At 41.6% G+C, this 138,720-nt stretch overlaps 2 protein-coding genes across 2 annotated transcripts; one reads left to right on the top strand and one right to left on the bottom strand.

The window, feature by feature from the left end:
* Window positions 1–8,015: 8,015 nt before the first annotated feature.
* Window positions 8,016–32,290, bottom strand: phax (phosphorylated adaptor for RNA export). Its single transcript, XM_041185554.1, has 5 exons — window positions 32,180–32,290; window positions 19,260–19,942; window positions 14,464–14,584; window positions 12,903–12,986; window positions 8,016–8,658 (listed from the first exon to the last, which is right to left on the bottom strand). The coding sequence occupies exons 1-5, from the start codon at window positions 32,255–32,257 to the stop codon at window positions 8,386–8,388; spliced, it is 1,239 nt and encodes a 412-aa protein (XP_041041488.1). The 5' UTR covers window positions 32,258–32,290; the 3' UTR covers window positions 8,016–8,385.
* A 13,428-nt stretch (window positions 32,291–45,718) lies between these two features.
* Window positions 45,719–107,152, top strand: aldh7a1 (aldehyde dehydrogenase 7 family, member A1). Its single transcript, XM_041186702.1, has 18 exons — window positions 45,719–45,922; window positions 52,871–52,924; window positions 53,051–53,116; window positions 62,367–62,447; window positions 69,891–70,014; window positions 72,383–72,515; window positions 77,776–77,820; window positions 80,284–80,361; window positions 85,709–85,806; window positions 85,959–86,000; window positions 93,637–93,731; window positions 93,917–94,001; window positions 95,515–95,621; window positions 96,455–96,571; window positions 96,929–97,026; window positions 98,953–99,026; window positions 102,294–102,369; window positions 106,816–107,152. The coding sequence occupies exons 1-18, from the start codon at window positions 45,728–45,730 to the stop codon at window positions 106,868–106,870; spliced, it is 1,623 nt and encodes a 540-aa protein (XP_041042636.1). The 5' UTR covers window positions 45,719–45,727; the 3' UTR covers window positions 106,871–107,152.
* The last annotated feature ends 31,568 nt before the right edge of the window (window positions 107,153–138,720 follow it).

Genomic DNA, 138,720 nt, shown 5'->3' with positions numbered 1-138,720 from the left:
CCCTGCCTGTCCCTCCGTCCCCACCCCATCTTCCAATCCCAGCCCCAGCCGTGTATTCACTATACCCCCTGACCTTCCCCTCTCCGATGCTGAACGTTCAGTGCTCAGCAAAGGACTTAGTTTCATACCCTTATGCCCTCACCTCAATGAATTTCGGGCTCGGCATGATGCTGAACTCTTCTTCCGCTATCTTTGTCTCCGGGCTCACTTCTTTGGGCAGGAGTCCTCTCCCAGTTCAACGGATCCTTTTACCCATCTCCAATATTCTCCCTCCACCTGGACCCCTCCCTCTGGATTCTTACCTTCTCTTGATCCTTTCATTGAGAACTGTCGGCGCGATATTAGTCGTCTCAATTTCTCTGCTCCTCTCACCCATTCTAACCAGTCTCTCTCTGAACTTACTGCACTCCATTCTCTCAGGTCCAATCCTGACATTGTCATCAAACCCGCTGACAAGGGTGGTGCTGTTGTTGTCTGGCGCACTGACCTCTACCTCGCGGAGGCTGAGCATCAACTCGCAGACACTTCCTCCTACCTCTCCCTGGACCATGACCCCACCACTGAACATCAAGCCATTGTTTCCAGGACTGTCACTGACCTCATCTCCTCTGGGGATCTTCCTCCTACAGCTTCCAACCTGATAGTTGCCCAACCTCGGACGGCCCGCTTCTATCTCCTACCCAAAATCCACAAACAGAACTGCCCCGGTAGACTGATCGTCTCAGCTTGCTCCTGCCCCACAGAACTCATTTCTCGTTATCTTGACTCCCTTCTCTCTCCCCTTGTCCAGTCCCTTCCCACCTACATCCGTGATTCCTCCGACACCTTACGTCACATCAACAATTTCCAGTTCCCTGGCCCCAACCGCTTCCTCTTCACCATGGACGTCCAATCCCTCTACACCTCCATCCCCCACCAGGATTGTCTGAGGGCCCTTAGCTTCTTCCTTGAACAGAGACCCGAACAATCCCCATCCACCACTACTCTCCTCCATCTGGCTGAACTTGTTCTCACGCTGAACAATTTCTCCTTCAACTCCTCTCACTTCTTCCAAATAAAAGGTGTGGCTATGGGTACCTGCATGGGCCCCAGCTATGCCTGTCTCTTTATGGGGTATGTGGAACATTCCTTGTTCCAGTCCTACTCCGGCCCCCTTCCACAACTCTTTCTCCGGTACATCGATGATTACTTCGGTGCTGCTTCATGCTCTCGTCGGGACTTAGAAGAATTTATTAATTTTGCTTCCAATCTCCACCCCTCCATCATTTTCACGTGGTCCATCTCTGACATTTCCCTTCCCTTCCTTGACCTCTCTGTCTCAATCTCTGGCGATCGACTGTCCACCAATATCCATTACAAACCCACCGACTCCCACAGCTACCTCGACTACAGCTCCTCACACCCCTTTTCCTGTAAGGACTCCATCCCATTCTCTCAGTTCCTTCGCCTCCGTCGCATCTGTTCCGATGATGCTACCTTCAAAAACAGTTCCTCTGACATGTCATCCTTCTTCCTTAACCGAGGTTTTCCACCCACGGTCGTTGACAGGGCCCTCAACCGTGTCCGGCCCATCTCCCGCGCATCCACCCTCACGCCTTCTCCTCCCTCCCAGAAACATGATAGGGTCCCCCTTGTCCTCACTTATCACCCCACCAGCTTCCGCATTCAAAGGATCATCCTCCGCCATTTCCGCCAACTCCACCATGATGCCACCACCAAACACATCTTCCCTTCACCCCCCTTATCGGCATTCCGTAGGGATCGCTTCCTCTGGGACACCCTGGTCCACTCCTCCATCACCCCCTACTCCTCAACCCCCTCCTGTGGCACCACCCCATGCCCACGCAAAAGATGCAACACCTGCCCCTTCACTTCCTCTCTCCTCACCGTCCAAGGGCCCAAACACTCCTTTCAAGTGAAGCAGCATTTCACTTGCATTTCCCCCAACTCAGTCTACTGCATTCGTTGCTCCCAATGTGGTCTCCTCTACATTGGAAAGACCAAACATAAACTGGGCCACCGCTTTGCAGAACACCTGCGGTCTGTCCACAAGAATGACCCAAACCTCCCTGTCGCTTGCCATTTTAACAATCCACCCTGCTCTCTTGCCCACATGTCTGTCCTTGGCTTGCTGCATTGTTCCAGTGAAGCCCAACGCAAACTGGAGGAACAACACCTCATCTTCCGACTAGGCACTTTACAACTTTCCGGACTGAATATTGAATTCAACAACTTTAGATCTTGAGCTCCCTCCTCCATCCCCACCCCCTTTCTGTTTCCCCCTTCCTTTTTTTCCAATAAATTATATAGATTTTTCTTTTCCCACCTATTTCCATTATTTTTAAATATCTTAAAATCTTTTATGCTCCCTCCACCCCCACTAGAGCTATACCTTGAGTGCCCTACCATCCATTCTTAATTAGCACATTCGTTTAGATAATATCACCAACTTTAACACCTGTTTTTTTGTTCTATTGTTGTTGACATCTTTTGATGATCTGCTTCTATCACTGCTTGTTTGTCCCTACAACCACAACCCCCACTCCACTTCTCTCTCTCTCCGCACCCCCCCCCCCCCCCACCCCCCCCCCCCCCCCCCCCCCACCCCCCCCCCCAACACACACACCTTAAACCAGCTTATATTTCAACTCTTTCTTGGACTCGAGCTCAAGTTCTGTCGAAGGGTCATGAGGACTCGAAACGTCAACTCTTTTCCTCTCCGCCGATGCTGCCAGACCTGCTGAGTTTTTCCAGGTAATTCTGCTTTTGTTCTGGAAACTATAGTTCGGGAACAAAATTAATAGTCACTTAGACAGATGTGGGATAATTAAGGAAAGCCAGCATGGATTCATTAAGGGAAAATCATGTTTAACTAACTTGCTGGAGTTTTTTGAGGATGTAACAGAGAAGTTTGATAAAGGCAATGCTGTTGATGTGGTGTATATGGATTTTCAAAAGGCATTTGATACAGTGCCATATAACAGACGTATGAGCAAAATTCTAGCTCATGGAATAAAAGGGAAAGTAGGCACTTGGATAAGAAATTGGCTAAATGACAGGAAAGAGTAGTGATAAATGATTGTTTTTTCAGACTGGGGAAAGGTCTGGAGTGGAGCTCCCCAGGGGTCAGTGTTGGGACCCTTGCTCTTCTTGATACGTATTAGTGGCCTAGACTGCGGTATGCAGGGCATGATTTCAAAATTTGTAGATATACGAAGATTAGAAGCATTGTCAACTGTGATGAGAATAGTTTGAACTTCAAAAGGACATAGACATATTGGTGGATTGGGCAGACAAATGGCAGATGAAGTTCAATGCAGAGAAGTGTGAGGTAATTCATTTTGGCAGGAAGAATATGGAGATACAGTCTAAAATAAAGGGAGAAACTCCAAGGTAGGTGCAGGTATAAAGGGACCTCAGTGAATATGTACATGAGTCATTGAAGGTGGCAGGGCATGTTGAGAGAGCAGTTAATAAATCGTAAGGTATCCTATATTTTATTAATAGGGGCATTTAGTAAAGAGTAAGGAGGTCATCTTAAACTTGTATCAGACACTAGTTAGGCCTCATCTGGAGTACTGCGTCCAGTTCTGGGTGTCATACTTGAGGAAGTATGTGAAGGCATTGGAGAGAGTACAGAGGAGGTTCACAAGAATGATTCCAGGGATAAACAACTGGACCTATGAGGATAGATTGTAGAGGTTGGGTCTGTTTTCCTGGGAGAAAAGGCGGCTGAGAGGAGACTTGATAGAGTCAAGATCCTGAGGGGTATGGACAGGGTAAATAGTGAAAAACTGTTGCCACACAAAGATTGCATCAAGAGCAAGATGGCACAGATTCAAAATAAAAGTAGAAGTGATATGGGGAAAAATGTTTTAACCCAGAGGTTGGAGTCTGGAACAAACTTCCTGAAAGGGTGGTGGAGGCAGGTTCAATCGGGATATTCAAGGGAATTAGATCTCTACCTGAAAAGAAAGAATGTGCAAGGTTACAGGGATAAAGCAGGGGGGTGGGATTAGGTAAAATGCTCTTTCAGTGAGCCAGTGCAAACTCAATGAGCTGAATAGCCTCCTTCTGCACTGTAAAGATTGTGATTTTTATATGGTGCCTTTCGCAATCACAGAACATTCCAAGTGCTTTACAGCCAATAAAACACTTTTAAAGCATATTCGCTGTAGCAGCCAATTTGCATACTGCAAGCTCCCACAATGTAATAATGACATAATGACCAGGTAATCTGTTTTTGTGATTTAGGTTTATGATGCTCTAGAGTACAATGCTCTTAGCTCCCTCATTTTACTTGTTTTGATCCTTCCCTACTGCTACTCACCTTCTGAAAATAATAGCACCAATTTACACAAAAGTCCATCCCATCTATCGAGCTTTTCCTGGCCCAAAGCTTGTTCCAATATACAAGGATCAAGGACAAAAGGGGCAAAATTGGACAGCCCCTGAAAATGAGTACGGGCATCACAATCTGTGATTAACCCGTATCTGTTGCTTCCTATACAGGAAGTACACCAACTTGGTGCTGCAAACTAATTAGCATAAAACTGGAGTGCAGCCAGTGTCAACTGCACTGCATGCTGAATTAGGGAACCCAAATTTGAGGGGGGCTGGGCAGCACCAATTAAAGTTAGCCTACATTACACAAAGTTTGGTGCATTTGGGTGCAGCAAGTACTGGAAGGCATTCTACAACAGATTCTGACCTGGGAAATGCTCAATAATGGCCTAACCATTCGCAGGAGATCTATCCAGGAGGTCAGAAAGTAGAAGGGACAAGATAGCCATGGCAGTCAATGTCAAGAAACAAGACCTAAAGAAAATGGAGTGCAATTGAGCTAACTGAATGAAGACTTGGAGTTTGGTGAGAGGGGAGTTTTAAATATTAATTCTGTTCTTAAATTTTGCTCTTAAAATCTAATCTAGTCTGTAATTAGCAGTAACTGGAAAGTACTGTGTAAGACAGGTTAGGCAGAGTAAACTCACTCTCATTTGTCGGAGCTGAGTAGTTAACTAACTAACTGGTTAAATCTTGTTACTGTAGCCCCAGTTCAGTTTACTAGAAATTCAGGGTTCTTTAGTGCGGCCAAGACAGAGTGCAGCTGAGCTAACTGAGTGAAGACTTGGAGTTTGGGGAGAGGAGGAATTCAGTGACGGGGGGAACGGTGCGAAGGAGGTTCTTCCTCTACTACAGGGAAAGGAGCTAGCTGTTTAGTGAGTACCTGATAAGTGGATAAGTTATATTCTATCACTAAGGTTTAAAATAGTGCATAAATTGGTGGTAAAGTTAATAAAATATATAAGAAAGAAACATAAGAAGTGATTAATGTAATTGAGTACTTATTTAAAACACATTAAGGATGGCTGGACAGGTGATGTGTCAACACTGCAGCATGTGGGAGCTCCTGGAACATTGTGATCCAGGGAAAACATGTCTGCAGAAAGTGTTTGTGGCTTGAGGAACTTCGGCTCAGAGTTACTGAGCTGGAGGTTGAGCTGCAGGCTCTGCAGCTCAGAGAGGGGGAAAGTTACCCGGACGCTTTATACAAAGAGGAAGTCACATCACTTAGGATAGGGTCTTCTGATTTGGTCAGTGGTCAGGGAGAGGAGGGGGTCTGTGAGTGAGGCAGGTAAGGGAACCCAGATGGCAGGAGTGTGAGCTTCTGTCATGAAGAGTTATTAATGTCTATCATGTTATTGGAAATTATTTTTTAAAATAGAGTTTAGTGGTGTCTGTGTATCTTAATTGGATTAAAGTCAGCTGGTCTAGAGGCTTTAATGTATAGAAAGAAGTAGGTTTGAAATGATAATTAGATAAACATGGGGAAGTTTAGAAACATAGGAGTCAAGGGGGAAATTTGCATTTTTAAATAAACCATTCAAAAGAATGAGTGAAATCTTGCACCTAGCTAGACGCCAAGCAGTGTGTTTATTTTCAGCTTACTAATAAAATTGGTGGAATCAAAGGATGTCATTGTTAGAAGAGGCAAAATTAAAAGCCTAATGATGTAATGGAAAATTTACATTCAAAGAGAAATATATGCATAAAGGAGAAAGGAGATTGTGTGTAAGGCAGAGACATTTTAAGATTCAACAAGTGTGAGAAACCTCAAGCTGCTGTCTGCAAGGACTCAACTGAAAGAAACTCATTTTGAATGCGACTGTCCAGGGTCTGCTCTGTCAGGTGTCACTTTAAATCTAAGATTTACTGTTGCCTTAACAGGGGTGTAACTGAGAGTCAGATTAATTAGGGGACTTTTGTAGTTATTAAAGTAGTAATTTTGTAGACATACATATGTACTTACAATTTTTCTTCTATTAATAAATGTTTAATTTAGTTTATAAAACCCCCTTGATACTTGGTGGTCTTATTAGTCCTGAATTCAAAGCTGCATCTCAAAACATACAAATTTCCAAAAGTTGGTTATTTTAGTTTTTCAAGTTTCCCTCTGAGATTTGAACAATTCAGCTTTTACCATTGGTTGTGCCATAATAGCCTCTGCAATTGTCCAATAGGCTTGAGGTTCTCTCAGCTTGTTTGGATGAGAGCTGGGGCTGCAGGGTGGATGAGCAAACTGACCATGGCATTGTGGTACAAGAAGCCATTCAAGTGGGGGGAGCAAAAATGGGCGTAGTGGTAGTATGGGATAGTAAAATGAGGGAGATTGACCCTTCTCTGTTGCAAAGAGCAAGAGCCGAGGTGGCTATGTTGCCTGCCCGGTGCCAGGGTTTGGGACATCAGCTTTGGGCTGGAGAGCACCTTGCAATGGGAGGGGGAGGATCCAATGGTCATGGTCCATGTAGATACCACTGACATAGGAATGAGGCTCTGCATAGTCTGAATGAGAAGCTAGACACCAAATTAAGAAGCAGAATCTCAAAGGTAATAATTTCTGGATCATTACCTGAGCCACATGTAAATTGGCATAAGACAAATAAGGTTAGAGAAATGAATGCATGGCTCAAAGACTGGTGTAGGAGAATTGGGTTCCGGTTTGTGGGACACTGGCACCAGTATTGGGGAAAGTGGGATCTGTACTGTTGGGACAGCTGGGGCTGGTGACCTTGTGAGCACATAATTAGGGAAGCAGAGAGGGTTTTAAACTGAATAGCGAAGGCAAAGGATCAAATTTGGAAAGATGTGGTAAACCAAAGAGCAGGGTAAAGGCAAGAGGGAAAGGTATTAATTTGGGAAATGATAAACAGACTGACAGGAAGGGACATGAGTATAAATCTAAGCATAAATCAGCAGATAAGGCTAGATACTACAAACATAATAAGAGGACAAAACTAAAGGCTCTGAACGCATGTAGCATTCAAATCAATAGCATATACCGATAACATAAATAAAAATATTGTACACCTGATAGGCATTACAGAGACATGGCTACAGGATGACATAGATTGGGACCTGAATGTTGAAGGGTACATGATATTTAGGAAGGACAGGAAATTAGGAAAAGGTGGAGGGGTGGCTTTGTTTATTATAATGGTATTAGCACATTAGAGAGGGATGACCTAAGTCCAGGAAACCAGGATGTAGAGGCAGTTTGGGTTGAGATGTAAATGATAAAGGCAAGAAGGCACTTGTGGAAGTGGTGTACAGGCCCATTATTGTAACTACACGGTAGGACAAAGCATAAAAGAGATAGGGAGCTTGCCAGAAAGGTACAGCAATAATCATGGGGGATTTTAATCTACATATTGACTGGAAAGTCAGATGGGCAAAAGTAGCGTACTTTCATTTCATAATGGGATACCCAAAATTGTGCATCACAGCCAAATTAGTCTATTGCCAATTATGTACTTATTAAGTGCTTTTGGACTATACACTCATTTATAAAATTCAATTTGCTATTGACCATTTTAATGGCTTTACCTACCTGACCATGCACATCCAAAGAATTGAAACCCCATAATACCTGCTCATCCAAAACCATTCATCAGTTTTTAATTTAACTAAAATCAGAATCATATATGCTGAAATGAATCGAAGGAGCTGAAAAGGAATTTGCATTTAAATTAAAAAAAAGTTTACTCAATTGGTGGAAAGTTACGATTTGCAAACTAGTAGTAACATTTACATATAGAAGGGAAAACTTTAAGCTTCTTTTGCAGTTATGAATGCAAAACGTTACCCTATAGTCTTAACAACGCTGTTATATGAGCATAACAAAGTTAAATGACAGTTTACGTTGTTCGATTGAATTTGCAAGTTAACAAACTAACACCACAAAGGATCAAAAAATCGTCTAAAATGAAACTGAGGGATGTTTTAAATTTAGCACAAGTATTTCAACTAGACATATCAATGAGATCAATGTAAGGGCATTTATTACATTTGTTTCATAGTATTCAGCGTTTTAATTAGGCAAACTTTTCAAAAGATTTCCAGATCATTACTGTTATCAAGTTCAATTGCATCTTCTGGATCTAATGTTGGCTTCTCCATGTGAACTTCTTCTGTATCCTCAACAGAAGCCAAAGCATCATTTGTGTCACTAGCAAAAGTCTCTCGTGAAGCATCATCATCCACTTGCAGGTTCAGCTCCTTAATAGCCTGTTTCATCTTCTTCCCAATGATGTGTCGTCTCCTTTTTTTGGCTGCTTTTTTGCAATTGTATTCTCTCTGATTTTCATCATAAAAGATTTCCTGTTAATTGAAAGCAAGAGTTTTTTTTCTGACTCAGATACTTAATATGACTCCATTTTAAGTATTTTACCTATAAAAATGAATTTTGGCAGATCATATTTTCTGACAACGCTTTGAAAGTTTAACCTACAAATTAACAGAGGAATGCACAGGAGGACAAAGGCAGAGGAATGGAGCTGGAGGAGATTATAGAGTTAGGGAGGGGAATAATCATGAAGGGAGTTAAACAGGAGGATAAGAATATATGTCATTATACGATTGTGGTTTAAGAGGCCCTCTAGTGGCCTTATCCAAGTGGCCATTCTACACATCAAAGCTTGGACAGCAAATGTCATTGTAATGACACATCTAACAGAATTACAAATGATATATGGCACAGAAACAGGCCAGTTGGCCCAACCAGTCCATGCTGGCATTTATACTTAGTTGAGCCTCCTCCCATCTTTCCTCATCCACATCTACCATTGTAACTATCAATTCCCTTCTCCCTTGTGTGCTTGCCTAGCTTATCCTTAAATGTATCAACACTGTTCACTTCAGCTATTCTCTGTGGCAGATGGTTCCACATTCTAATCACCCTTTGGGTAAAGACATTTCTCCTGAATTCCCTCTTAGATTTCTTAGTGACTATCTTATATTGATGGCCTGTTATTATGGAAAAATTCTCTATCTATCTGCTCTTTCAAATCCTTTCATAATTTTAAAACCCTCTATTAGGTTACCTCTCAGCCTTTACTTTTCAAGAGACACTGCCTGTCCATCCTTTCCTGATATTTTTACCCACTAATTTCTGGTTTCATGCTTGTAAATCTTCTTTGCATCTTCTCCAGTGCCTCTATATCATTCTTATAATATGGTCGACAGAACTGCAGGCAATATTCCAAGTGTGGCCTAACCTAGGTTTGATATAGGTTTAGCATAAGTTTCTTATTTTTCAGTTATATTCCTCTAGGAATAAAGCCAAGAGTTAAATTTACTTTATTTATGGTCTTGCTAATCAATGGCATAATCTTTCGTGATTAGTTTATGTGACCCGAGATCCTTTTGTTCCTCTACCCCACCTGGCCTTGCACCTTCCAAGGAATAACTGATCTTCCTATTCCTCCTACCAAAATGTACTACCTCATTATCTGTGAACTTCATTTGCCAATTATTTGTCCATTCTGCATGTTTATTAATGTTCTCCTGTAATGTGTTGCAATCTTCCATCAGTATTGATTACCCCCATCAATTTGGTGTCAACCACAAATTTAGAAATGGTATTTGTGATTCCAAAATCCAAATTGTTAAACTGTGAACAGACTGGTGCCAGAACTGACCCTTGTGGAACACCACTTGCCACCTTCTGTCACTCTAGATAATTTCTCTTTACTCCCACACACTGCTTTATGTCTTGGCACCACCTAGGAATCCATCCTGCCACTTGTTTGCTGAGTCCACATTCTCCATCCTTATTCATTAGTCTATTACGGAGCACCTTATCAAAGGCCTTTTGAAAATCCACAAAAATTATGTCTACATTATATCTACAGATAGATGGGAACATCACCGCCTGGAAGTTCACCTCCAAGTCACTCACCACCTGACTTGGAAATATATCGCCGTTCCTTCACTGTCGCTGGGTCAAAATCCTAGAACTCCCTTCCTAACAGCACTGTGGGTGTACCTACACCACATGGGCTGCAGCTGTTCAAGAAGACAGCTCACCATCACCTTTTCAAGGGCAGCCAGGATGAGCAGTAAATGCTGGCCCTGCCAGCGAAGCCCACATCCGGCGAATGAATAAAAAAAAAAACGGTATCATTGTCTACTCTGTTGCGTCCTCCAAAAATTCAATAAGGTTGGTCGAGTAAGATTTCCCTTTTGAAATCCTTCCTGACTATTCATTATTGCATTTTTCTTTTCTAGATGTTCTTCTATTCTCTCCTTTAATAAATCTTTATTAGTTTTCTTAACCAATGTTAAGCAGTTTTTATGCAAGGTCACAACCTTTCTCTCTCCACAGATGCTGCCCTACCTGCTGAGTTTTTCCAGCCTTTTCTGTTTTATTCCAGATTTCCAGCATCCACAGTATTTTAACTTTTGGACCAACACTAGGCTGACCGGTCTGTAATTGCCTGGGGATGTTCTGTTCCCCTTCTTAAATACGAGAATTGCATTGGCTATGCACCAGTCATCTCACACTACACCTTTTGCCAACAAATTATGAAATTGTAGTAACAGCTCTGCTCTCTCTTCCCTAGATTCTTTTAAAATGTATGGATTCAATCCGTTCGGACCAGGGGTTTTATCCTGAGCTGGATTATTTTATTCAATATATCACCCTCTTTTTAAAAATTTTTTTTAAATGCACTTATCTCATTACTCAACCCACCATTCAATGACATGTCTACCTGTTCTATCTCCCAGGCAAATACCGAAGCAAAATAATTATTTACTCTTTCCGCCATCTATCATTACCTGTGGTATTGGCCTGATTATCCCTTAATTGCCCTATTCTTATCACAGCCCTTTTTTAATTCATATGTCTGTAAAATATTTTACTATTGTTTTATATTCGTTGGTAATTTATTTCAATTTTTTTGACTTCTCCTAATCTCTTCATATTCTCTCATATCTTGCATTCCTCTGCAGTCCTATGTAATTAACTTATGCCTCTTTCCTAAACCTCAGTTGTTCCCTTATGTTTTTATTCATCTATGGAGATTCACTGGTGTTTAGCTTGTTGTTTCCTTTTAGTGGAGTATATTTTTCCTGCACTCTGTTGAAACCCATGCTAAATGTTTCCCATTGTTGATCTATATTGTTTTCCAATATTGTTACCCATTTATTTTCCCAGGTTTTATGCTTAGCCCCTCAAAAATCAGCTTTTCTCCAGTCTATTAACCTGTTTTTTCATACTATGTCCTTCTCTATCATCTTAAAGCATATTGTCACCGAGTTGTTTCTCTACTTTTACTTCTCTTATGTGCTCTAGCTCATTCTCAATTACTAGGTCCAATACCAAATCTTCCTTTATTAGGCTTTTTACATATTGGATTATAAAGGTGTTCTGTTACACATTGTAGGAACGTATCCCTTTTACCTACATCTTCTGCCCCATTAATATTAAGGTAATTGAAATCCATCATGATTAGACTGTTTTTTACTGAATTCCCTAATTTGTCTGCATTTTCCTTCCTCTACCTCCCTTCCACAATTAGGTGGGACTTCTTTCTCAACCTCTCCTGAATCCCAGGTACCAGATCCCTAACAGTCATACCTTCCCTTCCCTGATCCTATGTCTTCCTCCAGAATATGACTGTATTCTGGATAAAACTGTTCAGAAATTCCTCCTCTTTCCTTTTGTGTCAGAGTCTCTCCAACTCGCACTCCAGCTCAAATGACTCTGAACTGGAGAAATCTGAGGTGGAGACATCTCCTAAAGACATGTTTGCTCTGGACAGTCTCGCCATCCACAAACTCCCACATTCGAGACAGGTAACCTGCTCTGCAAAATCTTAGAGACTAGCCTTATTTTATTTGTTTAATTAAAGTCTTTATTCAAGGGTTATTTGTTGCTATTTTAAGTAGTTTATCCAGTCAAGCTGTAAATTTGATATAGTACTTCTTTTTTGCTGGTCCTAATTACTATCCCTAGTTTAGAGGAAAAAATTCTTAAACTTCATCAACAAATCAACTACCTGCTCATATAATTAATGTCTTTAGCCTTCGGCTCTCAGGTTTCGATGTCTCCTGCACCCTTTCTTGGACTGATTTTTGTTTTGTATAATACCAGAACAGCATCTCTTCCCTCATTCACCAAATTCCCTAACATAAGTACTCTGTAGAAGCATTACTCTGTTGAACTGGACTTTGTGCTACTTACATAATGTATCTGAGCCCTGCCTACACATTTAGCAAGCATTTCAATGAAATGACCAGCAGCAGGAACACCAGGATTTGTCCTCTCCATACTTTAGGAATTCTGAAGCAAAACATGTTGCTGAAACGACAGTGGGAACAAAGATTGGCTAACTTGAGGGATCAAATTTGGAAATTTCTGATCACTACAGATCATTAACAAAATGCACAATTGCTTCTTTTTACTCCTGCTCTAGTTCAAATAGCATTTTTGTTTCATTTACAACTGCCCTACTGCATCAATGCCAATGTCCGGTAAATTTTAAGCAAAAAAGTGCCTTTACCTAATAGTAGTATTTGATGATTAAATTCTTTACCCAAAAAAATGTTTGAACTCTAACCTTTAGCTGGTCTTGGGTGATGCTTGGCGTATTCTTCAATAATTGCAAGTAAACTCCACCAGGTGTTCTTCTGCGACTGCCATCCTGAGTACAAGAAAATAAGATATTGAAGGACAGGTCTGTTTATGCAGAAAAATCTTCCGTATTCCTGTAAATATGCCTTTGCTTACTTACCACTAAGTCATCATCTCTCCCACTCTAATTAGGCTTAGATTTTTCTTTTTGCCTCTGTAAATCTGTCTCAGATATTTGCACTCTTTCTGTAACCTTTTCACTTCATCGCTTGTGACATGTATTTCTACTCCCTGGATATCCTCTCTCTCTGAGACATGGAGTTCCAAGCCTTTGAGGTCACAAAAACAGTTCATCTCTCCCCAAGTACAAAGCCACAATGCACCAAAGCATTAGTATTACATTAAAACTCTCTGTACAGGACACTTCAAGTAGGAGATCCCTCCCAGCTTGATGCAAAGTACGATCTCCAAATCACACTTTGACTGCCCTTGATTTTTTTAAAAAACAAACTCTTCAGGAAATTGGAGTGCCTTAGATAGCTTTGTGAATTCAGTGGCATCAGTCGCTCCAATAAGCAGTCCAAGGACCTTACTTTTATGGAAGCTGACTCAATGCCCTAAAATCTACTTGCAAGGTAGTGAAATAATGGAAGTGCAATAATGGAAACCTCACGACCTGAACCATGTACCAATATCTTCTGCATATCTATTTCTTCAGTTTCTTCAATTTACTTTGTGCAATGCCACAAATCAGGTAGCAGAAAATACAACTATATAAATATATCCCAGCACCTTATAATTTACAATTCACTGTGTGTAATACCTTGTGTGTAATACGTTTGCAAAAACAGTCTTTGTAAAGTTATCCTTGTTGAAAAGTTCCCTCAATATAACATGAAACAAATTTTAATTCACGACTAAATAATTTTCTTATCTCATGCATTTAGTAGCTTACTCAAAAGAGACATTTTAAATTTATGATCAGTAATGTTTGAGGATATCCTTTATGTACATTCAGGTATTAAATTAAAGCTTAATTCAGCATAATGACAATAATAGTGTTCACTTTTGAACCTAACCAATAGATCATCGTTTTCAACAAGTTGGATGAAATCCCATCACTCACGCTCAGCTAATCTAAGTACTGTACTTCCCTCTCCATGACCATGTTGACTCCTCGTTGGAGTAAGGTCCCTAGAGTACCAAATTCTGTGCAGTACCTTGCCCAATCAATCACTATTCAGGAAATTTGACAGTGTTGCCAGATTATTTGATTGCAGAAGGCGTCACAACCAAGCCCATTCCTCTCCTTAACCAGGGGCTCACACAGACACACAAGTCCAACAGCATCCAAGAAGGAAACACCAGCCACCTTCCCTCTTCCTAACCCAGGGATGCAAAAGTCAATTATAACAATCCCATCATTAGCTCAGCCAAGATTAGCTAATTGAACAAAGACTGGGGATTGAGCCTGGGATTTTCCTGATGTATATGGCTCAATGGACAAATTCGCAGAGTTATGCATTCATTCGAAAAACATTACTTACAACAATCATGAGTCCACCGCTCTGTTCTACTTCAGCCGTCTGAATCAGCAGTTCTATTGCCTTCTTCCTTCCAACAGTTTTCACAACCCTATGAATCAGGTCAGTTTTTGGTTCTCGGAGCCTGAATAATTGAATTTCAAATGTTAGTAAAGTTTTCTACAATACGTTATTTAATAACAGGTTTATATAGCTTCAACATTAGCAGCTGTCACCAGCCACAACACAGCCCCACCACCCAACTCCCAACATCCCCAAGCTGCATTATTTTGATTTAAGGCCAAGATATTCATTAAGTATGTTCTTTAAAGATCAAAGGAGTGGTACACTGCTGGAGGCGTCATCTTTAAGATGAGAGATTACACCAAGACCCCATCTGACCCTCAAGTGGCTGTAAAAGATTCCACGGTTCCGATAGAAGAACAGGCGAGATCTCCATTATGTCTGGGACAATATTTATCACTCAATCAACATCCCTAAAATAGATTTTTTTGGGAATTATCATATTGCTGTGGGAGCTTGACGTGTGCAAATTGGCTGCTACATTTCCTGCTTACAATATCGACTGCATTTCAAAAGTATTTCATTGGCTGTCAAACACTTTGGGATATCCTGAGTTCAAGAAAGGCGCTATATAAATTTAAATCCTTTTCTTTTAGTAATCTACATGGGTAGAGTTTTTGCTTCTGGCCACTCCACTTAATTAAACCCAGAGAACTTGACCGCAGGTTGTTTAAGGCTTGGGGATCTTCGCTAAGGCACTGGGATACGGTCTCATCTGGAGTTTAATATTATTATTTAAGTTCCAAACAATGAAGCTGGTTGGTCAATCAGTGCCTAGTCTCAATATTGTCTTCCATAGGGAATTTAATCTGCCAATTTGCTGCTGTTTGATATTTCATCTTGGGGCCAATTTGGTCCCTCCATCCCTGCCCCAAAATAAAAAACTGCTCACCCCTCCAACGAGAATAGGCACTAGGCTGATTTTACTTCATTGAAATCCATGTATATAACAAATTTAAAAGTACATCCCATGGCTGGAAAGCTTTTAAGATAGCAAACTTGTTTTACTTTTCAATTCAGAGAGATATAGTGTTGATTATTCAGAAGCAAAAAATTTGATTTTTTTTTAAGTGGTGGCAGGTTAGCCTCATGTTTCTCTCAAAGGGAAGCGAAGAGTGGTCTGCTCAATACTGGAACTCATCGGATGAAACTTTTATGTTCCATCATTCAATTAGATCAAGACTGATGTGTATCCTAACTAAACACTTGCCTTGGTAATAATACAGCTCTAGTTTATTTTGTTGTCATTCTGAATTGCATACATGCCACTATTCAAAGATGAGGGAGTCTTCCCAGTGTCCTGGTCAACATTTATCTCTCAACCAACATTGTCAAAACAGGCTATCTGGTCATTTATTTCACTGCTGCTTGTGGGGCCTTGCTGTGCAAAATTTAGCTGCTGTGTTTCCTACATTACAGTGACTCCAGCTCAAAAAGTACTTCATTGGCTGTCAAATTCTTTGGGACATCCTGAGGTTGTGAAAGGTGCAATAAGTGCAACACTTTTTTTCATTATTTTACCCATGTGAAATATTAGGCTATTTTGCAGATTTTTCATTTCACAACATTCAGGCAGATTAAAAAGAAACTACACCATTGGTAAACGCTCTTAAAAGTGCAACAGTTGCAGCATTCAGGCAAAGCTAGAAAATTTCAGGTATGCAAACAGAATCATTGTCTATCACTACATCTGAATCTCCTTCATGCCCTTTGAACCAATATCTCCATTCGTTACTCCGTGTCGTGTTTTGTTTCACTTTCTGTAAAGTGCCTTGGGACATTGTATTCCATTAAAGATGCTATATAAATATAAGCTATTGAGATAAGTAGCCTGATACATGGTGAATTTGAGTGTGCCTGCAGCAATATGTCCTAGAAGCAACAAGAGGTCTGCCATGCCAGATTTAATAATGAGCAGGATTTAAGTAACAGCCTACTGGTGCATGAACATTTATCTAATAGCGGTCTTAATATGATTGTGTTTGACATAGTGGTTGAACAGTAAAGACACAATACCTACTAAGATTCCATATGTAGGTAAGGCTGACTTCAATGGGATAAGACAGAACTGTCCACAGTAAACTGGACAAATCTGTTAATGAGTAAAACAACAGCACAATAGAGGAAATTGTTCAAAAATAATTTGTGATACAGAGCCAGTTTATACCCTAAGGGGCGAGAGTTTATTTCCCAAAAGAAACAATTAAAAGAGGTGAGGTAGAGGTAAACAAAGAAAAGTAATACAAAAATTTTAAAAGCAGCACAAATAATGGGAAAGATATAAAGAATAGCAAAGGATGACAGAATAAAAGATTCTCAAAATTGGAGTATGAAAAGAAACTTACAAGGATATCAAAATCAACCATTTTCTTTTACAGTTATTAGGAAAAAGATGATCAGGAGCAATGTGGACCTCGTGGGTAACTTATAATAGTGATATTATCAATGAAAATAAGGAAATTGTGGATATGCTGAACAATTACTGTGTTCAGTATTTAAGGTAGAGGAATAGGTCAGCTTGACCGATGCTCCAAGGAAACCAATATTGAATCAGGGACTTATCCAAATTAACATAAGCAAAATAACTAAGGAAAATAATGGCACTAAAGACTGACAAACCCGCAGGACCCCAGATGGCCTGCATCTCAGGATTTTCAAGTAGGTGATAACATTGCAGGGGCCTTAACTATAATCTTCCAAAGCGCTCTCAATTTTAGAACCATTCCTTTAGATTGGAAAATTGCATATCACTCCACTTTTTAAGAAAATTAATTATAGGCCAGTTGGCTTGACATCTGTTGCTTTAGAACTGCTTGAATTTATAACTGAGGATAGGCTTGGTGAGAGTTAGGGAATAGGCAGAGTTTTGGATGGGCTCAAATTTGCAGAGGGTAGAATGTGAGACACCAGCCAGGATTGCACTAGAATAGTCGAGTCTAGAGGTAAGAAAGGCAAGAATGAGGGTTTCTGCAGCAGATGAGCTGAAGCAGACATGAAATCAGACAATATTATGGAGATGGAAATAGGCTGCCTTAGTGATGGCACAAATGTGGTCAGAAGCTTGATTTGGGGTCAAAGATGACACCAAGGTTGCAAACAGTCTGGTTTAGACTTAGACAGTTGCCAATGAGGGATGGAGCTGGTAGCTGAGGAACAAAGTTTGGATCGAGGACCGAAAACAATGGCTTCAATCTTCCCAATGTTTAATTGGAGGAAATTTCTACTCATCCAGTACTGGATGTCAGATTAGTAATTTAGCAACAGTGGAGTCAGAAGAATCTGTACTAATGCTATAAAACAAAACACATTAAAAACACTCTGCTTTTACTACATGCTTACCTAAACTCTTCATTTATATAATCTACCACTTCACAGCTGCTACCAGGAGGCCTATACACAACTCCCGCTATAGTTTTAATCCTTTTCCCCATTTCTTAGTTCTACCCATTAAGTCTCTATTGCCTACTTCCTTGTCATTATATTCTCTCTTACCACTGAAGTGAATTCATCCTTAATCAAGAAGACTACTCCTCCCCATGCCATTTTCCCTATCTTTCCTATAGTAGTTCTAACCTAGCATATTTTAGTTCTCAGTCCTGACCATCTTGCAGTCGTGTCTCAGTAAAGGCTATCATGTCATACCCTCCCAAATAAATTTGATTTCTAGTTACTCAGTTATTGACTTACAAGTATAATGGAGTATAACAAGTACTGCAAACTTGAAATGGTAACTGCTTGCAACAATGGCGCCGCATTACACTGAGCAGAAAAAACACATCATGCTCCAAGGCACAGAAGCATAGAATTCAGTGTCCAAATGCTGGTTAAGTTTGTTACTACTACCAAAGAGGCAAAGACTAGTTATCTCCTTAACAACTTGAAACAGTTTAAATTAAAAAAGGAGATTGGAAAGATTCACAAGCAGTATATGTTGCCCAGAAACAAAGCTCTTGTGTACCATTTGTAGCTATAATGCAGTTGTGTTTAAAGCTGAAGAGGTGAGACATAATACCTTCAAGGTAGTCTCAAAAGGTGATTACAGCTTTAGACGGATCAAGTACTCCCATGTTACGCTACAGTTTATGTTGATGTTAAGCCAAAACCAGTTAGTCTGTATTGATAAAGTCATAACTGCATTTTGACATTCCCTGGAATGAGAGCATAAAAACATATACAACAGTAGGAAGGACAGTGTATGTTGAGAGTGTTGTCACTATGGCAGAAGAGGCATGCAATCATATTTGGGTCATGTGGGGCAGGACCAAAATTAAAAGGACCATCACATGCCTCCCAACAGCTGACTCAAGAGCAGCAATATCATAAATGCCCAAGATCACGTTTTTTTCAACCCAATTGCTGTAGCATGGCACTGAGCTTGTGATTTTACTTATGGCATGGCTGACATATTCAGCCCAGGTATTTCCTCCATAGGGGAAAAAAAGCACGAAGACTAATTAGGTTTTATTCACTGGCTACTTGGAGACCCCACACTTTGCCCATACTTTGACTCAAATCAAGATATTGCTCAAAGAACAAAAAAAAGGAGAATGAACAGAATTGTAGTTTAAAGACCATTTCACAGCTCTGTGACACACTGAGTTGAGGCAAATTTGCTGAGGTTCACACATGGGGCTGATTCAAACTGCAGATGGCACATTATCACTACTGCTACAGCAAAATTTTCAATTCGTCATATTTTAGATAATCTGTATTTCACATAAAGAACACATACTAACCTGTAAGCTATTTCATCTGAAATCTTATTTGGACTATCATCTTCTTTAATATCATATTTTCCCTTATAGTTCATTTCGAGCCTTTCCCCCAGCCTTTCTCTAACTGGCCTTTTGCGCTTAAGGTTGCTTTGATTACTCTCTTCCTGGCTTTTGCTTTTCTTTCCGTCCTGTACATATTCATCTAATTCTGCTTCTAATTTATTCATTTCATCGTCGTCCTCCTGACGTTGTTTTTCCATCATTTTCTTTGCCAGTACATAATTGTAAGTCTCAGACTGCCGGGAATTCATGTCAATGTTGCCTTCCATTCCCAAAATCCCCAGCTCCGTTGCCACAGCATCTTGATTTTGCTCCTGCAACACACTGCCCCAAATATTGTTAACTTTGCGACCTTCTGCTTTGACAGAATTTCCTGTCCCCGTAAAGCCATCACCAACTGGACCAAAAGGTATGACTGGAGATTTAAAAGGTAGATTGTTTCCACTGTGCGAACACTTCTGACGTTTCCTTCGCCACAAAAGTCTTTCCTCTTCATCAGAATCATGATCACTGTCTTCACTTGAGTTGTCAGATGCTGTGGTTCGGTAACGACTGCTTAAATCAAATGCAGATGGATGAGCCTCTGTATCGTTTTGTGCGTTAAAGGGTGTAGCAGAGAAGTTGGGGATAGCAGCTTGCTGATTCTATAAATGAAATACAATACAGTTAATAAGTATGAACATCACAATCAGTTTAGTGAAAATAATTACTGCTTTGGAAAATAGTCAAGGAAGTGATCATTTGCTGTCGCACAACTTGACTTCCTATTGTTACTTACCCCTGCCAACCACCAGAGTGTTCCAAATTTATTCTTTCACTTATAAATTCCTAAACCCATTAAAGATGCATTTTGCCTTTGGAAATTCCAACTCTTATTGTGCAATCTAGCTGCGATGTTCCCACAATCTGTGCAACATGCTTAATGAATATTTTTATTCACAGGTCTTTTCTTCAGTAATTGAAATTTCTATGTTTAAAGTAAAAAATCTCAACAAATAAAAACATTGATTTAGAAGATTACATTTCTCCCTTAAATTGTCCTTGTGGCTTTCAACGCCATCCTTAAAAGCTTTATATGAAGGTGTCAGTCTCTCAAAAGCCTGAGCTTGGACTTGATACTTTTACCCAAAGCTTCAACCCTGAAATGAATTTAGTTCGTAAAGTCTCAGCAACAATTTGCATTTATTTAATCCCTTAAACAAAGTGAAAGCATCCCAAAGGCAATTCAATGAAAATTTGACACGAGCTGCAGAAGGAAAAGTTGGGAGACATGGTCAAAAGGCAGCTTAAATATGAGAGAGAGAGAGGAAAGTGATAGAGGTTTAGAGGCAAGATTCTAGGGCTAATAGGCAACAAAAGACACAGAGCAATTAAAAATCAGGGACTCACAATAGGCCAGAATAGGAAGAGCTCAGATCTTGGAGGGTTATAGGGCTGCAACAGGGAAACAAACTAGATCAACGAGCATGAGTTGAAGGGAACTTCACAAGTTAGAATACTGGCAGAAGAGTTTCAGATGTACCCTAACAGCTCCACCACTGCCTCGACTCCTACACGGTCTCCAAATTGTCAGACTGTTTGTCCAACATCTAATACCGGATGTTAGGGGGAAATTAAAAATGCTAAAAAAGAGAACATTAAGAATTTACTGAAGAACACTTCAAATCTCCAAGCAGCCATGGATGTTAAACCTATTGACAGCTGAGGGTAAGCAGATGGACATTGTACACAAAGGAGCTTTGAGTTTGTGTGATTTACACAGTTTCAAGAGATGAGCTAATGTCCAGTCACAGGCAGAACCATTCAAGTGGTGCAACGATGCAGTGAAGCCTTGAGAGCTGGACTGGAGATAAAGCATAACAAAGTTAGTTTAGGTATACTCCTCTCTCAGATAGGGACAGGGCATACAAAGACAAGAGAGGTCTTTTGATGAAACACAAGCAGTCTTGAGTTGAGAACACCAAGGTCTTTGCGTACGTGTTTTAATTTTGATTGGATAATATAATTATGTATACATCCTTTAGAATAATTGGTTAGCAAAATCACATGTTTATGTACTCAATAGGATAGTTTTAACATGATACAATAGGATAGTTTTAACATGATACAATGTGTAGGTTACGAATTGGATGTATTCAAATGTATTGTGATAAGAAAAAGTACAAAAGTAATGAAATGTAATCAATCAGGGAGCTGGGTTTTCACTCTTAAGAATGATTGCGGCTCCCTTGCATATGCTTGAATAAAACTGGTAAAGTGTCTCTGTGGTCGTTATGTGGTCGGGGATTGTAGTTTCTCCTCTTCAACTGGCCTATGTGGTAGTTGCAGGATTGGAGGGAATACCCTCTTCACCGGATGAGTAGAAATTTCCAGCTAAATATTGAGAAGACTGAAGACATTGTGTCTTTGAAACCTCCCAGCCAACTCAGTTCTCTAGCCACCAAATCTATCCCGCCCCTTGCAATGGCGTAAGAATGAATCAAACTTCTAATAATCTTAATGCCGCATTTGACTGAGATCAGATTCTGACCACATATCCATGCCATCACATGCCTATTTCCACCTCTGTGACATCACCAGATTCCAACCCTGCCTCATCTGCTGCTGAAACCCTCATCCATGACTTTGTTACCTTTTGACTTGACTATTCAAATACCATCCTGGTTGGCCTTCCACTTTCTGCACAGAGTAAACTGGTGGTCTTCCAAAACCCTGCTAACAGTCCTAACATGCAGAGTTCTTTTCAAACATCAATCCTGAACTCTCTGACCTGCACTGGGTCCTGATTAAGCAAAGCCTCAATTTTAAAATTCTCATCCTGGTTTTCAAATCCCTCCATAATCTCACCTTTCTCTATCTCTGATCTCCTCCAACACCACAACCTTAAATTTCTGGTCTCTTGAGCAGCCCCAATTTTAATCACTCTACCACTGGCAATCATGCCTTCAGCTGTTGAGGTCCTAGCCTCTAGAATTCCCTTCTAAAGCCTCTCCACTTCCTTTAAGACACCACTGAAACCAACCTCTTTAGCCAAGCTTTTGGTAATCTGCCCTAATATATTATGCAGCTCAATGTCAGAAATACCTTAGGCCATTTTTACTAAATTAAGGGAGCTATATAAAAACAAGTTTTGTCGTTGGATGAGCTAAAGTTTATGAAGAGTGCAAGGTTTGAGGCCACGTAGGAGAGCGTTAGAATAGTCAAATCCAGAGGTAACTAAGGTATCAACGAGAATTTCAATAGCAGAGAAACTGAGGCAGGGACCGAGCTGGGTGATGTTATGGAGGTGGAAACGGGTATTCTTTGTTGTAATGAAAATAATAATTCTCATAATATTATGACGATTTATTGTAAAGGTATGTAAGTAGTGGGGTTTGGATTAGTGTGTGTGTGCGCGCGTGCATGTGCGGGGGGGGTGGGATTTAATTGAATTGCAGACAGTTAGTCTGGAGCTTTTGAGTCATCAGAAGGGAAGCTAGGTTTGAAATGCTAAACACATAAACTTGGTTGAAGTTTTAGAATGTGAGGTGTGAGGAACATTTGCATTTTTAGATAAACCAGAGTAGCAAATTTCAAAGAGATGAGGAGATATACCTAGCCATATGAAGCTGTCATACAGTGTGTTTATTTTTCCCAAAGGTTACTTATAATGAGTACTCTGAAAAACTTATATTATGGAAAAAGTAAAGTTGCAAAGTCATATTGGAACAATGGAATTTACATTAAAAAGGGAGAAACATATATAAAGGAGATGAGCTTAAGTGCAAGGAGGAAGGCATTCCTAACACAAGTGTGAAAAGCCTCTATGCATCAAGCCTCTGTCTACAGGAACTGAAGCTAAGAAAACTTACTGTGAATATCAATTTCCAGGGTATTTTGTGCTTTGCCTGGGTCTGTTGAAATCTATTTTGTTTTATTGTTGCCTTAACAGAGGTGTAACTGGGAGTCAGATTAATTAGGGGAGCTAGTGATAATTTGTAAATCTATGTATGTGCTTAAAATCTTTTATTTTATTAATAAATGAGTGATTTAGCTTTGTAGAAAACCTCCAAGACTTGGTGGACTTATTACTACTGAATTCAAGGCACACATCTCAAAACCAAATACAAATTGCAAAAACAGTTTTGGCAGCTGTTTCAAGTATCCCTCTAGGGTTTGAGCAGCTCAGCATTTACCATCCATTATGCCGTAACAAAAGTGGGGATTCTTTGCAAGATATATTTAAAATTCCTTGCTTGGTTTGGGGTTGGTAAATCTTAAGGTTAAAAGTACGAGAAGCACTTTGAATTCAGGAGTGGATGTGAGGTTTTTTTTTAAGTAGTGAGGCTGCAATACGGCTTTGGCAGTTGCTAAGATTTGTCTGGGAATTGAAGTTATAACTTTGCTCAGTTTACAAGAGACAAATAAAGCTAACTTAATGGAATTGGCAGATAAGTTACAATTAGGGTTACCTGCAGGGGTAAAGAAATCAGACATAACTGAAGGTATGGCACAGCATTTGAAATTAGAAGGAATACCCAAGAGACAAAGTTCTCCAAGGGGTGGGTCGCTGGAATGGGCTCAAATTCAGTTGGGAATAAAAAAATTGGAACTAGAGGCAGCAAAAAACAGGAAAGGAAATGAGCATTCCAAAGGGAACAGGTAGAAAGGCAGGAGCGAGAAAGAAAACAGGAAAGGACAAGGTTAGAAAACGATGAAAGAGAAAGAGAATTCCAGCTTAAAATACTGGCAGTTAAAAGAGACACCATAAGTTGCTGAAGGACCTATTTCCAGATCAGAACCCAGTGGGGAGATGCTTAACTTTGTACAAGCTCTTCCAAAGTTTGAAGAAAAGGATGTTGAAGCATTCTTTATTTCATTTGAGAAGATAGTTAAACAGATGAGATGGCCACAGGAAAACTGGACATTGTTGTTACAATCCAGGTTGCTGGATAGAACATGAGGTTTATGCTTCACTGTCAGAAGAAACGCCAGTGAAGTGAACTATGATGTGTAAGAAAGGCTATTTTGTGTGCATACGAGTTGGTTCTTAAAGCATAGAGGCAGAAATTTAGGAATATGAGAAAACAGCCTGGGCAAACTTACATTGGGTTTGAGAGAGTAAAACAAAATAATTTTGACCGGTGAATACATGCATTAAAAGATAGAGATGACACATGCAGCACTTAGGGAAGTAATTCTTTTGGAAGAATTTAAAGATTCAATTCCTCCGGTAGTGAGAACTCATGTGGAGGAACAGAGGTTTGAAACAGTAAAACAAGCAGTAGAGACAGCTGATGATGATGAGTCAGTTCATAGGGTTAAACGTTTCTTCTTGTCACCCTTTTAAATCAGAGAAGGATAGAAAGTGGGAAAGTGAAAGGAAGGTGGGTAGTTAGGGAAGAGGATTAGGTGGAAATTCCACAAGTTTTTTCAGAATAAAAAGGAAGTGCTGAGGGTAGAAGTGACACTCGAAAATTGAGGCGTTTGCATTGTAATGAAGCTGGACACATGAAGTCAGTGTGTTGGAAAGTACATGGAAAATCTGTTGGGATTACTGGGGTGCAGAAAAGTTCTGGAAGTTAAAGTACTGTGGGTTCTGAGGTTCAGGCATTGGAAAAACCAGTGGTTTGTGCACAGGTCAAACAGGAAGAATCAGTGATAGGTAAAGTGGGAATGTGTTCATAATTTACCAAAGGGAATTCTGAGGAGCAGGTTCCAGAAATGTTTAAAGGTTTTGCATCTAAAGGAAAAATCCTTCCATCTGTATAGGGTGGAGTAGGTAAAGATGTCAAAATTTTAAGAGGCACAGAAGTCAATCGTTAATGTTGTGGAATAGTGACATTTGTTGTTCAGAGGAAGTATTGCAGGAACAGGTGATAATAAGTGGGGCTCATGGGGATGCTAAACCTATTCTATTGTGCAAGGTAAATTTAAAGAGTAAGTGGAAAACAGGTGATGTGATTGTTGGTAGTAGTGGAAAAATTGCCCATTGCAGGTGTTCAATTTAGTTTAGGTCATGATATAGCTGGGTCACAGATGTGGGTGATGCCAAAGGTAGTTGAGCAGCCCGTAGAGATGTCTTCAACAGAAGTTTTGCAGAGAGACGACCCTGGATTGTTTCCAGATTGTGTAATAACAAGACCAAGGTTGAAATAGGAACAGGAAGTTAAAAGGCAGGGAGAAGGTGTGGAAGTCCAATTAGCTGATGCTGTTTATGATAAGATTGTTCAGGAAGAAAGAATGGAGGATATTGCAACTGAGGCATTTAGCTCAAGGCAGTTGGTAGAGATACAGAAAAAGGATATGCAAATAAGACAATTACATCAAACAGCTTACTCAGAATCAGAGGCAGAATGTATTCCGGAATGTTATTACCTTAAGGGTAAAATTTTAATAAGAAAATGGCGGCCTTATGTTTCAGCAAATGAAAGCTGGAGGGAAGTGCATCAGATTGTTATACCATTTGGATTTAGAAATGAGATTATGAGATCATGAAATTCCAATGGGGGGGACATTTACAAATTAGAAAGTCACAGGTGAAAATACAAAAACATTTTTATTGGCCTAGATTGCATAGAGATGTAATCAAATTCTGTAGAACATGTCACAAATGTCAGGTGATAGGGAAACCACAACCAGTGATTAAGCCAGCACCTTTAATTCCAATCTTTGAAGAGCCTTTCACTAGGGTCATGATTGTGTAAAAGCCCTCCCTAAGACTAAAAGTGGAAATCAGTACTTACTGACAATAATATTACAACAAAGAGAATTGTGGAGGAGTTGACTTTTTTTTTAAATAAGATATGGTTTACCTAAAGAAATACAAATCAGGTCAGGGTTCAAATTTCATGTCACAGCTGTTTAAGGAATCAATGAACAGTTTAGAGATAAAACAGTTTAAGTCAGCAGCTTACCATCCTGAGTCACAAGGGGCTTTGGAAAGATCGCATCAAAATTTAAATGATGAGGACGTAAAGTCAGGACTATCCACAGGATTGGGATAGGAGAAATCCATTCTTGGTATTTGCTATTAGGGCCGCTCCTAATGCATCAACTGGTTTTAGTCCTTTTGAACTATCTATGCTCATAAGGCAAGGCGACCACTGAAACTGATTCATGAGAAATTGGTGGGTCAAAATTCAGAAACTACCTCCTGGATTAAGTATCAAACTTCAGAAAAAGATTGGACAGAGCAAGTGAGTTAGCTATGGAACATTTAAATATATAACAGCAAGTGATGAAAGTTGAAGGCAGACAGGAAAGCTGCAGCTAGTAGTTTTGTTCTAGGGAAAAAGTGCTCATTCTGTTACTACTACTGGGTGACTTGTTAAAGGCAAGGTTTAGTGGGCCTTACAGGATTAAAGAGAAGCGGAGTGAAGTAAATTATTTAATAAATACTCCAGTTAGAAGAAGCAGAGGGTCTGTCATGTCAAAGTACTTTGGGAAGAGGACCAAAAGGTGGTATTAGTGGTGGTAGAAAAGGAGAAAGAGATAGAAATGTAGGGTTCTGAAACTGATTTTCCTCTAATCAAATTAGATATCGAGGGTTACCTGAAAGTTTAAATGTAATATTTAAATGTATTGAGTTACCTTGAAGTACTCACAGACAAGTGATTTGGAGAAGCTATTGCAATCACACAAAGCTCTTTGTGGGAATAAGCTTGGGAGGACAAATTTAGCTATACCTGATGTACGTGTAGAAGTTCCATCTTCAGTAAGGCAACATCCTTATAGATTAAATCTGGCAAATTTATCACAAGTACAGAAAGAAATTGAATTCATGCTTCAAAATTATATCATTGAGTCTAGTTGCATCAACTGGAGTTCGCCTATCGCGATGTTACCGAAACCGGATGGAATACAAGGAGTGTGTGTGAACTATCGAAAGGCAAATGCGGTGACAAAATCTGATTCATATCCTAAACCACGGTTGGAAGATTGCATTCAGAAAGTGAGACAGTCAAAATTTATCACAAAGATTGACTTGCTTAGAGGATATTGGCAAGTACTGTTATTGGAGAGAGCAAAGGAGATATCAGCTTTTGTGAGGCTAGATGGACTATATCAGTTTAAAGTCATGCCATTTGCTATGGAAACGCACCTGCAACATTTCAAAGACTGACAAAGTAATTGCAGGACTGAGCAATTGTGCTGTTTATATTGATAACTTAATAGTTTTCAGTCAAACGTGGGAGCATTTACAACATCTGGAGGAATAACCAAGGAGCTAACTTTGGAACGAACTTGGATAGAAATGAATTTACAGAAGTGCAAGTTACATATCTAGGCCATACCATTAAATATGATAAAGTTGGATCCGAGAGATGTGACAGTCAAAGCTATTGTGGATTTCCCATGCCTACAACAAAACAAGTTTTGAGATTTCTGGGCATGGTGGATTTTACTGGAAACTTGTACCAAATTTTAGCAGTGTTGTTGCTCCATTGACTGAACTATTAAAAAAGAACAAGGTTCAACGGACACAGGAGTCTCAGAAGGCATTTGACAGTTTGAAAACTGTATTGACTACAACACTAGTTTTGGCAATACCCAATTTTGCCAAGCAATTTAAATTGGCCGTTGACGCAAGCGATATAAGCGTTGGGGCCGAATTGTTACAAGATGACGATGCTGGAATTGAGAAACCGATAGTGTATTTTCACGGAAGTTGAATATACAACAGAACAGATATTCGACAATCGAAAAGGAAGCTCTGTCTCTGGTGTTAGCATTGCAGCATTTTGAGATTTATATGCAAACAATTGGTCAGAAACAATTGATTATACAGGCCACAATCCTTTAAAATTTGTGGACAAATTTCGAGACAGAAGTGCAAGTTCTATTCAGATGGAGTTTATTGTTGCAACCATTTAATCTACAGATTATATATGTGGCTGGATGAGAAAATCTAATTGTAGATTAATTGTCAAGAGTTTTAAGCTGAAAGGGAAAATTGGACATTTAAAAAGCTGGACACTGAATGAGAATGATTTCTGTTGATACAAAAGATTTGTATATATATTGTTATGTTAATGCATACATCTGGTAATGTAATAGTGAGAGTATATAGCTAAGTATAGGAAGTAATATAAAGTGGGTTAAGAAAAGGAAGCCATCTTTTAAAATTATGATGGTTCATTTTCCAGTGGGGGGGGTGGCATGAAAATATAATAATTTTCATAATATTGTGATTTATTGTAAAGGTAGGTTAATAGTGGGGTTTGGATTAGTTTCTCTGTATGTGGATATATATGTGTGTGTAGGGGGGGTGGGGAGGTGGATTTAAATGAATTGTAGACATTTAGTCTGAGTTATCAGGAGGGAAGCTAGGTTTGAAATGCTAAATACATAAACATGGTTGAAGTTTTAGAATGTGAGGTGCGAGGAACATTTGCATTTTTAGATAAACCAGAGTAGTGGGGTTTGGATTAGTGTGTGTGTGTGCGCGCGCGCGTGCATGTGCAGGGGGGGGATTTAATTGAATTGCAGACAGTTAGTCTGGAGCTTTTGAGTCATCAGAAGGGAAGCTAGATTTGAAATGCTAAACACATAAACTTGGTTGAAGTTTTAGAATGTGAGGTGCGAGGAACATTTGCATTTTTAGATAAACCAGAGTAGTGAATTTGAAAGAGATGATGAGATAATATACCTAGCTATATGAAGCGAAGTCATACAGTGTGTTTATTTTTCCCAGAGGTTACTTATGAGTACTCGGAAGGATTTGTATGATGGAAAAAGTAAAGTTGCAAAGACATATTGCAACAATGAAATTTACATTAAAAAGGGATAAACGTCTATAAAGGAGGTGAGGTTACGTGTAAGGAGGAAGAAATTCTAAGGTCTAACAGTGTGAAAAGCCACTATGCTGCTGTCTACAGGAACCAAAGCTAAGAAAACTTACTGTGAATATCATTGTCCAGGGAATTGTGTGCTTTGCCTGAGTCTGTTCAAATCTATTGTTTTACTGTTGCCTTAACAGAGGTGTAGCTGGGAGTCAGATTAATTATGGGAGCTAGGAGTTATCATAGTGGTAATTTGTGGACTATGTATGTGCTTAAAATCTTTTCTTTTATTAATAAATGAATATTTTAGTTTTGTGGAAAACCTCCAAGACTCGGTGGACTTATCACTACTGATTTCAAGGCATGCATCCCAAAATAAAATACAAATGACAAAAAACAGTTGTGGCAGCTGTTTCAAGTTTCCCTCTGGGATTTGAGCAGCTCAGCATTTATCATCCGCCGTGCCATAACGTTGTGAAGTAGAGGATATGGAGATGGAAGCTGAGCTCAGGATCAAATAGAACACCAAGGTTGCAAACAATCTTGTTCAGATCCAGACAGTGGCCAGGGACCTAAGACAGTGGCTTTGGTCTTTCCAATATTTAATTTCTGCTCATCTGATGACCCGAAAGTCTAACAAAGATTAAAAGTGACTTACAAAAGGTGATGAAACAGTGTTACGTGTTACAGGCGGTATTTAAAAGGCTAATCAAGGATACAGAAGAGCAACTGAGAAATCCAACATGGTGGGAGCAAGTGTGAGACTGGGGGCTGAATATAGATATACACCCCTGGATAAGAATAATCTCTCATATACTCGTCGCAGTGCAGCTAGTGTTAGCATTGGCGTGGGGAATTGCAGCATGTCGGACCTGTAAGAAGAAAACTTGCACTTAGACATAGGACAAAAATAATGTTAAAGGAGTATCAACGGCTGCTGGGACAGGACACAATATTAATGTAGTAGGGTCTCAGCCTCCCGTCCGATAGCCTTGAGCCACATCCAGTCAGCCCCCGTTAACAGTTTGTATAGGACAAACATACATTCTTCGTTATCTCCAAAGGACAATGCTTAGTTTCTGCACTGCAATTACTGTACAAGTACACAATTATTAGCCCACCGGAGCAGGGGGGGTGTCACTGTGCTGCGGCCTTTGTCTAACTAATACCATTAAGTTGTAACTGATAGTAAAAGATATATAAACTCTGCTCATTTGAACTCGGTGTTGAAGCGCCTGGATTGCCCAGCGTTTGCTCCCTGCATGCGTAATAAAGGAACCACTTGAATATTGCATCTGGACTCCAAGTGTTGAAATTTTGTACCAGAGTATTTCTCAGGCCTTTCACATGTATCCTGCATTATAACAGTGGCTACACTTCAAAAGTACTTCATTGACTGTAAAGTGCTTTGATACACCTCGTAGTCATGAAAAGCACTATATAAGTGCAAGTTTTTTTTTCCTTTTCAAGCTTGAAACATGCAGAGATTATTACTGCAGGAGAGAATGTGCAAGGCAGGAGAGTGGGGCTAGGTGGAACGCTCTTTCATAGAGCCAGTGCAGACTTGCTGGGTCGAATGACTGCCTTCTGCTCAGTAAAGATACAGTGATTGCCCTTATTTTGCAAATTGAAACCACAGTCACACTACAGGAGGCTGAAATGTCCGAGGAATACTCTGGTACAAAATTTCAACACTTGGAATCCAGATGCAATATTCAAGTGGTTCCTTTATTACACATATGGGGAGCAAACACTGGGCAATCCAGGCGCTTCTCCACCGAGGTTCAAATGAGCAGAGTTTATATATTTTTTTACTATCAGTTACAACTTAATGGCATTAGTTAGACAAAGGCCACAGCACAATGACCCCCCCGCCCCCCCCACCGGTGGGCTGATAATTTTGTACTTGTACAGTAATTGCAGTGCAGAGACTAAGCATTGTCTTTTGGAGATAGCAAAGAATGTATGTTTGTCCAAAACAAACTGTTAACGGGGGCTGACTAGATGTAGCTCAAGGCTATCAGATGGTGTTAAATGGCATTTCCCGTTTCTTGATCGAGTCATCCTGTGTCACTGCCTGTACGTCTCCCATTTCCTAATTACAAATTTACAGCTGAGCCCTTTGTACAAGTTTTTAGCTTTCATGTAAGGCTGCGATTGTGACAAAAACAAAAATACCTGGAAAAACTCAGCAGGTCTGACCGCATCTGTGGAGAGGAACACAGTTAACGTTTCGAGTCCGTATGACTCTTCAACAGAACTAAGGAAAAAAAATAGAAAAATAGGGATTGTCTGTGTATGCTTTGGCACCCTAGCTGCTGGTCCTGACTGGCACTTTAAAATAAACCCAAATTTTCTGCACCTTCAAGGCCATTCGGGAGTTCGTGGGCTCAGGCAGCTGAACAAAGGTCCTCGAGCCGAAACGTGAACGTTGTTTTTCTCTCCCCACAGACAGATCCACAATCGGACCCACCGAACATTTCCAGCGCTTTCCGACTTCATTCGTCGCCGAGGACTGGTAACGGCGGGCCGATCAAGACTGGGAGGTGCTGGAGAGGCTCGAGTGGAGGATACCTGAGATCTTAAGAAGCTGCAGGAGGTGATGGAGATGGAGAGGGGCGAGGCTACAAAAAGGTGGTTGGTGGGGGGGGGGGGGGGGGGGGGGGGGTTGGGGGTGAATCTGAAAAAAAAACAAGGATGGGAATTTTAAAAAAAAACTGAAGCTTCAGGACAAGGAGTGAGGAGGGCATCAGTAAGAACAGGGACTGCAGAGGGCCTCGATCACAGATGCGACAATGCAGCACTCCCTCAGGACTGCATCACACGTGGGGTGGGTGGAGGGCTGAAAGGAGAAAGGAACCGGCTGCAAAAATCAATCAGATCCCATTAGCGAGGAAGGAGAGAATCAATGAAAATACAAGGAGAGAGTTTATTCATCATGTTTGGACTGTATTTTCATTCAGTCATTTCAGCCTCTCTAACCTGGGGGTGGGGGATGGGGGGGGGGGGGGGGGGGGGGATAACCATCCAACCGCCGCCTCCGCAACGTGAGCGGCCGGTCTGTGTCCCTCCCCCTCACCCTCCCCCTCACCCTCACCCCCTTCCCTCCTTCATTACCTGTGACTCGGCCCCCGTGGTCATCTCGGAATCCGACTCGGAGTCCAGCACCTCGCCGTCTTCCAGCGGAGCCGCCATCGCTGGAGCAAATCCTCCTCCTCCTCCTCCCCCTCCCCCGGAAACAAACTGCGGCGCTTCCGGCTCACCGGCCCGGCCCGCCTGTCCGCCTGCCCTTACCTGCTCTGAGCACAGGCGGCGCTGTTAGCCATTATCCACACAGCATCTCTCTGCCCATTAGAGAGGAAGAATTGGTTATCGATCAATCCCTGGACAAATGGCTGTAGCCCACAGGCTGGATCAAATGGTGGTGGTGGTGGGGGGGGGGGGGGGGGGGGGTTGTATTGTAATTGCTGCAGGGTCATCAAACATGAACCATCATCACACGTCTCCCTTTTAAAGACACTGCTAATATAATAAGAGGTGCCAAAATCATAAAGTCCTACCAAGAAAAAACAAAGGAATATCATTCCAACTGAATCAAAATGTTGTTACTGATATCTGCAAGACGCACAATACCTGTGCCCACGCACAGAAGGCATCAAGAGCACCTGTGGAGACGGCACGCTTCCTCCTCTTGGGCCATCTGAGCGTGGTCAAGAACATGGAACAGAGGCACACAGCCAGAGCCAATTCAATTTCTCCCTCATCAGCAACAACGTGCCCCCAACTGCAACCCCGCCCCCCCCCCAACCAATAGGTCCTACCAGATCTACAAATTACTGTGTTAGCCAGGCCTGGAAGTATGCCTGTGGAAAGATCCTCCAACATACGCAACCTACTGTGCACAGGGCAGCCAAAGATTAAGAGAGTGGAGTTAAACTGTAATCAAAAGTTGAAAAGCAGCCCAGGAAACTAAGGAAATAGATTGGAGAAGATTGGTGAAAAGCCTGGTCAAAGTACAAGTTTAAGGGGGGTTTTAAAGGTTAAGGACTTGAAGGAATGAATTCCAGAGAGTAAGTGCAAGGCAGCTGAAAGTTATGCCACCATTGGTGGGGCAAAGATGGGGAGTGCAATAGAGGGACAGAATTTGGAAGAAGAAATAGGGCTGGAGGAAACTGTAAGAAGAGAGTGAGACAAGATCATGAAATTAATTATAGATGTGGATCAAATTTTAATTCGAATGCATTAGGGGAACAGGGAGCACAATGCAGATGAGTGATTGATTAATTGGATTTAGTGTAGGACTGCATGTGGGCTCTAATCAAAGTCATAATTAATATCTTATGTGACTGTGATGAACCTAAACCTTGGTCTTCTTGACTTGACTGCAGCCTTTGATAAAGTTTACCACACCACCCTCCAGCCTGGTTCTATTCTTATCTAGCTAATTATCTCCTGGAATGGCTTCTCTTCCTGCACCCATACATTCCCTCTATATCTTTCCTAGCACCCTCCTATTTCTCTGCTGCATGTTACCCCTTGGTAACATCATTTGAAAACACAGCATCAGTTTTCACACACACCCTGACCCAGCTCTATCTCGCCATTACCTCTCTCATTTTCTTCACTGTCTCTAAATTATCAGACTTCTTGTTTGACATCCATTACAGAATGAGCATAAATTTCCTCTCATTAAATATTGGGAAAACTGAAGCCATTGTCTTTCACCTCCATTACAAACTCCTTTTTCTTTCCATTGACTCCATCCCTCTACCTTACAACTATCTGAGGCTAAACCAGACTGTTCACAACCTTGGTGTCATATTTAACCATGAAATGAGAGCTTCCAACCACATATCCACGCTGGCACTGTGCTGGCCTATTTTCATCTCCGTAGCATTGTCAACTCCGTTACTTCATCTCCTGTTGAAACCTTCATCAATGTCTTTGTTACCTCAAAACTTTAATCCAACACACACCTAGCTTGCCTCCCAAATTCTACCCTCCATAAATGTGAGGTCATCAAAAGCTCTGCTGCTATGTGTTTATTCACAGCAAGTCCTATTCACCCATCATCCCCATTCTCTCTGATCCACATTGGTTCCCAGCTAAGCAGAGCTTGATTTAAAAATTCACATCTTTGTTTTCAAATCCTTCAATGGCCCCACCCCTATCTATCTCTGTAAACTCCTCCAGGCCCACAACCCTCTGAGGTATCTATGTTCATTTAATTCTGGTCTCTTGAACATTTCTGGTTTTAATTGCTCCACCACTGATGGTTATGACTTCAGCTGCCTAGGTCCTGAGCCTGGAATTCCTCCCAAAACCTCTCCTCCTCTCTATCTCCCTTTCTTCCTTGAAGATGCACCTTAAAACCATCCGCTTTAACCAGGCTTTTGACCATGTGCCTTAATATCACCTTATGTGACCTGGCATTACACTTCATGTATGAACATATGAATTAGGAGCAGGAGTAGGCCACTCGGCCCCTCGATCCTGCTCCACCATTCAATAAGATCATGGCTGATCTGATTGTAACCTCAACTCTACATTGCTGCCTACCCCCAATAACCTTTCATCACATTGTTAATCAAGAATCTATCTAGCTCTGCCTTAAAAATATTCAAAGATTCTGCTTCCACCACTTTTTGAAGAAGAGAGTTCCAAAGACTCATGACCCTCTGAGATAAAAAAAATTCTTCTCATCTCCGTTTTAAATGGGCAATCCCATATTTTTAAACAGTGATGCCTAGTTCTAGATTCTCCAGCAAGAGAAAACATCCTTTCCACATCCACCCTGACAAGACCCCTTAGGATCTTGTATGTTTCAATCAAGTTGCCTTTTACCCTTCCAAACTCCAGCGGATACAAGCCTAGCCTGTTCAGCCTTTCCTCATAAGACAGCTTGCCCATTCCAGGTATTAATCTAGTAAACCTTCTCTGAACTGCTTGCAACACAATCAGACCCTTCCTTAAATAATGTGACCAATACTGTGCACAGTACTCCAGATGTGGTCCCACCAGTGCCCTGTATAACTGAAGCATAACCTCCCTCCTTTTGCTTTCAATTCCTATTGCAATTAATTGCGGTATCTGTAGACTAGCCTTTGGCAATTCATGCACTAGGACTCCCAGATTCCTCTGAATCTCAGAGCTCTGCAATCTCTCACCATTTAGATAATATGTTTTTTTTTTTCATTTTTCCTGCTAAAATGGACAATTTCACATTTTCCCACATTATATTCCATTTGCCAGATCTTTGCCCACTCACTTAACCTATCAATATACCTTTTCAGCCTCCTTATATCCTCTTCACAAGTTACTTTCCTACTTATCTTTGTGTCATCATCAATTTTAACGACCATGCCTTCAGTACCTTCATCCAAGTCATTTATATAAATTATAAAAAATTGAGGCCCCAGCACTGATCCCTGTGGCACACAGCTCATTATGTCTTGCCAACCAGAAAAAGACCCATTTATGCCTACTGATGCTCCCTGTTAGCTAGCCAATCTTCAATCCATGCCAATATGTTACCCCCTACACCATGAGCTATTATTTTCCAGCTATAATCTTTGGTGTGTCATCTTATCAAATGCCTTCTGAAATTCCAAGTACAGTATATCCACTGGTTCCCTTTATCCACAGCACATGTTAGTTCTTCAAAGAACTCCTATAAATTGGGCAAATATGGTTTCCCTTTCACAAAACCATGTTGAATCTGCCTTGAATTTTTCTAAGTGCCCTGCTATATCATCTTTAATAATAGCTTCTAACATTTTCCCTATGATAGATGTTAAGCTAACAGGCTTGTAATTTCCTCCTTTCTTAAATTTCCTTTTTGAATATAAAGGAAACTTCCCCAAATCTTGCGAATTTTGGAGAATTAAAACCAACGCATCAACTATCTCACTAGCCACTTCTTTTAGACCCAGGATGAAGTCTGTCAGGACCTGGTGGCTTTCAACCCGCAGCTCCAATAATTTGCTCATTACTACTTCCCTGGTGATTGTAATTTTCTTGAGTTCCTCCCTCCCTTCCATTTCCTGATTTACATCTACTTCTGGGATGTTATTTGTATCCTCTATAGTGAAAATTGATGCAAAATACCTGTTCAATTCATCTGCCATATCCTTATTTTCCATTAAAATTCCCCAGACTCACTTATATAACACCAATGCTCACTTTGTTAATTCTTTTCTTTTTAAAATATCTATAGAAATTCTTAACAAAAACAGAATTACCTGGAAAAACTCAGCAGGTCTGGCAGCATCGGCGGAGAAGAAAAGAGTTGACGTTTCGAGTCCTCATGACCCTTCGACAGAACTAGGTGAATCCCAGGAAGGGTTTTTTCTTCTCTGCCGATGCTGCCAGACCTGCTGAGTTTTTCCAGGTAATTCTGTTTTTGTTTTGGATATCCAGCATCCGCAGTTTTTTGTTTTTATAGAAATTCTTACTGTCTGTCTTTATATTTCTGGCTAGTTTTCTCTCATACTCTACTTTTCCCCTCCTTATTAATCTTTTAGTCATTCTTTGCTGTTTTTTATATTCTATCTAATCTTCTGATCTGCCATCCATCTTTGCACAATTATGTGTTTTTTCTTTAAGTTTGATACTAGTTTTAATTTTTTTAGTTAACCATGTATGGTGGGTCCTCCCCTTGGAATTATTCTTTCTCATTGGAATGTTGCAATTCTGTGTGTTCTGCAAAATGCCCTTAAATGTCTTCCACTGCATCCATATTGACCTATCTTTCAACCTAGTTTGCCAGTTCACTTTATCTAGCTCTGCTTTCATGGTCTCATGATTGCCCTTATTTAAGTTTAAAATACTGGTCTTAGACCCACTCTTCTCTCCTTCAAACTGAATACAAAATTCAATCATATTATGATTGCTGCTACCTAGACATGCCTTTGCTATGAGGTCTTTAATTAATCCTGTCTCATTGCACAATACCAGGTCTAGTATACCCTGCTCTCTGGTTGGTGCCAGATCTTGCTATTCTAAGAAACTATCCCAAAAACATTATATGAATTCCACACATAGGCTACCTTTGCCCATCTTATTTTTCTAGTCTGTATATAGATTAAAATCCCCAATGATTATTGCCATACCTTTCTGACAAGATCCTATTATTTCTTCCTTTGTACGCCATTCTAACATCTGGCCACTGTTAGAAGACTTGTACATCACTCCCACAAGTGACCTCTTGCCTTTATGATTTCTCAAGTCTACCCAATCCACTTTTATGTCCTGGTTTCCTGAACTTGAGTTATCACTCTCTATTGTGCTAATACCATAATTAATTAACAGAGCCACGTCTCCACTTTTTCCTAGCTTCCTGTACTTCCCAAATGTCAATATTCAGGTCCCAATCTATGTCATCCTGCAGCCATGTCTCTGTAAAGGCTATCAGATTGTACTTACTTATTTCTATTTGCACTATCTGTTCATCTGTTTTGTTGTGAATGCTATCTGCATTCAAATACAGAGCCTTTAGTTTTGTCTTTTATTATTTTTGTAACCTCTAGCCTTATCTGCTGATTTACTCTTAGATTTGTACTCTATGTCCCTTCCTGTCATGGTCTGTTTATCATTTTCATATAAATACTTTTCTCTCTTGCCTTGTCTCTACTCTTTGATTTACCACATCTTCCCAAATTTGATCCCTTGTCCCCACTATTTAGTTTAAAACCCTCCCTACTTCCCTAGCTATGCAGGTCATTAGAACACTGCTCCCAGCACAGTTTAGACGTAGACCATTCCAATGGTACAGCCACCATTCTATCCAGTACAGGTGCCAGTGCCCCAGGAACCAGAACTCACTTCTACCGCATCCGTCTTTGAGCCACGCATTCATTTCTTTAATCTTATTTGCCCTATGCCAATTTGCATGTGGCTCAGTTAATGATCTAGAGATTATTACTTCTGAGGTTCTGCTTCTTAATTTGGTGCTTATACTGACTATGCAGAACCTCTTTCCTTGTCCTGCCTGTCGTTGGTACCTACATGCTCTTCGATGACTGGTTATTATTCTTCCCACATATGTTCCTCTCCAGCCCTGTGCAGATGTCCCAAATCCTGGCACTGGGCAAGCAACACAGCCTTCTGGACTCTGGCTCTTTGCTGCAGAGAACATTATCAATCCCCCTCACTACACTGTCCTCTACTATCACTGCATTCCTTTTTGCTCCCCATGCTTGAATGGCTTCCTATGCCATTGTCCATGGCCAGCCTGCTCATCCACCCTGCAGAACTTGCTTTCATCCACACAGGTTGCAAGCACCTTGTACCTGTTAGGCAATTGCAAATTCTGAGGCTCCTCCACAGACCAAATATATTCTAAGTGTATGACTATCTTGTGAAACAAAGTGTCCAGGTATCTCTCCCCCTCCTTACCAACCTATCAACTTACTAGTTTCCTGTGATAGCACAGTTGATTTTTTCACTCAGTTTCTTCAAACTGAGCATGTGCCTGCCCACAGCAGCTAAAGTGGTGTGCTCTGCTGCTCCCTATTGCCTCCCATAGATCTACTCCTACTCCCAGGTAGATTAGGCAGCACTCCGATCTCTGGGATTTATTTATATGTGTCCCGCTGCTCCCAACTGTCTTTTGCAGGTCTATTGCTTCTGTAAAGTGCTTTGGATGTTTTATCATATTAAAGGTGCTATATAAACACAAGTTGGTGTTGCTCTTCTTTTTCCTGCTGGATGCAATGCTTTCTGACTTTTTATGACCACCCCAGTTGTTCAAAGTGATTGCCAAACAGAATATGACAGACTGCATACTATTACTTCCTTTCATTGGTTTCCCCCCCAGTCATAGCTTTGTTATAAACAACCTTTGATGCATACTTTATATCAGCACATTGTCTTATATATTGCTGCCATTTCCCACTCTCACCCTACCCTCTGCTATGATGAAATGCCTGTGTTTTAAAATTTATGCATTTCAATCTTAATGATTCATTAAGCTCAAATTTAATGCCTATCTTACTTATTTATATGTGTCTATTCTTATAGCACAATATCTTTGTCTTGAGATTCATCCATTTTGTAATGACTGGGTGAGGAGGAGTGAGCTGGCTCCCCTTCTATTCAGTCCCTTTGGTTGGTCACAACAAAGGTTCTTTAATTTTTTTTCCCCATAAATGCTTTATCTAATCTAAATGTATTTATTTTTTAATAAGGACCCAGTCAAACCTGGTTTTCCTGAGTCAAAGAAAGAGTAAGTTTATTAGTTATAAGCCCGAGAAAAAAATAAAGATGCGATGACACACACTCACAGATATGAGAAGAAAGAAACTTAGAGTCCAATAAAAAGTTAAAAGAATACATGATTAAGTCTTTTTCTTGTCTTTGAGGCATAGATTGTTGAACATTGCGGCTGTTGGAAGTTAGTTGGTTTCCTTTAGAATGCTGGGTTTGACTTATTTCAGGTCTATACTTTGTTGAAGACGCTCTTTTAGTTTCAGAGAGAGAGATCTTTACTGCTCTCTTCCAGCAGTGTTTTCTTGATGGCTCTGTTGTTTCTTTCTCCTCCTTCCTCCTTATTCTGTTTGGCAGAACCAGTTTTTAAAACTTCTGTCTGTATATTCCCAGAAGGGAAGTTGAAAGGGTTATTGTTGCAGACCAAGTAATCCCATTTTTTGGTCTTTTGATCTTTGAAATTTTTGACACATTTCAAGATAGAAATCAACAAGGGATGAGGTTACTTTGTGCTCCACAAGGGGTTTTGAGTATCTGATGAGTATCTGGCTTGTTAGCAGTTCCCATTGTCTTGGTAATTTTACAGCTGATCAAAGTCCAGCACTTTGCAATTTTAATGCTTTCCTTTCAAGAGAGTCCCTGTTTGAAGTGAACCTTGACACGCCCAAGGTGTGAAATTCCATGCAATAGGTCTGCAGTGCAATTTATATAGAAACTTTCCAATGAGGTGGTCAACTAACAATATCAGACATCAGATGACTCATGATTTCCATTTTTTCATTAGCATCTTTTCCTTTTTTTAAAAAAAAGGTCTTCTTTAGCAGTTCAATATGTCTGTAGTTAGCTGAAGTTTTAGGTAGGTCTCACTTGGTCGCCGTTTCCTATAATCGTGACATTCCCCAGTGTGATCAGCAACATTGGGAAGAAAATGCTGGATTTTTGTTTTTGTAATTTCAACCAATTCTGTCTACATTACAGTTTTGCCTTTGTTAGATTGGAGTAATGTCATATGGATGTTACATTTTCAATTAACAGCCTTGATAATAAACTTGAGCAAAACTGTCTAATCTGAAAGTCCTCGCATTTTTAGGTCTGACCTCACCAAAAAAATTTTTGTATCCTCCAGTTTAGCATATTGATAGTGGTAAGTCTGCAAATCAAGTATCAAAAAGCCAGGAAGCATAGCATTGAAACTTACCTCCTGCACTGATATTTGATCCTCTACATAATGAACTTGTAGGAGTAGTAAAATCTCAGACTTTTTAACTCCACTCCAAAGGGACACGCCACTTTAATGGCATTAGAAAGATTCACGTGTTTTTCACCAATAGATTCACCTTTTTCAATGTTCCCCTTATCGATCACTGCTCTTTAAATTTATCAAATTTCTGTTAAATTTGCAAACATGACACACCTTTAACAAATCCATCTTTCATTAACTCACGTATTTCTATATGCTTACTAATTTTATCTGCATCATGCTCTCAACCATATTTGCCTTAATTTGTTCAACAGTCAGATGGGAGTCAACTGTGTCAATAGACTTGCTCCTTTAAAGTCCTCAGGAATTGAGCAGTCATAAAAATCAATGAAAATTGGGCATTGTATGTAGCATTAAGATCATGCAACTATGAAGAGTTTCTGTCATTTTCAGATAGCTTGAAAAGTTTATGTGCTTTCTATTAAAAGCAAGTCAACAAAACAATAATGTATTTATTGACAAAATGAGATGTTAATTGATCTATTGTTTTCTGTCCTTCCAGTTAGGCCAGGGAGATTGCTCTTTGAAATTGTTTTGCATTCCAAGTATCAAGTCAACAGCCGGACCCACAAGTGCAAGCAAAAGGAAATCATTCTAATTATTTGCACAATCACAGCTAGCTATGAAAGAGCCTTCAGCTTAATGAGCAACATAGGACATAGGAGCAAGAGTAGGCCATTCAGCCTGTTAAGCCTGCACCACCATTCAATTAGATCATGGCTGACCATCTACCTCAACACCACTTTCCTGCACCTTCCCCATATCCCTTCATGCCATGCTCAATGTTTTAACGGAACTTAGAAACTGTTAGTTTCAAAGCAAGTATGTTTGTAAAATTGATTGGGCCACTATCTCCTTGTGGAACTCAGCCTTGTTGCAAAAAAGTGAAGGGAAGTAAACAAACAAGGCAGTGTGGGTAAATATAATGACTATCATAAGATGCTGAAGCGATTGTTTCAAAATGACTGTAGATGTGTTATTTATTGTCTGAACAGCTTCATTTTCCACAGCTTACACAGTGACCAATATAATTTCTGTTCGGTTCAATGGATTACATTGTTTGCTATGTAGAATGATTTCTGCTGCTAAATGCTCTAAAATGTACCAAATGAACTATCAACAATCAAAGCAATTCATTGGATGTTATAAAATTGCAGGAGTATTGAATGGAGTACCTCAGAAAGGTAAGGGGATTCCTATTGTTTCTAATTGGATTCAACCAATGAAAAATTTAATGCAAAGTGGTCAAGTCACTGATAATATCAAACTGTGAGGGAAGGAAGTTAAGTTAGGAATATCAGTCAGGGACTTTAAAAGGCTACAAACAAACAATCAGTGGCAGGTAAAATTTAATGGCTTAGATTTTGCAGTCAGTGACAAAGACCAGCGCTCACTGTTCATCACACATACAAATACCCACAGACTTATCTCATGTTTTTGACTTGTGATTTGCTGTCATCTGATACCTTACCCAGCAGAGTGCTCTCTACAGGCATGTGGTGTGAGTGCCTGTAGCGTGTGTGAGCAGGGAAAGCAAGATCATCACTCTGCAATCAATCAAATAGAAGAACCCTCATTGACATAAGCAGACTCTAAACCAAGAAATATAAATCAGATTTAATTCAATTTAAAATCATGCACAAATAGTGAAATAAAAAGAGTGAAAGCAGATGGGATTAGGAGGGAGATATGAAAAAGACAAAAAGAAAGTAAAAAGTTATTTAATATTTAAAAAAAAACATTTCCAACAATAACTCTGAAGGAATAGAATTCCACGTTCGTAAAATTATTTTTTTCAGTGTCAGAGATGTTATTTGGCAGATATTTTGATGTTTAATGTGTTTAAAAATTTGCTTACATGCACCAGCTGTACCTTCTTCAGCCATGTTGACTGAGTAACTAGTGGATAAGTACCTCCATTTCACACCCTTATATGGATTTCAATGTTGAATCTATTAGGCGGTACCATTATAGTGCAGCTTGTAGAAGGTTTTTGGAATGTGAAACAATTTCAAAGAGCAATCTCCCTGACCTAACTGGAGGGACAGAAAACTACAGATCAATTAACATCTCATTTTGTCAATACATATATAATTGTTTTGTTGACTTGCTTTTAATAGAAAGCACGTAAACTTTTCAAGGTATCTGCAAAAGTCAAAAACTCTTCATAATTTCATGGTCTTAATGCTACATACAATGCCCAATTTTCATTGATTTTATGACTGCTCAATTCCTGAGGATTTTAAAGGAGCAAGTCTATTGACACAGTTGACTCCCATCTGACTGTGTGAGAGTGTTGAACAAATCAAGGCAACTATGATTGAGGATTTCCATGGTTTACTGTCTTGGGCATCCTAATTTACTCCCTAATAACAGTGAATTCTGATTTCTGAATGGAAAATCCTTTTTATTAATTCGTTCATGGGATGTGGGCATCATTGGCTACACCATCATTTGTTGCTCGTCCCTAATTGCCCTTGAGAAGGAGCCACCTTCTTGAATCGATGTGGTCTTTTTGGTGTGGATGCACCCACAGTGCTGTTAGGAGGTGAGTTCCAGGATCTTGATCCAGCAATACTGAAGGATGTTCCAAGTCAGGATGGTGTGTGGCTTGGGGGGAAGCTTGCAGGTGGTGGTGTTCCCTTAAAAATTCCTGGCCAAAATATGAAAGATTCTTCAATTTTGTAGACAGAACATAGGACTTAGGAGCAGGAGTAAGCAATTCGAACCATCGAGCCTGCTCTGCCATTCGATAAGATTATGGCTGATCTGGTTGTGGTCTCAATTCCACTTTCCCCAATAACCTTTGACTCCAATGTCTATCAAAAATCTAACTCATCCTTGAATAAATTCAATGATCCAGCCTCCACTGCTTTCTGGCGAAGAGAATTCTACAGACTAATGAGACAGACTTCTGAGAGAAAAACAAAATCCTCTTCATCCCTGTTTTAAAAGGGAGGCCTCTTATTTTTAAATGGTGTCCTCTAGTTTTAATCTCCCCCATAAGAGGAAACATCCTCCTGGTATCCACCCTATCCAGTCCTGTCAGGATCTTTTATGTTTCAATACAATAACCTCCCATTCTTCTAAACTCCAACAGGTATAGGTCCAACATGTTCAACCTTTCCTCATAAGGTAAGCCCTTCATTCCAGAAATGAGTCGAGTGAACCTTCTCTGAACTGCTGCTGACACAATATCCTTATTACAGAGACCAAAACTGTACACAGTATTCTAGATGTGGTCTCACCAAGGCCCTGGACAGCTGCAGTACAACTTCTCTACTTTTATATTCCATCCGCCTTGCAATTAATGTCAATATTCCATTTGCCTTCCTCATCACATGCTGTACCTTCATGCTGGCATTTTGTAATTCATGTACCAGGATACCCAGAGCCCTCTGTACCACCAAGTTCTTCAATTTCTCTTAATTTAAGTAGTGTACTGCTTCTCTATTCTTCCTACCAAAGTGGACAAGTTCACATTTTCCCACATTATACTTTACCTGCCAAATTTTTGCCTACTCACTTAACCTACTTATATCCCTTTGTCGACTCTTTCTTTCTTCTTGACAACTGACTTTTCTACCTATCTTGGTGTCATTGGCAAACTTAGCGACTATACATTCAGTCCCTTCATCTAAGTCATTGATGTAGACTGTAAATAGTTCAGGTCTCAGCACTGATCCCTGTGGTACTCCACTTGCTACAGCTTGCCAACCTGAAAAAGACCAAATTATCTCTGCTGTCTGTTTCCTGTTAGCTAACCAATCCTTTATCCATGTTAATATGTTTCCCTCTATACCATTGGGTTTTATAATGTGCAGTAACATTTGAATTCCCATCCTACAGATGGGATCATAGAATCAAAGAAAGTTTATGACACAGAAAGAGGCCACTAGTCCCATCATGTCTGCACCAGCTGAAAAATGGTCCACCCAGCCTGTTATATCAGTGGTGTGGAAATGTCTAGAAAAAAGTCTTTCATCTATATTGTCTTATTATATCCTTACAATATCCCCAAATACTTCATAATGAATTAAGAAGCCACTGGAGTTGTGAAAGCAAAAAGGGCGAGATTGGAACAGATTTGAGAAGGGTTGGGATGAACATTAACAAAGCTCTGATCATATTGTTTCCATCTCCCTCAACGTATTCATCTGCATTCCTGCCTCAGTCCGTGATCTGCTTCTGAAACTCTCAAGCACGCTTATATATATATTTTTAATTTAGTCATAGATGTAGCTCAGGGCTAAAAAGCTAATTTCTTACCGCCGCACTCAACTATTCCAATACTTTCCTGGCTGGACTTACATCTTCCACCCTTTGTAAACTTCATTTCATCAAACTTAGTTGGCAGTATCCTAACTTGTACCAAGTCCTGTTCACCCATTGACTCATTGGCCTCCAGTCCAGCAATGCCTCAAATTTAATATGACCATCCTTGTGCTCAAATCCCTGCAAAACATTCTCTCTTCTTTCTGTAGCCTCCTCCAGCCTGATAACCAATATTCATCCTAAATTGAACAGCCGAGCAGCACTCTACATCATACCGTGTAGCGAAACAAAGGCCGCACACAACCAAATGTTACCTTTAACATTTGTGCAAATGTTAAATTGCGACTGTGCAGCAATCATAAAGGGACCAATAAGTCCAATGAACAGACTGCACACGACGAAGAAAAAGCAGAAAGAACATCATCTACAATCCACCTTCCTTCAATTCTGAACTTTTGTACATCCCTGATTTCCTTAAACCCAGGAATCCCTTCCACAAACCTGTTCATCTTTCTCCCTCTTCCTTTATCACACTCCTTAAAAACTTTTCTTTTTGGACCAAGCTTTTGGCCACCTCCCCTAATACCTTCTACATGCAGCTTAGTGTCATTTTTTTGGGGGGAGGTGGGGGTGGTCTGATAATGCTCATGATAACGCGCACCCTGGAACGTTTTGCAACATTAAAGCAGCTGTATTAGGGAACATTTTGAAACAAAGGGAATATATCAGCTGGGTTTGCCCATCGTTTCGCACAGTTCAGGTGTGGGCAGCTGTTCTATTTTCAGGGTAAAAGCGCGTCCTAGCAGGAACGGGGGGGGGCCGCACCCCGCTGCTGCCAATCACAGCGACAGCATGCTGCGGGGGAATTGCGCTGGGCTTTTTTTTTATTGTTGCTGTGTTGACTTGCGTTTCTCTGTCATAGGATGATGCAGCCAGTAACGCTCTCCCTCGCCGTGAGGCCTCTGCTGGGAGGAGGGAAGGCTCTTTGCGGCTTGAGACCATCCGCGGCCATGTCCACGCTCCTCATCCAGCAGCCCGCTTACGCCTGGCTTCAGGAGCTGGGGCTGAAGGAAGACAACCCCGGCGTTTTCAACGGGAGCTGGGGTGGGAGAGGAGAGGTGAGCTCACGTTATCACCGGGCAGCAAGCAAGCTGGGGCTATTATTAGGGACTTGCTGCCCCTGACTTATCCCATGCGAGCCTGTGGCTGACTCACGCCAGCAGGGTTTAAAAATAAATCATTCGTCTTTTGTTACGGAGTAGATTTGGGAGCAACCTTGTTGGATACTTTTAATTCTGAGACTATTTTTTTTAAACTTCCTTCCCCCTCCAAGCAGAACTCAGCGTTTCACATTAGCCAATTAATTATAAGCCTCTGACGCAACTTTTGTACCAGAAGCTGTTACAATTGGGGCGGATTTTAACGTGTGTAGTGTTGCTGTTGCATTTGAGGGTTGTAAGGTAAACTGGAGCATTGGTTTGCACTGACATAGCCGGTTGTGTGGAGTTTCAGCCCAAAGAAATTCCAGCAGGCAGGAGGTTATTTGGGCCAGTCGTGCCTGGCCAATTCTGGAGGTATTTCCGGAGGTCTCATCACGTGCCCTTCAAGCCAGCCAAAACTTTTTGCCTATCTCCAATTACCTTTTACAACAAAAGGGTTCAGAGAAGCGGAGAAGGCGCTTCTTAAGTACTCCCAAGATTTTTCTTCTGTGTTGCTTTCAGTAATACCTAGGAAATTCGATTTTTAATTCTTGAAGATTCCAAAACAGCCCTGGAGATTAGTCAATCTTAGTGGGCGCACTAGAGTGACCTAATCTAGAGCTTTTCAGATATATGATCCAATTCCAATAACAGCTTGTTCCTTTAGCTCTGGAGAAGGGTCATACAGACTCTTCGAAATGTTAACTCTGTTTCTCCCTCCGCAGATGCTGTCATTCTTGCTGAGTTTTTCCAGCATTTTCTGTTATTTTTTTCATTTTTACAGCACCCACCATTTTGCTTTTAAAGGGTTTGTGCCCGTTTGGCTCAGTTGCTAGCATTAGAACATAAAGTTCCACAACAGGATTTGGTCTTATTGCATAACCAAATGAGCAAGTACTGCAAAAGCAGGGGTCTCTTAAATCATGTACCTGTAGAATTGCTGTTTAGCATATTCTGTGCTAATCTGAAATATAAAAAAAGAAAATGCTGGAAATACTCTGGTTAGACAGGATCTGTGGAGAGAGAAAATCAATTAACCTTTCTCATCGATGATCTTTCATCATTCTGATAAAGAATATTGACAGTTATCGACTTGAAACGTTAACGCTGTTTCCCCCTCTGCAGATGCTGCCTAACCTGCTGCGTATTTCCAGCATTTTCTGTTTTTATTTCAGATTTTCAGCATCTCAATATTTTGTTTTTGTATTACTGGTTTCAGGTTGGAGAAGAGGTCATTCACCCCGAGGCCAACATTTCTCCTTTGACTAACATCCAGAATAAATCATCTGAGTCACAAACAGAAAATGCTGGAAAAACACAGCCAATTAATCAGTATCTGTCGACAGAACAACCAAGTTAAGGCTTCAGATTTAGCCTTCAGAACTATTAATTGATCTTTGGTATTGTTGTTAGTGAGACTTTGCAAGTCAGTTGTCCCATGCTAACTCTCACATTCATCTCTTCTGTTCATGTTGATCTGTATTGACTTCAAGGTTAAAGAATTAAGTAATTCTGTTAATAATTTAAAAGATCCAAGAGCTGTAGATAGGATAGTAGATTGAACAGATAGCTTGAAGATGCACTTTAATGTGGATAAACGTGATGATTGGAAGGAAAAACAAAGATTAAACATTCAATGGAAAGACACCGAAGGGAATGGATTTACATTCCCTAAAAATGAGTACCATTTACTAAAGCCACTTAAAAGTCAACATCATTTTAAGTTTTATAACTAGAACATACAGAACATTCAATTCAGTGTTTTTGATGCAGCATTATTAGAAAGCACATTTAAGTGTACAGTCTTTTATTCTTTCATGGGATGAGGGCATTGTTGGCTAGGCCAGCATTTTATTGCCAATCCCTAATTGCCCTTGAGAAGTACGTGGTGAGCCGTATTCTTGAATGCCGCAGTTCATGTGGTGCAGGTGCATCCACAATGCTGTTAGGGTGGGAGTTCTAGGATTTTGACGCAGCAAAAGTGAAGGAATGGTGATCTATTTCCAAGTCAGGATGGTGAGTGGCTTGAAGGGGAACTTGCAGGTGGTGGTGTTCCCATGCATCTGCTGCCCTCGTCCTTCTAGGTGGTAGAAGTTGTGGGTTTGGAAGTTGTTGTCTAAGGAGCCTTGGCGGGTTGCTGCAGTGCACCTTGTAGATGGTACACACTTCTGCCACTGTGTGTTGGTGGTGGAGGGATTGAATGTTGAAGGTGGTAGATGAGGTGCTGATCAAGAGGACTGCTTTGTCCTGGATGTTGTTGAGCTTCTTGAGGTTGTTGGAGCTGCACTCATCCAGGCAAGTGGAGAATATTCCATCAAACTCTTGACTTGTGCTTTGTAGATGGTGGACAGGCTTTGGGGAGACAGGAGGTGAGTTACTCTCCATAGAATTCCCAGCCTCTGGCCTGGTCTTCCAGCCACAGTATTTATATGGCTAGTCCAGCTCATGTTCTGGTCATCAGCTAGCATCACCAGGATAATATTGAGGTTGGGAAATATAGCTGAGACTGGAGAGTGGAATCATTTCCACTGGAAGGCTAAAATTTTTTTAAACTAATACTTTTAAAGTTATAAAGGACTTTGATAGAGTTAATTGGTCAGGGCATAAGTGTCATGGCATGCAATTGATTTAAAATTATTACAACATACGAATTAGGAGCAGGAGTAGGCCACTTGGCCTCGAGCCTGCTCTGCCATTCAATAAGATCATGGCTGATCTGATTGTAACCTCCCACCTACCCCCAATGACCTTTCACCCCCTTGTTTATCAAGATTCTATCTACCTCTGCCTTTAAAATATTCAAAGACTCTGCTTCCTTTGTCTTTTGAGGAATGGAATTCTAAATATTCTACCCTCTGAGAGAAAAAGATTCCCGTCATCTCTGTCTAAATGGGCAACCCCTCCTTTTTAAACAGTGACCCCTAATCCTAGATTCTCCCACAAGAGAAAGCATACTCTCCACATCTGCCTTGTCAAGACCCCTCAGGTTCTTATTACAGAGTGAGGAGAGAGATTAGGAGAAATTTATTTAGGCAGTGTTTTTGGCAGATACCATGTTATCTCACAGAGACTGATTGAGGCAGAGACCATTGCTTCTTTTAAGGGAACATTTGGATAAATATTTGATGATACCCCACTTTGTAGAGAGAGGGAGAGCAGGGCACTTTAAATTATTTTGGATTTCTCTAGCAAACAGCTGCTGCAGATTTGATTTGAACAGCCTCTTTCTACCAATATTGTTATGAATGTCTAATTTTATAATATGTTTTAGGCGGATAACTTTTCATTTGGGGAATTGAATTTTTAAATGTAAGATAACTGGAAAAACCTAGGCTAAGATAATTATAATTCAAAGGATGGTCCTTGTTTACTTAAAGGGGTTAGAGTTAGAGATGTGAAAACAAGCAACAGGTGGTTCTCTCTCAGTTTTGTAATGGAGCCAGTGAGTCTGGTAAGATTGCAGTTGTCCCTATTAGAGAGAGGAATTATTCATGTGGGCCCCAGATTCAAAGGGATGTCTTAAGGTAAAGTCCATTAGTTAGAATCTCACACTGGATGTCCCAGGCAATGCCACATTGCCATGGGGACAGATTGCGGGGAGGTTTGGAGTTTTTATGTGTGATTTCTCACAGAAAAACTGTTTAAGTCAGCCTGCAAGCAGCTTTGAGACATGCAAAGCGAGAGAATCGGCCAGGAACTGCAAGCCAGTAGCAGATGCTAGTGGAATGACTCCAAGAAATCTCAGACCTTGGAGAATAGAAACACTGAGGAGAATCAAAATCAATTTTTGAGAACTGTGGCAACACCTTCATTTGGTCCTGGGAAAAATGAAGGAGTCCACAAAATCCTGTAAAGTATAGGGGAATTCTTGGGTGGAAATAAAAGTGGAAGTGGATATGGTGTGTTGAAATTTTTGGGTTAAATATTAAGTGTTTACAAGTTATAGTGTTAAGTTAGCAGTACTTGCTCCTGTTTAACTCTTGTACAGTAAAGTTTTTTTTGCTTAAAATGTGAAATTTTCTTGCATAATTTTTTTCTGGTTAATAACTGGGAGTTCAAATTTCTTGTCTCTCTGTACATCTAGTTTTCTCAGATCCCCCACTCTGAGGATCTTACCACCTCGGGTATATTTTTCACTACCTTTGTTTTCCAAAATACCACCCTTCATGGTTCTTAGTAACTGCCACCTCTGAGAACTCAGTTAATCTGTGGCCTCCTTCAGTCCCTTGTAGTGTGCAACTGTGCCTCCTAATCTTGCTTCAGGGAATTTATGTATAATTCCTTTTGTATGTATGTCCACATTAATTATGTATCTAAATGAAGAACAAAGCAGGTTCCAGTCTGTGTTGCCTGTGATGCACCATTTTTAAAAACTTATTCATTCATGGGATGTGGGCATCGCTGGCTGGGCCAACATTTATTGCCCATCCCTAATTGCGCTTGAGAAAGTGGTAGTAAGCTGCTGCCTTGAACTGCTGCAGTCCACTATTCAGATCCATATAATCTGATAAACATTCATTTATGTCTATTCTTTGTTTTCTGTTGTCTATCCATGTAGCTACATTCCCTACTATACCACATCCTTTAATATTTGTCATAGATTTCTTTGTGGCAATTCAACAAATGCCTCTCAAAATCCATACATATAGCATCCACCACATTCTCTTTATGCATACAGTTGATTTCCTGAAATAAAAATCAGTTATTTGGGCACCACTTGCCTGTTACAAATCTTTGTGACTGCCCCTGGTTAGCTCTTGCCTCTGTAAAAGTTCACTAATTAAATCTGTTAATAAGAACTTTGGAAGTCTTCTCACAAGTGAAGTAAGATGAACTGTTCTACAATTTCCTGACATCCCATCCCCCTTTCTTGAGCAGGGCTGTAGTGTTTTTCATCTTCAAACCCTGTTTCCAAAAATTGTACAAAGCGATTGATTTTCAGTGTGAACTTGTAAGTAATGGCATTATTTACAAAGCGGTCTCCGTTTTCAAGACATTTGATTGTACTACTTTGTATTCAAAATTCAAAGGTATGTCCAGATTCCGTGGTCACGTAATAAAGTGATAAAGGGAACCACCTTGAGTGCAATTTACACACACTCTTGTATTGATCGATAACTTCTGTCCATGTCTGCCTTACAATAGTTAAGGTCTTCCATTATTACAACACTATTTCTGCCAACCTCTCAATATTACCTATAAACCTCACTCTCAATTTCTTTCCCACAAGTTGGTTACCTGTAATTCCAGTATGACAATATATCCCAGATTGTTTCTCAATTTAACCCAGGTACTGTCTGAGCCCCACTATTGATAATGTTAATTAGAGTTGAAAAATAATTAAATTATGAATTGGTAAAAACATTTAAATGGCCATTCTGTGCTCCCTTCTCCTTGCCAAGGCTTTTACAAGTATATACAAAGGAGGAGAAAAGCTTAAGTAAACATTGGTCCCGTAGAGGCAGACATTATCATGGAGAATTAGGAAGTGGTATGTTGACCAAATCTGCTGTGCTTGTTGTCAGAGTGTAAGACACAAATTCTATACCAGAAATATAGGGTAACCAAGCGGCTAACAAGAATGAGGAATTTAATGTTAATTACTTTTGGAGAAAAAGTATTAGAGAAGCTTAAAGGACTAAAACTGGCAGGTCTCTAGGACCTAATGGTCTAGGGTTGTTTTTAAAAAAAAAGCAACTTCAGAGATAGTGGATGCACTGGTTATCGTTCTCTGGAGCTAAGAATGGTCTTAGTGGATTAGAACTTAACAAGTATAATGCTGTTAGCCTCAAGTCAGTCATCTGAAAAATGCTGAAATCAATTATTAAGTCTTCACAGCGCACTTAGAAAAAATAATTGTATGCTCAGATAGCGTCAATATGGTTTTATGAAACTTTGACAAATTTGTTAGAGTTTTTTGAGTATGTAACTAGTGTAGATAAAGGGGAACTAGTAATGCAGTAAACTTAGATTTCCAAAAAGCATTCACTAAGGTGCCACATAAAAGATTCATATTCAAAATAAAGGCTCGTGGATTTGGATGCTAATATATTAATATGGCTTGAGGTTTGGCTAAAGGATAGGAAGCAGAGAATAGGAATAAATGGGGCATTTTCAAATTGGCAGGTTGTAACAAGTGGAGTGCTGCAAGGATCAGTGTTAGAACATCAGCTGTTTACAATCTATATTAATGACTTAGATGAAGAGACTGAGAATAATGTATTCAGTTTTGCTGGAATGCAGGAATGAAACTTCTAAATGTTGATATTCAGAGAGACTTGAATGTACTCGTACAAGGAACACAGGAAATTAGTATGCAGGTACAGCAGGCCTGCTGTGTTCCCTCCCCCTCCATCGACATATATGATAGAGTGAACATTGGGATTGCAAAAGAGACCAGAAACCTAAAGCCGAAGAGGAAGAGGGGGAGGTTACAGAGATAGGGTGAAGTGAAACCACAAAGGGAGTTGTTTTAAAAAAAACACAGGGATTTCAAATTCATCAGGAACAAGATGATACTCAAGTCGGCCTAATTAAGAATAGAGTGGAAGCAGCAGAGTTTTGGATGAATTGAAGGATGGATCTTGAGATTCTATTGAGGAAGATGTTGCAGAAGTGTATTTTCTATTCATTCACTGTTTATCCTTCCTCCATCGGGTCTGAAACTCTCCCTAAATCTTTCTGTATTCCTACCTCCTTTGATAGCCTCCTCAAAACCACTTTCCTAACTCACATCATTTCTTGACATCTCTTTCTTTCTGAATTTTCTAGGAGTGATTATGTACTACATTAAAGGCATTCTCTAATAGATGATTTGATTATCAAAGACTGTATTGACTGATCTATTCCATTCTGCTTTATCTGTAGGTTGTCACCTCCTACTGCCCTGCAAACAATGAACCAATAGCCAGAGTAAGACAGGTGATTATTTTTTTATATTTAAACTTGAAACTTGATGATACTATTAAATTATTGTCATGGTGTTTGGATGCATTGTCAGACATGGTGACGTAAATTTGTTTCTGACTGTTTAAATTTATATTGCAGGCCACTTTGGGAGATTATGAAGAGACAGTACAAAAAGCAAAAGAAGCATGGCAAATTTGGGCTGATGTAAGTGTCCTAAGCTTTTATTTCCAAAAAATATTTAATAGGCGTGAGTAGAAAATAGTGCCTGTGACTTCCTTCTTCTGACCTTCAATAACATCACTACTACCAGAGGCTTTCACTGTCAACGTCCTGGGAATTATTATTGACCAGTAACTTAGTTGGGCCTCCTCCATGTTCGAAATATGCAGCATCTTCCTCATTGGAATCTTAAGCTCCATCCTCCAATTCATCCAAATCTCTGCTGCCTCTATTCTATTCTGAATAAGGCCCTTCTTGAATATCATCTTGTTCTTAATTAATGAATTTGAAATCCCTGTCCTTTCTTTACAAATCCCTTTGTGGTCTCACCCTCCCCTATCTCTGTAACCACCTCCCCCTTTTTGACTTTACATTTCTGGTCTCCTTTGCAATCCCACTCTTCATTCCACCATGTACTGGCAGAGCCTTCAGTCACCTCAGCCCTGCTTTCTAGAACTCTTGCCTTAAACTGCTCTAACAGTCTATCTATCTCTTCACCTTCTTCAAACTTACATTGTAGATCAGATTATCAGACACCTGTCTTGACATTAGCCCCATAGCCAGTCATTCATTTTTTTTCTTGTAAAGAAAACCCCAATGTGCTTTAGATGAATGGCTCACTACAAGTACAAAGGCAAGTTGCATTCATTCTGATTTGTTAACTGCCCAAAAATAACGATGGTAAACTTTAGAGATTAGATCATTAGATGTTATTTATTTAAATAACAAAGCTCAATTTCTGTATTGTTGTAAAAATTCCTCTAAATATATAAACTTTGTTAGTTTATAAAGAGAGCTGGACACAATCAAAATACTGTTGTTTGTTGAGCGCTAGTTACTCTTGAAAGGCCTTTTTATTGTAGATTGCAGGCTGATTTTTGAGCTTCCTTACTGAGATGTTCCAGAGACTGAGCTGCCTTTATGCTAATCTAGCCTGTTTCCAGACTCTGCCAATAGTGGGTATTTTTCTATTTTCGTTAAGGCTCGATTGGCACATTTATTTCCCCACCTTCACACAGGGCTTACTGTACACAACTGTAGCATCTCCTCTGATACCTCTGGATAAGATCAGCTAACACAACACAAGTTGCAGAATGAACTTTGGACCTCCTGGTCTGTTCACTTAGCTACTTTAGTAGGAAAACTTTGGGAAAGCTGACTTATATTTTAGTTCTGCATTTTGTGTTTTCTTTAATATGTTAAATTAACAGTGTTGGCAGGTTAGTCTGACTAGTTAGCAATTAACAGTTCTACGATAGACCCCAGAGCAATGTGAGTTGAGTGAGGACAAAATTGGACTTAGACACTGCAATTAAACAGTCCTTAAACACTTAACTGTTTCACCTGAAAGCACAAGTATGGTCATTTGTTTGAATACTAGAAGAATCCATGCAGATAAATAATACCTTCAGGAGAAAATTGGCTGATCATGATTCTATTGCTTGTCTATTATTCCTGTTTTACACTTGAATGAATTATTCAATCTTTTAAAAAATGAATCACTTAAAGTATTTAAGATTCAATCAGCCAGCTCTATGCTGCTTAAATGCTAAAATTGCTATTGCTGTCAGACGAGGTTATGCTAAACAGCACTGAACACCCAAACCTATTGACAAAACCCTTATTGCAGAGTGAATACTGTAGATCGTGGTGTATAAGTCAATCCACAATAAAGATAACCCCATATTTTTTGTTGCCAAAAATCATGCTTTTGCATATATTTGGTTTATAAGTCGACCTCCCCTTTTCAGCTATGAAATGCTATATTCGCGTTAGTCATTGGCCTCAATTTTTCACCCCAGAAATGCAAATTTTATTTACCTTATACTGTAAGTTAGCACATGGGATAAAGCAGGATAAACAAGACACACGGGAGTTTAAGAAATGCTCACACAAAGCAGAGTGTGCATGGCATGGCAAGTGAACAGAAATGGGTCTTCTAGCAATAAAAATGAAGTACAAAGCTGCTTTCAAGCTGTAAGTTGTAACATTTGCGAACTGTGCTGCAGTGAGGTGTTGGTGAAAAACTGGAGCGAGAATGGAAGAAGAAGAAGCTGACTAAGGCCAAATGCGCCATCAGAGTGGGGACCAGCCACTGGCCTATCTTGAGAAACGTGTATTGGAATGGGTCCTTGATAATCATAGGAATGGTTACATTGTCACCAGAAATGCAATTGGCACTTAAGTCGGCCAAATCAAACCCTGAGTCCAGCAAAGATTTCAGACCAACAGCTAGTTGGTGTAGCTGCCTTATGGAACTAAACATTCAAGTGATGTAGCAGAAGACCAAGATCACTCAGGCTACCAAATGAACTTGATGCAAAGATGACCAGTTTCCAGCAATTCATCATCGGGCAATGACAAAATCATGAGTACCCATTAAATCGCATCAGCAACATGGATGAAATGCCCATAAATTTCTAGATGCCCAACAGCCAAAGTGTGGCTTGGAAAGGTTCAAAAACAGCTCTAGTGAAAACAACAGGAGAGAGGACATGGTGGTACTAGCCTGCAAGGCTGACGGAACAAAATTAAAGCCCTTGGTAACTTTCAGACGTAGACCCAGGCCGAATGCCAAGTTCTCTGCAGGAGTTTTTGTGCATGCCCATGACAATGGTTGGATGGACGACGATGGAATGAAGTTATGGATCGGTGACGTGTGGATTCGGTATCCGATGGCCTACATAAAGAATACGGCTTATTAGTATGGGACACGTTCAGCTCCCACATAACTGATGAGCTCAAGAGGTGGCTGTAAAGAAGTAACACGCACATTGCAGTTATACCAATGGGTCTGATGTCTGCAGTTCAACCTTCTGGTTGTGCGCCTTCACAAAAAGAATGGAAATATGCGTGCTTTCCCGTTTGGTGTGGCTTCGTTATCAAGTTGTAAGATGTATTAGTGCACCACATGTCATCAGATCATTCAAAAAACATGGATTAACCAATTCAGTGGATGGAGAGGGAGATGATTTGTTCTGGAGGGATGATTCAGGGTGGGATCCTTACGATGATGCCATAGCCGAAGATGAATTCTTTGCATTGAATGTGAAGATAATGAATTTGATTGTTTTAAAACACTTTGATTATGGTTAAAGGTATCTTTGTACAATTCATTCAATAAACCGTGCCACATTAAGTTAATATGAATTACTGGGTGTATTTTTTCCACGCTTCAATATGGCAAGCACCCATACCCACACTGGTGATTCACGTTTTATACTTGGTGTATAAGTCAACCCCCGTTTTGGAAGGATTTTTGGAGGTTTCAAAGGTTGACATGTATGCTGTGATCTACAGTGCACTTCAAATTGGAGCTAGAGTTTGAATTCTATACATGTGAACTGCTTTTGTCTCGTTGTAAAAGTCTGTCATGAACTAATAAGTATCTGCCTTAGGTAAACATCTTTGCTGAAAATATCCTGAAAGGGTTGAATTACCAAAGTATTGATACAACTGTAGATATGGATATTTTACTTTGTGCCTGATCTTTACTTCATGGGGAGAACGGTTGGAATGAATGAAGTGAATTTGCATGGCATCATTGATTTCCATGGAGCGCGGCTAGAGACTGGTCAGAAATATTCAACCCTGGAAAAACAATGCCAAAAATAGGCCCAGACTTTTGTCCCCTTGTTGGGTGCTTAGAGATGGGAGATTTTCCGGCTCTGCAAACGTGACTTTAAAAATGTCAGTTTGCAGGTCAGATATTTGGTCTGGGAGGTGGGGGCTGGTGGCTGAAATGGGAGTTGGTTTGAGCGACCACAGAAGTGGAGAGGGTTCGGAAGCAGGCCCAGCGCAGGTTGGGTGACTCGGGCGCACATAAAAAGCATCCCCTTGGAGTAGTTAGTCCTGGTGAATGCAGCACATCCAGAGCCTTGGAGGAGATGTATTTCCAGAGCCCTTCTCTTAACCACACCGTTAAGAGTATTCATAGATGAGATGATGTGAAAGGTTATTGTATGTATGCACACACAAGTGAATTATAACAATGTATTCTGATTTTCTCATGACCCTTCTCATCTCATATTCTCATTAATTATTAGTTCATAGAATGTCACATAGATCAGGCGCATCTGAAGAGATGGGGCCAGCTGCCCCAAGCTTTTCTGACCAGGACCTGGAGGTCCTGGTAGATGAGATACAAAGGTGAAGGGACACCATTTACCCAGCTGGCCATCGAATGCCGCCAGCCAAGAGCAAGGAGGCATGGGTTCCGACTGCAGTGGTAGTGAGCACCACCAGTGACCATAGAAGATTGTGCATCCAGTGCCACAAAATGTTCAGTAATGTTTTGCGTTCTGGCAAGGCCAGTAGCTTGGCTCATGGACACAGAGGCCCAAGGGAAGGTAATATCTGCATACTGCAGATAAGATGCCGGAGCTGCTGGCTGTTGGTGATGACGAATCTCCTGTAGCAGTTGAGATTGCCTTGGCACATGGTGGTAATGATGGAGGTCATGCTGTCACTTTGCTGAGCACCGTGGGATGTTAGCGTTAGAGGGAGTGTTAAGGATGAGGCTGAGTCATCAGGCCAGCGTAGGCATGGTTAAAGCAGTGGCGTGCATCAGAGTGCCCTTTCACTATGAGAAGGGCTACACCTAAATATCTAATTTTGTGTCTCGCACAGGCCCCAGCTCTGCTGGCTTTCCCTCCAGGTCCATATCCGGGACTCAGGAGGAGGCAGAGAAGTCCAAGGCGTCATATTAGCCCAGGATGTCTCCAACTCAGATACAGGCCCTTCGGAGGGATGTAGCGCGGTTAGAGTCATGAGCAGAGGGTGCAAGTCACCACATCAGAGTACAGGATGAGGTGTCGGATTCGGAGACATCTGTGCATGGTCTCCTTCGAAGGAGGGTGCAAAGTCATGATGATGCTCCAGTGGGCAGTAAAGTGAAGCCTCAGGAGTCAGCTTTTGGGGGACAGTATTTAGACAATCAGGAGCAGGTGGGTGGACACCTGGTGGAGTCCCCTGGAATGGGAATTCTTGGACTGCAAATGGAGGAGTCCATCGACATCATGAGCTCCACATTGTCCTGGGGCTCAACCGCATGAGCTCTGACCATGAGAGATTGACCAAGCTCATGGAGAGATACATGCAGCAGCACTCAGTGGGTGCAAGAGCAGCGTCTCAGACAGGAAGGGGTATGATCCTCCAGCAGTAACCTGGATCAGTCTGCTGAAGAGTGTGAGTGCTGACATCACTTCTACATGAGGAACTGTGTTCAATTAACAGGATGATTGCACTGTTGGCACTCCGATTGCTAGAATGGACAACTGTGCACCAGCAGCCAGCCCTATCGAACCCATCTGAAGGCCAGCACAGGGCTGTGCAGCTCACTGAGGAAGGTGAACCTACAGAGAGCTCCTCAGTACCCTCATCCTCCCCAGTCCCTCCATCAGAGCCCTCATCTGCTCTACATGTGCCAGTGACCACAGCTACCCATGCAGAGACTGCAGTCTGGAGGAGGTCCCCAATGGGTGCTTGCACAATGAGGCAGGCCACCATGCTGCTCATTTCCCTTTCGACAAAGAAGTGAACAGCCTGCTTCCATTTCCTTGGAGACAAAGGAGAGGGGGACACACTCCATGGGAGTGGGCGTGAGCGTAGGGCACTGTCTCGCCTAGAGCACTAATGGGTTCGCCAATTACTGTGTTCACATTATATATTTCACATTTTAATGCTTGTCCAATATGTTTCTATTCACTTCTACATGACTGGGTGTGTGCGTGAGTACAGCGGAGCTCAAAAGGAATGATAAACATGTGAGGTAGCTTCTTGGCAGTAATATTGAGAACAGCATGCTGAGTTGCATCTCTATGTGGCTTCACCAGGAGCATTGATGTGGCTGATTGGTGAGGCATATGAAAACCTCTTCCTTCTCTGTTCCATCACATGGAGAGTCCAGAGGTCAAAAGCTCAGCCACTGAGTTGCTCCTTGTATCTTTCAGTTTCCATTTAAGCGTGCCTTTGAGGAAGGCTGAATGATCTCACTCCAAGACCTGATGCTAGTCAGCAAGTGCCTCTGAAGCATGAGTGCTGGGTGCTAGACATTCATCCGCATTGCAGTGGGTGTGGACAGGGCAGCTCAGTACTGCCCAGTTAATATAGGTTGACTACTGTTGCTGCTATAGTGACTGCATTGTCATTGCTGGTGTCACAGGATGTGGTTTGTGCGGTTTGCAGAGGTACATTTAAGCCAGGATTGATGCATGTGGTGCCCAGTTCTTAACCAGGACCATTTGCTGGAATGGATGTAGCACAAGTTATTTCAGTGAGCTGTTATGGCACAGTTGTTTAATCATCATGTGTGGAATGCCATATCTGCTCAAGTGATGCACGATGGATTTTGGTTGTGTCGGTATCTGCATTGTGGCATGGCTTGATGGTTGATTTGGTGGCATGGGTGCATCATTCATGGTTAATGACATTCACGTGAGGGGAGCCAGGTTGTAAAGGACTTATTACCATATGTGTGTTTGAAAGATGCTGACGACCAGGTTTATGATGAGAGGGTAGCTGCAGTTTGAATGTGACAGAATCTAACTCTTTAATATTGCTTTGCTCCCTTGTTAGGGATGGGCAGTCCCTTGAGAGACTGGCGTCAAGATACAAGGATCTTTATGTAGGGATATGTCATCAGGGACTGTCTAAAGGCAGTTGTTATTTTGGAGGACCTTATGAAGATCTGTTTTTGGTAAGGACCACACCTCCACCCACCCTTGCATGGTATCAGCCCTGGATGCATGTTCTTCCCTCCCAGCTTACCCGACATTGGCGGGCTCATCATCCTCATCTATTTCAGTTTGGCCTGAATGTACATGGGTCCCCTCCTCTTCCTCATTGGAGGTTGGAGCTTTGCCCATGGCCTTAGTGCCATCTAGCTGGAGGCCCCTCCACTGCGCAATGTTGCACAGCATGCCGCATACAACAGTTATTTTTGAAACCCTTGCTGGGACATGTTGGAGAGCTCCACCTGAGCGATCGAGGCATCGGAATCTCATCCTTAAAATGCCAAAGGCCTGCTCGATGATGATGCTGCTGGTGACGACATGGCTGCTATTATAGTTTCACTCTGCCTCCAATTATGGGCACCTAAAGGGGGTCATTAGCCAGGTTGTTAGAGGGTAGCCCTTGTCCCCTAGGAGCCATCCCCAGATCTGTGTGGGTGGATGAAACAGATTAGGGAGTTGTAAATTCCTTAGTATGAAGGAGCCGTGCCTGGGAATCTTACATACACTTGAAGAAACAGCTCATTGTGCAGGTGGTTTGTGACCATGTTGATGGAATGAAGTGACTTGCGGTTCATGAAGGTGTCAGCATGCTGAGTTGGGGTTTTTATTGCAATACGAGTGCAGTCCGTGATGCCCTGCACCTAAAGGGACGCCTGCAATTTGGGCAAAGGCTGTGGCTGTCTGAGTCTGAGACTCAAGATCCAAGGGGAAACTGATGTACTCCCCCACATGAGCAAACAGGGCATTAGTCACTTCCTTAATGAATCTGTGTGCTGCTAACTGGGATTTACCAGCCAGGTCTCCTACTGAACCCTGGAAAGAGCCTGAGACATATAAGTTCAGTGTGATAGTTACCTTCGCAGCCACTGACAGGGCATGGGGCGGGTCGATGGATTGTGGCTCCGGTTGCTGCAGGATTTTCACCACGACAGTGAGGCTCTCCGTTTTGGCGAAACTCCTGGAAATATCTGAAAATTCTAAGTTTCATGCGACAAATGTCTATCACAACATTACCGCTCAAACTCGGTCTTCTCCGGTACTGGTTTTTCAATTTGTTGAGGTATGATGTCCTCGCGTTGTACACCCTCCCTACAGGGTAGAACCTGGTTGTCCTCCCTCTCCTCTTCCTCTGCCCTGGTGCTCATGCTGCTGCCTCTTCCTTCTGACCTTGGGCTGCCCCCCTCCTGGGCTAGGGTACTCACTTTGACCGGCTTCTATTACTTCTATTCGAGAGGGCACCATGTCCATCCTCTATGCTTCCTTGGACGAAGCACCATGCAGACTTATGAAGCGCTAATTTCTTCCTTGCGCCTGGGTGGAAGAGTCAGTGGGGCAACGTAAAATTGCCCAGGCAGACCAGCAGCCTCACCCTCCCTCTCACTTGGGTCACGAGAAGACAATGGTAGTTAAGTTCCTGGCAATTCTGTGGCACTAAATGAAAGCTTCAATATAACTTTTTAGGGGTACCTCACCTCCCCAAGGGAGTACTCTGGCTATCCACAACAAGTGCACAGTAAACAGACCTCCTCTGACCTGGTCTGCTCTGCGTACTTCGGAATTCACACAGTCAGGGTGAAAAAGTGGGAAGTCAGTGATTTAAATGGTTGGCTGCCTCTGCGAATCTTACATGTGCAAACCTCAGGCCCCACTTGAGTCCCACCCCCATGAAGGTGGAAAGTGCCAGATTTGGGGGGTCGTGACTTAGAATTTTCAGATATTCCCAGGATTTTCACCACAACGGAGAGCCTCACTGTTGTGGTGAAAATGCTGGCCATAGTTTCTAAGTTAACCATTAACTTCAAAGTATGTGTATTGTGTTAATGTAAAAATTCTACCTCATCACCCAACCTATGACTTTTTAAGTGCGTTTGTCAATTTACTGATGATCTAATAGTAATGAAGAACTGGATTATGATGACCATGATTTTACATAGGTAATTGCAGGAAAGGTGTCACTTCTCCTCAGGCTGTGATTTAGACGTAGGTTCTAGAATAAATGACCCAGTGTTGTAAACCATTACAACACTACTATTGTTTTCAGCAGTTGTAGTTGATGAAACCAACTCTATTTCCAAATAGAAATTTAATTGTGTCAGGGCAGCATTGTTTGACGTGGAAACATTTTATGTACATCACCAATAAAAGGTCGTAGGGGCAGTGAGGGGTAATCTGCTTTATTTGTTTGGGTCCAAAAAAGGATTTTACAACCGTATTCAAACATTTTCTTTAAATATATTTTGGAGTAGCACTTTGGTGGTCATTGGAAAGATAGCCAGAAACCAATTTGATATTTCAAGTTATTCTGACTACGAAATCTAACCTTCCACTTCCATGTATTCTATTGCCTGTAGTGAATATTTGTTTTAACTACTGTTTCATTACAGCCTTTAACCAACCTCTTTAAACCTCTGTTATTCAGTGAACTGATCTCTCCTTAGTATTTGAAATGTAAGGCTAAAAGATAGATGATGAAAAAAAACATGTTTTTCTATCTTGTCCAGATTCCAGCACCAAAACGAGGAGAAATAGTGAGACAAATTGGAGATGCTTTGAGAAAGAAACTTAAAGTGCTGGGCAACCTGGTATGTATTGTTAGGTAGAGACTTTTTATGTCTGGTGTTTAGAGAAACCATTGGTTGTGTGTGTCATTTTCCTTATTAAACATAATACAATTGTAGCTATGTCATTTTGTGCAAAAACCTTACGTTTAGCAAATATTTTGCTGCCACAGTTTGGTCTTACTCTTGGCATCACGGTATGTAACTTAATTTCTGTGACATGCCTGAAATTCTGCATTCCTAAATCAGTGGCAAACCATAACCAGACAGGTAAGATCACTCTAAGCACTAGGGACCAAGCAAAACATAAAACTATCAAAATTTCACCCAAACTTCCAATCAAATTAATCAGTCACCAAGCAAGAGGTGAACCAATAGAATTGCTCTAATTGCTTTGAGAAACTTCTCAGCTGACATCTTTGTTTCTATACTAAATTGAGGAATTACTATAGGAAATTGGGTTTCACATATTAATGATACAAACAAAACTAGAAAATGTAAAGTAAACTTGTATGTACAGGAGCAGTTTGTAATGTGCCTAATAGCATTCAGCCTGTGTCTCTGTGGAGACAAAGGTTTTAGTTCATTGAGCTGTCCATTGCTGTCTGCCAATTGAGGAGATTCAGAGGGAGTAGGCTAGAAATCCCAGCATGCAACTGTGTCTATAATTTTATATGATAGCGAGGCAGCTAATTCATAAGGCATGCCAGGATTTTCTTTAAGCCCTATGTGTTTGCTAGTCCTGTGTTAAATAACTGAGAATAAAATGCATTTTTAGGAGCAATAAAACCATAAGACATAGGAGCAGAAAATAGGCCATTTGGCCCATTGAGTCTGCTCCGCCATTCAATCATGGCTGATAAGTTTCTCAACCCCATTTTCCCGCCTTCTCCCCGTAACCTTTGATCCCCTTTCCAATCAAGAACCTATCTATCTCGGTCTTAAGTACACTCAATGACCTGGCCTCCACAGCCTTCTGTGGCAATGAATTCCATAGATTCACCACTCTCTGGCTAAAGAAGTTTCCCCTCATCTCTGTTCTAAAAGGTCTTCCCTTTACTCTGAGGCTGTGCGCTCAGGTCCTAGTCTCTCCTACTAATGGAAACATCTTCCCCACGTCCACTCTACCCAGGCCTTTCAGTATTCTGTAAGTTTCAATCAGATCCCCCCTCATCCTTCTAAACTCCATCGAGTATAGACCCAGAGTCCTCAGATGTTCCTCATATGTTAAGCCTTTCATTCCGGGATCTTTCTTGTGAACCTCCTCTGGATCCTCTCCAGGGCCAGCACATCCTTCCTGAGATACGGGGCCCAAAATTGCTGACAATATCCTAAATGTGGTCTGACCAGAGCCTTTAAAGCCTCAGCAGCACATCCCAGCTTTTATATTCTAGTCCTCTCGAAATAAATGCCAACATTGTATTTGCCTTCCTAACTACCGACTCAACCTGCAAGTTAACCTTAAGAGAATCCTGGGCTAGGACTCCCAAATCCCTTTGCACTCCAGATTTCTGAATTCTCTCCCCATTTAGAAAATGTTCTATGCCTCTATTCTTCCTACCAAAGTGCATGACCTTACACTTCCCCAGATTGTATTCCATCTGCCACATCTTTGCCCATTCTCCTAACCTGTCCAAATCCTTCTGCAGCCTCCCCACCTCCTCAGTACTACCTGTCCCTCCACCTATCTTTGTATCATCTGCAAACTTAGCCAGGATGCCCTCAGTTCCTTCATCTAGATCATTAATGTATAAAGTGAAAAGTTGTGGTCCCAACACTGACCCCTGCGGAACTCCACTAGTTCAGGCTGCCCTCCTGAGAAGGACCCCCTTATCCCCATTCTCTGTCTCCTGCCAGACAGCCAATCTTCTATCTATGCTAGTGCCTTGCCTCTAACACCATGGGCTCTTATCTTACTGAGCAGCCTCCTGTGCGGGACCTTGTCAAAGGCCTTCTGGAAGTCCAAATAGATAACGTCCTTTGGCTCTCCTTTGTCTAACCTACTCGTTACCTCCTCAAAGAATTCTAACAGATTTGTCAGGCACGACCTCTCCTTGATGAAACCATGCTGACTTTGCCTGATTTTACCATGCACTTCCAAGTATTCTGAAATCTCATCCTTCATAATGGACTTTAAAATCTTACCAACGACCGAGGTCAGGCCAATTGGCCTGTAATTTCCTGTCTTTTGCCTTACTCCCTTCTTAAACAGGGGGGGTTACGTTAGCAATTTTCCAGTCCTCTGGGACACTTCCTGACTCCAGTGATTCCTGAAAGATCACCACTAATGCCTCCACTATCTCTTCAGCTATCTCCTTCGGAACCGCGGGGTGTAATCCATCTGGTCCAGGTGAATAATCCACCTTCAGGCCTTTCAGTTTTCCTAGCACCTTCTCCTTGGTAATGGCCACCATACTCACCTCTGCCCCCCAACTCTCTTGAACTTTGGGGATGTTACTCATGTTTTCCACTGTGAAGACTGACGCAAAGTACCTATTCAGTTCCTCCGCCATTTCCTTGTTCCCCACTACTGCTTCTCCAGCGTCATTTTCCAGCGGCCCAATGTCCACTTTTGCCTCTCTCTTACCCTTTTATATATCTAAGAAAAAACCTCTTGCAATCTTCTTTTATATTACGGGCTAGTTTACCCTCATATTTAATCTTCTCCCTCCTTGTTTCTTTTTTAGTTGTCCTCTGTTGGTCTTTGTAGGCTTCCCAATCCCCTGGTTTCCCACTGCTTTTCCCAATGAAAGTAAATGCACTTCCTTTTAAAACAAATGCAGTTTACCATATGTGTGGTGCTGGTTAGCAAATACAGCATCTTACATGTTTTGCAAATGAAATTTTGTAATTTGAAATTCTGCATTGTTAAATCTTAATATTTTGAAATACATTCTGAATGCTACACTTTTCTTTGTATAGCTCTGAACTCAAACAGATTAGCAAACAAATATAAACATCAGAAGTTCTGAAACAGCTGTACCAATATTCAAATTTGAAGTTGGAGTTCTGAGTAAAATTCCCAGGATTAAACATGCTTGTTAAGCAGAACCTTTTAATAACACAAATGATTACTAGAGACACTTAGGTAAAATTTCCATTTGGTATCTTCTGGTAAAAAGGCAAAAGGCCTGGAGAAACGTCATTTCTCCAGGATTTCAGGTGAAGTTAAGTTGAAAAATTAGGAGACTCTCTGGAAATTCTAGTTGCTATACTAAAATACAAATTAATTTCATATTTCTCTGTATGAAGACTTTGCCCTTTGTATAAAACCCATCACCTTTAAGAGATGGGTTGAAATGGTGAAGAGCTGCTCATCCATATTACATGTCGAAATTTATTTACTGTATTGGTGCATATGATAAGAACAAATTTATCTATTGACAGTGGAGAAGGAAAACACTTTTACCAGGAGCCAATCGCTGTTTCTGAGCTGACTTCTTAAAAAGTTTCTAAATCCTTGCAGTGGAGTTAGGGCCTCATGCCAGCTTTCATTTGTCATTCTGTAGCAGCATAACTTCTGTTTTCCCCGCTGAGCTATGCCCTAGATAATACATGTACCTTACCAGTCTATTTCAAGCATCACACTGCTAAATTGTAGATGCAAGCCAAACATTTTTTAAAAGAAAGCCAATCATTGGCAGGGAGCTTGAAATTTGCAAGCAATTGCAACACCCTGTGACTGTGGGGTTTATAAGTAGGTACGATTACTATGATAAGGCAGATTACCAAATAAACATCATTATCGTTCTCCAAATCTGTCACTCCCCATGAGCAACACAGTGGACCATGTATGTAAATTGTTTAGGTCAGGGTGAACCTTTTAGACTCGCTGACCATGTCACAACTATAGAGTTGCTATTATGTAACTTTGTTATGTATAACTTTCACCTTTTGCTGCCTGAATAGAAGCTGCATGTTTAATGACAGGTTTCAAATTGGTCACTAACTTCAGTTACTTGCAATTGATGGTTACCCTGTTTTTTTACTAAGAGTAACAAAAGTCAAAAATCTTGGAAGTACTCAGTTCTGGCACAAACTTTGGAGAGAGAAACTGAGTTAAAGAAACATTGGGCAGCATTCCACCCCCCCCCCCCCCCCCCACCCCCCCCCCCCCCCCCCCCCCGGCCAGCCAGGGGGGTTGTGTGGGAGCAGGCATGGGCGGGTGGGTTCCCGGTCGGGGGTGCGCTGCCTTTTTTTACATGGGTGGGCCAACTAAGGCCCGTCCAGCGTGATGTCCGCTCGGAAGCGCTGAGCGCTCCCTGTGCGACCGGAAGAAGCTGCCCATTAACTCTGTTACTGTCTACACAAATACTGTCAGACTTGCTGAGAATTTTCAGCATCTTCTGTTTTTATTTCAAATTTTCAACATCCACAGTATTTTGGTTTTGTATTGTGATGGAGAGTATTCAGTTTTGATTTTTGTCCAAATTCAGTTTTCTGTTCATTGCTTCTCTGCTCAAAATGCTGACTCCTTGCTGGGTTCTGACTCCACATGACCATTATTAATAAGTGAGCCTTGAAAGAGCAGTAGATGGTGATTTAAAATGGCCCCTATCCTGTCTATGTAGTTGTACTTTCCAGGAAATTAAACTTGCCAAGCTACTGCAACAGTTTTTTTTTATCTGGCCTGTTGTAAGCCTGAGAAACATACTTTTGAAATTTTATTAGTAAGGGATCCAGTGGCAAAGACTCAGTTATGGGAAAATACAGCTTAACCCCACAGCTATTCATGGTTCCCCCTTTTGGTGCTTCTCACAGTAAGTCAGGGTATGCACTGTTTTATTAAGGCAAAAGCATTTTGTTGTTATAGTTCAGGATGTGAATCTGATGCATTCCTTTAAGGCCATAAATTGTAATTACTGTGCCTTCTCAGCAATTTGTATTTATACAGCATCTTTTCTGTATTAATACTTTCCAAGATAACTCAGAGAATCATAATCAATCAAAATAACATTAACCAAAGGAGGCCAAAAAGACATGAATCAAAGGAGAACAGGTGACTGAAAGCTTGATTAACAGAGAGATTTGAAGGACTATCTTAAAAGGAGGAGGAGAGAGGTGAAGAGGTTATCTGAGGAAATTCCAGAGCTTTTTAGGCCTAATCATAGCCATCAATGTTGAGGTAAAGGAAGTCAAGGCTGCATGCAAGGCCAGAATTGGAATGCAGAGTTTTGGGTGGGTTACAGGGCTGGAGGGAGGTTAGAGGTAGGATGGGGTAAGGCTGTCAAGAAATTTGAGTACGAGGGTGAAAATTTTAAATCTGAGCTCTAAATTGACTGGGAATGAATGCAGGTCAACTAACATGGATGATGGGTGAAAGTTACTTTGTGCAAGTTCAGATATGGCCAGAATGGTTTGGATGGGCTTCAGTTTACGGAAGATGGGAGGTCAGCCAGAAGAACGTGAATAATCTAGTTTGGAGATGACACAAACCAGCATGAGGACTTCAACAGAAGATGGGCTGAGGCAGGGGTGGAGACGAGAGATATGGCTGAAGGAGAAGAAGATGGTCTTGAGGAAAGGGAGGATGCAGGGTTGGGGGACAGCTCAGGGCCAAATAGGATGCCAAGGTTGTGAACAGTTTGGTTCAGCCTGAGACGGTGCAGGGAGAAGCATGGAATCAGTGGCTATGGAATAGAGTTTGCAGCAGGGGCAAAGACAGTTTTCAAGGTAATTAAAAGCCGATAAGACATTTGGATTCTCTGGTCAAACAGATTGGAAACTTATTTTTGTTAGTTTTATTGTTTGTAAATGCCTTGGGTTTTTTTGAGATTAAATCTGAAATAGAATGTGATATTTTGTCATATATAAACTAGATGCAAAGCATTTATCTAGAGGTTACAAAGTCTCCCATTATACTACTCACAGTAAATCAGACGATGTGTTTCATAAGTCAGGAACATTATTCTGTGCAAACTGTATAGATGTGTCCTTTTTCAGGCTACAAATCTAATTCCTGTTAAATGAATACTTAATTCATACAGGGGGTCAATGAAAAGACTTCTGGTGTTCAGTAAATTCTCACTTGAGTTTATGTAGATGTTAGCAAAGGTATTATAGACATGGAGATAAAAACAAAAAAACTGCGGATGCTGGAAATCCAAAACAAAAACAGAATTAGCTGGAAAAACTCAGCAGGTCTGGCAGAACTGCTGAGTTTTTCCAGGTAATTCTGTTTTTGTTTTTATTATAGACATGCTTGTTCCAGTATTGTGTATTCCTATAGTGTTTCTTTCGAAGTGTGATGTGGAATGCTGAGCATGCCATCTGCCAGATGATCACTGGTTATTTATTTTCCCATGGATCCACTAAGAATTTCTACCTCCACTCACTGCAGTATAAATTTACTTTAAAACCAGCAGCTCAAGATATTTGGAGTGAGTGCATAACTGGTTAACAATAACCGTCTTTTGGATAAGATGTTAAACCAAAGCTCCACCTGCTCTTATGAACATAAAAGATTCCATGGCACTATTTCAAAGAACAGGGGAGTTCCCGCGGCTGTTGTAGCCAATATCTATCCCTCAACCAACGTAACTAAAATGGATTATATGATCATTATCATATTGTTGTTTGTTTGCTGTGTGCACATTAGCTGTTTCATTTCCTGTATTACAACAGTGATCACACTTCAGAAAGTACATTGTCTGTAAAGTACTTTGGGATATCCCAGGGTCATGAATCATGCTTTATAAATGCCAGATTTTTCCTTTTACAGGCATATCTCAAAGATCACACTTTTAAGAAGGGTTGCTTATAAGTTAATTATTTAAAATTTGAGCTAACATTGTGAACCTGAGGTTGATGTTTATATTGACCTCATGAGAAGTTCCCAAAATCTATTTCATGGCATTTGTTGAACTTGTGGGGACTGATTTGTAATGTAGAAAAGTATTTCCATTACCTCCTTTATCAATTATGCACATAAGAGATAATTTACATGTTCTGTAACAACCTGTATTTCTTGCACCTTTGGAAAACTAAAGCTGAAATAATCAGCTTGTGGTTATGCCTTTGATTAACTACTTTAATCAAGTTGAAATTATGATATTGGATAGCTTACTGGAACAACTTGGAACAATATCACTGTTCCTTTACTGTCACTGAGTCAAAATCCTGGAACTACCCTTCTAACAGCACCAACACCAGCCATGCCCACATTCTGTGAAAAAAAAATACAGAAATCACAATTGGTTTTATTTGCTAGTTGGCTTAACATATTTTCCAGTTTTCAAATCTGATTTAACTTGCAGCCAATTTTGGCTTCAGGAGAATGATGTCTAAGTTAGGCCTTACTCGGAAGTGTCTTTTCCATGCAGATTTTGCAGATGGAAATCCAATCGGTTAACATGTAGGCTTAGTGCAGAACATTGTTGTTGGGACATTTTGATTTTGTTTGCAGGTAGTTCAGTGGGATCGATTCCCAATTTCTAATTCTGAATTTTTTTGTGTTTACTTTTTAAGGTTTCTTTGGAGATGGGGAAAATTTCTGTTGAAGGTGTAGGAGAGGTTCAGGAATATATTGATATCTGTGACTATGCAGTTGGACTGTCTCGAATGTTTGGAGGGCCTGTGCTACCATCTGAGCGTAAGTGAAGCAATATATCCTGACCTTTGTTCCTGCTATTGGTACATCCTGTTTCATTCTCTTGCTTTTTTTGAAGTTGATAAGTACAATGGTATGAAAGCTGCATTTGAGATTACAGAGGAAACTATTTGCCCAAGAAAAATAGAAATAATCTCAGGCAAACAATATCTATTTTATGTTAGCCAGCTATCCTTTTTTATTCATTCATGGGATATGCCCATGGTCTAGGCCAGCATTTATTGCCCATCCCTAATTGCCCTTGTTCAGAGGGCATTTAAGAGTGAACCACGTTGCTGTGGGCCTGGAGTCATATGTAGGCCAGATGAGATAAGGGCAGCAGATTTGGTTTTTACAACAATTGACAATGGTTTCATGGTCATCATTGGACTTTTAATTCCAGATTTTTATTGAATTCAAATTCTACCATCTACCATGGTGGGATTCGAACCCAGATCCTCAGAGCATTACCCTGGGTCTCTGGATTACTAGCTCAGCAACAATACCGCTGTGCCACCAACTCCCTGTGTCAGCGCATCCCAATGATCGTGATTAATGGGTTATTGTGAAAACGTTTTCTACAGCCATTCTTGTATTTGATTAAAGCAAAATTTTGCGGATGCTGGAAATCTGAAATAAAAACACAAAATCCTGGAAAAACTCAACAGGTCTGACAGCATCTGTGGAGAGAGAAACAGAGTTAACATTTCAAGTCCATATGACTCTTCTTCTGTATTTGATTAGTTGTCCAAGGGAATTAAACATTTGAACATAAGTATCCAGCATGATTTTCAGGTAACAATTGCAAAATTGGTTGGTAAGTGGACTCTGGTGGAGGCATTGGCAACACCACCACCAATTGCAAAATTGCTTCTACAACTATCTTCATACCTGGAGGGTGGCACATATAAAGTAGTGGTAACTCTTTCGAGTACAAACACGTTTCCATCTGTTCCTATTCAGATGAAGTTACATTGTTTCATAGTTTGCCATTGTGAGATTTGAACTCTTGATCTTGGGGTTACAAGCCCAGTACCATAACCACTTGGCTATCATACCAGAACTTATAAAGTTCTGTCGAAGGGTCATGAGGACTCGAAACGTCAACTCTTTTCTTCTCCGCCGATGCTGCCAGACCTGCTGAGTTTTTCCAGGTAATTCTGTTTTTGTCTTATAAAGTAGTGGTAACTCTTTCGAGTACAAACCCGTTTCCATCTGTTTCAGATGAAGTTACATTGTTTCATAGTTTGCCATTGTGAGATTTGAACTCTTGATCTTGGGGTTACAAACTCAGTACCATAACCATTGAGACGACATGCAAAATAGTTTTCCCTTGATTAATTAAGACTTAATTGATTGATATGTTGTAGTTTTTGCAACCATTCTCAATCTTTAAAATATGCCTTAACTCCTGTGATTGGAACATTGCAGAATTTTTGGAATGGGGAAAAAAAAATACCCCACTGTTGCTATTATCAGTAATTCCTTCAAACAAAAGTGAATATGTCCACCCTCAAATTTTGGCCGGATAGTAAATTTAACAAAAACAGGAAATGCTGGAAATACTTAGCAGGTCAGGTGGCATCTGTGGGAGAAATACTTAAGATTTCAGGTAAATTACCTTTCATCTGAGCAGCTAAGATTAACTATTTACGTTTTTTGTGACTGTGGCCCGCAGAAATTGATTTTCCATGGTGTAAGCTTTTGGATGAAACTTTTTGCAACATGAGTTTGCTGCTACTATTAAAGGAGTGCCAGATACCTGGTGGTAGTAGTGTTCCTTTTATGCTGTACTCTGAAGATTCTTCTGGTTGTTTTTGTATTTTTAGAATAGGAAAAATAGTATACTCAAAGCCTTTGCTTTTTCAGTGCTATGCACTTTCTCCTACTATCCTTTGACCCACTCACTCTGCAGAGATACATTTAATTGTTTTGATCTTTTTTTAAAATCTCAAAATCCTAGTTTAATCCAGCATTATATTGGCAGAAGATAACCAGTATGCAGTTGGTCGTGCAAGAGGAAGAGAAATTCATGGTGCATTAGATTTGAACAGCTGGAGTGGAATGTACTCCATTTCAGATCGTTATACCTAATGTGGGGCTAGTCGTTGCTACAACTGAGTGTCGGAAGCACTGACATCCCCTCTGGGTGGATAATGATCGTGGGATAGAATTTTCATGCCATTTCTTCCAATCTCCCACCATAATCTAAGTGGAAGATCAGTGGAAACCCCAGAGAAATGATGTAAAAAAATAGTAATTGAGGAAACCTCGATGGAATTTTATCTGTATGCATTTATTACTTAGGGATTATGAAAAAAAATCAATTTTGTATTTAATTGACACTTGACTTCCATAAAATCTTTCCAAGGTCCTGGACATGCTCTAATTGAACAATGGAATCCACTTGGTCTAGTAGGAATCATCACCGCATTTAACTTTCCAGTTGCTGTTTATGGATGGAATAATGCCCTTGCACTTGTCTGTGGAAACTGTTGCCTTTGGTGAGTTACTTTTGTAGATAGGTGATCTGAGCTATATTCACCCTGTTTTTTTAACTAATTCATTTGTCCTAATTATGAAAACATAAGTTTGGTTGCATAACTTGATTTATGAAAATTTGCTCGGGAGAGAATAGACCAATAGGTTTGATTCTTGACTTTTCCAATGTAGCCAAGAGTGATGGTCTTATTATCTGAAAGTTTCTGCCTTTCACCTCTCCTTTTTGCCAGCTGTTAGGGCTCTGTACAGCCTGCTTGACGGTGGAGTAAATTTGAAGTCCACTCTAAAACCTGATTGTGAAATAATTTGTGTAGGTCAGGAGGGGACTGGGTGAAGTAATGCAAGCTTAATCCTGCAGCCAAGTTGGAAATGTTTGTTGCTGTTAGAGTCCAAAACATCTATGTGTAATGAGGGGTTAAAGGCAGTGAGGGGGAGAAAGAGGTTGTCGGGGGCTGGGCAATTAGAAGGCAATATGTTTGTCAATACAGACATGAAGTATTTATCCTTGGATTGATTACGATGCTGGAAAAGCCCACCTTTTGTTATTGTAGTGATTGCTTTTATAACCGGATGGCTTGCTAGCCAACTTCAGAGAAAAGTTAAATTCAGCCCTGCCATGTGTGACTGGAGTCATGCGTAGTTAAGAATGTGAGACTCCCTTTCCTACAAAGCAACAATTCAGTGACTTAGATGCCATTTCTTTGGTACCAATCTCCAAATGATTGGATTCATCGAATTCAATTTTGAAAGTAACATGAGAAAATTGACCAGTGCAAAAGCAGTCGCTCACTGGAGCCGAGTAGTAGATTTTCAGTCAATTCACTCCATGTAATTTATGAAACGACAAGGATGTTGTTTGGTTTGCCTTGCACAGAAAGATAATGACTTATAGCATACCGGCTCTCATTCTAGCAAGGCATATTTTCATCGTTATTGTTAGGCCAGGATTTCCTGGTTGGCTGGGGGGGCGCCCACTCACCGACGTGGGATGACGTTGGGCGGAGCTCCTGATGTCACCCCGCCCCATTTCAATTTTCAGGCAGGTGGGGGCTCAGCAGAATCAGCTGTGTGCCCGCCAACCTGTTAATGGCCAGTTGAGGCCCTTGACAAAGTCACTACAGTAATTAGTGGACCAGCCCATCCAACCTTAGGGTTGGCAGGCAGGCTGGGAGCCCTGGCGGGCATTAGAAAAAGCATGAAACCTCATCCACGGGCGGGATGTAGGTTTTAAAAAAATGTAATAAAAGTGTCTTTGAAAGTGATGGACAGGTCCCAACTCATGTGCCAGTGTCACATGAGGGACATGTCAGGGAAATTTTTTTTTCAATTTTTAAGATTTTTTTTTATTGTGGAGCCGATCTCTCAGAGGCAGCACTTAGCCTTAGGGAGATGAGTGCGCTCTTTCGTGCGCATGCACAAAAGTGCGCACTCTCGGTTTAGGGAATCCCCCCCCCCCCCCACCCCCCGGCCTGCATAGCGCTTCCCGGCGGGCGTCACACTGGGCAGGCCTTAATTGGCCCGCCCATGTAAAATGGTGGCGCGCCCCCAATTGGGGCCGCTGATCGGAGAAACGTCTCCATGCACCCGGTCCTAAACTAAACACCCCCACCGACAGGGGCAAGATTCTGCCCTTCGTATAATTTTGATTTTTTTATTCATACTATTTCAAGTTTTATTTCTAAGCTATGGGCCACTTTTCCACCTGCTCCTTTGCATACATTAAAACCAAAATGCTCTGTTTTGCCTTATTCTTGTCTCTTAGTCAGCAAAATTATAAGCTGTCTCCCTTACTAGATCTAGATCTAAATACTGATCTCTAAGAACTGATACTTTGGTTCCAGCATTAGCTTTTAGCTTCAATTTGGACATGACTTTGTGGGGTCTCTTGTCATAAGTATAAAAATGTTACTCTTCTAACCTGAGTTCCAGTCTTTTACTTCAATTCTACTAATAGTGATACAACAGTTGAAAGAAAATAAGCTAGAAAATATTGCTCATAAACTCTGAAAAACAATTTTAATGAGATTCTTGATTGGCGTGTTTCCTCGACATGGATCTGTCGTATTCCTTTTGCTCCTAAACTGTAATGAACGTAACCATCTTCAATTTCGAAACTGCTGCACAGTAGTGACAGAATAGAATGATTTGCCAAGAACTAATTTGATGAGTTATGTAGAAAATGCTGGGCTATGGTACTAGGTAATTTGGACACCTCTTTCAAGGAACCAGTACAGGCACAATGAGTTGAATGAACATATCTTGTAATGCAAAGTTCTATGATCACTTTGTATAATCCATAAATGAGAAAAAGAATGTTTTCAGGCAGAATTAGTATTTAAATTTTCTTTTGGCAATTGAAGTTTGCCTTATTCTACCCTGTATGCTCCTTACTTTCCGAACCACTTTGCCATATGGCCCCTTGTCAAAAACCTTGCTAAAACCCATGTAGACTACGTCAAATATGCTAACCATCATTGACCCTCCTTGTTACCTCCTCAAAATTTCAATTTAGCAAGGCATCACCTTAACAAATCCATGTTAAACTGTCCTTGATTAATCTGCACTTTTCTAATGACGATTAAACTGTCCTTCAGAGTTCCTTTCCAATAATTTTCCAACCACCAAGATTAGGTTGACTGGCCTGTAATTACCACTGTATAGTGGGTTCCAGGTTTGGGAGTCCCGCCCTTCTTTTGTGGGAATATATGTAATGCTTTCCCTAATGAAAATGGGGTACAGTGGCTTTTAAGATTTGCAAGTTCATCAAAATGTAGACCGACAGCACTCAGGCTTGGTAATGTTTATCTTTTTTGAGTTGGCCTTTTCCTTTAATTTGGAATCTGTAACACTGTCTGCAAAAAAAAATACTCAGTTGTGTACACCTGCAAATGTTCATGAAGGCGACCCCTACTTGAAATGAAAACAGAATTACCTGGAAAAACTCAGCAGGTCTGGCAGCATCGGCGGAGAAGAAAAGAGTTGGCGTTTCGAGTCCTCATGACCCTTCAACAGAACTTGAATGAACCCTACCTGAAATGACCTGACTCTGAATGTTAGAGAACTGCCGTGTCACTACAGCGGTCACCGTGAAAACATTACAATGTTGCTGAAATTTCCAATGGTTCTTGTATGGTAACCCAATTGTTGTCAGATTTATGCTGTTCCTATCCCCACTCTGGCCCCTTAATATGGTAAAGTTGAGATTGGGAACTCAGCAGAGAAAGTATTAAGCTTACGCTATCCTTAATTAGCAGCATTTCTTTATGGTTATGAATACAATAGGAATTTTTATGTTGTATTGCTAAGTGATTTAGCAAAAGTGGAATGGCAGCTCTTTGAAAATTGGTGACTTGGCCATTAGATTGAGCTAATTTTGTTTTTGCACTGCGTTGTGTGTGAATAAACAGTAAGTGCCTTGGGTTTCTGAATTAAACAAGTATCTGGTGGAAGGTGACTGATATATGGATATACTTAATTTTTGGCTATGGGAATGGTGGGTTGATATGTAGGCAGGTAATTTTAGTGATGTTAGGGGTAAGGCCAAAATGTGGGTGTATTATTCTGTTACATAATCAGTTGATAATTAGAACTACTAATTCCTAGTTGCGGTTTGCTTTTGAAATGTAGGAACTTTCAGGTTGTGAAGGATATGTCACTTCACCGATGGATTTACTGCATTGATCATAGGAAAGCTGCAAAGCATTGGAGAGAGTGCAGAAAAAGATTCATACGAATGGTTCCAGGGATGAGGAACTTCACTAATGAAGATAGATTGGAGAAGTTGTTTCCCTTGGAGAAGAGGAAGCGGATAGAGGTATTCAAGGTCATGAAGGATCAGAGCACCTTTGATAGGGAGAAACTGTTCCCACTGCTGAAAATATCGAGAATGAAAGGACACAGACTTAATGTAAATGGTAAAAAAAAGCGAAGGTGACATGAGGAAGAACTTTCATGCAAGTGGCTAAGGTGCAGAATGCACTGTTTGAGAGTGTGGTTCAATCAAGGCATTCAAAAGGGAATTAGGTTGTTATCTGAAAAGGAAGAATGTTCAGGATTGCTGGGAGAAAGTGGGTCAGTGGCACTAGGTGAAATTTTCATTCAGAGAGCCGGTGCAGATACAATGGGCTGAATGGCCTCCTTCCACACTCTGACAATTCTGTGATTCTGAACAGCTACTTGAAGATAAATCAGTGTCAGAGCAATGTGAGGGATTCAAGGAGGTAATTGTGGGGGTTCAGAAAAAGTATGTTCTCACAAAGAAAAAGGGTGAGACTCCTAAACCATGAGCCCCGTAGATGTCAAGAAGCATACAAGGTAGGATAAAGCAACAGAGGGAAGCTTACGACAGAGACTGAGAGCTGGTCAGAAAAGTAAGAGCCATGGGATCCAAGGGAAAGTGGTAAGTTGGCTCAGTTGCAGAAAGAAAAGGGTAATGGTCAATGGGTGTTTTGTGACTAGAAGACTGTTTCCAGTAGGATTCTGCAGGGCTCAGTACTCAGTCCCTTGCTTTTTGTGGTATCTATCAATGATTTAGACTTGAATGTAGGAAGCATGATTTAAAAGGTTTGCAAATGAAAAGAATTGACCGTGCAGTTGGTAGTGAGGAAGACGACCGTAGACTGCAGGATGATATCAATGGACTAGTCAGGCTAAAACGTAGAATATAAGAGCCGAAGTTAAGCTAAAACTGTACAAAACACTAGTTAGTTTACAGCTGGAGTACTGTTTGGAGTTCTTGTCACAGCATTACAGGAAAGACATGATTGCACTTGGATGGATACGGAGGAGATTTGAGGTTGTTGCCAGGAATGGAGAATTTTAACTACCAGCCAAGTTTGGATAAGCTGTGATATTGTCTTTCTGCTTCACAGAAAACAGGAGGGAGGTTTAATTAATGTGTTCAAAATTATGAGGGGGCCCAGGTAAAATGGATAGGGAGGACCTATTTCCCTTAGCAGATGGGCCTTAGCAATTTATACCAGGGAGCACAGATATCAAATATTTGGTAGAAGGATTTAAGGGAGGTTGGGGAAAAATTTCTTCACTCAGAGGGTAGTGGTAGACTGGAACTCTGCTGCCTGAAAGAGTGGTAGAGAAACCCTCATCCTGCTTATAAAATACTTGTATATTCACTGGAAGTGCCATAACCTGCAAGTCTACAGATCAAGATCTGAAAAGTGGAATTAGGCAGAGATGTGATGGGCCGAGCGGCCTCCTTGCGTGCCATAAATTTATAGGATTCTGTGTATTTTATGTTCATAGGAAAGGAGCTCCAACAACCCCTCTAACTAGTGTAGCAGTTACACAGTAAGTACATTTTTTCACTGCCTATTAATGTTTTACTGTTTTCCAACAAGAAAAGATTACTACTCTCTGAACTGGAGATTAGTTTATGATGTAATATGACCACTGTGTGGACCTGGCCTTTTCTACGTAAGTGACTGTTAACAAAAATGAGAGTGCATAGAATTGGAGGAAATCTGTTGACATGGCAGGGAATTAGTTGGGAGGTAATTCTGCCTGCCAACATCTCTACCCAGCTTTTGGTTTGGGAGGAGACTATTTGCTTTGTATAATTTCCCTCTACACCAAAACTCATCTCACTGGATAACATACTGGAAGTCTGGTATCTTACATTAAAACCTTAAGTCACATATTGTTCTGTTTAATTTCTGCCTGCATCTCTTCATTAATAAGTGGCATAAATCGTATTTCAGAAAATAATACTACTTAGGTCCTCCCCTTAAGCTTCCTTTTTAATAATCTGAGTTTAACATGAAGATTCTGGTTTTCTTTTAGATATGTTCCTCATCACCCTATAGGTAACAACAATTGCTCCCTCTAGCATTGTCTCAAGCTGGGATGTGGGATCCATGCATCAAGGAAGCAACATAATGATTTGTTTGAGTCGAGACTGCAGAAGTAAAACGTTTAGCTGTGTGAGCTGGTGTAGGGTAAGAGGGGTGACCTTCTTTGTGGACCCGCTAGGCTCATCATAGGCACCTCCAACCTCCATGTCATCCCCTCCTTTAATTCTCCTCTTGAATCTGGCCTAGTGAACAAAATAATCAAATTGGCTAATGCAACAATTGTCGTCTACTTTCTCTCTCTCTCTCTCTCTCTTCCCTCCTTCCCTGACAGGGTACTGGATTGTATGTGATGGCTCCTGCCCCACTATCAGAGCATGGTTTCTGATCCTCTAACAGACCCAGCCTCCTCCTCCTAGGTGCCAGGTCTTCTATCCTATTCTGATCAGCAGTGTGTAGCAGCACCTCTATAAAACGAGTTCCTCTTCAATTGTTTTGAAGCATTGCCAGTTGCTCACTAAGGCTGACCACTTCAGCCTTCAGTGCACCGACTTGCAGTTAGTTGTTGCAGCTGGAATCCACTTAGAATCTGGGCCTAGAATGTAACTTTCGCACAACTCCAAACATGAGCGTTTCATTTTTGTGCAATTTTAAATTAGTTTTAAGTTTGTTTGAGTTTTTTTAAAAATAAACTTAAGGAAAATTGGAAAAATAAACCTCCTTCAGTTAGCCTTCTTGAATTCACCCCTTCACTTGAGAAACCTTACCCCATTTCCAGCTTGTGCTGCTGTACTCTCACGAGTTTCATCTTTCAAACATTTGTTTCAATTGGCCAGTTAGCCCCAGCCATAGTTTCTAACACTTGGCCACTGATCTGCTAGCAATGGGCTGACATTTAATAGCTAACTGACATACAGATTATTCAAGTTTAAAACTTAAGCATAAATTTCATTTTCAGTTCAAGTTCCAAATAATAAAAAGTGCACCATTTCTGCTAACCTCTGAATTCCCATTTTGACCCAAGTATCAAAGCATATTTAAATATTTGGTGGTCAAGTGCAACACTGGGTGTTTGTCTGTTTTTAAAAGACTATTCCCAATGATTTTTTAAAAATCCCTGTAAAGTGCACAAAGCAAATTCAATTTTTAGCAGTGCTTTGAATCCTGAAATTATGGCAATTAAAATAAAGGGTGGGATCTTTTGCTCGGCGTGCGGTGTGTGTCCGATACACCCCAGCATGAAATAAAGTGCACTGACGTCGGCTGTGCATGCCGATGTCTACCCACCCTCTTGTGATAGTTAGGTTGGTGGGTGTGCTTTGGAGCCGGCAGCACGCCCGCTGACGATTAAAGGGCGTATTAAAGCCATTAAGTTAACAATTGTCCTGAATTTTTCACTGCCCTTTCAACCTAAAGTTGAACGGGCAGACGAAAAAGCCAAACAGTCTTTGCATTTTTTGGAAACTTCATCCACGGGCGGGAAGAGGTTTCCTAAAGCAAATAAAAGTTTTACACTTGAATTAAAAACATATCCCTTCATGTGACAGAGTCACATGAGGGGACATGTTTTGTGACATTTGTATTTTGTTTTTTTTTTTAAAACAGTGCTTCATCTCCCTGAGGCAGCTCTGTGTCTCAGGGAGATTGAAGTGCTCTTTTGCATGCACTAGGCCCACTTGCATTCCCCCCCCCCCCCACCGCCTGCACACGCAGTGCTGAGTGCTGCCGCTCGTGTTCCACGCTGGGCGGGCCTTAATTGGCCCACCCACGTAAAATCATGGTGTGATGCCAATCATGGGCGGTGGTTGGCTTCCCGACCACCCCTTCCGACCACCCCTGCTGAGTGCAAATTCTGCCCAAAGACTTTCTCGACTGCCTTTAATCCCTTTAGCTCTATATAATTTTCAAATTAGAGTATATGCAAACTTTGCACCTCGTTATAATTTATTATCTCCCTTTGCAGCATTGTTGCCCAGGTTTTAGAAGATAACAAACTGCCTGGAGCCATTTGTTCCCTTGCATGCGGTGGTACTGATGTTGGGTAAGTGAATAAGGAGTAATGACAACAGGCATAATGTTTATGCTCTTGAAATGTCTGAGGTGTGTTTATTGATCATCGTTCTATTCATCAGTGCAATAATACTTCAGGAAAAAACTTTTTTAAAGATGTTTGTTGCAATTGGTCATGTGCAAGTTTTTCAGTTAAATAATGATGAGAGAGTGATGAATTCTTGCAGTAAGATGTCTTCTGTACTTTTTAATCCTGAGTGTCTGAACATGCATTGTAATGTTTGACAGAAATGTTTGAACTTAAAGAAAAATCTGTTTTCTATGAAGTAAAAAAAAATCATAAAATTAACCAGAAGTTATAATTTTTTGTAAAATTCAAATGTATTATGGGAGAACATGCCCCTGGACCCCCTCAGAATACATAAGTTATTTTATTCGTTCATGGGATGTGAGCATTGCTAACTAGGTCAGCATTTATTGCCCATCCCTAATTGCCATTGAGCTGCCACTTTGAACCACTGCAGTCTTTTTGTGTAGGTAGGTACACCCACCGTGCTGTTAGGGAGTTCTAGGATTTTGTCTCCGCGACAGTGCAGGAATGGCAATAAAGTTCCAAGTCAGGGTAGTGTGTGGCTTGGAGGGGAACTTGCAGGTAGTGGTATTCCCATGTATTTTCTGCCTTGCCCTTCTATGTGGTAGAGGTCATGGGTTTGGAAGGTGCTGTCAAAGGAGTCTTGGTGAGCTCCTGCAGTGCACCTTGTAGATGGTACACACTGCCAACACTGTGCGATGATGGTGGAGGGAGTGAATGTTTAAGGTGTTGGATAGGCTACCAGTCAAACCAGCTGCTTTGTCTTGATTGTTGTCAAATTTCTTGAGTGTTGTTGGAGCTGCACCCATCCAAGAATATTCCATCACACTCCTATCTTGTAGATGCTCGACAAGCTCTGGAGAGTCAGGAGGTGAGTTCCTCACTGCAGAATTCCTAGCCTCTGACCTGCTTTTATAGTCGGAGTACTTATAAGGCTGGTCCAGTTGCTACAGAGAACTTGTCATTTGGAAGAACATTACGTGTATGATGTTTAATTTGCTGTTGACTATCTTGGTCACATTGACCCACTTTTCTTCGGCTTCGTGCAGTACAATTCTTTTCAAGTGTGGTTCACGTAGTATATTTTCACATTTTTGATACTTGTAGTTAGGGAAGCCTTTAATTTGTTTACAGGTTGTGGGTATTGCTGACAAGGCCAGCATTTATTGCCCCAATCCCTAACTGACCTTGAGAAACTTGTGGTGAGTCATGACCTTTGAACTGCTGTGGTCTGTCTGGTTTAGGTACATACACAGTGCTGTTAAGGAGGGAGTTCCAGGATTTTGATCCAGTGACAATGAAGGAATGGTAAAATACGTCCTAGTCTGGACTATGTATGACTTGTAGGGATACTCAGAAGTGATTGTGTTCCTATGCACCTGCTGCCGATGTCCTAGTTGATAGAGGTCTTGGCTTTAGAAGGTGTTGTCAAAGGAGTGTTAGTCAGTTGCTGTAGTTCATCTTGTAGACGGTACACACTGCAGGGCCCATGGTAGTGAGCTGTCTTCTTGAACTGCTGCAGTCCATGTGGTGTAGGTACACCCACAGTGTTGTTAGGGAGGGAGTTCCTTGACTTTGACCCAACAACAGTGAAGAAACGGGGATATATTTCCAAGTCAGGATGGTGAGTGACTTGGGAAGGGAACCTGCAGGCGGTGTTGTTCCCATCCGTCTCCTGCTCTTGTCCTTCTAGATGGTAGCGATCGTGGGTTTGGAAGGTGCTGTCTAAGGAGCCTTGGTGAATTCCTGCAGTGCATCTTGTAGATGGTACACACTGCTGCCACTATTCATCTGTGGTGGAGTGTGTGAATGTTTGTGGATGGGATGCCAATGAAGGGTCAGTGTTGTGTGAAAGCAAAACATGAGAACAGGTTAGAGAATGGCCCTTGTGGGAGGAGGGGGAGTTGAAGAAATAACATTTTAAATATCAAAATAGAGGACAGAGTTCATGGTCTGAAGTTGTTGATCTCCATGTTGAGTCCAGAAGGCTGCGAAGTGCTATTCAGCTTGGGTTGGGCTTCACTGGAATATTGTAGCAGGCCGAGGACAGAAATGTGAGCATGAGAGCCAAGTGATGAATTGAAATGGCAAGTGGCAGGAAATTCGGGGTCCTGCTTGTGGACTGAGCGAAGGTGTTCTGCAAAGTGGTCATCCAGTCTGCGTTTGGTCTCCTCAATTTCTTCTACTAGACATTGTTCTTTCAAATAAATCTAGAGAATCAGTGCTCATGTGTCATTAAATTATGTAGAAGTTACTCCAGATGCTTAGTAGTAGATGAATTGAGTTAACGTCCATGGGAGTTGGGAGTTTCACAGTTTAAATCACCTCTTTACTCTTGATGTTCCCTTGAACAGAACAATTAAACAATTTTGTTCTTTGTAAAATGGTTCACATCAACCTCCAAATAATAACTTGGGCTTAGCTTAATGTTCAGCATCAGCATTTTTAGAATAGATAATATTCACTGCACATAAAGGTTAGTGGAAGTATAAATAGAAGAGCTGAAATATACAAGTCACTGGTGAAGAATAATTTACTGACTGATGCTCTTACTGTGGCTAATCATTTGCTGGTTCAAACAATTCTGGTTATATAAACATTATGAGCTTGAAATTCCATGGGCCTGCCAGTGTTTGAAGGTTTAGTGAGAGTGACCTTCATTTGTATAAGGCCTGGCAGAATCTTAAAATAGTTACAGTACAGGAGGAGGCTATTTAGCCCATTGTATCTGTGCCTGCTCTCTGCATAAGAACACGGCTAGTCCCACTCCCTTGTACCTACCCCACAGCCCTGCAAACTCTCTCTCTTCAGGTGATATCCAATTGCCCTTTAAACTTCATATTTGAATCTGCCCCCACCACACTCCCGGGCAGTGCATTCCAGATCCTAATCAATTGCTGCATAAAAAAGTTTTTCCTTTTGTTTTAATTATTATACCCACAACAATCTCTCCGAAGTCTGGTGACCTCATAGCCAGGAATTCCAATTTCCCTTCTTTCCAGAATTCTCACTCTTCAGTCTCACTTTAGATTGAATAGGTATCTCGCAAATACAATCCCTCTGCAAAGTACAAGGCTCGTTACACTATCTATACAGTCCCTCATCCCTGAGACCATTCTTGTAAATCATTTTTGGACCCTCTCTAAAGCCTTCACATCCATCCTATCTGCAGTGCCCAGAATTGGACATCATACTCCAATTGCAGCCAAACCAGAGTTTTACAAAGGTTCATCATACCTCCTTGTTTTGTACTGTATGCCTCTGTTAATGAAGTCCAGGATCTTATGTGCCTTTTTAACTAATTTCTTGGCCTGCCCTGTCACCTTAAACAATTTGTGTACAAGTACAACCCACCCCCTCCAAGACTCTTTGTTCCTGCACCCTCTTTATAGTTGGATCCTTTATTTTGTATTACCTTTCCTTGTTCTGTCATTTCACAGTCTCTGCAGTAAATTTCACCTGCCACATGACTGCCCATTCCACCAGCCTGTCAATTTCCTCCCCACAATTCATCATACTTCCAAGTTTTGTATTTTTATGATCTTCGTAGAGACCTATAATGTTTAAAAAGGAATTCAAACTTCCAATTAATAACAAAGTATGACATGTCAAGATTTCAAGTTTTAAGACATTTACTTAATGAATGGCAAAAATTCTATCAAATAAACACCATCTTTGTAGGCAATTTATACTTTTAAATCATAAAACAGAATACCCACCTTTTTATTCTTAGCCGTGGGTATTTTCACCTTAAATCAGTATCCTCTGGTTTTGACCTTTGTGCCAATGGGAACAGTTTGCCCCTTTGTACTTTGCCTAGAACATGATTTGTGACCATCTCTATCAAACCTCCTCTCAACCTTCTTTTCTCTAAGGGAAACAACCCAAGCTTCTCCAATCTATTCACGTGGTTTCTCATCCTTGGAACCATTTTTGTAAATACTTTCTGTACTCTTTCCAATGCCTTCACATCCTTCCCACAATGCACTGTACAGAATTGGTCACAATATACCAGTTGAGGCCAAGCCAGTGTTTTATAAAGGTTCTCCATAACTTATTTGCTTTTGTGCTTTTCTTTTTAAATTAATCCCAGTATCTTGTATGGCTTATCAATCCGGTGCTTTCTCAATCTGCTGTCCCACCTTCCATGATTTGTACAAATCTCTCTACCTCTGCACCCCCTTAAAAATAAAGATTACAATTCTGTATAGTTTTTCCCCATTCTTTGTATCAAAATCTATCTCACTTCTCTGCATTAAATTTTATCTGCTACTTGTCTGCCCATCCGCCATCTGTCTATGTCTTCCAAACAGTCCACAATATTTTCCCAAGTTTTGTATCATCTGCTAATTTTGAAATTGTGCTGTGTACACCCAATTTTGCATCATTAATATAAATCGAGAACAACTGTGGCCCTAGTATTGACCCCTGGTGAGCTCCATTGTATACCACTCTTCAGTTCAAGAAATAACCATCCAAAGCTACTCTATTAACTATCACTCAGCAAACTCTGTATCCAAGTTGTCACTGTCCCATGTTCTTATGTTCTTATCAGCTGAGGAAAGGCGTTAGGTGCTATTCAGCAGGTTTATTTGCCTATTTTTGACCTGGTACTATGAGATTTCGTAGCTTCTAGAGTCAATGTTGAAGACTCAAAGGGTCACAGCCTCCCAGCTGTATAGCACTCTACCACCACTGCTAGTGGGCCTAACCTGCTATAAGGATGGGAATAGTGATGGAGGAGTCTGGAATGTTGGCTGAAAGATATGATTCTGTAAGTATGACTATGTGAGGCTATTGCATGACTAATCTTTACGATTGCTCTCCTGGTTTTGGCATACGGTACCAGATGTTAGTTTGGAGGACGTTTGAGTGCTGTTGTTGTTTCCGGTACCTAGCTCAATGCCAGGTGGTTTATCCCGCCCTCGCCTGTGATTTGGGTTGCTCATTGATCCAAGCCTTCTGGCAACAGCCATTGCTCCCGGTGCCGCTGACGGGCAATGGAGAGCAGTTGGTCACTAGCCGGCAGCTCTTGGGCAGGATTTTTGCCCCTAGGATCCTAAATCCTGGGGAAGGCCCGACCCCGGCTAGTCAAGTTCCTGATGGATCCACCGCCCCACCCCCAACAATGGAGGCGATGCAGAGATTCTGCCAGTTCTCCAGCTAGCTTTCTTCAATAATTGATTGAAGTTGCTTGGAGCCAGCTGGACAAACTTCCCTGAATTTATACTTGAGTACTCCTAGAAGATAATTGACATTCTAAAGCTGTTTTTGATTTTGATTTCAGTGCGGCAATGAGCAAAGATGAGCGAATAAGCCTCCTGTCTTTTACTGGTAGCACAAATGTGGGAAAACATGTATCGTTAGTGGTTCAAGAGCGATTTGGTAAGTGGTTGTGATAGATGCAGCAGTTAAACTTGTATATATTTTCCGAACAAAACTAATGAAGTTAATAAGAAATTGGTTAGCTGTTCATGACTTAACAGTTTTGTGGAATTGGATTAGAATGATTTTTTTTTCTCTTTCTCCACCTCTAGGGCGACAGCTTCTGGAGCTTGGTGGCAACAATGCTATCATTGGTAATGTGTGTGTTTTGATCAAGTGTAGCCTTTGTGCACACAGCCATGTTTTCAGATTGGAGGGACATGTTCTGTCTAAGGGAAAGAAACAAAGCACATAGAGGTCCAGGATAGCCATTTAGTAGTCTTTTCTTCTTCACTTGAAATAAAATTAGGAACTCAAACAAAAATACATTGACAACCATACAGGCTGGGGATTGGAGTTTGAAACAGAATAGTGACATCTCATGAAACTACACGCTTATGCATCAAGGAGTTACAAAGGCACATTATTTTGAACCTGAATGGGTATAAGTAATAGCACAGTCAAATCTTGAATATTAAGCCCTCTAGTCTTGTTGCAACCAAATGTATTGGGTGCCATTCTAAGATATCATTCTCTTTTATAGATATTGCTACAGTATCAATGACATAATTTATAAGCAGGGCTTTGTTGCAAGCCTGTGACTTTACGAAGAAGGGAATCAAGGGGTATCGGAGGTAGGCAGGATAGTGGCATTGAGGCCACAATCCAATCAGCCATGATCTTACTGAATGGTGGAGCAGCTTGAGAGGCCAAATGGCCTGCTCCTGCCCCTAATTTATTAGTTTGAACATATGTTCTTATAGGGTGGAATTGAATATTTGTGACATGGGTCTTACCTGCAGGCACTTATGTGGCTGCCATCGTTCCTTCCCTGGGATTAAGGATCCTGGGGACAGAAATTCCACCCCTCCCCCTTGCACCACTCGAAGCAGTGGCAACTGCCAGCAGTGCAGTCACCAGAGGCCCAGGATCAAAGAGGGACCTGAGGCCAAAGGTGATTGAGGGCGGGTTGGGGGCCACAGAAGCGTGGGATAGATGGGGGATGGTTGGAAGCAAGGGCTGGGGAGGTGGGCGATGGCTTTCAGGGAATTCCCCTTCCTGATGCAAGGTCCTTTGATCAGGCACTGTGCCTTTGCATGGAAGCTCCCAAGTCCACCACCCCCCCTCCGCCCAGTGCTCAGTTTCTCACGTGGCAACTCCCCCACCAGCTGATGGTTGAATTCCAACGGCAGCAGGGTGAGACCTAATGCCCACTTGAGGGCCTCAATTAGTATCTGGACAGGAAGTCCGTCCGTGAACCTTTTCCACCCCAGACTTAAGTCAGTGAAAGTGGGAAGGAGGGTGAGAACCCACATCCTCCCACCTGATTAATTACCCTTTCGCCTCAAAATTTGCCGCTGGGAAGGGCATTAAATTCTGCCGTAAATTTTCCCCATTAGAGATCCAATGCCATCTTGGGTTCACTGTTGAGGATTAACTCCAGTAAATGATTTTATCTAATTCTCTCTGTAATATGTGGTAGCATGCTATAAGAAAACAATCAAGAACATTTCAGCTCTGCCCTTCAATATTTGGCTGACCATCATTAAGCCTTCAAATAACTTGTGCATTAAATGTAATTCCTTCCAACTTGCATTGAAAGGGAACCAATCCATTAAAAAGTAGAACAGATTTTTTTCTACTAGAATAAAAACAAAATGCTGGAAAAACTCAGCAGGTCTGGCAGCATCTGAAAGAGAGAGAAACAGTTAATGTTTCAAGTTTGTATGAGCCTTCAGAGCTGAAGAGAGGGAGAAATGTGATGGACGTTGAAGAGATGGGTGGAGCAGAATAGGTCAGGGATAGATGGGAGCTCAGGAGAGATTTGACAAAGATGTCATGGACACAATTCAAAGGAGTTGGTAATGATTGTGTTAAAGACTAAGGCAGGTGTTAATAGTGGCATGAAGGTCAGTTAGCAGCATGTGTTAATGGCAGAACAAGGGTCAGCGCTCTCTGAAAGCAAAACATGGGAACAGGTTAGAGACTGGCCCATATGGGAGGAGGGGGAGCTAGAGAAACAATATTTTAAATATCAAAATGGAGGACAGAGTTCATGGTCTGAAGTTGTTGATCTCCATGTTGAGTCCAGAAGGCTGCGAAGTGCTATTCAGCTTGGGTTGGGCTTCACTGGAATATTGTAGCAGGCCAAGGACAGAAATGTGAGCATGAGAGCCAAGTGATGAATTGAAATGGCAAGTGGCAGGAAATTCGGGGTCCTGCTTGTGGACCGAGCGAAGGTGTTCTGCAAAGTGGTCATCCAGTCTGCGTTTGGTCTCCTCAATTTCTTCTACTAGACATTGTTCTTTCAAATAAATCTAGAGAATCAGTGCTCATGTGTCATTAAATTGTGTAGAAGTTACTCCAGATGCCTATTAGTAGATGAATTGAGTTAAAGTCCATGGGAGTTGGGAGTTTCACAGTTTAAATCACCTCTTTACTCTTGATGTTCCCTTGAACAGAACAATTAAACAAATGTTTGGCTTTTGTTCTTTGTAAAATGGTTCACATCAACCTCCAAATAATAACTTGGGCTTAGCTTAATTTCAGCATCAGCATTTTTAGAATAGATAACATTCACCGCACATAAAGGTTAGTGGAAGCGTAAATCGAAGAGCTGAAATATACAAGTCACTGGTGAAGAATAATTTACTGACTGATGCTCTTACTGTGGCTAATCATTTGCTGGTTCAAACAATTCTGGTTATGTAAACATTATGAGCTTGAAATTCCATGGGCCTGCCAGTGTTTGAAGGTTTAGTGAGAGTGACCTTCATTTGTATAAGGCCTGGCAGAATCTTAAAATAGTTACAGTACAGGAGGAGGCTATTTAGCCCATTGTATCTGTGCCTGCTCTCTGCATAAGAACACGGCTAGTCCCACTCCCTTGTACCTACCCCACAGCCCTGCAAACTCTCTCTCTTCAGGTGATATCCAATTGCCCTTTAAACTTCATATTTGAATCTGCCCCCACCACACTCCCGGGCAGTGCATTCCAGATCCTAATCAATTGCTGCATAAAAAAGTTTTTCCTTTTGTTTTAATTATTATACCCATAACGATCTCTCCGAAGTCTGGTGACCCCATAGCCAGGAATTCCAATTTCCCTTCTTTCCAGAATTCTCACTCTTCAGTCTCACTTTAGATTAAACAGGATATCTCACAAATACAATCCCTCTGCAAAGTACAAGGCTCGTCACACTATCTATACAGTCCCTCATCCCTGAGACCATTCTTGTAAATCATTTTTGGACCCTCTCTAAAGCCTTCACATCCATCCTATCTGCAGTGCCCAGAATTGGACATCATACTCCAATTGCAGCCAAACCAGTATTTTACGAAGATTCATCATACTTCCTTATTTTATACTGTATGCCTCTGTTAATGAAGTCCAGGATCTTATGTGCCTTTTTAACTAATTTCTTGGCCTGCCCTGTCACCTTAAACAATTTGTGTACAAATACCACCCACCCAAGACTCTTTGTTCCTGCACCCTCTTTATAGTTGGATCCTTTATTTTGTATTGCCTTTCCTTGTTTTATCATTTCACAGTCTCTGCAGTAAATTTCATCTGCCACATGACTGCCCATTCCACCAGCCTGTCAATTTCCTCCCCACAATTCTTCATACTTCCAAGTTTTGTATTTTTATGATCTTCGTAGAGACCTATAATGTTTAAAAAGGAATTCAAACTTCCAATTAATAACTGAAAGAATGACATGTCAAGATTTCAAGTTTTAAGACATTTACTTAATGAATGACAAAAATTCTATCAAATAAACACCATCTTTGTAGGCAATTTATACTTTTAAATCATAAAACAGAATACCCACCTTCTTATACTTAGCCAACCAGAAAAAAAAACACTTCACAGGTATACTTTACATTGTCCTTTATGTAGCCATTCAATTTTCCCAGTATCAGTCCAAAGTGATGCTTAGCACCTGGGGGTTTATTCTAGTCATTTTGTTTTCTCAGCCTGGTAATTTGTAATCTCACAATGAGGTTTTCTTTTCCTGGAGACTTTCCCTTTAGCCCATGTTGGGTGACTCTTCCAGTCTCTCTCTGTAACCCTCCACATATCTGGTCCGTTCAATCCAAGCGTGAGCTTCCAGCTGCATTCCTGTGTGGTGAATCATTGAGTCTTTTTTAGCCTCTTGCTGCTCCCTCTCTCCCAGATCCAGGCAAATTCAAAAACACCTGTATTATGCAGTGATATTCTAGGAAAGCCTGTAACCTGATATTTACAGTAGCTTCCTCTGCCTCTTTCCCCATGGCAATGTGCATCACATGGGCCTTGTATCTAGGCAGAAAGGCTATCCTTGAGAGCCTAACTCTCTTTCATCTTAGAACTTATTGGATAGTTTAAAGCTCAGCTGTTTACAGCTGGACATTCTCAACATTTTTCTGGGACATTGGAGACTCTCAGTCTCCACTATTACTGCTGCCATTGTCTCCAAGCAAAAATACCTTGTACCTTCTTCCCAATAAAACATACTAAGCCTTCCTTTGATCTCTAACAATCAGGCCTACTGTCGGACAGACTTCAGAACAGGTCACATGACCTCCTTCACTTTACCTTAAATTTAAAGATGCATTTTCCAAAACATACAATATTACCTGCAAGTTTTGAAATTTGCCCACCCATGTGTAGATCATTAATATAGATCATGAAAAGTAATACCGACACCTGGGGAACCCCACTGTATAACTTCCTCCTAATCTAAAAAAACAAATATTCACCACTGCTGTTTCCTGCTACCCAGCCAAGTTTGTATTCTCGCTGTCACTGGCCCTTTCATTTCTTGTGCTTCAACTTTGGTGGCAAGTCTATTATGTTGCACTTTATCAAATGCCTTTAGTATATCCATGTACACCACCATCAGCATTATTCTTGTTAGCACTTTATGTTGCCTCATCAGAAAACTCAATTAAACATGATTTGCATTTAAAAAAAATTGTGACAACTTTCCTTACTTAATCTACACCTGTCCAAGTGTTAGTCAATTTTATACTAACTGGCCTGTATATGTCGGATTTATCATGACACCATTTTTGATCAAGGGTGCAAGGTTTGCAATTCACCACTCCTCTGGCACACCCCCATAAAAAAGGAAGGTTGGAAGATTATGGCCAGCACCCCCACAATTTCATCCCTTACTTCCCTCCGTATCCTTGGATGTATCCCATCTGGTCCTGGTAATTTATCAATTTTGAAGTTTAGACAACCTTTCCAATACTTCATTTACCAATAGTTAGCCATGTTGTTTCTCAACCACCCCCACTTTCACTGTGATTTTGGCAGCATCATCTTCCTTGGTCAATACAGATGCAAAGTAGTCATTTAGTAACTCATCTATGCCCTCTGTCTCCATGCATAGATCTACATTTTGATTGCTAATTGTCCCCACCCTCCTTTTACTGCCCTTTTACTATTTTTATGTCTTTGGAAGACTTTGGATTCCCTTTTATGTTAGCTGCCAGTCTCTTTACTTCTCTTACTTGCTTTTTCATTTCCCCTTTGAATTTTCTACACCTGGCCTGGTTCTCATTTGTTTTAATCAACCTGACATCTGTCAAATGTGCTGTTTTCCTGCTTCATCTTATTCTCTATCCCTTTTTCACCATCCAGGGAGCTCTGGCTTTGGTTGCCCTACCTTTTCCCCCGACTGGGAGTGGAACCTCAACTGTACCTGAACCATCTCCTCTTAAAGGCAGCCCATTGTTCCATTACAGTTTCACTTGCCAATCTTTGATTTCAATTTCCCTGGGACAAATTCGTTCTCACCCCACTAAAATTGGCCCTCTCAAATTAGGTGATTTTTACCCAGAATAGTTTCTTGTCTTTTTCCATAGCTAATCTAAACTTTGTGATACAATATTCACTGTTCTCTACTGATAGTTGATCCACTTGACCCACTTCATTTCCCACCACCATATCCAGCAATGCCTCCTTCCTCTTGGGCTGTATACCTACCGATTAAGGAAATTCTCCAGAACAAATTTAGAAATCTTTCCCCTTTCAATCCTTTACACTGGGATAATAATAGTATATATTAGGATAATTAAAATTCACCCATTAACACTCATCGACGTTTTTTGCATCTCTTTGCAATTTTCCTGAAAATCTGCTCTTGTATGTCTCTCCCATTAGTCAGTAGCCTATAGAATACGCCAAGTAGTATGATGTTTGTCTTATGTCTGTTGTTGCTTAAATCTAACCAAATAGATTCTGTCCTTGACCCCTCTAGGACATTCCCTCTGTCCAGCTGTGTAATATTACCCTTAATCAATACTGCCATCACTACTTTCTCTTCTTCCCTATTTTTTCCTGAACACCTTGTGACCAGTCTGTACCTTCTCTGAGCCAGGTCTCTGTTATTGTCACAAAATTGTATTCCTGAGAAGTTACCTGTGACTGCAGCTCACCAGCCTTATTTACCATGCTTTGCCTGTTCACATACATGCATTGTAAACCTAATTTAGACCTTATTGCATTTTCTTACTCTTGCACTTTTTTCTTCCTCCCATGCTCCCAGGGATACACATGACTTCAGCCGTGGCTGAAGATTTCCTCTTGCAAAGCAATGTGGAAACTTGCTTATAAGTCTGAGACCTGATGTAGCTGGGATACACCAATTCCTTGGCGGATCCACCAATTCCTGCTGAAGTCATGGTGGGAGACCAGCAGAATTCTGTGTGGAATTTCAGGGCCACTTGCTTTCTTGAAATGAATGATGCTTGAGTTAGAGATTCAAATTCCATACATGAATGGCATTTCAAAGAGTACAGGTGCCATCATCTGGTAAAAATCAAGTACTGCAAAACTGCAGACCTGACATTACTGGGCTTGACTTATGTTTTGGTTTATTTTATGGTGACTAGAGTTGAATCCCCAATTCAGTCACAAGACAAATCAGGTATTTGATTTTTAAAATGTTGTTGGCTTTCCACTGCATCTGTTGAAGAGTAACCCAAGCAATTTATTATGTTTTTTTTATTCTTTCATTGGATGTGGGCATCATTGGCAAGGCCTGTTGCCATAATGTCCATTGTAGTGCTTTCAGTTTTTTATTTTTCGCACAATATGAATGGAATGCACAACATAGAGCTGTTGGACACAGTACAAAGCACTTACAAGTGGAATAAAATAGCACTTATAGGTTGTAGAGTTTTTATCAATTGTGGAATCAGTGATATGTAACTTACCCATCATCTTGTATAACATTTTTATATAAGCTGTATTATGAAATTAAATACAATAGGCTAATTGCTTTTTGGAAAGCATTTCACTTCATTACTGGAAGAAAAACTGAGGATCAAGAATAGTATTGACTATTTGAGGAACACTGATAATCCAGGGAATGTGTATATAATTGACTAAAGATTATATGATAACTCAATGTATCTGTGGGAAACCAAATCTGATGTCAATCTTTAAAACATAAATAAGTACATGAAAAGATTAAACTCAAAATTACCATATAACCTCTGTGTAATTTCTTGGAGATGCTGAAATGAAAATGCCATTGTGTAGTTAATAAATTGCCATGTCATCAAATTGTCATTTCCTATAAGAACAGGACCGTGTAATGGCTAAAGATGCAGTTTAAAACATTTAATTAGGTTTCTGGAAAGGCTGACTAGTACTGGCTGGAGAGTAAACATCAGATGGAAAACCTTGTTGATGTATATCAAAAATCTGCAGATTGTGAGCAGATCTTGGAACAAGTTTGTTCTCTGACTAAATCTCTTCATGAAATTTAACTGATACTATCTTATTCCTGGCAGTGTTCGATGATGCTGATTTAAACATGGTAATTCCATCAGTTCTATTTGCTGCTGTGGGGACTGCAGGGCAGAGGTGCACAACAACTAGGCGTCTGGTGAGTTAGTACCCTCGTCTGTAATCTTTTTCCAAATAAGTATTTGCTAGACAAAACTACCAGCAATTTTTTTGAAGCAGGCTTGCTTGTTTAAACAAAAATACCCTTTTAACTGTGCAGAGCTTTTAAAATGTTAAATTATTTCAAGTTTCACAAATTGTACCTTCTCTCTTGTGGTCTTCTAGTTTTTACATGAAAGCATTCATGATAACGTGGTGGAAAAACTTGTGAAAGCTTACAAACAGGTCCGAATTGGAGATCCATTAGACTGTAAGTTTTATACCTTTTGTTGTATAGAACAATTAGATTAGATTGAAAATCACAACAAATGATGTGGCCTATTTAATAGGACGCTATGAAATCTCTCTCCTTTAAGCTGTTCAGAAAGGTAATTGAGCAGGTAGACTTGAGGTAGATTGATTAAAAGTTCAGTGCCAGTGGGGCCATTAAAAGATTCTGAACTGGACTGTAGCTGAAGCAGGCAGGCCCAATAGCAGCCTAACTGATAATTTAAAACTTAAAATGGAAAGCATAGGGCCTACTGTGCCAAGAAATTTTAAACCAGGGCTAGAGCTGAAGCGAGCAGGACCAACAGTAGCAGCATTAATGTCTCCATTAAAAAAATTAACACAAAGCTCAAATGAGGCTGGAAAAAGGGTTTAGCTTGTCACCTTGTACAATAAACAATTAAAACGCATGACATATCATTTAAACATGTGTGATCAAAGCCACGATTCATGAATAATATTTTTAAATTCTTCAGATTTCTTTTATTGTGCCTGTTCCTGGTTGTGAAGATGAGATAATGCTTTAGTTAAGATTAGATGACAACTAAAATGTGATGGCAGTACCTGCTTCCATTTACTTTTTTAATAGCTACCCCTGTCCTCCCACCAGAGGTCACGTGAATCGCCCAACTCGAGTTTCCACCACCTCACTAGCCGTACCTCTCCCTTTCTGGTTCTCCTCTTTGTTCTCTCTTCCTCTTCACAGTCTAGGCTAGACACACAGTCTAGGCTAGACACACAATTCTCATGGTCACCTCTCCCAGCCTAACGTTGCTGCCTGTTCTCTTTGCCATTTCTTTTCACCCAGTTGGATGCGGTAGCGATAGAAGCTGGGGGACTTTGGATTCTTTACTTTTGTTGCCATGCATACCCTCTAGCCACCCCCAACACCTTTGCCATGTCTTGTGGTGCTAGAGGGAACTGGTTGACAGCACCATCACAGAAACTGGTCCCAGAGGTAGGCAAGTACACATGGCTGCAGTGAGAGACCACTGACAGCTAGGATGTGCAAACTAGGAGGTGAGAATAGTGGCACCACAAACATCAGCTAGCAGAACCACAGGTACAAAACACCCAGGTAAACTTGCAAACCGTGTGCAATCCACCATCACAAATCAAGGGGATACAAATGCATCAGGGGAGAAGGGCAGTGTCTAGAAAGGGATCATGAGCAATACTATGGGAGATCTCCTGGTATTGTTTTCCTTAGCCTTATGCTTTTCCTTAGAAATTTAAAATGTACAAATTGTTACCAAAATGTTTTCTGCAGTTGTTCCCCTGCACAGTTGTTGAAATATTACAGCACTAGGCATAAAAGCTGATTGTGAATTTGAGTCCAACGACACAAATGACCTCTCATCTGCAGTGGACTCATAGCTTGATTGCTGCTGATTTACGAGTCAGCTTTTAATATTTGAAACAATTGTTTAAATGCCATATTCCAGTTTTTAGATGGCTCTGTACTAGCACAGTAAATATTATGGTTTTTATTTCAGCTGATACTTTATATGGCCCCCTCCATACTAAGCAGGCAGTGGATATGTACAAGAATGCTGTGGAACAGGCCAAGCAGCAAGGCGGTACTGTGGCTTGTGGTGGAAAGGTAAGACCTCTGCCTCAAACAACGGGATGAAATGAGAAATAAGGGAACTGTGAGTCAGAAAGATGTTGCAGAGGTAGGGTGGAGTGAGGCAATGAAGGGCTTTGAAGACGATGATGATTTAAAATTTACTGTATTGGAAATCAGTGCATTCATCTGTGAGAATGGAATTAATGGATGCGTAGAGCTTATTGTCTGACAAAATATGAACAACTGCAATTTGGCCAAGTGGTTTATGGAGTGTGTACTGAGGAAGAAAGGTATTGGATAATGTGTCTGGATGTGGATTTCAGTGGTCCAGGAGCTAAGGCAGAGGTGAAAATGGGCAATGTTGCAGAAGTGGAAATAAGCAGTTGTGTAATGGATGAAGAATTTGTGGTGGATGGGGAGAGCAATGGCTTCAGGACTTCCTCCCATTCTGAGGAAGGTATAACTGATATCAAATAAGAAGCTGACAGCACAGAGGTGTGTCAGAGCGGCTTTTCAGTCACTTTGGTTTGGTGGTGCTCTTATCATTCAGCGCTTAGTAAATGGGCCATCTCTTAATTACAAGGGTGGTGCAGCCCAGTCCAACATGACAGAATCACCAGATTTTGTAAGTAGTGCTTCACTAAGGTGGGAAACCAGATCAATGCTGGTAGGGACTTAGCTCTGGATATTTAACTATTATCCAATTGATTCTGCCTGAACTGACAAACTCCTGCAGGAAATGCAAGTCAAGAATATCTAAGCTTGAATTTAAATTGGAATCATCTTTTCTTTTTGTGTAAGCATAGTTATTGGGGGAAAAGAAAATAACAGATTCATTAACATTGACTGCTGTTGTCTTGTGATAGGTAATTGATCGTCCAGGGAACTATGTGGAACCAACAATTGTAACTGGACTTCCCCACAATGCAAGCATTGTTCACACTGAGACATTTGCACCCGTTCTATATGTGCTTAAATTTAAGGTAAAGCAAGTTTATAATTAAAAATTTAATACAGTTTAAAATGCAGCATGACAGAACACCAGACCTGTGAACCTTTTGCACTATCTCCATTTAATCTCGAATGGCTCCGTATTGAAATAAAATGCTGATTGTTTGCAATTGAGGAAATGTATCATAGTTGCTTTTTGTTAGTGTTTTTATTACTGCGCAGGAACTTGTGGAGCATTTTGATTAAGGTGGCAGTGGTTCATGCAAAAGCCTTGCAATCCATTGAGGACTAATGTGTAGTATACAATGTTTGGCACAAACATTCTGCTTTCTGTGTTATTAACTCTTCTTCACTGCTTTACATCTCCTAACATTGAATTATCTTTACAGTCTGAAGAAGAAGCATTTGCATGGAACAATGAGGTCAAACAGGGTCTCTCTAGTAGCATCTTCACCAAGGATGTAGGCAGAATGTTCCGTTGGATGGGGTAACCTCTTATGTATTTGCTGAGAAAATAGTTTTCAATAATGTGTGCAAGTGTCAAGTGCTGTACTGATACAGCTGTTTGTAAGCATAGAATAAGAAGCATTGGTTCTCACACCTCCAGCCAATAGTAATGCTTTCATTTATGTAAAGGTTTTGACCACAATATATCATTTTTCTTTTTTGGAGCAGTGACTACTAAATTGTGAAACAGAAACACAAAAAGATGGAACTATGCAACAGGCTGGTTGGCATCTGAATTTGTTTCTCAGTTGCCCTTTCATTGGACACATTAATTTTTCTTAACAGATGCTAAATGACTAGCTGTGAATTAGCAATTTTTCAGATTTCAAATTGTTTACTGTTGCATTTTCTCTGAAATTATACTTAGTTGCATGGTAGTACAGAACTTGAAGATTGCTTAAAAAAATGTTGCTGAAGCTTTTCATCTTGCACTCATCAGGACAAATACAAGAATGGCAAATTTCAAATGATCGCAACAATTTATACTAGAGAAAAGGATTGCCGATTGGTTGGCAAGTTGACTGTGGCTGAAGCATTGCCATGGAGAAAGCAAAGGGAACTATAGGCTCCTCATGCTCCCAGGTAATTCAAAAAATGTGCAAGGATTGAACATATTCCTTTTGTTTGCAAAGAACACGTCCCTGTGAATGAATGTATGTCACTTCTAGCAAGTATAAATGAGCCATGTTATGAACTTGACTAATTATCTTAAATTGGTTGTTCGTGTAGCTATTAGTGCACTTGGGATTGTTCAGTAAATGCTGCCCAGATGCTGAATCACTTCTAACAGTAGACGTTTTGGGTTCTGCAAGTGTGGGCTGGTTGAGTACAGTCTATACTCTGCCTGTAACAAATAGCCAGAGGAACATGTTTTATTCAATCTGCCAATTGGGATGTATGACCTACATACCAGGCATTGTAGCAGCACTGCAGGACAATGGCTATCCTGATCAGATCATTGTTCACTGTGTATAATGCAATCTTGCAAATAGGCCAAAGGCTGCCACTTTAAACCTGTAAAAGTGCCTTGTCTACCTCCAGTTATCCTGGAAAGGCATAACTTTAAAAATTTGAACAGGTTAAGCAAGCCTTTCATGCTGATGCTGCTACTATGCAGTGGTGACGTGAGTGGTATTTTCCACTAATAGGATGCTGCTGTCACCACACAATTGAGTAAGGTTGTTTATGAATTTCAGCGCTGGTGCAATACCAGGCACGTAGGCCATGTGTCCCAACAATTGGCTGATTAAAGCAAACATGTTGCTCTGGTTGTTCGTAATAGGCAGAGTGCAGGCCATACTCAACCAGCCCGCACTTGCAAAACCCAAAACAAAACATCTACCGTTAGATGTGATTCCACGATTAGGCAGCATTTGCTAAACAATCCTGAGTGTGTTAATATCTATACTAACAACCAATTTAAGATAATCAGTTGAGCTTGTAACATGGCTCATTTATGCTTGCTAGAAGCAGCATGCATTTGTACACAGAGACTTGTTGTCTGCAAATAAAAGGAATATATTTAAGCCTTGTGCATTTTTTGAATTATCTGGAAGCATGTGGAACCTATAGTTTCCTACTGTTTTTTTTTCTGTGGCAATGCTTTGGCCAATCAGAGTTGACTTGCCAACCAGTCAGTATAAGTTGTTATGATCATTTGAAATTTGGCATACTTGTGCTTGTCCTGATGAGTGCAAAACCAAAAGCTTTGTAACATTTCTCTCTTTTCAGCAATATTGAAATTATATTTGGTATCACATCATGCAAAACGCAGTAAAACAAAGCTGGAAGTGGTTTGAATTGTGCAGTATGCGAAATAATGGATTTAGAAGAGAAACATTCCAGTGTAATCTTCAGTTTGTCATTTGTTTCTCCTATTAAATTACCAACTTTTATTTCTGCTCAGACCTAAAGGTTCGGATTGTGGAATTGTAAATGTTAACATTCCAACCAGTGGAGCTGAAATCGGAGGAGCTTTTGGTAATGATTTTGTGTATTTTACGTATTTTTATTCTTTCAATTATACTTGATGCCATGGGGTCTTAAATAATAGTGATTTTGAAATTATACTTTATGTAACTAAAATATTTTCAAACACAATATGATGGAAAATGTGTTGTGTAATTAGTAACCTGCACGTCAAGTGTATATTAGTTCCACTTGAATGGTAAGTCATTGGAATAAATGCAACCACAAAAAAACTTGTACAAATGTTACAGTTGAGTTATTGATAGGCAATGTATGAACATACGAACAATGATTTCCAGGAAATCCTGGTCCATTCAGCCTATCTCACACAATTGTGATTCCTTGTGAATCACAATATATACACTCTCCACACCAATCATTAGTTTATCATGTCACTTGACACATTTGAGATATTTTTGGTCTTTCTTGCTCTTTTCTGACTGAAACTATCAACAAACACTTCCTTCATTTGATGAGATCCAAATAAAATAAATTTAGGTTGTCTTGATTCATGAGGCCCAACCTCAAGGGAAAGGGAAGCTGTTTTGGGGAATGTTTATCATTATAATTTTTCCACTATTTTTCATAATTACAAATGTAATTCAAGGCTTTTGAGAGGATCCCTTGCTACTTTTTTCTTCGTTCACTCTCCCTCAGATTAGTCCAGTACTATTGTTACTCTTCACTTCACACATGCACAGCCACTCTGGAAAATCAAGTCATGCAAGAGTAGTGATACCTCTTGCTCTGCACTGGGTTTCTGGAGAATGACGATTTTGCTCATTGAATGCACTAAACCATTACTTAAATAGTTAACTGTTTCACAGGTAGAATTTGACTTGCTGAATCCATGTCAAGCACCATTCTGTCTTGGACCTATACCGCCATTCCTTCACTGTTGTTGGGTCAGGACCACATGGACTGCAGCGGTTCAAGAAGGCAGCTCACCACCATCTTCTCAAGGGCAGTTAGGGATAGGCAATAAATGCTGGCCCAGCCAGTGACACCAACATCCCCTGAACAAATATTTAAAAAAAAGTTCCTGAACCTGCTTAATACATTGTCCATGTCCATGCTGGTTTCCACTAAATCCTAACATGAAGGAAAGAAAAAGAAATTTTTCCTGATACAAAGAAGACACATGGTCAAAATGCATTAAGTATTACTATTCAAGTTTAAGGGCTGTGACAATTACAACCTTTTAGGGAGATGACTTCTAAAACTGCTTTTAAACTCCTGTTTGTTTTTCCCGGCATAAATCTTGGTTTTCATCAACACTGCCTGCAAATCTTGCAGCAATGATGGTGATTTGATAGAAACATAGAAAATAGGAGTAGGTTATTTGTCCCTTTGAGCTTGGTCTGCCATTCAAAATCATGGCTGATCCTCTATCTCAATGCCATACTCCCGCTCTCTCCCATATCCTTGATGCCTTTGGAGTCTGGAAATCTATCTATTTCCTCCTTAAATATATTCAGTGACTTGGCCTCTGCAACCATCTGTGGTAGTGAATTCCACAGGTTCACCACCCTCTGAGTGAAAAAGTTTCTCCTCATCTCAGTCCTAAATGGCCTACCCTGTGTCCTGAGATTGTGACTCCTTGTCCTAGACCCCCCCAGCTGAGGAAACATCATCCCTGTACCCAGTCTGGCCAGCCCTGTCAGAATTTTATATGTTTCAATGAGATCCCCTCTCATTCTTCTAAACTCCAGTGAATACAGGCCTAGTCGGCCCAATCTCTCCTCATATGACAATCCTGCCACCCCAGGAATCAGTCTGGTGAATCTTCGCTGTACTCCCTCAATGGCAGGTATATCCTTTCTTAGGTAAGGAGACCAAAACTGCGCACACTACTCCAGTGTGGTCTCACCAAAGCCCTGTATAGCTGCAGTAAGACATCCTTGCTCCTGTACTTAAGTCCTCTCGCAATGAAGGCCGGCATACCATTTGCCTTCTTAACTGCTTGCTGCACCTGCATGCTTGCTTTCAGTGATTGGTGTACAAGGACACCCAGATTACTTTTGTACGTCAACATTTCACAATCTATCACCATTTAAATAAAACTCTTCCATTCTGTTTTTCCTACCAAGGTGGATAACTTCACACTTATCCACGTAATACTGCATCTGCCATGTATTTGCCCACTCACTCAACTTGTCTAAATTGCCTTGAAGCCGCTTACCGTCCTCCTCAGCACTCACATTCCCACCTAGTTTTATGTCATCAGCAAACTTGGAAATATTACATTTGGTTCCCTCATCCAAATTGTCGATATATATTGTAAATAGCTGGGGCCCGAACACTGATCACTGCGTCACTGCCTGCCTTTCCAAAAAGACCCTGTTTCCTGTCTGCTAGCCAATTCCCAATCCATGCCAATATATTACCCCCAGTCCCATTTGCTTTAATTTTGCACACTAATCTCTTATGTGGGACTTTTATCAAAAGCTTTGAAAATTCAAATACACCATATCCACTGGTTTTCCCTTGTCTACTATACTAGTTATGTCCTCAAAAAAAAACTCCAGTAGGTTTATGAAACATGATTTCCCTTTCATAGATCCAAGTTGACTTTGTCTAATCCTGTTGATATTTTCTAAACGTCTTGTTATCACATCCTGTATAATAGACTCTAGCATTTTCCTATCACTGATGTTAGGCTCACCGGCCTGTAATTCCCTGTTTTTTTTTTTCCCCTCACTCCTTTCTTAAATATTGGGGTTACAGTTGCCACCCTCCAATCTGCTGGGAATAGCACTGTTGCCTTTTTAAGGATGCTCCTTTGGAATCCTTGGCCCTGATGTTTACTGGGCTGGGCTTTGGAGCCAGAGAGAGGTGTTATGGTCACTAATGCCCTGAAGTTTTAACTCCCATGTCTTTTTGAACAGGTTCCCTGCCCAGAAACCAGCCTGACTGACTCACTGGTTTTGACTCTCTGTTGGGTAGCGAAAACTCCAAAGAAGGCTGCGGCCTAGGGGCAGGTAGAGTTGCTGGTTATTGGGGGTAGATAGTTTCGATAACTGATTTCTGCCCTCCACGCACCCTACCCCCCGAGGACAAATTTGATTGCCTGCCCCTCGTCTTGCCTCCAGTAAAACAACCCACCTTTTTTGTGGGTTACAGTTAAGGCTCGCAACCTGTGTCGTGCAAAGAAGCAATCAAGCTGAAGTTGACCCCTACAATAACTGCTGATACAAAACATTGCGGCCTCTGAAGCTAGATCTTTTTTTCATCTAATATGTTAAAGGATTTGAAAGAATGTTTCTGCAATGTTTTTAGGTGGAGAAAAGCATACCGGAGGAGGCAGGGAATCTGGCAGTGATGCTTGGAAACACTATATGAGGAGGTCTACCTGGTACGTAAATGGGTCGCTGGCCTACATTACTTGGAATGAATATCAACTGATAATAGGATGGATATAATTTTTTTTTTAAATGCTTAAGAGCTTTAAATTTCAGATCTTAGGCATAATTGAAAATTGGTAACCATTGTTGAAACTAGAAATCTGAACCATATTCTCTCCATCAGGAACTTCAGAAAAACCTAGCAGATGTCTTGTGGCACCTGTCACGGGCTGAATTATGCAGTGTTTTATCAGAAAAGGCCCATTATGCCAATGTAAAGCCCATTATTCTGGTGCTGAAAATCTGTATTGACATAATTTGTTGCAGTAAACCCATAAGTTATATAGATATATTTTTGTGTGTTGTTGAGAAGGCTAATAGTTCTTGGGCATATCCTCAGTTCAGTTCTAGATCAGGCTGGCTTTTGGTATTTTCCTTTTGTGTGAACGTTTCTTTGTTTCCTTTCACCCTTTTCTTAGTCATTCTTTAAAATAAAAATGTTACTAAGTTTGCATGCGATGTGCTCTGTGTGCCAAATGGTCAAAACATCTGTATAGAGATAGGTACATGGAGGCAGAGATATATTTTTATTGACTGTATTTTGTGAGATAATACAAAATATTTGTAGCACTTGACTCAAGTTTCATAATTTGTAGAGCGGCAACAAATCATTCTGAACAGGTTGACAATATACCAATATAGCAATGAGAAAAGAGACTGGATATACTCCCAGTGAAAAATTGAAACTACTAAGGAGGTAGAAAATCATTTTATCATAAACAACCACTCCAAAAACCGACTAAGCAAGGCATACTAATGAAACCATTCAACAATGGATACTTTGGCACCACTTTCGGTCTTCATCTAGTTGGCTACGCACACAATGAATTAAATTTATATCCAACATGTCATGCCCATAAATAATTTTCAAAAATATCTTCACTTGCCATAAAATTTCATAATTCTTGAGGAAATGTTTTGGCCATTTTGCCTTGACTTGGGCTTTCTTCAGGGCCTCTCCCTGTGCTTCTGATATGCTAACAGCTTCATGAGTGTTTTTTCTTTAAGTAAAAGGAGGCCCACATACCCCACCACCACCACCGAAGACTTGCTGTGTTGCTGCTTTACCCACCTTGAGTCCTTAGGTCAGCATAGCCTTGCCTTGGTTTGTTAGGTCTACCTCTGTCTATAGATAGACTTGGACAGCACAGAAACATACTATTCAGCCCAGTCAGTCTGTGCTGGTATTTATTCTGTACTAAAGTCTCCTCCCATTTCATCTACTACACCTTAGCCTTTCAGCATATCTTTCTATTCTTGCCTGAACCCTTTTGAAAGCATCCAAGTAATTTGTCTCAACCACACCTCTGGTAGCGAATTTCACATTCTAACTTCTCTGAATACAGAAATGTCTCCTTATTTCTCTATTAGATTTATTGGAAACTATCTTTTATTCATAGCCCATAGTTTTGGATTCTCCCATAAGTGGAAACATTCTGTCCACATCTACCCTATCCAGCCCATTCATAATTTTGGACCTCTTTCAGGTTACCTCTAAGTCTTTTCTGAAAAAAAAATCCCCAACTTGCTCAATCTTTTCCGATCGTTATAATAATTTTATTTCTGCACTATTGCTGTAAATCTTTTCTTGTACTCTCTGCAATGCTTCTTTGTCCTATTTATAATATGGGGACCAGATCTGAGTGTAATTGCAGTGGGCTGGGAGCTGTTTGTCAGCTCATCTGGTCCACGCCTCTAGGTGTTTGGCCACATCCCACCTATTCCATGAGCTTCTCAGTCTGCCCACCCTGAATACTTCCCAGGCTGCAACGTTGAAGTGGAGAATGAGAGACAGACAGTTTGGGAGGAAGAGAGAGAGAGAGACACACACTGACACAAGTGCCTGAGCCCAGAACTTCCAGACGCCAATCACTCAATATTTCTCCTACATCTTACTCACCATTTCACTTTCCACCTGCTGCCTCTGCTTTCCTTCTTGCCAGAGCTCCCTGACCTGATGGTCTGTCCGCATTTCCTTCTCCTGTCCACTCACAGGGTCACCCCACCCCTATCTCAAAGCCATGTTGTCTTCCCTCTTTCTGCAAGAGAAAAAAAGCTCTAAAAATATAGATAGGCTATCTCAGGAAATGAATGCCTGAGTCTCACAGACGTTGGAACCATACAAGCATATTGAGACAAGTTGTACAGAGCCCCCAGTGATAAACTCATGTGACTACCTTTAAAAAAGAGACTCGCCTTGAGCATTGCTGCAACTGTAGTAAAACTGACCCATAAGTGTTTCCATTTAATTATTAGAGACTGAGGCCATCTCATGCTACCCAATTCCAAACCATTCTCACTTTGCCTGGCCACTGTTTCAGGTTTAACTAGACTGATCTCAGCCTCGTTCTGCTTGACTCCATATATTTTCCATCACAGAGATTACCTACTTGCATTTTGAAACAATGGCCACCTCTGCTCATCTTCTGCTGTAAAGCTCCTTCCCTGCCTTATAACCTCTAAACTTAACTATTTCCGATGCTGCCCTTGCTGCCATCCAACCTTCATACCCTCTAAAATTCAACTCATCCAAAACTCAGCTGCCTGTATCCTATCCCACACCAACGGCAGGATTTTCCGGCCCTGCCCACCACCAGGACCGTCCAGTCTTGCTGAACGTCAATTGACTTTTGGCTGTGCTGCCCAATCTCCCGCAGCGGGTCCCGGCATAATGGGGCCGGGAGATCCAGGCCCAAGTCACTGCTGCGCTCTGTCCTTGCTCAACTGCATTGGGGAGCATGAGTCAATTTAAAATTCTCATCCTCATGTTTGAATTGCTGAATGACCTTTTGCACCTTCCTGTTTCTGTAACCACCTCCTACCTTACACTAAATTCTTCACCAGGACTCTCTACTCCTCAGTCTTCTCTGCAACCTTTTTTAACCACCATTGGTGGCCATACCATCAGCCAACTAGGTTCCAACTAGGAATTGCGTCCCTAAACCCTTTCACTTTGCCACTTCCCTCTCCTCCTTCAATAACTTCCTTAAAACCTCAAGTTTTGATCAAGCTTTGGGTCGCTTCTTGATAACTCCTTCATTGGCTTGGCGTCCATTTTTGTCTCAAGCTTAAGTGAAGTGCTTTGAGTGATTAAAGACTCCGTATCAATGCAAAAACTCAGCAGGTCTGACAGCATCTGCGGAGAGGAATACAGTTAACGTTTCGAGTCCAGACTTGAAACGTTTACAGTATTCCTCTCCGTAGATGCTGTCAGACCTGCTGAGTTTTTCCAGGTATTTTTATTTTTGTTTTTGTTTTGGATTTCCAGCATCCGCTGTTTTTTGCTTTTACCGTATCAATGCAAGCTGTTGCATTGAACATGCAGATACAAACTTGGCCTGAAGGTGTCAGCAAAACAGTTGGGAAACTCCTGGATGGCATGTCTAGGCTTAGAATTTTGATACGAGATGTCATCTTTACTGAATTAAAGGAAACATTTTTAAAAGATAGTTGGCCAGGTTTCAAAAGAAACTGGTTTCAGGATAGTATATGTGACAGTTAAAAGCGTGATGTTAGTGAACAGAACCCTGTCATAACCTTCCTTTGGAATTTTGTAAGATTGCTATCTCAATTATTTTTAAGCTACAAAGCCTACATATTTTTCAGTTTAAGCTTGTAGAATTTCAAATTGGAAGGAGTTTTTTCATCATGTAAAATCACTTAAGATGCTCATTAATGTGCCAACCTTCCCAGCAATTTGTGATTTTTATTGACTAAGTATTACCTTGCCTCCCATTTTTGAATCAATTCTCCAAAAACCCTTGCAGCTGTATCATGTATTAGTGTAGCCCTATTGTCACAATAAATCAAATTTTCAAGGACCTCATTGTCAGGAGGTGCTACAAATTTCAATTATGCCACTAACCTATTATGCCTTGTGCCAAAATTAACACAGTTCTTCCAAGTTACTACTCCATCAGTTACTGGGTTTTTTTTCTGGTGTTGACTTTGGGAAGGTTTTAGTGTGAAAATTTCAGCTCCAGTACACATTAAGGTTTCATGTATTGTCTTCATTTTGATAAGCTGTCAAACACTAATTCCAAGCTGACCAATATATTTCTACTGTCTATTGCCATATGTGGGGATCAGTTAGTTCAGTTGACTAGATGGCTGAATGAGGCTGAATGGCGCCAACAGCGTGGGTTCAGTCTCTGTACTGGCTGTGGTAGTTTATGGAGACCTGCCTCCCTGCCTTGCCCCATGCGTGCAGAGTGGTGCCCTTCAAACTATATAACCAATTGTCTCTTTCTAATGGGGAGAGATGCCAGTGATCCTTCATGGATTGCCCCATATGAATTTAGATTTGAGGATCTTTGTGATTTTTCTGAGGGGTTCATGGCCCCAGGTGATTGTTGCTTCATTGACTACAAGTAACCATTTGCTTGTCTCCCCCCTAGCACCATCAACTACAGCAAGGAGCTTCCTCTGGCGCAAGGAATCAAGTTTGAATAATGAGAACTGCCGACTTTCCTGCAGCCGTCAAGATTTTCACAGAGATAATAAAAGAAAAGTAGATTATTTTACAGAAGAGGGGAAAAGTCATGTGAATGAAGTGAAACAATTTTACCAATGATTTATCAGATTTGGGTTTTTGTATTTTCTCTCACCCGTCAGATGTGTGAAATTCTATGAACCACCTTGAGTCTTTTTTGCTGACATGGAAACCCATATTTCTAGCATTAAAAATACTTTCCTGACAATAGCACCTAAGATGGAAATAAAACCTGAAGTTTATTGGAGGTCTTGTTTTGTTTTTTAACAGTTTAAAATTTTTTGTTTATAAAGGTGTAACCCTTCTCACCTGAGAGCTTGATGGCAAAAATTGTTAATGTAATGACAACAAGAACCCAAGGTTTAATCTACACTTTCTTTGTATATACCAGAGGACTAGAACTACTTTCCTTTTTGTCTCCTAACTTGGCAAAGTTTTGTATTACTGTCAGGATTTCCACTCTATTTCTGATCCAGAATGGCTCTCTGAGACCAAGGAAATTAAGAGAGCAGTATGTTTATAATCTAGAACAAAGCATAAAATTGCATGCGTCTATTTGTCGTAAAACTAAAATAAGCAGAAATGTTTACATCATAAAGGCCAAGTAGCCTAATGTGAAACAGCAGTTTCAAGCAAGGAAAAATTATACACCCTTCCAATTTATTATTTAATACCTTCTAGTGCAGAATCTGCAATATAATTCTAGAAAATCTCATTTGAGTCCCTCTCCCCAACTACAAATTTTATTTAAGATGAAAATATGACCATTAGTTGCATGTAAGTGACCAGATAGAAGAGGGCAGTGGAGTGGAGGCACAGATGTGACCAGCATTGAGCCACACAGCTTACTCTCGATGAAAGCAATTTTATTGATTTATATAAATATGAAGTGGCAGCCTTACTGAGAACTTGGCTCCATTGTATAATCTGCTGCCAAAGAAATATGCTTAAACCAATAATTTGATCTATGAATTTGGGTACTGTTTGTAATTTCTCAATTGCATTTATATAATCAGATCAGCTCGATAGAATAACAGGTGACAAGCATTAGGAAAAGATCCATCAGCTTCCTCTATCTAGTTTATTTTGGGATGGCGGGGGTGGGTGTTGGGAGAAAGGAGAAGCACATTTATTTTTCAAGCATCCACAACTTCATGGATCATTATCAAGATTGATTGCAAAAGAGTCTGCAGCACTTCATTGAGCATCTCTTAGGGGGAAGCAAAAGCAAGTCAATGCTTTTGGAATGTAAACTTTTTTTCTTCCTATCCAGGAAGTTGTTGCGTCCATCAAAGTTAGAGCAATATAATTTAAAAATTTCAACTTCATTTACAAGTAAATAAAATTGCATCTGGAAAAGCTCTTTTATGAGTCTTAGATCCTTGCAGCAGACGTTTAAAATGCAGTCCACTTTCCTTGCTTGTTACTTAGCTGCAACCAAAACATTAAATGAACGCAGCATCACTAGAGCCTTGTGTAACTTCTTAGCTGCAGGGATGATTTAGGTTTGTTCATTTTAAAAAATAAATATTGGGTTGTACTTTCAACTTGTGGGGTGTAGAAGCAGTGGCATTGCAGTTAGGTGGAAGGTAAGGAGGACTGTATAATAGATGATCAATCAGACACCACCACGTCTTACTCCCCCTGCCAAATTTGACTGCTCATTGACCCCTCAACCAATACCAGTAAAAATAGTTAGCTGGTCATTTATCATTGCTGTGTGCATTTTGGCTGCTGTGCCCACGTAACAATGATTACACTTCAAAAACTGTTCAGTGATGAAGTGCTATGTCTCATGCTTCTGCAGTGCTGCTCTTACAACAGAGAGCTATGTAGTTTGAAACAATTTTCTATCCTTTAGTCTGATCTAGTGGGAGGTTTAAATCAGTAAACCTGTGCAAGACAATATTTTCTTTGCCCCTGCAAACTCTAGGGGAGAATTTACCCCCCCCCCCCCACCCCCGTTGGAGGGGTTGTGAGGGGTCGGGCGTGGACCCAATCGGGTCCGTGCTGCCATTTTAAGTGGGTGGGCCAATTGAGGCCCACCCAGCATGACATGCACCTGGAAGTGCTGAATGCTCCCTGTGCAGTTGGGGGTGGGTGGTGGGGGGTTGGGGGGGAGGGTGTGTGGTGGGGGGGGGGCAGCGCTCTCACACGTGCTCTATGCCTCAGGGAGATTAGTTAAGTTTTAAAAATTTAAATAAAAGAGAAAATTTTAAGACAGGCCCCCTCGTGACAGTGTCGCATGAGCTGGGGCATGTCAATGAATTTTTATAAAAATTTTTGTTCCATTTAGAAACACTTCATGAAACCTTGGCCTGTGGATGAGGTTCCATGAAAAATGCAAAGGTCGCCTGTGCCCTTTGCCTTAAGGTTGGACGGGCAGCTCAATTTATTAGTTTAATTAGTTTTTAAATGGCCTTAATAGGCCTTTGACAGTTCGACGGGCGTGCAGCAGAGAACTGAAAATCTAAATGATGCGTGGTGACGTTGGGATGCCTGCCCGACATCACGCGGAGTCATTTAACGCCTCGGTGAGTGGGCCCCGCCCCTGCTCGCCGAAAATTCTCCCCCTGCTATTCCCCAAGTATCTATCCTTGGCCCCCTCTTATTTGTCAGCTACATGTCCTTGCAGCATCATCTGAAAACACATTAGTTTTCATGTACGTTGACAATACCCAGCTGTATGTCTACACCACCTCCCTTCACTTCTCCACTGCTGCTAAATTATCAGACTGCTTATCTGACATCCTATATTCAATAAGCAGAAATTTCCTCCAATTATATATTAGCAAGACAGAAGTCGTTGTCTTCCGTCCCTGCTTCAAACTCCATTCACTCGCTACTGACTGTATCACTCTGCGTCACAACGTCTAGGACTAAACCAGACTGTTTGCAACCTTGGTGACGTATTTGACCCTGAGCTAAGTTTCTGACCAAAAATGTGTGCCATCAATTGAACTGCATATCTTTACCCCCATAATATTGCAAAAATCGACTCTACTTCAGTTCATATGTCACCAATACTCTCATTCATGCCTTTGTTACCTTAAGACTTAATTGATCCCCCACATTCTACCCTCTATTATCCAAAACTGTGTACTTAGTTGCACCAAAGTCCCTTTCACCTATCACACTTGTGCTTGCTTATCTACAGTAGGTAATTGTCAAGCAAAGACTTAATTTTAAAATTCTCACCTTGTTTTCAAATCTCTCCATTGGCTCACTCGTCCCTATGTCTCCAGCAGCCCCGCAACCTTCTGAGAAATCTATGCTCATCCAATTTTGACCTCTTGTCATCGCTGATTTTAAGCGCTCTGTCGTTGGTGGCTGTGCTGTCCACAGCCAAGGCACGAGGCTCCTGAATCCCCTTCCTATATCTCTCTGCCTCTGTACCTTGCTTTCCTCATTTAAGACACTCTGGAAAACCTACCTCTTTAACCAAACTTTCAGTAGTCTGATCTAATATCTCCTTAAATGGCTTGGTATGTCTTGTTTTATAATGCTCCTGTGAAGTGCCTTGGTATATTTTATTACGTAACAGTGCTATGTAAATATAAGTTGGTGTTGTTGCAACCAATTGACAGATCAAGTTATTTAGTGTGGGGTGCACAAAATCACAATTTCAGCATCTATGTCTAAAAATATAAGCAAACAATTTTTTTGCACACCGTGCATTTTGTGTATAAGTGACAAATCTGAGCTCCTTGTGCTTGATCCTGTCAGCCAACCTATGGTGTGGCCTCTTATCGGTTTACCCTTCTTATTTTTCCCAATTTATTCCATATCCTTTCAATTTAAAATTAAATTATTTCCTTGTTGAGGCATTAGAAATACACCCTGCATTTTCCAATTACCTTCAGAAAATAGATACAAGGCATTGAGCAAGAGAAAATGATGCACATCAGATTGTCAGTTTATATGCAGTTTATGTTTCATAAACGTGTGAACGTGAACCCTAGCTGCCTTTCATGAGGAGTCAAAGATCAATTGGTTGTATACGTGAAATATTGTTTATATGCACATCAATTATGTCAGCAAAAAATATTTTCGATCGTTCTTTGTTAATTCCTGTTGAATTTCTTGGTTCTTTTCCATTTATTAAATTGCCATATCAAAAGAATATATTTAAACCTAATACCTTTATTATATTTAGATATTTTATGCCTGTAAATATTTACATCTGTAACTGAGTGGTAACAATCTCACCTGAGTCAGGAGATTTTAGGTTTAACCCTTACTCTAGAGACTTGAGCACATAATCTAGATTGAACTTTAGTGCTATGCTGAGGGAGGGCTATGCTGTGGAGAGGCAGTCTTTCAAATGAGGTTTTAAACTGTAGCTCTGTCAGGTGGATGTAAAAATTTCCCTAACAATACTTGAAGAGCAGTAGGAGAACACTACTGGTGTTCTGGCCAATATTTATCCCTCAATCAAGTACAGTAAATAAAACTGATTATTTGGTTCTACACATTGCTATTTGTGGGACCTTGCTGTGCACAATTTGGGCTGCAGTGTTCATCCACAATATAATGTTGATTATACTTCAAACATGCTTCATTGGCTGTACAGTGTTTTGCGACATCTAAGGAGGTGAAAGACATTATATAAATGCATGTCATTTCCTTTCTAAATGTGAATGACTCAAAATTAGCAAAGTGTGCTAGTGAATCACAAGGAACTAGTAGAAGATTAAGAATGAAATATTTTTCCTTTCCAATGTACCAACTACGAACCAGAAAGAACCCACAAAATTGACAAATATAATGAATCTTTTCTTTCTGACTTGGGCGGCTAAATTGTTTGGACTAGGTGATTCAGTGATGTCCAGTTGACTAGCTGGGCTTTGCTATCAGCTTCCCTTATTTCATTTGATTTTTAATTCAATATTTATACTCTTTTCAATTATTTGTAGCTACTTTGGTTCGCCCAGTCATTGATGTTTTTTTTTTGTTCCTGTATGCTTTGAACATTTTTTCCAAAAATCGATGTGAGCAGCGTGTGTGTATCAAGTGACCTTTCATCTGACCTAATGCTAAGGCTGTCTCCTGAGGGGTATTTATATATAGTTCAGACAAAGTTCTTTTCCTGTGTGATTTTGCTAAATATGGTAAGACTATTGTCAGATGATTCAGCAATACAAGCTTTTGAGATCTCTCAATAAATTTTCACTCCCTTGCTGGAAACTTTTGTTATTACATGTTTAGCTTTTCCTGGAAAATAAAGTGATTTCTCTGCCTGTTTTTGGCCGGTAGCTAAATTTGTTCCCTACATGATACAGTTAAGAAAATAAATCAATCCCTGCTTGTAACATAGAACAACTTTAATGCCCATCTGGATGGTATAGGTTTTTTATATGGAAGATCAATAAATATAAAACTTAAGACAAACTAAGTTGCATATTTACATTTCTCCCAATATTTCTACAATAGGATTTTGTTTTACTAAGAGGTGCTCCTTAATAAATGCATTTAATTCAGATCTTTCACTCAGAACGTTCCTCCAAACCTAAATAATCTAGAGCCCTTCCAGAAATTATTCTGTTTATTTTTGAGGTTTGAATGAAAAATGTAATTGGTGTAATTGGAGGTGTTTGGCACAGGTCGGAGGTTTTCCTATGGATAAAGAATGTGGCAGAACGAAAAGCTTTGGGCTAGAAACCTGATTCAATCACATTTCCAGCTGTGAATCTGAAGTTTTCCATCTTGATCCTGTTTAGAATTTTGCGGCTTAGATCTTTGTACCATTTTTTCTTTCAGCAGGACTCTTTGGTGCTTGGCCCTCATGTTCACATTGGATCCAGCATCTTTTTCATATTTAAATAACCCTCCTTCTTTCATATGTAACTATCTCTGTATATCAATTGGATGCCAACAGCAATCCAGGGAAGTCAGCCAAAAAGTATATCTAAGTGTGGTCATCCCCAAAATCTCCCTTTGTTTTGATACTTATTATTCTCAAAGTATTGGTTCTTTACTGATTCATCTGTAGTCACTGAGATAAATAAACTGATTAGATTTTGAGGTATTTCATTACCTTTTTAAAAATAAATGTTATAGATATTGTAGTATTGTACTGTTGTGTGTGTGTGTGTGTGTATTTTGCAGTTGTGTACCTTGGGGTCGGAACAGAATGTATCCGATAGGTTCTTACAGTCTTTTGCTGAAGTATGTCTTCCTGCTCCTTAATGGACCATTGATACAACTAGAGATGCTTGCTGTTAACAAGTGGTGGGAGCCTATTTTCTGACAGGGTATTCAGATGCCGATGATCTAAACTCCAAAGTTATCAAATTGTCCACCCTATACCCAAAAGTTAGTGATAGTAAGGGTGACCATAGATTTTGATTCAAGGATTCAGTTAGACGTAACTCTAATTCAGAGGTGATATCTCCTGTCAGAAGGGTAACATGTTTGATTTTCAATCTGTACAGCTATCTGATCTCATCAATGAGTGGTAGGGTGTTATGGTCCATCACAATATCTATAGACTGGTGAAGCCCAAGTCAGTACTGTAGTCATAATGCTGATAAGAATACAACAACCACTCTTGGAAGAGATTGTAGGCGGAGCTGAATGATGATAGGATTGGGTTCATCCTAAAAACGGCTTCTTCCACAGTTTGATAGCCTGTTGGCATTTCTTGTCAAGGCTCGCACATGTTTAGGGGAGCTGCAGGATAGTGACTGCTATTTGTGAAAATACACCTCATTGATGAAGGGATAAAGAAGGTTGCCTCAACCTCTTCATTTCAGAAAGCAGAAAATCTTTCTTGATCCATTCTCAATGCAACTATGTAAGGTTCTGTGTCTTTGCTGCTTTGAATATCCTTACACAAGCTTAAAGGCTTATCTGGCGACAGGGTGCTACAATCCATGAAATGATGCCACAGATTCCTGAGGACACACCCCAACAAAGCTTTGCACTTTATAATTGTCTTTCTTAATTTATATCTTTCTATCCTCAATCTTCTTGCCAAAAAGTATCACTTCACACTTCTCTGAGTTAAATTTCCTCAGGCTGAATGTCTTCCCATTTCACCAGTCCATCTATATTTTCCTGACATCTGTTACTATCCTCCTCATTGTTTACAAGTTTTGTATCACCTGCAGAGCTTGAAATTATGCCCACACATTCAGATGCTGGCTATTGAAATATATGAAAAAGAGCGGTGGGAATACCATTTCGTACCTCCATCCAGCCTCAAAAACAATTATTCACCACTACTCTCTGCGTTTAGCCAATTTTCCATATTGCCACTATCCCTTTAATCCCCAAGGCTTGGTTTCTATTAACAAAGTTTATAATGTGACACTTTGTCAAATGCCTTTGGAAAGTTCCCATAAAGAACGTCATCTGCACAATCCTCATCAACTCTCTCCTTTACCTCATCAAAAAACTTGATCAAGTTAGTCAATAATGATTTGCCTTTTGTAAATTCATGCTAACTTTCACTTATTAGCCCATACTTTTCCAAATGGACATGATCTTGTCCTGATTGTTATGTCTCAAAGTTTGCCCACCAACAAAATTAAGCTGACTGGCCTGTAGTTGAGATGTTTGTCCCTCTCCCCTTTTTTATGCAGGGGTGTAAGATCTTCAGTCTTCTAGTCCTCATATCTAAGGAGGCTTAGAAGATTGTGGCCAGAGACTCCACAATTTTCGCCCTTACTTCCCTCAGTAACCTAGGGTGTGTCCAATTCAGATCAGATGATTTTTCATTTTGAGAACTGCCAACCTATTAAATACTTCCTCTTTATTTTTATCATATTCAATATGATTGCTGCCTCCTCTTGTCTTGCTAAATTGGCAGAATACTTTACTCTAGCGAAGATAGATGCAAGCTACTTATTTAATCCTCAACCATGTTCTCTGTCCCAATAAGAATATCTCTTTTTTGGTCTTTAATTGGTCTGCTCTTCCGATACGACCATTTTATTATTTATGTGTTTATAAAATACTTTTTGATTCCCTTTTATGTTAGTCTCTAATCTAGTCTCATACTTTCTCTTTGCTCCTCATGTTTCTTTAGACCTCTATACTTCTACATTCAGCTTGGTTCTCTATTACGAATCTTACAATTGCCATTAGTCTTTTTCTGTCACATTTTAATCTCTATAATTTTAGTCATACAGAAAGTGTGAGCTTTGGATGCCCTACAATTCCCCCTTATGGGAACGTGTCTACTTTGTACCTGCATTGAGCAGGCCAGCCTGACCTTCTCCTCTCCCCTCTCCTGTTCCGTTTCTAAGCCCTCCATTAACTAATTAATCACCACCTCCCTATCACTTGCTTTATTTTTCAGATCTTGCAGCTCTTGCTGGAACTTCTGCCTGTCTACTTCTTCCATAGTTTGTTGGTGTTGATGTACCATTAACCACACAGCCTTTTCCAAGAGGAGGTGGTGTACGCAGATCTTTCCATCCATTTAGCTGTGTCAATTACAGGATCATCAGCTTTCAAGATTATTCCCACCACCCTTTCCTTAAGGGCAGCTTTCCTGCCGCATACTTTGTGACATTATCATCTACACCTTGTACTGCCATGTCTCTACCTTCAGACTCTTAGCTGGCTCTCCAGATCTGTAAAGCCCCTCTCTTACCTGGGGCTATACTGTATCTAGGTTCTCTTTGGAATTGCAACAGCTTAATCAAGCTTTTCATACTGAGTATCACAAATCATTACAGGTATACTCACAAAACTGGCTATTGGCCTTCTTGCGTGCAAAAGTCCCCATCCCCATATAGTCAGTCCGCTGAACGAGTCAGCTTCACATCTTGAGTAGCTGACTAGGCCACTACTTCCTGATGGTCGCCCTGACACTTGGGCTCCTGATGTTTATAGCATGAAGCATGCTGAGGCTCCACCAGACCGCGGTGACACACATCCCTTTTCAAGTTCATAAAATTTCAACCATCAGCCAAAAAAAAAACCTTATGCACTCTTTCATAAGGGCGGGAATGTCTGCAGGTGCTTCTTGAAGGTAAATAGTCCCAGTTCTTATCCGGCCCAGAGTTTTTGCAGGTGGGCTACTTTGTTCGTTAAGTGAAAAGTGGAAAAGCACATCTTTAACCTTTGTTCAATGAAGCAACCATGTACACTCTATTTTTCCCATTTCTTCAGTCATGCAGTCTTCCTTTATTTGACCCCTTGGTCTATTTCTGCATGCAAGACTGCCAAGTGCCGTACAAGTATGAGTATCGTATCTAAGGCAATTTCATCTTCAAGCATTAATAAAAATTAGATTAAAAGAAAACACAGGTTAAAAATGGGATTGCAAAAAACTTAAAAGAAACTGGGTTGACCTTAAGTCTTACACCACCTCCTCTAGAGCCTCAAGTTTTATTTCGAAATTTTCAATCACTGTTTTACTAGCCCAGTAGGATAAGTGAAGTCTCCCAGCTACTCTATAGTTCAGCATCTTTCTGTGATTTGCCTGCAAATCCTTTATCACTATTCGTTATGCCTTTACCCTCTACCACTATTCGCACTATTTGGTAGCACAGTGGTGAAACTGCACCTCTATTTTCATCATATCTAAAAATTGCAGACGCTAAGCCAACAGTTTGCCAAAGATTTTATAAATCAACAGTCAGAGTGAGATCTGTGACTAACACAGATTAAGTAATTTTAAGTCATTTCCAGTTTTTAAGAAGTATCAATTTGAAACTAACCTTATAGTAACAACATCAAAACAATAGTATTCAATAAAACTGATAGCCAATTGAAATAAGGTAAAACATGCACGCTTGTTGACGTTGAAGATGTGAGCTCATTCTTCTTATATTAAAACTAAAACTTTCACATATGTTCAGAATTGTTTTAATGTGGTAGTTTGGACCACTGCTCTTGATATATTTTGTTTGCCTTCCACAGCCTTGCTTCTTTCTCTGCTGAACATTAAATCTTTGAAAGTGAAGGCAAATCTCTGGCTGCAGTAAACATGCCTGGATTGATAATGTCTGTATGGGTATACTGTTAAATTGTTTCCATCTAGGAGATGGAAGACTAATTGAGGCTTTTTAGAGACTGCTTGTTTTTAGCTTTCATCATATGTAGATTCAGTATCCAATTCAAAAAGACTGTTTAACGCTGCTGGTGTATCGCTGTTTGGAGGTAGTGGTCCAAACAGAAATACATATTCATGTAGCTGCAGTGCTATCATAACACTCCAATTATGCATGGTAATTTCCATATGTAAATTGGTTACAATGCATTCACATCCATCTTCCTCCTTGCTGTTATAATTTGAATATCTTTGAACTGTTTGTTACCCTAATGTGTGAGAAGCACTGAGGAAAATTGCTTTCAATAATTTCACCTGGTGCTCCTGATTTCCAATTTATAGAGATTTCACATCCTTTAATCAAGTTTTCTTGGCATATTTCTGAGGGTTAACCCATTAAATTTTGCAGGGAGTTTTGCAATAGAATAATGTGTATCCATGACAATTAAGTTTTTTTCTAATTAGTGAATAAGTTGCCATTGGAAATGTGTTAGCAAAATCTAAGAAAACATTAATTACATACTGTATGCATTCCCCTGGTACATCATTGTTAAAGAGAAATGCAGGCACAGAACTATTGTACAGGATAGGGTTTTTCTTGATTATAATATGTGTGATGTGAAGACCACCTTGTTTTTAGGTCATGCCCCTATAGATATTAGTGTAATAAAGGACTTTGCCCTGTGTGTGATCTACTTGTACTTTGTTCATCCTGGTCAAGCATGAATTAGCCAGCAGTGATACTGTTCATTGCAAATCTTATGCTGAAAATAATATCTCAATCGTGGCTACAGAAACAAAGAATCCACTTCCCAAGTACATGTTTTCTTTAGATCTTGCTCAATTATAGTATTTCATTGCTCAAATAACAGGCACCTACCAAAAGGCTCAATGAATGGTGATTTTCATTTTATTATCCCGAACTAGACCAAGGCATTCAAGTATGCTTAGAATGGGACCAGACCTACTTTTGTAGCTGACCTACATTGCAATCCCTTGAGTTAGTTTTGAATTCCAGTACCTAGGGTCCAAAAGTCACTAAGTTCACCACTGCCTTCCTTGGGTTTTTCTATTGTGGCCATTAAACAAGTTGAACCAATGCACAACAGTGAATATCTCTGCAACTGCCCCATTTAATCTTCTTTATGTAATTTACACAATTTTATGAAAAAGTTAGTCACTCAATTCCTTACTATTAAGTGTACCCCCAATGATTGAATTTTCTCTCACAATTACTGTAAAACAGATTTTTAAATTAACATTAAAATTACAAACACGTTGTACTGTTTACCATGTTAATGTTTTTGTCTGTATCACTTTTTAAAAACAGTTTAAAGTAGGCCATGGAAAATTATAATTGCATATCTTAATTCATAGACTAAAAACAATTACACTGGAATGACTTACAAATGAATTAATAACAAATCCCTTCATCCAAGGATATAATTCAAGATTTCTAATTATTAAACAAAAGGGAGCAATGAAAATTGACATTTCCTGTGCACATTATAATTAGCATTCTATAGCCAAGAGATTAAATTGCTAAAAAGAGAATTAGTCTGTACGAAGCTGGAGACAGGAATGTTACTCTAAGCCTTGTGATCAGTGTAGGGACTCAGAGAAACAGTTAATTTTTTTGTGCTGAAAGATTCAAAAACACAGCAAGACATTATAAAATATTATGGGATCATATTTGTTTAAACAATAAGGAAGACAAAGAAAGGGCTTGCATTTATTTATTGGGCCAAATTTTCCATGCCCGTTGGCATCAGGCGTCAAGGCAGGTGTGAGCGGACAATACGATGGGAAGGCCAAAAATAAGTTTCACACCATCATGAAACCAGTTTGCAATCGTCCGCTCCACCCGTCAGTGGTGGGCTGTGTTTCCTGCTGCTGCAGGTTGGGAACTTCATTTTAATATATCTGCAGATCATTATAAGCCCTGCTCACCAGAATCATCCTCCACACTGGATCATAACAAATGGACTTATAAGGCGTGCAACCGGCGAGCCTCAAGTTGATAAGAACATGTAACAGTAACATTGCACAGCGCTCACGAGCTTCACCTGTTGGACTTCAAGCTAGAGGGGCCCCGCATTTGGGCAAAAGGCACAGGCAAGTCACTTTTTCATGGCTGGCTGACAGTGCAGTGCTGGGAACAAGGGCTGCACTGCAGTTGGGGTGAGATGAGGGGGCAATGGCTGCGCTGCAGTTGGGGCAAGTTGTAGGAGGGGTTCAAGAGCTGCACAGCAGTTGATGCTAGTGCAGAAGCACGTGTGGGGGCTGGGGGAGGGAAGTGGCCACGCATTAGGGAAATCTTGTACAAAGTGACCATTCCTCTGTGGCTGAGACAGTTCAGGCACAGTCACATTGACATGCTTGGAGTCAGGCCTCCTGCTTATCTGCCCTCTCAAGCGATGCAGAAGCCTGAAAGTGTCACCAAGTGCTCTAGAGCTTTTCTTCCCTTGGGCACAGCCTGCAAACTAATGAGCGTTTTAGTGGACTACAGAACAGTTGGATGACTGGGCACATTATACAATCTCCTTGCTAAAGCTGGCCATGGAGCAGCCACTGGTGGAGGTACTCACAACCTCTTTTAATGTCAACATTCAGGTTTGGACCAGTCTCCCCATGGTTCAAGCTAACAGCGCAGCCTTGCAGTGTGGGTTAGGAGAATGCCTGCAGCTGAGCTGAGAGCACAGCATGGACAAAGCTGCTGCCAATCGGTCAGGTGGAGTGGGTTGGAGGTGGGTAGGGTTTCAGGCAGCCATGCAGTGCACTAAACTCTTGCCATCTAAGTGGTAGCCAGCTCTCTCTGGGATATGTCAGGGGCAATCAGACTTAACCAGGAGAGGTTCTATTTACACCTAAGCTAACCCATGTGTATCTCTCTTTTTCAGCCTATTGGAGGAGAACGTCAGAAGCATGGAGCCTGGTGACCTAGCTGTCTGCCTCATGGTTTATGGAGAGTGGAGACGAAGGAGAAGAGTGTGTTGGAGGTGCCTGGCTGTGCAAAGGGAGGAGCAGCACCCTCCAGAAGAAGGGTCGGTTGGGGCTCCTGCACACGCCGCTGAAGATCTCCAACAGTGAGCCATCACTGGTCGGCCCTTAGCTAGATCCAGGGTCTATAGGTGGCATATGTCATTCCTGCAGATGACTGAGAACCAGTGTCGCCGAAGACTGCACATGTCCAGGGAACTAGTCAGTCACATCTGCCACCTACTGCAGGAGTTGGTGCCACATGGACATGGAGGGCATCCAGTGCCACTGAAAGTGACCATGGCGCTCAATTTCTGTGCCAGTGGCTCCTTTTAGGGTTCCACAGGTGACCTCTGTGAGATCTCACAATCCGCCACCCACAAATGCATCCATGAGATCACAGATGCAATCTTTGAGAAGGCACAGAACTTTCTACATTTTGCCTGCGATCAGGAAAGTCAGGAAGCAAGAATGCTGGGATTTGCCCAAATCTCAGGTTTCCCATAGGTGCAGGATGCCATCGACTGCACTCATGTGGCACTCAGATCGTTGTGGCAACAAGTGATCAACTACATCAACTGAAAGGGCTCCCGCTAGCTTAATGTCCACCACAAACGCATCCTGCAGGTTTGTGCACATTTCCCAAGAAGTGTCCATGACTCCTACATTCTCAGTAGGTCTCAGATCCCTGACATCTTCCAGGGTCCACAGAGACTGCAGGGTTGGCTCCTTAGGGACAAGGGGATGTGGCTGATGACACCCATGTGGTGGCCTCAGAGTGCTGCAGAGAGAAGGTATAACAAGGCTCATGTTGCAAATTGCACCTTGGTGGAGCAAACCGTTGGGATGCTGAAAATGAGGTTCTGGTGCCTGGACCGGTCAGGTGGAGCCCTGCAATATAGCCCACAGATTATGTCACATATCATCGCCTGCTGTGCACTTCACAACCTGGTGCTGCAATGGGGAGAGGAGCTGGCTGAGGAGGAGGTGCATGTCTTCTCTGATGAGGAGTATGTCAATAGGAATGAGGGTGAGAACATCCTTGAAGACAAGGATGATGGCAGTGAGGCTATCACATTGGCCAGAAGCAGTAAGTGCGCTTAGGAGACCCTCATAGCTGTTAGATTCGTAGAGGATGTTGATGACATGCAATGAGGAGACACCATAGATCCTCACATTGCATCTATGAATGTTTGACTTCTGTCTGATGGCAGTGCACATACCCTCTGTGATAAGGCTCCTGTCATGGAGATGCAGCAGATGTCCATAGTCCCTACAATCCAGGAAGATGACAACGACATGCAGCGGGGACACTCCATAGATCCTCACATAGCTTATGTGAAAGTCTGACTCTAGTCTGGCTGAGGGCAGCTGACTCGTGCTCTGTGAACGGGGTCATATCATGGGGATGCAGAGGGAAAACTTTAACTTCTCCTGATCCTATAGCATCCTTCGTGAGCTGAACCCTTCCTGACCACACTGTCACCAGACATAGATGCTGATGAGATGGGGGTCAGTGGCACCTCAAAGGTGCTGGGAGCACACAGAGAGAATGACGGAACTCTGTGCAACTGATCCAGGACATTCGCCAGCCCCATTGAGGTGCAGGCATGACTGATGTGACAGTGACAGTGAAGGCGCACCATCAGTGTGCCGGGATGGTTACACAAAGCACAGAGAACAAGCTCTGCGATACCTTCCTTTATCTTGTGCAGGGACCGAGATTTCACGTCTGAGTGACACCAACACTGCTCATCAGAACAAGGAGCCATAGGCAAGGAAACATTCTTGGGAGTTTATTAACAATGTGACAATTATGTACAAGTGGTTAACACCCAAGCCCAGGCTGTGCAACTACATCTTCTTAACCTCCCTAATCCTGCCGCTTTATCTTGGTGCACCCCCAACATCCACAGCGGAGGTGGACGTAGCCTATGACTGCTACGTCCTGTCTGTGATGACATTGGCAGGTGTCCTCTGAGGGGCTGAGACTTAGAAGGCCCTTTTCCGGGTCCTGCAATGTGGCAGTGGCCCCCTCCTCGGCCTGTGGAACTGCATTTTCAGGGGTCACAAGAAGAGGGGATTCACTTAGGCCGGACACTTTTGGAGTCACCTGGGTGGATGGCCCCGGGGTGTGCACCTGCTGATTCTCCTCCCTATGGGTGACCACGCCCCTGACTGACTCCTTGAGGAGAAGGGGAAGCTGGGGTGAGATCAGGCTGCCCCAGCACCCTTCTCACATTTACACTGCTGGAGGTCAACTTTGGCATCAGTGATGGAGTTAAGCCCACGCAGCAGTGCAGGACCGATGTCCAGACCAGGGTCTCCATGGCGGCTACCAGCGTTGACCTTGGTGCATTGCATTCACCTCAGATTGAAGCTGGACGGACTCCTCCATCGTGCCCTGCAATGTGAGGAGTGCAGTGGACATCCCTTCCTGATGTTCCTGAGCTTGTCTTTTCAGCTCCAGCAAATGTGACACGACCGAGTCCAGAGGCTCCTCATCTGACTCAGACTCAGCAGGTTTCTGGTCTCCAGCAGTCCTCCAAGTGCTGGAAACCTGGAAAGTCCCTGCCACCACCTGCTGTGGATCAGAAAGTGCGATGTGCTCATCAGATTGTGACCCTGAGGCTACTCTAAAGCTTGGTCCAATCGAGGTGTGTGTCTCTGCACTGTTGGAGGGTGTGAGTGAGCGCTGTGATGGGACTTCAGTGAGGGTTTCAGCAGATTCCTCTTCTGAGGTGTCATCAGGTCTTGAGTTGAGAACCTGATCATGGACTCTGTTGGCTGTTTCCCAAATGTATGTGCGAAAGCAAAGAGAGATAATTAGTGTATGGCAGTGGCCTGTGAAACAGGACACATCACTCACAGTATAGTTGTCTGATGGATGATGCACTGCTGGATCGTCACTTGGTAGAGCAGCGCTGACCTCACTGTCAGTGCAGGAAAGGTCCAGATCTTTGCCAGCCAGCTGGATGGCTCTGTTTTCAAAGTCTGGGAGGACCTTGATTTCAGGCATTCCTCCACCGGCCTGTGACCTTTTGTTGTGTGCCAGCTTGTCCTGCATGAATAGAGACGGAGAAAGATGATGAGTATAAAAGCAAAATATTGCGGATGCTGGAAATCTGAAACAAAAACAGAAAATGATGGAAAAACTCAGCAGGTCCAGCAGCATCTGTGGAGAGAGAAACAGAGTTAACGTTTTGAGTCTGGATAAAAAAGGGGATAAAACCACAGATAAAGGTTTGATAACAAAGTCAGGATTTGACCTGAGAGAACGGAGTGCAGCAAGGCATGTAAGAGGCCAAAGGGAGGGGTCCTGGAGGTGGGTAAAAGGATCGTGGAAAGGGGGGAGGACTCCTGTCCAAAGAAGTGAGCATGGAGATGAAGACAGAGGAAGAAGAGTTCAGCATCGTGCCAAGCCAGAAATTCATTGACGTACTTTGGTGACTACAGAACTTTCAGCGTAAGAGAGGGGAAGGCCAGAGGGCATGGTGAATACATGGCAAGGGCTGGGATTAGAAGACGGGATGGGGTCAGAGGACGGGATGGGGTGGAGGGTCCTGGATGGGCGTTGTCCTCACTTTTCACCTCACAAGCCTCCGCATTCAAAGGATCATCCTCCGCCATTTCCACCAACTTCAGCATGATGTCACCACCAAACACATCTTCCCCTAACCCCCCTGTCAGCATTCCGTAGGGACTGTTCCCTCCGGGACACCCTGGTCCATTCCTCCACCCCCACCCCCCCACCCCAACACCTCATCCCTTTCCCACAGCACTTTCCAATGCAATCGCAGAAGGTGCAACACCTGACCCTTTACCTCCTCCCTCCTCATTGCCCAAGGGCCCAAACACTCCTTTCAGGTGAAGCAGTGCTTCACTTGCATCTCCTTCAATTTGTTCTCCTGCATTCGCTGCTCCCGATGTGGTCTCCTCTACATTAGGCAGACTGGGTGATCACTTCGCGGAACACCTTCGGTCTGTCCGCAAACAAGACCCAGACCTACCTGTCGCTTGCCATTTCAACACACCACCCTGCTCTCATGCCCACATGTCCGTCCTTGGCCTGCTGCAATGTTCCAGTGAAGCCTAATGCAAACTGGAGAAACAACACCTCATCTTCCGACTAGGCACTTTACAGCCTTCTGTACTTAATATTGAGTCCAACAACTTCAGACCATGAAGTTTCTCCTTCATCCTCGGCCCCTTTTTTTAACTCCCCTATTTCTATATTCATTTTAATTATTTTTTTATCCAATTATTTTTATTTTTATTCATTTATCTGTGGTTTTATCCCCTTTTTTATCCCCCCTTCTATTCCATTTTCTATCCATTTTTATCCTCACCACTGCCCCCTTACCCCAGCCCATCCCCCACAGGGCCATCTATTACTTGTTCCATGTTGTTTTTTCACACAATGCTACCCTTATTATGCTATTATCACATTCTGCTTTCTTACCTTTATGTCACTATCAGCACCATTTTTTTTAGCACTAACCACTACCATGAACACTCCCTTTGTTCTTTAGTTCATGACATCTTTGTCAACCCCTCCTTTGTCCCCACCTATCACTGACCTTCTATTCAGCTCCACCTGCCCCATCCCCCTTAAACAGCACAAATTTCATCACATTTCTACTTTTCTTCAGCTCTAAAGAAGGGTCATACAGACTCAAAACATTGACTGTTTCTCTCACCACAGATGCTGCTAGACCTGTTGAGTTTTTCCAGATAAGTATGCCTGGCATGTGTGGGTGGTGAGTGATGCCATGACCAGGATGAGGACAATGAAGTGAGTGAATGCTGATGCCCTTTGAACTGGCAGTGAATGAGGGTCCTGTGGATGTGTGATGGGTTTATGTGTGTGTGAGTTGAGAGAGATGAGAAGATTGACTTAGCCTGGTGGAATGAAGGAGATCATTCGTCCTGTTTCAGCATTCAGTGGCTATCCTCTTTTGTAGGGTGATGGCACTGACCACTGCCGCCAATGCTGGATTTGTCACCTTGCTTGCTGGTCTTTGCCCAGAGTGGGGGTAGAGGACGTCGTGGTGAGCCTGGACAGGATCCAGTTGGCTCTTGAGGGAGGTGTCGGTAAACCTGGGGGCAGCATGCTTCTTCCCTTTGGCAGCCATCAGTTCACTGCAGCTTTCTATCCCTTGAAGAGTGCTAGCTCTGTGCAGAGGCGGCCTTTAAATATGGAGTCCAGATTACTGAAGGCCTGAGGTAATAGTGGGGTGGGTGAATGAGAGGATACCCCGCCAGCGACACTATGTGTTTCCCGGAAATGCATGATTAATGAAGCGGGATTGGGACAGTTCAATGGGAAAAGCAGTCATTGCGGCCAATGGGTAAAATGTCCTCTTTTCTGCCTGCTGCTGCACTTAGTGCAAATCTGGGATCATTCTGCCCAATGCCTTTCATGATGGTCACAGGATTTTAAAAGCTTTACAGCCAGTGAGGTATTTATGAAGGCCAGTCACTGCTGTCATGTAGGAACATAATGCCTTGGAATTTGCAGGCTTTTTGATGGTGAATTGTCAACATTCACCATCATGCAGCCTCTGAACATGACCACAACATAGGATGCAGATGAACACAGAAATCCTAAAGTTGCAGCCAGTCATTCATTTGCTGCATCCACAGCTGCAGTGGTGTGGACACTCCCACCCTGCCACATGAGCCAGTAATCAGTGAAATAAATTGACCTGGCGAGAACATCTCCTTTTCCATTCTCATATCACTGTTAGAAACCCCATAAAAAGCAAGCCTTGTTCAATGGAGTGCAACTGGGTTTTTAATGGTGATATGAATAAAACCTGCTGCTGAATTATTGATCTGGCACTGAAAATATTTTATATTTGTGGAATGTTGTTAAATATCTCCGTTATGATTAATTACTAGGTTTTGTAAACTAGATTTTTTAAATAATTAAAATTGATGTTAATTGTTTTCAGGATATTTCAGCTTCTTCTACCTCACTCCATGTTAATGCCTTTTATTTTGCTGTCTGTAATTTTAAAAAAAGTGATTTGATTATTACTGCATTTCATTTCCTGGTTTGCACTCTGTGAAAATTCTTTAATGTGAATGATTACTTGGACAGCTCGATGACATCACTGTGTTATGATCCCCATAGAGGCTGGTAACATTTGAAAAGATAAATGAATTTCAAGTAACTGACTGGAAGGGTCCTATGACAATATTTCAAGTTTTAAGACTTTTACTGTAACAAAAAAACTCAAAAATGCTAACTAAACAGTGTTTTTGTAGGTAAGTTAAACACCAGACTTCAGAAAAGTTTCCCCCATTTAACTTCTAAAACAATCAAATATTCCCCCACCACAGTGAATGAAGTAGACACTTCATTCTCCAAGAACCAGTCCGAAGTTCTTAGAAACATAGAAACTAGGAGCAGACGTAAGCCATTTGGCCCTTCGAGCCTGCTCCACCATTCATTATGATCCTGGCTGATCATCCAACTCAATAGCCTGTTCCCGCTTTCTCCCCATACCCTTTGATCCCTTTCGCCCCAAGAGCTATATCTAACTCCTTCTTGAAAACATACAATGTTTTGGTCTCAACTACTTTCTGTGGTAACGAATTCCACTGGCTCACCACTCTCTGGGTGAAGAAATTTCTCCTCATCTCAGTCCTAAATGGTCTACCCCGTATCCTCAGACTGTGACCCCTGGTTCTGGACTCCCCCACCATCGGAAACATCCTTTTCGTATCTACCCTGTCTAGTCCAGTTAGAATTTTATAGGTTTCTATGAGATCCCCATTCATTCTTCTGAGCTCCAGCAAATATAATCCTAATCAACTCAATCTCTCTTCATATGTCAGTCCCGCCATCCCAGGAATCAGTCAGGTAAACCTTCGCTGCACTCCCTCTATAGCTAGCACATTCTTCCTCAGATAAGGAGACCAAAACTGCACACAATATTTCAGGTGTGGTCTCACCAAGGCCCTGTACAAGCTGGTGATGGCTTGCTCCCATTTTTCTTTTCCAGCCAGATAACTTGTATTCCCAAACTGACTTTTGCAGTGAGGGTTAGCTTGGAGATTCCTCCCTCTAACCAAAGCTAGTAGAATCATCTGACCTTACCTAAATCCTCATGAATTTGGTTTCTTCAGTTTGACTGCAAGCTTCCACCCACATTTTACATGTGAAAAATAGACATCAGCTGCCTCTATCTCTCTTTCTCTCACTCTCAGATTCTTGCAGGCTGACCTGCCTGTGAGGTTCAGGGGTATCTTTAAAAAACCCTGTAAGCTGATACTCAATGGCTTTCTCTGCCCTGTTCCCCTCTCAAAGCCCATCTCCATGGCAATGTGAATCACATGGTCCTTGTATCCAGGTAGAAATGCTGATTAACTATCTTCTAGCTCCCAACACCGTTCTAGCTTGGAATTAAGTAGACAGTTTAAAATGCTATGGACAGGGAGGAGAGATAAAGTGAAACCGTCAACTCCCTCCCCTTCTGTCCGTAATCAGTGTGTATTTTTTTTGGAAAAGATAGATCTGTGTGTTTCTGAGCCTCCTTTTGCATTTGGTCAGTTTAAAGAAACAGCAGCAGGCTTTCATGGGCTTAAAAATAAAGAAGATTATTTATTCACACACTCATACCAAAAAGGTCTAAATGCTATGTCATTCAAACACCACACAATCAAGAAAGATACAATTGAAAACATAATGCACTTCTACACATGTTAAAGCAAAAGAATAGTTAACAGTTCCTGCATTTAGCTTATTATAGATCAGTCAGTCTGGGTCTGGTAAAGAGGAGTCTTTTTTCACTCTTGCATTAGAGTTCTGATGGGTCCAAAAATAGCTGAAGTCAGATTCGTGCAGGATTCCTTTGGAGAGATGAATGTTCGGCAGGTCATAGAGCTAGGAATTTGTTGACTAGCTGTTTTTGTATCAGGAGGTCAAATTTTATAGATGGACTTGGAGTTTTGGAATCGGGCTAGGAAGCCTTTGTTTAAGACTTTACAGCCTCCTGGTTCTTAAATGGCAAAGATGGCAAAGGCTTGTTGCTGTTGTTGTTCGTCAGCCATTGGTGTTCTCTTCCAAGCTCCCCAGCTTCTCTCTGGGTCTTTAGATAAACTTATGTTACGCCTAAAGTTGGAGTTGAGGGTTTCAGTTCATCCCTCCTCCCTGTCCATAGCATTTTAAATTGTCTATTTAATTTCAAGTTAGAATGGTATTGGGGGTTAGAAGATAGTTAATCCGCATTTCTACCTGGATACAAGGACCATGCGATTCATATTGCCATGGAGATGGGCTTCCCACACAATTGGAGATAAATGGCGGACTTTCAAATTTAACTTGTGGATAACTGGTCTTGCAGCTTTGTTTTGTTAAATTGCAAACTTGGAGACATAGATTTTAATTTTCACTGAGTTGAGCTGACTCAGGTGCCCTTTAAAATGATGGGCAGATCCTGATTCCAGGATTCCAAACCCCATTCCCAGGCTGTCCGATTTTGCCTTTAAAGGGTACGGGCTGGTTGCTGTGAAGAGCCTTAACCCGGCAAACCTAATCTAGCCAGCTCTGTTGCAGATAGGCACTGGCTAGCTTTATTGTGGACATATGCATCTCCTACTCCTCTGCAATTTTCATGCAATCAGGACAGGATTTTAAAGAATCATGGTTCATGGACCCTCTGAGGAGCCATGAACCTTAGTCTGCGTGAGGGGGCCTTTTTAAAAGGTGAGTTCATATGGTCCTCCTCATGTCCCATGCCAAGCCATGGCGCTCCACTCACCCACCATGGCCTCTTATGCCCCCTATACCAAGCTATGCACCTCCTCATGCCCCTGTCCCAAGCAATGGAACTCCCATGCCCATTGACCCACTATACACCGTATAGAAACAATGAACTCTATAGAGACAGTAGTATGTGTAAAAAAAACAGCTTTAAAAATAAGTCATTCATTAATTAATTTCTACCGTGTTAAAAAAAAGCTTTCGCTACAAGGCAGGAAAAGTGTTAACCATATAGACCATTTAAAATATCAAAAACAGAAACCACAAGCCCTTGAAACCACTTAACCTTGTGTAAATAAACATTATGAAATTGATGGCCTGAGCTATCAATCAAGCAATGTTTTCCCTGGGAACAGCTGTTTCAACAAGAGTAATGGCTGATAAAAGCAAAGTACTATGGATGCTGGAGAACTGAAACAAAAACAGAAAATGCTGGAAAATCTCAGCTGGTCTAACAGCATCCATGGAGAGAAAAACAGAGTTAACATTTCGCGTCCATATGTCTCTTCTCTTCTTCCATCCCTCCCACTCCCCTCAAACCTTCAGAAGTCTAACCTTTCAGGTAGGGTAAGCCGACATAAGGCAGTATTAGGTCATATAGCCAGAAACTTGGACAAAGACGTTGAATGAGTTTTAAAACTATAGGGACAAGCATGGACCACCCCAGATTGCAGAGGTTCTCTTCGTCCCTCCCCCAGCCAACTCTCTTCCTCCCTCTCCATCCTCTTCTCTTCCGCCCTCTCCTGCCCCCCTTCCTCCTATCTCTGCCCCCATTCATCCTCCCCCTCCACACCACCTTCTCTTCCATCCTCCTCCATCCCCTTCTCCTCCTCCCTCCCCAACCCCCCCTCTTTCTCCCTCTCTCCCCTCTCAGTTCCACCCACTTCCCTTATTCCCTTCCCCTTTATTTCCCCTCCTTATTCCCTCCCCCTCCCCCTTATTCCCCTCCTCCACCCCATCATTCCCCCTCAACCCGCCCACTGAAGATCTCCATTTTGCAGGGGTGCCTGGAAACCGGAAGTGACGTTTTCTGGGGTAGCCTTGTGAAGATCTGAAGTCAGAGCAGGAACAAGACTGTGGGAATGAGTTATTGAGGAAGTTGGACAGTGGGGAGAATGTGGGAGGCCCCAAAGCCTAGGTTTTGGAGGGAGGCGGTGAGAGTTAGGAAGGGGGTACAGGCTAGAAGGAGAGGTGGAGAGACTGGAGGGAGGGAGAGGCTGGAGGGAGGGGCAAGAGTTTGGAGGGTGAGATTCTGGAGGGAGGGGAGAAAGGCTGCAGGGGGAGAATCTGGAGGGAGGGAGGGAGGCTAGAGGGAGGTGGAGGGGCTGGGGGGAGGGCGAGAGTTTGGATGGAAGAGGGAGAGTTGCCGGCTGGAGGGAGGGTGGAAGGAGAGGTTGGAGGCTGTAGGGAGAGAGATGGGGAAGAGTTTGAAGACTGGAATGGGGGAGTTGGAAGAGAGGGGGGAGTGTTTGGAGATTGGTGGGAGAGAGAGAGGGGGGAGTGTTTGGAGACTGGAGGGAGAGAGAGAGAAGGGGGAGAGTTTGGAGACTGGAGGGAGAGAGAGGGGGGAGAGTTTAGACCCAGAGACTAGAGGGAGAGAGAGCGGGGAGAGTTTAGAACCGGATACTAAAATAAATTAAGAACTGATGGGGATCAGGTGGTGCTCTCAAGCATGTACTGTATAGTGGAACATTTGTTTTGGTCTAAGTGAAAAACTGAATGAATTCAAATTATTTAAATAATTAATTTTCTTGTATTTTTCAATGCAGGTTGCTGAGTGCATTTGATAGCTCTGAGCGTGCTGGATAGTTTTGAGCACACTGGATAGCTTTGAGCGCACATGGTTATAGCTTTGAGTGCACTCAATAGCTTTCAGCGTATTACCAAATTTGATATTAAATTAATTAGAAATGAGAACTATTGATGTCAAATTGTAACTGAAAGCATTGAGTACACTTGAAAGCAAAAATTATGTTAAAATTTTCAAGTAGGGTTTATCTTAAATTAAAGAGACAGTCCCAAAACATATCAACTTTGTAAACTTAATAATGGTAAACCTCTCTCCCCATCCAAAAGATAAAGGGTCATCACCAAAATGATGAGTTTTCAAAAACACTATCCAAAATGTAGCAAATTATAACATTTTACACGTTTTAACAACTAGCTTACTACACACAGGCTAGGATTTTAAGGCCCTTCTGTGGCATGTCCCCGCCCCCCACGGATGCAGCGAGCCATTTAAACCTCCATTCAGTCTGCTCTGGGTGGGAGGGGCCACAGTCTATTTATCTATCTTTTTCCTTTTGTCCCATCTCGCCAATATACAATCCACATCAATGCTCTAACACAGATTGACCAATCATCACCAATCGCATGTGACAGTTTGGATTTAAAACCCAACTTATAGGAGTCTTTAAAGTCTTTCCTCTCATATAAATGAAAATTTGCTTTACTGTTAGTGGCTTCACCTTCCGTTATCACACAACGTCACCTTTCTCGCTTTGCAGTTTGAACGTTTTCTGGTGTCTATGCTTAAAAGATCAATTCAGTCTGGGTAACTATGTTAAGAAACATGCTGTTATTTGCTCACAATCCCTGTGATTTTCGAATTCCATTAGGTGTATGCTGTAAATTGAGATAAAATCCTCTGTTGCAACTCTTCTCATGTGACTTCAATATGTCCTTCTGTTCTTCTTGAGGCTCAGGTTGCGTGTTTGAGACCCACTCATGAGAAATGAACATATAGGGCAGAATTTTTCACTGAGCGGATGGGTGCACACCCAAGTACAAAATAGCGTGTGATGACATGGGGTGAGCATCCCAACGATATTTCAGTTGACGAGCCGTGCCCACCATCAATTACAAGGCCAGTTAAGGCCATTAAAAAGACAATTAAGCTGGATTTTACGTTGCCCGTGCAATTTTGCACTCATTGCACAGGCAAAATGGGCAGGCTGGCAGCCGACAATTTTCTAAGCCTCATCCAAGGGTGGGATAAATAGGGTCAACAGCATTGCCAGTGTGAGTAGTGAGGAGTTTTGGAGATAGTTTGCTGCTGGTTGCTTATTGGTACTTGGCAGCTTCATCTCTGTTCAGGGTTTCATATGCAGCATTTTCAGGCTTCATTTCAGGACTTATTGGTGTCTCCAAGGGCCCCGGAAGATTCAGACCTTCCAGGTATCAGACAGCCTTCTGTTACCCTGGTAATGGGGATTGTGGTCTCTGCTGGTGGCATCTCCTCCTCTGAGGAGGAAGAGAGGGGCAGAAGGGAGAGGAGACCAGGTGTCTCAGTGCAGCTTCCAGCGGAGGGACCTGTGGGAGGAGAGGCGCAGGCACAAGGGGCACAGGGCCAGCAGGAAGTCCAAGGCAGAAGGGGCTGCAGAAGACGCCATTATCCTGCCGCCAGGGTTTACAGGCGGCGATGAAGCTACCTCAATATGTCCGAGGTGCAATGCAGAAGGAGGTTCCGCATCTCAAGGGAGACAGTGACCTCCATTTGCCAGGTAATTGGGCCTGAGATCAGCTCCGACTGTGTGGGTGGAGACCTCATGCCAGTGGCTCTGAAGATCACACCTCTGAAAGTCAACGTTTATGCCTCCGGCTCTTTCCAGTGCTCAGTGGGGGATCTATATGGTGTGTCCCAATCAGCTGTCTATAGCTGCATCAAGCTGGTGACAGAAGCTCTGTTCAGGCAAGTCCTGACCTTTATTCTTTACTGTACGATGAGGCCAGCCAGGCTGAGCGAGCCAGTAGTTTTGCTGTGATTGCTGGGTTCCCTCGTATCCAGAGTTCCATCGACTGCAAACATATGGCCATCATGGTGCCAGCGGGTCAGCCAGATGTCTTCATCAACAAGTAGGGATTCCATTCCATGAACGTGCAGGTAGTGTGAGACCACAGGATGCAGATTCTGCAATCTGTGCGTTGTACCCTGGCAGCTTATATCCTGAGACACTCTCAGGTGCTGAAGCTCTTCAGTGCTCCAGCCTGACTGGATACTTGGCTGCTGGGTGACAAGGGCTATCAGTTGAAAAGGTGGCTTATGAAGCCTCTCCACCACCCAAGAACAGAGGCAGAGCAGTGTTACAATAAGAGTCATGCCTCCATAAGGGCGGTGATAGAGAGGACCATAGGTCTTCTCAAGATGCGCTTCCGATGCCTGGACTGTTCAGGAGGGGCACTACAATACCCCTCCAGAGCAGGTGTCGCTGATAGTGGTTGCATGCTGCGCTCTCCACAATCTGGCACTGGCAAGGGGGACCCCACTGGAGGAAGAGGACCTTGGCAGCTGCACAGGCCACAGATGATAAGTCCAGTAGTGAGTCAGGAGAGCAGCACTGTGAGGAGAAAGCTGAGGGCATGGAGCCAGATCGCGGTAACCTCCAGGGAGGCAGGAATACCAGGGACACCTTGATCCAACTCTCCTACAGCTAGGCTACCAGAGATCTGCTTCCACCTCATGCCAGGGCTGCTGCCTCCATCCCGGATGTCTGAAATGACCCTTTCATTTGCACCCAAAGTCCACTCAGTGCTTTTGCAATAATGTATTGAGTCACTCACGTCCAACATTACATACTGGCGTACCCATCACCAGAAAGAAAAAAGGTAAGGCATACTCAGGCCATCAGAACCAAAGCAAATTTAATGTTATTGTCACATTGAAAGCATAATGACATAACCATTACTGGTGTTGATGTCCACACCAGCAGCCCTATAAACCAAACATGAATCACCCGTGAACTGTCCCTCTTGTGCTCGTGGTGCCTTTAACTTACATTTCCAAGTGCTATGTCTTGGTGACCACTCTCCCCCATCACTGCACCCCCCACCCGTAGTGGCAGCGGCATTACAGACAGCTTGCTGACTCTGCTGTCTTGTTGGCCTTGATGACCTTGATGGTCGTTCTCTGGCCAGTGGAGCCTTTGCTGGCCCCACCTGGGAGGGAGCGGCCAGTGCCATGGATGGCATCTCCCCCATCATCACAGCCTCATCAGATACCATGGTCCCTGGCAGAAGGGCGGAGGAGCTGTTGTCATCATCCAGAGTGCGCTCTATCTATTCCCCTCATAATTTTGTACACCTCAATCAAGTCACCTCTCAGCCTTCTTTATTCTAAGGGAAAAAAACCCAACCTATCCAATCTCTCCTCGTAGTTACACTTTTCTAACCCTGCCAACATTCTTGTAAACCTCCTCTGCACTCTCTCCAGAGCTATTACGTCCTTCCTGTAATGTGGCGACCAGAACTGCACACAATACTCCAGTTTTGATACAATTCCAACATTATATCCTTACTTTTATATTCCATACCTATGCGAATGAAGGAGAGCATTCCATATGCCTTCTTTACAAAGGGCACCTGGGTGTCCTCGGGCTGGCATGGACAAGATGGGCTGAATGGCCTCCTTCTGTGCTGTAACTTTTCTATGATTCTATGGTTCTAAGGAGCCTGCAGGAATGACAAGCATCTCATGCACCATTGTGACAGGACTTCCCTGCTCACCACTAATGGATGGGCACCTAGCTGGGATTCTGGGTGCCTCATCCATCTCCCACACTGGCACTGACCAGCTAAGCTCAGTGCCTATGTGAGGGTTTGCAAGTCCGAGAGCAACCCCAGGAACCCCTCATTCTCTTCCTGGAGCTGCCTCTCCATGAGAGTCACCACTCTCAATGGAGCTGGCAGTGTGCTTGCATTGACGGTCAACGCAATGCTCATGCTCCACATGGACTCCTGCACAAAGGACTCCATGGCACACAGACCCTCATGGATCTCTCCCAGATCCTCCCGCACATCTTGCTGGACATCCAGCATCTGCTGCCTAATGGACGACTCCAGAGGCTCATCATCATCCTGGTCCCCAGCAGTCCTCCAACTGCCGGCGCCCTGGTGAGTTAATGGAGATCTGCATCGTGATCGTGGTGCCATCATCTTTCAATGACCAATGGGGACTCCAGTTTTGAGGCTCCCATCAATGAAGAGGCTACAGTAGAATGGTTGCACAATCCGAAACTCTCACTTCTGTGCACTGCACTCTTACCTTCATCTGGCACCTCCGCCTCTCCACGACCAGTTGCACGGGGAGCGTACCGGCTCTCCAGATCAAGGGCATCCTGCTCGAACTTGGTCAGCAGCTTGGTCGGCCTCTGCCTGTACATGACCTCTCTGATTGGTTATGGCTTGTCTTCTCCTGAAAGGACAGAGTAGCATTGATTAATCCACTCTCTACCTGCATCGCCTTTGCAGCCTGGCCAACCTCAGCTGGGGATAATCTCGCAGGGCACATCCGAGTCGTGACCCTTGAGCTGCAAGGCAACCAGTCCAAGCAGCCAAGGCTCACCCCCTTGGCCAGTTCTGGTATCATTGACGGTTGGCACTCAGAATCTAGCACCCTTGAGGTCCATGGGGGGATGGCCACACCTTAACACTTCTGCACACTGACCCATGCCAACACAGTACACACCCTTCCTGGGTGCAGCAGGTCATTAAACTTCTTCTGGCATTGAACCTATGTGTGCCGGACCACATCGTGGCTGTTAACCAGCGCTGCCACCTCTCCCCATGCTCTCTTTGTGGTGCTGTGGCCTCCTCCTCCCATCTCTGGGGGCAAGGGTGTCCCTCCTGGCAGCTGCCTCCTCCGAGGGACCGCGTGGCACTCACCTGAAAAGTGGAGCGCCAAGTGCCCACCCAACTTGCCCTCCCGCCTCCTGTCTCCAGCCGCACTCGATGCCATCACTTTGCTAACGCAGAACCGACGTTCTTCCGCGGCAGCCTTCCAGGGGCTGCCTGGGCTCTTTTTAAACCAGCCGCAGGGTCGCCATTGAAACCGGAGGCTGACAGGCTCCTGCCCCCACCCCTGCTCGGCCCTTCCTGACAGTGGGGAGCTGCATTTCACGCCGGGTGGGCCTTAATTGGCTGGCCAGTGTGAAATCGCAGTTCGAGGCCAATTGCGGGCAGTGGTCCATTTCCCGGCTGCTCCCGGGTCCACCAACTGTGCTCGCCCGCCGAACTCAAAATTCTGCCCATAGTCTAGGCTGACACTACAGTGCAAAACCGAGGGAGTGCTGCAATGTCACTGGTGCCTTTTTTGGGTGAGACCTTAAACCAATGCCTTATCTGCACTCTCAGGAGGATGTAAAAAATCCCAGGGCACTATTTGGAAGAACGGCATTGGAGTCCTGGCCAATAGTTATCCCTCAGCCCACATCACTTGTCAGAAATCAGAAATAGTTAGAAATTAGGAATGGGGTTTGAATATACATATATATATATATATATATATACATAAATTAACTTGATAGAGGTAAAGGACTGGGTTAGTTTTTTAAGTTAATTGCTAAAGGTTTTACTGTCATGAAAGCCGGGCTAGACAAGTCGTTATTCCAAGATAAGTTTGGCTAGCTTGAACAAAATGCCATTGTTGGAAGAGATAGCAAGTAGGATGAAGCTGTGTTAGACTTTTCATTTTAATCAAGTTTGCTGAAGTACATATATCCAATAGTATGTGACAACATTAGACATGCCTGCAGTGAACAATAACCTTGCCTGACAAGAAGTAGGAACAGCTGCAATGAATGGCCATTGTGAATGGGTTGTAGCAGGCCTCATGAACAGGCCTAGACATAATAACTGATAGGGAAATGAAAAAAGATTTTTGAGGAGTTGGTGTGCTACCACACCAAGTAAGTCCACACAGGTGGGCAGCTCGAGTCTGAGTGCAAGGAGACCGAGTACTTAAACCTGGGAATTTAGTTAGTGAGAGGATTTGATGCAGCAAGGGAAGCAGTGCTGTTCTTGAATTTTACAAAAAAGGAATGGCCCAATAAAGGGAACTGGAGACAGCAAGATCCAGGAACTGAAGCCCAGAGGTATTAATTAGGTATACAGGAAGGTTAATGGTAAGTTTTAAGTTTTTATACCCCCTAAACTGGAACAGTAGTTTAAAATGGTACTGGGGAGATATAAATATTATATGAAATATATAATGTTAAACTCCATAATATAGCCATTGATAATCATTGAATGATATTCTAAACTTAAAACCTAATTGGTTAAATGAAAACTAAATAGAGATGGCATGGCAGGTGATGTGTTGCAGCTGTGGAATGGGGGATCTGGGGAATATCTGTGTGATCCATGTCATCCTTACCTGCAGCAAGTGTCTACAGTTCGAAGAACATTGAACTCCAAATTGATGAGCAAGAATCTGAGCTATGGACATTAAGATGCATCAGGGAGGGGGAAGGTTACCTGGACACTTTGGTGGAATCTAGCGGAGGTGTCGGGAGTCTCGCCTGCCAGCTCTAGAACTGGCGAGCGGCTCCCGTTGCCTCCTTTGGAGAAGGCCTGCTGAATCACAAGCCAATCAGGCCATTGTGAGGCCAGTGGTGGGCCTTTCTCCAGGATCAAGATCTAGGGGGCAGAAATCCCACCTACTGAGAGCTGCTGGCCAATCAGAGTCCGGCAGTTATTTTGCTCAGCAGCATCGTTGGGGAGGTGGTGGTTGCAGCCTGAACAACCCCCTCAGATTGCAGAGTGACCCAGACCAAAGATCAGTATTAGTGGGAGGGATTTCACGGGATGGGGATCACAGGGTAGGTGGTGTAGGTGGATGGGGGGGGGGGGGTCGTCAGCAGCTAGGGAAGGAGTGTGGCTCTCAGCTGGCCCACCCTCTTCTCAATGCCAGATCCCACGATCATCAAGCACTGAGTGCCTTTGAATGAGGAATACCCCCACCCCAACCCCCGGGAGACAACAAACAGCCTGCACAGTTTTACTTGTTGTGCACACCGCAAGGTGATAGGCCGGCCTGTGGCTGGGTTCATGCCAGCGGTGACAGGGTGAGGCCCTTAAGTTGTCATTACTTGTCCATTGTCCACTTAAGGGCCTCGATTTGTGGGCAAGGTGGGAGAGTTGACCATGGACCTTCCCGCCCTGACTTAACCCTGGTGGAAGCAGGAAGGCAGCAGAGTGCTCACCTGTCACCCTGCTGCCCGATTAAATGTCACTAGCGACGGCAGAAGAATTTGCCTTTTATTCGAGGAGGCAGTCACTTAGGGTACATACTTCAGATTTGGTCTGTGGTCAGGGAAAGGATGGTATGACTGTCGGAGAGGCAGGTATGGTGATCCAGAAGGTATCAATAGAGAGGCCTAAGTTCTTGCAAATGTCCAACAAGTTTGAAGTTCTTGTAGCTTGTGTGGACGAGAGCAGGCACTGCAGGACCGAGATACCAATGTTATCTTAATATCTAATCATTGGGGAGAATTTTCTCCCTGTCTGGGGGCATGGGGGGGGGAGGGCAGCCAATCGCTGCCCGCGATTGGCTACACGCTGCCATTTTACGTGGGCGGGTCAATTAAGGCTCGCCCAGTGCGATGCACACCTGGAAACGCTGAGCACTTCCTGTGCATGTGCGCGAAAGAGTGCAGAAATCTCCCTGAGCCACAGAGTTGCCTCAGGGAGACAAGTTGATTTTTAAAAATTTAAATAAAGAAAGAAAAAAAATTTTAAGACAAGTCCCCTCATGTGACGGTGCCACATGAGCTGGGACATGTCCATGAATTTTAATGAAAGACTTTATCTGAATTATAAATCATTCACGAAATCTCATCCTGCCTGCACGTGGGGTTTCATGAAATGTGAAGGCCGCCTGGGCTCTTCTCCTGCCTGCCAACCTTAAGGTTAAACAGGCAGCTATGTTAAGTATTTTAATTGATATTTAAATGGCCTTAATAGGCCTTTGATAGTTCGGTGGGTGCGCAGCCGACTCCGGTGCGCGTCCGCCGAACTGAAAATTGGAATGACGCCTGATGGCGTCGGGATGCACACCTGATGTCACCGTGTGTCATTTTAGGCCTTGGCGAGCGGGGCCAACCCCTGCACGCTGACCCAAAGATTCTGGCCATTAGTTTCTATCCCAGTAATCTTACCATTATACATGTCTTTCAATTGCCTAAAAATCTAAATTAAAATCAAAAACCAAGCTTCACGTTATTCTTAAAAAAACAAACAAAAGAGTTTACTTCTTGAAGAATCTATTCACAATTTGA

The sequence above is a fragment of the Carcharodon carcharias genome, chromosome 4 (genome assembly GCF_017639515.1).
Source record: "Carcharodon carcharias isolate sCarCar2 chromosome 4, sCarCar2.pri, whole genome shotgun sequence".
Taxonomy (NCBI): domain Eukaryota; kingdom Metazoa; phylum Chordata; class Chondrichthyes; order Lamniformes; family Lamnidae; genus Carcharodon; species Carcharodon carcharias.
The sequence above is the reverse complement of the archived record's forward strand: the minus strand, read 5'-3'. Positions and strand labels throughout refer to the sequence as shown.

Excerpts from the sequence above, each read along its gene's own strand:
- phax (XM_041185554.1), bottom strand. The coding sequence starts at position 32,257 with ATGGCGGCTCCGCTGGAAGACGGCGAGGTGCTGGACTCCGAGTCGGAT. Across the intron at positions 19,943-32,179 it reads CCACGGGGGCCGAGTCACAG|AATCAGCAAGCTGCTATCCC; the intron begins GTAATGAAGGAG and ends TTTCATTTATAG. Across the intron at positions 8,659-12,902 it reads TCACCCAAGACCAGCTAAAG|GAAATCTTTTATGATGAAAA; the intron begins GTTAGAGTTCAA and ends TTCAATTAACAG.
- aldh7a1 (XM_041186702.1), top strand. The coding sequence starts at position 45,728 with ATGATGCAGCCAGTAACGCTCTCCCTCGCCGTGAGGCCTCTGCTGGGA. Across the intron at positions 45,923-52,870 it reads GCTGGGGTGGGAGAGGAGAG|GTTGTCACCTCCTACTGCCC; the intron begins GTGAGCTCACGT and ends CTTTATCTGTAG. Across the intron at positions 97,027-98,952 it reads AGAATGTTCCGTTGGATGGG|ACCTAAAGGTTCGGATTGTG; the intron begins GTAACCTCTTAT and ends ATTTCTGCTCAG.